The 104393-nt window shown below is 38.9% G+C and overlaps 1 protein-coding gene across 3 annotated transcripts; it reads right to left on the bottom strand.

Moving 5' to 3' along the window:
• Nucleotides 1-5162: 5162 nt before the first annotated feature.
• Nucleotides 5163-103289, bottom strand: SP100 (SP100 nuclear antigen). 3 transcript variants are annotated; one of them, XM_055346109.1, is made up of 28 exons: nucleotides 103136-103289; nucleotides 68601-68763; nucleotides 67274-67442; nucleotides 64410-64493; nucleotides 62342-62404; nucleotides 61554-61703; nucleotides 60096-60179; nucleotides 57128-57274; nucleotides 56309-56389; nucleotides 54549-54602; nucleotides 54012-54104; nucleotides 52569-52622; nucleotides 52188-52244; nucleotides 51863-51946; nucleotides 47984-48100; nucleotides 47009-47062; nucleotides 32675-32719; nucleotides 24104-24175; nucleotides 21567-21614; nucleotides 20227-20331; nucleotides 18115-18257; nucleotides 15498-15542; nucleotides 13337-13510; nucleotides 9574-9689; nucleotides 8043-8163; nucleotides 7494-7565; nucleotides 6869-7015; nucleotides 5163-5429 (listed from the first exon to the last, which is right to left on the bottom strand). In XM_055346109.1, exons 1-28 carry the CDS (start codon nucleotides 103165-103167, stop codon nucleotides 5304-5306), a joined length of 2700 nt encoding a protein of 899 aa, XP_055202084.1. In that variant the 5' UTR covers nucleotides 103168-103289; the 3' UTR covers nucleotides 5163-5303. The 3 variants fall into 3 exon arrangements, with proteins under 3 accessions (XP_055202084.1, XP_055202085.1, XP_055202086.1); XM_055346110.1 differs by lacking the exon at nucleotides 13337-13510 and adding an exon at nucleotides 55452-55536 and having other exon boundaries at nucleotides 54549-54601; XM_055346111.1 differs by lacking the exons at nucleotides 54012-54104; nucleotides 54549-54602.
• Nucleotides 103290-104393: the final 1104 nt, after the last annotated feature.

The following is a 104393-nucleotide window of genomic DNA, read 5'->3' on the forward strand; positions in this document are numbered from 1 at the left end:
TGCAAAGACATAAGAAATTGTTATAAATTCATATTTTAATAGTATGAGCACTGTTGATTGAATAGACGTGCTCATGGTTTGATGTTGTAACAATATGTTCAGAAAATGAGAACTTTTAAAAAATACTTTATTTGTTTATTAGAGAGAGAGAGAGAGAGAGAGAGAGAGAGAGAGCACACAAGCAGGAGGGGGAGGGGAGAGGGAGAGGGAGAAGCAGATTCCTCACTGAGTGCAGAGTCTGACATGGGGGGCTTGACACGGGCTTGATCCCAGGACCCTGAGCTGAAGGCAGATGCTTAACTGATTGAGCCACCCAGGCGCCCCCAAACGAGAGCTTTCTGATTAGCTATTGTCATGCCTATTAATACTGATATCTTGGATTTATATGGCATTTCCCACCCATTCCCTTCCACTTCTTTATCTTTAGTGGAGCACAGAATGTGAAGTATTCCTCTCCTGGGTAATAATATTGTTATCCTTTGGTCTCAAATCTTGGAAATCTTCGAAGTCCTACTATCTAATTACCTTCAAAAAGAAAGGAGTCAAACAACCCCTGGACATCCTCCAGCAAGTTGTCCTGATTCAGTAGGTTTAAGATCGTCAGGGACAAACAAACCTGTATTCCAATAGATTTATTGACTCATTGTAACAAGGGAGAGGGAACACACCAGAGAACCATGGACATTGTGCCAAACGAAGAAACAGAGTTATTGTACAGTTTGGGAAAAGGTGGAGTTGAAGTATAATTTATAGGATGCAGTGATTCGATGCAGGTTCAAAACAAGCCAGAGCTGTGTTAAAGATCAGGTCTGGATTGTGAAATGGACCCTGGGTCCTATTGTTGGAAAATCACAAAGTTATAAAAATGTGGAATGTTATTTTTGGAAATCCCATATTGGAAGCTGTGTCCCTGGATTAGAAATCAAGATTCCATCTCTTTATCAAAGCACCTTAGACCATCCAAGCAAGGGTGAGATGCTCTATCCTTGGCTGATACCATTTCAAACAACAAGTTTCTGATAGTGCGTGGATTTTGACAACAAAATTCCTCAGTGAGTGAGGAAGCACTAGTCATTCAAAGAAGGGTTGTTATGACCTTTAATAGCTGCACGAGTTCTGAGGAGAATGTTTCTTATTAAATGTGCAGCTGACTTTCTCCGTACCTGTAATATCAGCCTCATGAATGGCAGGGCAGATTTTTTTTTTGCTTTCTCATATTGAGCTAATTTCTATTTTCTCAAAGCCATTGAGTATGTAGTGGTTTATCAAAGGACTTTGCAAAAAAGGCTTATTTTAATTTCACCACAATCATGGGATGTAAGGCAACACAACTGTTGATAACCTCGTTTCCACTCCTTTCTTTCCTTTAGAAAGGTAGAGAAAGGAACATCTGGGTGGTCCAGTGGTTTAATATTTGCCTTCGGCTCAGGGCATGATCCTGGGGTTGTGGGATCGAGTCCTGCATCAGACTTCCAGCAAGGAGCCTGCTTTTCCCTCTGCCTATGTCTCTACCTCTCTCTGTGTGTCCTCATGAATAAATAAAATCTTAAAAAAAAAGAAATGTAGAGAGAAATGACAATCAAAATGTCTCAATCCTGAATGTGACTTGTATGAAATATCAAGATTCACCACTTTTCAAGTACAAATTATGGTTTTCCTCTCATGCTTCATAGATGCCCTGGGTATTGGAAACACTTTTACTCTGGACATACATGTTAGAAGAGAGATATGTGCAGATCAGAATTTTTGGTATGTAAGTGAATCTTTAACAACATTTCTACAAAGCATTAAATCCAGCTGTTTGCTAGATCATTCAAAAGTTAGATAATAAATTTTAAAGAGTCCAGATTAATCTTTATTTTTTTTTTAAAGATTTTATTTATTTATTCATGATAGTCACAGAGAGAGAGAGAGAGAGAGAGAGAGAGAGGCAGAGACACAGGCAGAGGGAGAAGCAGGCTCCATGCAGGGAGCCCGACGTGGGATTCGATCCTGGGTCTCCAGGATCGTGCCCCAGGCCAAAGGCAGGCACTAAACCGCTGCGCCACCCAGGGATCCCAGATTAATCTTTATTAAAATGGGCTGTCTTTTGAGATAGAACCTGAACATTCATAATTGCTAAAAGAGAAGTTGTTTCTTTTTCTTTTTCTTTTTTTTTTAATAGGATCCACACCCAGCAGAAAGCCCAACGTGGGGCTTGAACTCACAACCCTGAGACCCCAAGATCAAGACCTAGCTGAGATCAAGAGTTGGACATTCAACTCACTGAACCACCCAGGCACCCCAAGAGAAGTTATTTCTTGTTTGCAGGATTGATCTCTGTCATCTTCTAGGCCATGACTAAGGAAGAAGGGTATGGGGAGATTGGATGTGGATCAGTGTCAACTCTGGTTTACAGGTGACAGGCCAAGTGAGGTCCTCAATAATGCTAGCACTCCCACAGAATGCACTTCTTACTGGTTTTGTAAAGGGAATGACCTCTGGGCTCTTCTGGATGACAAGCCATCTGGCATGTCTTCAGACATGTCTTCATGTGATATACCCATGTGAAAATTTCTACCTCTCTGAGCCTTCTGACCCCTTCTTGGTACTATACAAGGCTTTGGGGGCATCTCCACATCATTTGCTAAATGCTATCCTTTTGTCCAAGCTCCAAGGAGCCAGTTCATTCATAGACAAACCAGCCCCAAATGCCTTTGCCAGGGCCTTAAGCCCTGATGGGAGGAGAGGGCTTCCATATCAATGGAGTCTCCATTATCCACTCTTATGTTTACCCCTCCTGGTCTTATACCCTAAAAATTCACTCCTACAAGTGTTTCTGTCTTGTTTCTGATACATATTAGCCAGTTCTTGCTGGGTTATGCTTATGGGCAATACACAGCCCTTGAGTTTTAATGGCTTAGACAATAAAGTCTACTTCTTGCTCGCTCGGAGTCACAGTGGATCTGGGAGCCCTCCTGGGGTGGTAGTGAATACACATACTAGGTGGGGTCAATCTCTAGGCTCTGTCATCCCAAAACAAATCGTCTAATCAATGTGGCAGGAGAGGTTACACAGAGAATTCTCACTGCCCTTTCTGTGAATCACCTTGCAAATGACGTATGCCACCTCTGATCATAATCCGCTGGTCGGTGTCTCAGTCATTTAGCCATGCCTAATGTGAGGGGCAGGAAAACTTAGGGGGATATATGTGATATTTGGAGAACACTACTGTTTCTGCCACAAATAAAAACAGAAGGCTGAAAAGGACCCATTCTAGATAATACCGTAAGAATGAAGCCACATGGCGGATTCAACAAAGCAAACAAAAGGGAGCCAACATTCAAAAGGTAAATCTAAATGAAAACTAACTTTATTAGGAAGCAAAGGATTAAAGACAGATGATGTTACAAGAGAAATCTTCTAGAATAAAATACTTTGCTTGGTCAGTGATGGAACTTAATGAGTCGGTCTACCTAAATGCAGGCCCAGAAGGTTTTACTCTCTGGCAGGATCCTTGGACTTTTTACCTGCTTAGCAGACCATTCCCCTTTCAGTCATAGCATCAGTAAAGGGAGACAACTTCAGTTACATTTATTTCTGAATCACCCATAAATAATTTCATCAATTGCAGTAAGAAACATCTCTGCGTAGGTCTACCAGGAGATTGAAACCGCATTTATGACCTGAACCTGTTCAATCAGATGGGTTGTCATGACGTCTTAGGTTCCAGAATTAGCTGAGGGTCAGTGTTCAATCATCTTTTAAGGACATGAGAATTTTCTTTCTTTATTTTTTTCTTTTTCAGAGCATCATTATGTTGGAAAATAGACAAAAGGAAGGGCTGGGAACCGTATCAATTTTGGTTTTTGTGGCCTCTGAGTATCCATCAACTATCTAATTGGATAACTAGAATTGCTTTCTTTTGATTGAATTAACATTTTGAATACAGAATCTCTACTGTGTGTAGCCACAGTGATACCTGCATGTGCCTCTGACATGATTTCAAACACTTTGCATACATAATTTAATCTTCAACATTACCCATTCTGACAACAAAATTTTGTTATTGAATAAGGAAGTGGCGTGTTGGAAGACTCACCTCTGGAACCAGCTGGAGGCCATTATTTCTTAGGATGAGATACTTCCCCAAAGGGTGTAGTGTGTGCTCTGAACCAGCTACCAGGGTTTGGTACTCTTTGTCAGGTACTTTATCCAGAATATATTGGATCTGGGAACCCTTCAAGCAAGGCTGACTGATTTGGCTGGTAAAGAAATAATGTGCCCTTTTAAGATTCAGACAGCTTATTACTTACATAAATGGCAAAAGCAGGAAGAGCAAAGGTGCCATCTCCCTGGGGCAGAAGGTCTCATACCTCATTGGAACTTGCAATATGAGGAGATAGTGTGTCATGATACCTCTGGAAGATAAAGTGGTGAGTGGGACATGGCCTCTCATAGTGCTTCACAAGCGTCCCATGCTCTCATGTTCTGGAAAGATCACGGGGCAGGCTGCCAAGACTTAGATCGAATCAACTGTAGTTAAGTCTTGCTTATGCCGTCTATGTGGAGACACGGAAGGTTACCAGGGTGCCATGGCTGAGCCACTTGCCAACAGAACCCAGAATTGTCAGAGATCTTAGTGCCCAAGTCGGGAATGCTTCTATCAGCTGAGCCAATTATGATTCTGTGAATTGAAAACTGGCTATGCTCTGCATCCTGTACAAGTTTCCCGATGCCGCTGGGTATGAGGCCAAAAAGGATGCTATCCAGGATTCGGTAAGGTGATCAGTGACTAGAATATATAAATATTATTATTATAAATAATAATAATACTAGAATATATAAATAGCTTTCTATAAGAGTCAATAATTGGTAATAAAATATATTGGGGGGAAAGTTCATGTTCACAATAATAAGAAAAAATATCAACTGCCTGAGCATTAAAAAAAAAGAAAGAAAGAAAGAAATGGTTAAGTCCTGTGTGGAAAGGGGAAAGGAAGAGAAAATTTTGCATAAGGACCTAATAAAAGATTAAAATATAAATGGAAGCGCATAATACAATCCTTTATAGAAAGACCCAATATTTTCTACTGTAAATTTCACTCCAAATTATTCAATAAGAGAACTAGACAAGATAATTTTATATTTTATTTAGAAAAATAAATGAACAGAAATGGCAATAAAAATTTTTGAAAAAGTTTGTACATCAGAATAGTCAGTAGGAGGGACCACAATGTGTCATCATGTAGCTGCTGAGGAATTGACTGGGGGTGGGGTGTGCAGGGTGGGGATGGGGGGTGGGGGGAGGGGGATTGGCTATTTTATGAAAGATTGGGCTCCAACTGAGAACTGTTCTCGCCTGTTTCCTGAATTGCAAAAGTGTTTTTGAAAGTATTCTCAAATATGGCCTCTAGCTGAAGTCCCAGCTTGATGAATTTCTGGTTGTCCTGGAAAGGCAAAGACAAAAATGAGAATGGCCATTGCACTGAGCTTAGGCTCACCATGTTTTGTAGAATCTAGAACTTCATTTTACACTATATCAAATGTTAAGTGAGAATTAATACAGTTAAGGGTGCTTTGTTCCCTGATAGCTTGATCATTTCTCTTTATCATTTCTCTAATTCTTCATCAGAGCCTTATCGATTAATTTTTTAAATATACTAATTGCTTGATTTTCGAACACAGCACCATTGACTTGCAACACTACAATATGGTACAGAAAGGGGTTCATGGAGCCCCCCCTCTCTCCCTCACCCCTTAAGATAATCCTTGTTTACTTTTTGATATAGCACTAAGAAATTCGGAAGTAATCCAAGATTTTGAAATTTGAGAAATTTGATTTGGCAGCTTCTTTTAAAGGAGAGAAACACTAGTGGCCTCTATAATGCACTTTGAGCCGCAGAGAGACCTGGGTGTCCTGGTTCCTGCGGTGATGCCCCTCCTTGCCTCATGGCCCTGTGGGTTTTGCCTGTAAGCAACCTCCCATGCTCCGCATCCGGGCTGCAGCACTGGGAACCAGTGGTGCTAGGGAGATGCCCAGGCGTGAGGGCGAGGCCCCTGTCCACACATTCCCGAAGGCCCGGATGCCAGGGCAGGTGCACAGAGGCACCAGCAACTGCGCATGCTCATACTCTATGCCTGGCACCCAATCTCCCTCGGCTGATTCCCTTAGTCTGGTTGAGTAAGGATAGGAACCCAGGACAAAGGTGGAGACTTCGGGGACATGCACAGAGCTACCCAGGTTTAGGGGGGAAAATGATCTTCCATTTCTTTTTTTTTTTATTTTATTGGAGTTCAACTTGCCAACATATTGCATAACACCCAGTGCTCATCCCATCAAGTGCCCCCCTCAGTACCCATCACCCAGTCACCCCACCCCCTGCCCACCTCTTTCTACCACCCCTTGTTCATTACCCACCATTTGCTTCGACGTGGATGGAACTGGAGGGTATTATGCTGAGTGAAATAAGTCAATCAGAGAAGGACAAAAATTATATGGTCTCATTCGTTTGGAGAATATAAAAAATAGCAAAAGGGAATAAAGGGGAAAGGAGAGAAAATGAGTGGGAAATATCAGAGAGGGAGACAGAACATGAGAGACTGCTCTTCCATTTCTTGCAGAAGGCAATAGGTCTGCAGTCCACTGCTCTCTGTGGGTGAAAACTGAGTACCTAGGAGCAAGTAAATGCTGAGGTCCTAAGATGATGTCTGCAAGGACACCTAGTGTATTGTTATTTTCCCCACCTTAGACTGCAGGGCTTCTAGAATACTTCCAGAGTTTGCACTTGTGTGGCTTAAACAGGATGAGGGAAACGGTAACATTTAGCTGATACAAGAAGAATAAATGGCAAGGGAGCTTAACTCAAAGAAAGAGGGAGCCCCTTACCTTGTAAAATGTCCTGTGGTTCTGAAAGATGAGGCACATGTCCCGTACAAACCCTTCCACATGGAGGTACAGTTTCATATTCAGCTTTTTCTTGATTTTGTTTAGCCACATGGGCTTCTTTGGGCCATGAGATGCCCCTCTACTCTGCTGACAAAAAAAAGTGCCGAGGGCAGGCTGTTAGCGCCATTCCAAGTCTATCCTCCCCAAATTCCTATGTTGAAATCCTAACCCCCAGTGTGATGGTATTAGGAGGTCAGGCCTTTGGGAGATGATTAGATTGTGAGGATAAGTCTCATGAATGGGATTAGTGCCCTTATAAAAACGACCCCAGAGAGCTCTCTCCCTCTCCTTCCACCACCTGAGGACACTAAAAGAAGTTGGCAGTCTGCAGGATCACACTGGCACGCTGACCTCAGACTTTCAGCCTCCAGAGCTGGGAAGAATAAATGTCTGCTGTTTGAGGTGCCCTGGCTCTAGTACTTTGTGGTAGCAGCCTAAATGGCCAAGCATTGAGTAAGCGGACTCTGACATCCATCAACAAGACAAGGATAATGACAATTGGACCCGTTGGAACCATATCACAAATTTGACAATGCCAGTTTTGGGCTTTGTTGTCTTCACTTACGTAATGCGGTTTTGAGGCAAAAAAGACGCTTTTTGAACAGCAGTAGACCTTCAAGAGGACAAATTCACATTTCTGCAAAAGATAAATGAGATTTTATTTTTTTATTTTTTAGATTGTATTTATTTATTCATAATAGACACAGAGAGAGAGGCAGACACAGGCAGAGGGAGAAGCAGGCCCCATGCTGGGAGCTCAATGTGGGACTCGACCCTGGGACTCCAGGATCGCCCCCCGGGCCAAAGGCAGGCTCCAAACCACTGAGCCACCCAGGGATCCCCGATAGATGAGATTTTAAGTGATGAGCAGCTTGGAGAGGATGAAATGTAAATATGCTCGGAGGGAATGCACAGCTCCCAAACCTGTGGCCTATGACAAAACACAGAAAGGGCATTTTCTTTGGAACACAAATTGTAGTTGTAGGTCTGTGATCAAAGCACACGGGGGACAGCAGTTTGCCCTTGGGCATCATCCCTCCAGCCCCTGCAAGGCGGTGCTTCTTCTCTCAAGTCCACAGAAAAGAGAAGACTTCAGGTTTACATTTCAACTCACCAACTGTTCCTCAGGTACCATCCGCCTCTTTAGGACCTCAGATGCCTGGTGACATAATTGGCTTTGTGGACACTTTTTCTGAAGAGCCTTTATCCTGCAGAAGATGCAACTCCATGGGTCCCTGAGAGGTTGGGCACAAGATCAGCAGAGGTAGGTTGTCTGTGACTCAGCCACTGTTTCTACAGCTGCTAAAGGCTTCTGTTCAGGAATGACGGGTGGTTTCCACATTGTACCCAACTTCTCTCTTGGACACTCCTCTGCATTAAAGCCCCATTTGGGCACAGTTTCCAGACACCCCTCCCGTTAATCATGGTAGTGGGGCTGACAGTTTGCTGAGTGAGCTGCCATGGTGGGTGACAGTCTTTCATTCATCTCAAAACTTAGAGTTCTCATCTGAGCCACTGTGGGCTCAGTAATGATCCCTGCCTATTAAAAATTGAGGATTGGAGATCAGTACCTTCAGTACTGGAGTCTTGGGCCTCACTGAGCCATCAGACCATAGTAAAAGCAAACCAGCTCTTGCTTCTCAACTTAGCAGAATAAGCACAGAGCACAGAGCTACAGGCATCCTCTCCTCCAGCACTGCCATATCTGGACCTAGAATCTCTGCTGCAGAAATTTCTTAGAAAGGAACTCTATGGACAGAGTAGTTCAGACATCTGCCATTTGCTCCTAGATTCATTGTCCATTGTCCTCTGCCAGGATCCCTATGCTGAAGGGCTCTCAATAGTCAAGCGGATACACCCTCTCTCCTAGATATGTCATTTGTCCCTCTCCTTGACTACTCCAGTGCTTGCTCAAGGGGTCCATTCCTAAGTACGTGTGGTGTGAGCATGGGGACTATACATGGGCTCAGCAATAGAGCAGATCTGTCTTCTGCCCCTGCAGATTGCGCATCTGTAGAGCTTTATGCAGAATCCCTGAGATGACATTATTTCCTGGGAACTACCGGCTGGAACAGGTGGATTACATTAGACTCTTCCACCCCGAAGGGCAATGCCCTGTCTTCAGAGGGACAGACACAATCCTGGTAGAAATCATCCACCCGCCCTGGCCATAGCAATGCTGTCTATACTATACTCACGGGATGCCTTATCTATCTCCATGTTAATTCCACATCCCATCATCTCTGACCAAAGATACATTTTAGGGCAAAGGAAATGCAGCATTAATGGCCATCTGAAGGCTCAGCAGAGTTCCAGATTTGTCAACTTTTTATGTTCCCATAGTAGGTAGTATATGCTTTAAACCAGCAGCTAATGTATGGTGTCATAACCCCATCAAAGTGCATGGGTGTCTGGGAACCAAGTGGGGGTTATGGGAGTGACACCTTTCTAGTGTTTCCCATTAATCTATTGCTGCTAGCGCCATTAAAAAACTCTGGATCATATTTCTGGATCCTGATACTTTAAGACGCTGCTCTCTCTGCATCAAGACACATACAACCAGAGACAAACTGCAGGCTGAATGCACATGGTAGGAGGATCTGTGCCATAGGAAGGAAGGGCAAGAGGGGTCCAGTCTCACTGACCTGTTAGCATCTATATGGTGGATGTGGCATGTCTCATGAAAGGACTTTGGACAAGTATCACAGCAGAACAGCTTTCCGGGTCCACGGCAAACCTCACATATATTTGAGTTTTCTGGCTAGAAGGGGAATAATGCAGACATCACAGGAATCAGTGAGACCCTGGAAGCTCAGCACATTTGAGATTCTAGAACACAGGACCTTTGCTTGTACCCAGCTGACACTTTTAAATTTTTCTCATCAAAATATTAAGGAACAACACTGAGTGAAGATTTTAGAAGATATTCTGATCTGTAGCGAAGTTTGGGAGGAAAGGGCCTTTAAGACCATTAAAGTTTTCTTTATTGAGACACATTCTGACACAAATGAGCAATAACCACAAAAAAGGATGAGTTAAAGATAATCTGAGAAATTTATTATTTGGCTCAGAGATATAATACAGTGTCTTATCTAGCTGTCTACATTCATCATCTACATTGACTTGTTGAAGAGTAATTTACTGAGAATTTAATATAACGGATTATACTTCTGACATATCACCGCATCCTATTTTCTTGGCCATAAGCTCCTCATGATTTGAAGGTCCTGGAGAAGAGTTCCTGCACTGTGGACTCCGTGACTGGAGGGCTCCTGGGCCTGTGACAGTACCTCTGGGGTGGAAAGATGTGGCCACAGATGGCCAGGTAGTTGCCAGGGAAGACAGAGCTCTTGGCTCTGGGAGCCTGTGGGAAGATGTTCTATGATTTAGTTCGATATATAAGGTGTGGAGATGCCATCTCCAAATGGTCAGGGATTGTGATAACAGTGACCACCACAACTGAAGGCCATACCCTCATTTTCTAAGCACATAGAAAACCCTGGTGGAAGGGCCCACAAAATTCGTTGATACTGGATCAATCTCAATATGTGGGACCTTTAACTAAATTTAACTTCATTTAATGATATTAAGCATTTGATAGTGTTTTATCTAAGTATTGTGGAGTAACGAACACATGTAACAAACACTAGAATTAATAGACCGAAATAAGACTTGATCAAGGAATGAGCCCATGTTGGGTAAAAGAAATACATTTTTTTCCCTGCTGTTTTTTGTGTATGTGTCTATGTAATAATCTACGTGGCAATAACATGTGAATCCCTACGTGCTACAATTTCTTTGTAAGATGGTTGTGTGCCTGGCCTGGAAAAATGACCAGAAGGATGAGCACCGGGCTCCTCTTCTGGGGCCACCTGAACAGCAAGAGAGCCAATTGAGGAAGACTGTGTGGTGGGGAAACATTTCATCCAGCTCTACACCTAGATGAAAAGATGAAAATATCTTGTCTATATCATGGGCTGGAGGAAGGATTTACATCCTCGTGTGACAATCTAGGTACAAAATAATGCACAAAGCGAGTGAGCATGAGAGAGCATGAGAAAGCATAAGCCAGGGAAGGGACAGCAGGAGAGGGAGAGGCAGGCTCGATTAGGAGGAAGTCTGATATGGGGCTTGATGCCAGGACCCTGAGATCAGGACTTGAGCTGAAGGCAGGTGCTTAGCCAACTGAGCCACCCAGGCACCCCAATACTCTGCTTCTTTTTTTCAGATATTCAATTCATCACCAGTCCTGCTGATCCCATTTTTCAAATATCCCACCTCCTTCTCAGTGTTTCTGTGAGGTCCAAGGCCATGAGGATGCAGAGGCCCTTCTAGCAACACTGTCTTACTAGCCAAAGAACAGCAGCCTGCTTTTTGGGTTCTAAATGGTAATAGAATATCATCCTTGCGCCCAATGTGCTGATGTGAAAAAGAAGAGACACAAAAATCACACATAAGAGGAAATTCTAGGTTCTTGTGTTTTGCCCATGCTCTCCCTTTATTGAAAGGCAAAATTTAAGGAATAGGTTGCCAGGGTCATCCCTGGACACATCCCTACATGGGCCATGTAAACATTTTTCTCTTTTGTCAGAACAGATGACACTCATTGATGCTGACCAATGCTGGGTCAAGGTTTCTGGACCATCATCTTACAAAGTGCACTGTAGACAGGCCCTGAGAAAGAATGAATAAACATGCCGATCCAGTGTTGGAAAGCTCATGGTCTGGGAAGCCCATATGTAACCTTGACACATATCTCTTTAACCTTTTTAGTAAGAAATTTGTCCTTTTGCTTGACAGTAGTTCTCAACCTGATGTACGATAGAATTATCTGGAGGGCTTTAAAAAAATCCTGATGCCCGAGGCCCCATCCTCAGAGATTCAATTAATCACATGTGAGTTTGGTTGTTTGCTTCACCAGGGCGGGGACATAGGCAGTAGGTTTTAAACATTCCCCAGATGGCTTTCAGGTCCAGTCATTCATGGAGACCTCTGGCTTCAAAAGCAGTGGTTTCTGGATCAGCAGAAGCAGCACCCATTGAACAGCAGTGGCCCACAACTTTGTGCATTAAAACCAGCGAGGAGCTTTGGAAAATACTGACCATAACATCAGAACCTCCAGCTGATTGCCCTGTGCAGCCAAGGTTGGGAGCCCAAGATCGAGAGGGATTTCTCCCAGCAAAGCCTGGGAGCTGTGAGTACAGTCATTATCAGCCTACGACATCAGTCACAGAAAGGTTATGAAAAGGAGTGAGGACATTCTTGTTAGAAGAATTGCCTTCTTATCACAGAGGGCTTGGTTGTGAGCTGCAAGAAATAACCCTCCATGTCCATTCCAGTTCTCAGAAAATTTGCACAGACCCCAGAGATGAGAGATATTCTAATACTCAAGGGTCCCACCTCCAGCAGAGGAATGGGAGTGGTGTGGATGCATCTAGATCGTGCTGCACAATGCATTTGCTAGAAGGCCAGAGGGCACAGCAACCCTTTTCTATCCCCTCTTGGTAGGCATCCTGTATCAGTACAGCTGCTCATCATTCTATAGTGAGAGGTTCCCCCTGGAGTTGTGCAAAAAAGGTGACTGTGCCTAAAACATGGATCTTGTTGCAATGAAAGCAATCAAAGTGTGATTCAGCTTAAATGGAGGGGCCATCTGTGATGTTGGCCAACTTTAAAGCAAGGCCTATGGGATCAGAAGGGTCTGCACATAATCGAGCTCTAGCCAAGCAATTTGAGTAAAAATGTTTGTGATTTGCTAGCTTCAGTCTTAGCCAGCTCAGTACCCTGGTGGCTCCCTTGAGACGGACTCCAGGGTTTCCACAAAGGACCCTGCAGCTACTTCTCTGCAGTCTCCACCTGCCCCGTGTACATTTCTCAGCAGGACTCATGACAGGGTCCACCCCTGTACTTGCCAGCTTAGCCCACCCAGCCTGTTCCTTCTGGCTGATGCTTCAAACCATCTGAGCTATCTTGGAGTGCGTGTTTGTGGTCTTCCTTCCCTCCCTTTTCCCCTTCTTTAAAATGCTGCGATTCTCCCAAATGTGCTCCTTACCCCTAATTTGCAGGCCAGCCTTGGCTATTACCACTTTAAGTCCTGGCTCTAGAGACCCCAGTAGTCTAGTCCTCTGACTCCCATACTCACTTTTGAGGGGAAATAAGGAAACAGGAAGGTTTCCCTGAACAAATGGAAAGGAGACTTTCATGCAGAGACACCAGCTCCCAAATCAGCTCCCAAATCAGCTCCCTGGTGTGGGTCACGCGTCTGCCATTCTCTGCTCATCACACACAGTGGTGCCCTCCAACTGAGTGTGCAGGTGTAGCAGGGAAACGCAGCAATGACACAGGTAATGTACGGAGGGATAAGGCCTGGATTATTCTGGGGTCACGGGTGAGGGAGTTAGTACTTACATAAGGGTCAAAAAAGTTGTTGCTGGATCCCTGGGTGGCGCTGTGGTTTAGCGCCTGCCTTTGGCCCAGGGTGCCATACTGGAGACCCCGGATCGAATTCCACGTCGGGCTCCCCGTGCATGGAGCCTGCTTCTCCCTCTGCCTGTGTCTCTGCCTCTCTCTCTCTCTCTGTGACTATCATAAATAAATAAAAATTAAAAAAAAAAAGTTGTTGCTGCTAGACTGAAAAGAGAGAAAGATTGAGTGACAATATTGAATATGATTTTTCATTAACCACACATTTAAGCAAACTTCTTTACGTAAAGGATTCATGCCATGGCCCTCCCTTTGTTTCATAGCTGTGTTTATAAACAGGGTCTGGATGGCTAACTGGAGAATGAGGAAACATGAAATTATATGTCCCCGACGGTTTGGCCCAATGCAAGTTTTCTTTTCTGGCTATCAGACCCAAAGCAGGCCTTTCTGAGCCGGTCCTGAATTCTACAGATAGAGTTGGAGCTGCAATGAGGGAATCAGCCTGAGGATTAAATGTCCACAGCCCCCAGCAACCACAGCGCCCAGAGTCCTGGATGCCGTGCAGGTGTCCTAGAGAATCCCTCTGCCTTCTGCAGCTCACCCAGGGCATAGCCCTGAAAAGAAAATGGGTCTAAGGTCCCCAGTCCTGTACCACTTCTTCCTGAAGCTAAGCACCTCTCCACTTTGTCCTGAATCCCAAAAGCTTGCATTGACCTTGGATATCTGTGGACTGACTTGGCCTCATTCAGCCTGGAACCATGCCTGCCTCTGCTTCTACCTCCAGTCCGAGGCAGTGAGGCCACAGATAAGCCACTCAGTATGATCCCAAGCACAATGACCTGAAAGACAGGTACATCACTGCCTGCCTCTCAGCGTGGCCTAGAACCCCCCACCCCACCCCAACAGTTATTGTCCCACATTAGACAACGAAGTTGAAACAATCCTTTGGGTCTCTTGCTTTGGTCTCCTGCGTGCGGCCACTGGCCAAGCATAAGTTTAGGGCTCAGTGTGTGCTCCACAGGTGTTTGTTGAATGGATACAAAAGTGCACAAACACATGAACAAGTCGTCACTTAGGAGAGGAGTTTTCTTCGCAGCCAGTAAATGATCAGCTCGGAGTTTTCGGTTTTATTATCTCGGGACACCTCAGCTATCACCATCGGGTTAAACAGGAATCTTATGAGCAGGAAAACTGCAAGCAGCACCACCTGTCATTTGATGGCACAGGGAATAGAAGCCTAGGGGCCGGGAAGGAAGAGACTCTGGAGAGATGCTCTGAGAACTGAGGTAGTCACACCTTAAGAGCTGTAAGCCCAGAGGCACCTGAGAGGCATCTGTGATGAAGGGAGATGGCCAACTCCCCTGATTAACCCACACTGAGTTACCCTTGACTCCCTAGCACTGGGCAGAGATGTTTGCTCTTAATGAACAGAGCAAATAGTGTGTCTTTCTCTAGAAAATCCAGTGGATGCAAGCTCCGGCGACTAAGTCTCTAGCATAAAGTCAGTGGAGCAGTTAGCCCCAGAAGCCAGCTTTGTGAAGACTGTGACTTTTTGGTGCAGCAGAGGTAGACCAAAGTCACATCTCTGGGAGGTTAGAAAAATGAAGTTCTTCTATCTGCCTGTGCCCCACACAGTTTCTCCCTCACACTCACTCTTGGAGAGGCCAATGGAAGATGTCAACTATCCCACCTCCTTCCTTGGAATCCATGCAGCATCGAAACCACTGGTTCATGAACTCCGCATGTGACTTTGAAGGAAAGAGAATTCACCTCCATAGATGGAACTAAGGTTTGCAAAGCCCCTCTGGTGAAGCCTGATGTTTTCACTCCCAAACCATCTCCCTGGTGTGGCGTCTCCACAAAGCAGAAGATCTTCCAGGTCAGCAGTGTCTCACCCACACACACCAGTCTTCCGATCTCCCTCCTCTCTAAGGTGATATCTCCATAAAGGAAAGGAATGTTCCCTTAAAGAAGGATCCCTTGAAGAAGGACTCAGTGTGAATGTGCCTGTGTGCATGTGAAGGAGAGGAAAGATACAAAAGAAAGGGAGAGACTGTGACAGGGGTGGTTTGCTCCACCAGGTGACATATGGCTATTATTCATCCTAAGGGGGTGAGACATAGGCCGAAAGTCATGTGATAATTACCTTTCTTCTTTTTCTTCTTCTTGGCGGGTCTGGTAGGTATTTATTCTGAAAGAGAAATGGGATTAATGCTACGATGGGTCCTTGTTTCTACTCTGCAAGCTTGGTATTCCCAGCTGCCTTCCAGATATATCCCACTATCAACATAAATTCAAGGAGTCTTCATGGAAAAGATGCCCCTCTCCAAATCTGTAACACACTCTTCTCTCTTGCCAGGCTCAGCTTTAAGGTAAGCTTTAAAAACCACATCCTCTCTTACTTTCCTCATAGCCTTGCCGGTTTTCCCTTCCTGATGTCTGCTACACTCACTGCTTCCTTTTCCATCCCCCAGGACCCCTCTAGCTTGTGACTTTATACCTGACATACTACAGCTACTCCACTGGCACATACCTGCTGAGTGATGGACAAGGAGCAGGCCCCATCAGTGGCCCCAGGCACACAAAGATGTCTAGGGCTTTGCGGAGACAAGTGGGAAGAGCCCCCATGATAGAGTGGGTAGGGATGATGAAGTGTGAACTGTGCTCTCACAGAGTATTTTGGGGTTCAGAGATGGGTCAGTGTGGTAGGCTCTAATGGCCACCACAGATGGTCAGATCCCAAACCACAGACCTCTGAATTATTTTAAGTGGTAAAAAGGTGTAATTTAATTAAGGATCTTGCAATGGGGAAATCATTCTGATGATCTCTATGGGGCCAATGTAATGACGCGCATCCTCTTGCCAGAGAGGCCAGAGGGTCAGTGTGAGTAGTAGGAAAGGTAATGACAGAACACGAGGTTGGAGTGATGTCAGGAAGGGCCTTCAGCCCAGGAATGCAGGCAGCTTCCAGAAGCTGAAAAAAGCAAGGAGCAAATTCCCCCTGGAAGGCTCCAGAGAGAACCAGCCCTGCCCACACTTGAGTCCAGTTAAAGTGATTTCAGACTTCTAGCCTCCAGAACTGTTAAGATAATGGATTTGTGGTGTGTGTGTGTGTGTGTGTGTGTGTGTGTGTGTGTGGTGTTTTAAGCCACCCAGGTTGTAAAGAATTGTTACAGCAGCCACAGGAAGCAAGTGTAGTGAGTGTGTGCTGTTGGAGCTGGGCCTTGGAGGCTGGGCGAGGGTGCATCAGGCACAGAGGCCGTGAAGGTCGTGTGAGGTCTTCGTGGCTGCCAGCACTCCACCTTCCAGCCCATCTTGCATGCTCTGAGCAGATTAATACTTCTAAAGCAGTGTTTCACCGGTGTTAGTCCCTAACTCAACCACACCCACCCGCCCTCCCCCGCCCCCGCCACCCTCATGATCTCTCCATGCCTGCAGAAGTGTCTAGACTCCTTCCTCCAGCCTCAAGATGTCTTCCATCAGCCCAACCCCTGTATTTAACCTTATTACCCTTATTTCCTGACAAATCATGGGCAGGATTTTCATGCCATCCTTTCTCTGTAGAATGCCTCCTTCCCACATTTTTGCTCATCAGGACCATTCTTTCAAGACTCAGCTCAGTGCACACTGTTCCATGAAAGTGTCCTTAACCTCAAGGCCGGAAATGACCTTCCCTCCCCAGAGCCACTGCACGTCTTCCTGCCGGAGCCCCTCCTTAGAGCACCGCCAGGCTTGCAGTCCTGTGGTGATGAGGCTGGTGTGCTGCCTGCTGCGTGAAGGAGGTGCTGTGACCATGCAGCCTTCCTCCTACATGGCTGGGGCTCAGACCTTATAGTCCCTGTGGCTTTAGATGTGTCTCAATAGATATTTGCAGAACAAAGAGCTTTTCTTTATCATTAGAACAGCACAAGGAAGGGCCCTCTGGGTCAAGTGAAAGAGTCAGAACGCTCAAGTTCATCTTCAACAGAGACCCAGTCCATTTTGTCCACATCAGGGGTCCAAAGGAGGCATTTTGGGAGGTGGGTAGAGGGATAGGGTAACTGGGGGGACAGGTAATTGGGTGATGGGCATTAAAGAAGGCGTGTGATGTGATGAGCGCTGGGTATTATATGTAAACTGATGAATTATTGAACTCTACATCTGAAACTAATGATGTGCTCTATGTTGGCTAATTGAATTTAAATAAAAAAAACAGATGCAATTTATCTATATTCTCTTCCATGAATGAATTTCAGAAGGCGATCAAAAGAAATAATGTTGGGACACCTGAGTGGGTCAGTGGTTGAGCATCTGCCTTTGGCTCAGGACGTGATCCTGGGGGTCCTGGAATCTAGTCCTGCATCAGGCTCCCCGGAGGGAGCCTGCTTCTCCCTCTGCCTATGTCTCTGCCTCTCTCTCATGAATAAATAAATATTTTTAAAAAGAAAAAGAAAAGAAATAATATTAAAACTTTCTGTAATCCAGGAAACACCCATGCCAATGGGTTATCTTCAGATACATGTAGTTCTATTTTGCTACTTTAAACATTGGCCTCCAAAGTCTAAGACCCCCGCTCCCCACTTAAATGCTTACCTGGGACCACATTACATAGGGGTGATTATTCATGGCCCCATCAGGGCCATAGTTTACTGTCCTACCTTCAAAAGGATAAGAGTTCATGCATTTAGAGGATGAAGCTGTACCATAAAGCAGCCAAGATGCTTCTGAGCGCAATGTTAGACCTGGGCAAGACCCTTGATTTAAGCCACTTGTCCTTGGAATACCTCAATCAGGTTTTTCAGGGGAAATCCGCCACATCTCACACTCATCTTCCAGTTCTTGGATCGTGAGTGGTTTCCTTCAACTTCAAATTCCCTGAGAGTGAACCAGCTTCCATTCTCACCCTTTATACACTTCTCTGAGGTTCCTATGAAACCAAAACAAGGAGTTGCCAGGGAGCGGCGCTCTCCCCCGCCGACCGTGGAATCCCCAGAATGTGACCTGGCCATGGATCTGGCCCACCCATCTTGGGCCCAGAAACTACAGCAGGAAAGCTGAGATCCTCCTCAGGGGCCCCAGAAGCAGCTCAGAAGGCAAGGGCAGGAGGGGAATTCCTGCCCTGTGTGCAACGTCTTTGACCTTTGTGCACACGTCTTTGACCTTTGTGCAATGAGGACAATAATTAGCACCAACATTTATTTTTAAAATGTATTTCACTGTATTCAAAAGAGAAAAAAAACTGAACGGTTCTGAAAATGAATGAGCAAGATTCTTTTCCTCTACTTCTGTGAGAGCCAGGATGAGTTTCAGAGGGGGCAAATGAAGCCGACAGGTGGCCATGTGGCAGCTGTCACCACAGCCACATCTGCCTCCTCTTGTACAATGTCGGTCATCCAGCTAATGGCAATCAATTATTTCTCATATTTTGGGGGTGCTTGCATAGCTCAGTCAGTTGAGCATTTGTCTCCTGATTTTGGCTCAGGTCAGGATCTCAGGGTCATGAGATTGAGCCCTGTGTTGGGCTCCACACTGAGCATGGATCTGCTTGGAATCCTCTCTCTCCCTCTGCCCCTTCCCCCTCTTTCCCTCTCTCTCTCTCTCTTAAAAAAATTATTTCTCATATTTTGGACTCATTGCTACTTTATGGGAAAAGTATTATAGAAATGTCATTAAGTGGGAAAAGTATTATAGAAATGTCATCAAGTGGGAAAAGTTAAATTACACATCTGCAATACGGTTACAGAGCAAACACTGATACTTGTTGGTGCCTAAAGAACTGTATTTGGGGAGGGGAGAATCAATTATGGCAGAGGAACATTTGTACTATACTTTAACAGTTATGAATTGCAAAATATTTCATATCTGTCATTTCATTTTTTTCCCCTTATAATAACACAGCGAGGCAAAGTTTTATTATTATTCCCATTTTGTACAGGAGGAAGTTCAGGATAAGAGACAGTAGCAATTTGGCCCAGATGAGACAGACACCTGTGGTATCCCTGAAGCTCAAATCTGGGTTGTCTAATTCTAAATACTATGCTCCTCCCCACTAACACAAGGCCACACAGAAGAATGGGGCTGTGAAGGTTGTTACCAGATTACTCAACGTGTACATTTTCCACCCTCATGTTGAAGTACTTGATCTTGCATTGGGTGCTGGATAGGCATCTTGTGGACATTTTCCATGGGGAGAGGAGAGATGCTCTGTTACATGTAAGCATGGAAATGCCATCCTTGCTCCAGCCTATCTAGGATGCTGGGCAGAAAAGAGCTAACAGGGCAGACAGCAGGCTGCTCTCTTTAGGAAGATTTATTTGCAAGGTTGGCTCTTGGCTGGCATTGGGGAACGTGCATTTGGGGAGTGGTCCCACCATTCCCAGAACTTAAAAGAGTGTCTCACTGTCTGAAGCTGTTTATATAAGCAATATAAATAGTTTATGACGAACACTTGCTTTCCTTCTGGGCATCTGGAATTTTGGTGTGTGCTAGGCAGAGGACACTTACGTGACTAACCCCTGATAAAATCCTGGCCTCCAAGACTGGGGGCAGCCTCTCTGGTAGATGGCATTTCACACATGTTGCTACAATTCATTGCTAGAGAATTAAGTATATCCTGTGTGACTCTACCAGGAAAGACTCCTGGAAACTGGCACCTGGCTTCCTTTGGACTTTGTTTTGTGTGTCTTTTCCTTCCTTGATTTTGCCTTGTACCCTTTCAATCTAATAAATCATCACCATGCGTTCACTATATGCTGAGTACTACAAATCCTCCTAGTGAATCATCAAACCTAAGGATGGTCTTGGGAGATTTCCAACACAGGTGTCTACTCCTTGAACAATATGTTATTCACACAGGTATGTTTTATTTGAAAAGCACAGAAGATCATGAAACCCACCTTGTTTCATTTTCTCCTTATATAAAATCCCCTTTGCCTCTCCACAGGTCACAGGAAGTTCTGGACGGTGAAAATCCATGTGTGTATCTCTGGGAATTCTTGGACCTGCAAAGAAGCATCATTTTTTTTTTCCATTCCATCTTTCTCTACATCTGTGCACTGTTTGACCTCATCCAACTTGAGATCTTTCTTTTATAACTTAAAATGTGTGGGAGAGCTTTTCCCCATGAACTGATTACTCTTCCGGGTCTTTCTTCTATGGCAGATTAGGTGCATGAAGATAACATCATTCTCCAAAACCCTATGTTAATAGCCTTGTGTGGAGGTGTCTGAATCTCTAAATTTGTTGATCACAACTCGTCATTGTGCAGTGATTTTTCTCCTGCCATATTGCTGCTTTGGAGTTAAAATCTCATAGCTGGAGATAAAACCTCATTTTTTAATTTATCTCCTTGCTTGAGTAATCAGCTGTTGGACAGAAAGCAGGATTGCAATAGGGCACCTGGCAGGGGCGCTTCTCCTTGCTTGTCTTCTCTCCTTGCTCTCTGCTTTTGCACTTCTCCTTCATGTGAGTTTTCTCTGTGGCTACAAAGGAAACTCAGGGTGGAATGTGCTAGAACTGAAAATTACTCAGGGCGGGAGCCTCTGTACAACCTTTGGGAGGGGCTCTGGGATCTGATTCTGCCGAAGCAGGTTTTGCAAGTCTTGAACTTAAGAAGCAGTAGCATCCGCTCCTGCCCTTCTGACTAACACTGAGGGGGATTCATTAAAGACACATTCTGGGGCTTCTCTCTGGAATGGAAAGGGTGGATGGCCATGGTCCTTTCAGAGTTAGTTCTGTTAGAGCTGGGATGAGCCTAGAAGTCACTCAGTCTAATTCATCCACCACCCACCAATTCACAGAGAAGGAAATTGAGGCAAAACCCCCCACAAATGATAATCCAATGTCACACAACCAAAGGAAGTTTGGGAATTAGGACATAGGTCTTATATTAACACCCAGGGTTCCCATTAATGGGCAACCTATGGTTCTCCACAATGGGGGCAAGAGAAGGGCCAGCTAAATATCATGAATGTCATACCTTTTATTATTTTTTTTATGTTTACTTCTTCGAAAGTTATCAGTGTAGGTAAAGAAGCCCTGTACAGGCCCAAGGATGCCTGGAGTCCCTCAGATCAACTGGCTAATCAATGGATGGGTGTTATACCATCTTGCCTTGTTGTTGAAATTAATCAGGGCCAATGAATATCCTAACATTTGTTACTTGCTCTAAAAGCCAATTAAGAAAATTGACTTACCACTCAAAACACGGAGTATAAAATAAGAATTTAAAAATTACCTCTTTTTCTGCCTCTTCTCAAAGGCCCAGTGTTGGTTGTTTTTCTCCCTGAGAAAGTTAAAAAAATGCAAATGTCTATTGTTTATAACATTATATTGCAAATAGTAGTGTTTTACAAAAACACTATTCAAATGTAACTTTTTAGAAGCCTGTCTAGTACTTTAAGAAAAATAGCAAATATGTGAATGAATCAGGAGTCAGGAACTTTTTCCTGTAAATGGTCAGATAGTAAATACTTAAGGTAGATAATTGCTGTTATGGCTACTCAAACCTGCTGTTGTATTATGAAAGCACCATGGATAATATGGAAATGAAAAGATGTGGCTGTGTCCCAATAAAACTTGATTTACAAACAGCCAGTGGGCTGGATTTGTCCTTCAGGCCACAATTTGCTGAACCCTGGCCTAGACTTAGTTACAAAGATGATACTTGACTGAGAGTCATCCTATATTTCTTTTACTATTATCTCCAAATAGGTTTGAACCAGGGGTTTGTGGATTTCTGAAGCAAATGGATGAGAAGAATAGTGAAGTTAGACATCTACTGAGTGCTTCTTGTGTGTCAAGAACTATCCTTAGACCTTGCCTCCATTAACTTACTTCATCCCTAGAACAAATATCCAACAGGAAGTAATACTCTCCTCATTTTACAGATGAGAAAAATCAATGCTCAGAGATAATAATACAGATTAAATGAAGGTGTGGAGGATTTCCTTTGATAAAGAGACAGAAATAAAAGTCAGTAATACAAGGTCTCAAGGGAGATTTCATGGTGGAATCTACCAGTCAGATAGCTACCCAAAACCCTAAACTTAAAAGAAGATTTTTGTGCTGAAGGTGGTGGCAAAAATGAACAGAGTTCAAAACAACTCAATGAAGGGGAACTTAACAGAAATTGATGCCCACGTTCTAAAAGATGTAGGGTTAGAGATAGCACAAAGCGTTGACTTAAAAAATGTTCCAGAAGAACGTAGTATCTGATTAATGTGTTGATTGTGTCCAAAAAAAGAGTGAGTCATGTCCATGTCCATGTCTGGGTATGCCATTACTCAAAAGTGTTTGAATGTTGAAGTCAGGGACACACACTGGATGCTTTTTCTTTCTAAAGGTCTGTGCCCATGGCTGGCATCCTTGGGTACTAATTTTGATAGTTCAGGTCTCAGGAGAAAATCTCCAGATACTCAACCATAATTGGTCTTTCCTCTAAACAGATTATAATCAGATGAGGCTAGAAAGGATTTTTTCCTTCAACCAAGCACAAAATGCCTTCATTCTGGGGGCTTTTCCTATTACAATTACCCAAAGGATTTTTTAAATCCCATCAAGATAAAAATGGACCCATGAGATAGTTATTGATGATTCCTGTTCCAAGAGGAATCACATCCCAAGGTCATGCATATTCTACCCTACAACGTATTACCCTTCAGAAGTTTACCAAGATATTACAGAGGTACACTGAAGGGAGAGATTCCCAGACGTGCGTAAAAGAATCATAAGCATGGCTATTGATACTAAAGACTTAAGACATGTAAAATAGGGAAAATGTAGATCGCAAATAAATACACAAGATTTCTTTAAAAATTGCTCTGCATTGTTGAGTTCCAAAGAACTGTGCCAAGTATAGTAGTTAGTATGGTTGCCAGGTGTAAAACGTCACCCACGCAAGTGTGACTCTCTGTGGAAGAGCCCTCTCCTATCATTCATGGTGCTGAAGTGGTAGGTATACCCAGGAAAACAAGTCAGCTCTGGCTTACTCTCCTCCCTCCTCCCTCCTTTCTCTATCCTCTCTCTCTTTTCCTGCAAGGATCAAGGCCCACGGTCTCGTGAGAAGACCCTTGTGCTCTCTGCTTTCTTCTTGCTCTCTATGTCCTCTCCTTTCCCATGAGGTAACCAAACTTAAACCCTAGCCCTGGTTATAATCTGAGTATGTTGAGCAGTAGTCATTATTGGAAAACATACATTCTCTTCCTCTCAGTTTCCCTCTGTTTAAATCCTCTTGGGACTAGTGTGTGAGTTAGACTCTTTGTTCATCCAAAACACAGGATATGAAGCTCAATCTGAGGCTGAGATGGGCCTTGGAGGGAAGTCAAGCTATTATTATTTATTTTACTTTATAGATGAGTAAACTGAGGCAGAACAGGTAAAGCGACACACTCAAGTCCACACAATTACCTCATGTCATGGAACATCAGGAAGAACAGCCACATCACTTGTGAGTTACACAGTGTTTCATGGCTACAACTACTTCCAGCCCTGAACGTTATCAGTTCAGCAGAGGCAGCACTGTGGTGGCACTTGGGCCCCAGTTTCTGATTGTAGATTCATCACCAAATTACTTTTTTGTGGTATTATCATCTCTCTCTCTGTCACATTCTGGAATTGACTAAATCTGATATATTTCTCAATAGTACAGCTACATAAAGCAATAGGGAAGCAGGCTTGTTACTAAAAGCATGTAATAGAACATGAGAATTTAGATGTTTAGTTGCTGAAAATGGAAAATGTATACTTTTTTTTTAATTAAAAAATTGTTTTTACCTTTTGGTTTGCCTCTGTTCCATAGGGCTCTGCTACTTAGACTTTGGATTCTATGTCTGCCTCTCCTTCTCACTGAGAAAACAAAAATATAAAAAATGCAGCTCACATGCTAGTAAACAGCCAATGCATCAATGAAGAAATCAAAGAAGAAATAAAAAATACATAGAAACAAATAGAAATGAAGACACAACAGTCTAAAACAGTCCTTGGGACAAAGTAAAAGGAGTTCTAAGAGGGAAATTTATAGTAAAAAAGAATACCTTAAGAAACAAGAAAACTCTCAAATACATAATATAACCTTATACCTAAAGGAACTAGAAAAAAGAACAAACAAAACCCAAAGTTAGTGGAAGGAAAGAAATAATAAAGATCAGATCAGATATAAATGACATAGAGACAAAAAAAAAAAACAGTTGAAAATACTAATGAAACAAAGAGCTAGTTCTTTGAAAAGGTTCTTTGAAAAGCAAAATGAACAAACCTTTAGTGAGACCCAAGGAAAAAAAAGAGCAGAAAAAGAATCAGAAATGAAAGGAGAAATAAGAATAAACACCACAGAAAAACAAAGGATTATAAGAGAATGCTACAAAAAATTATATGCTAATGCATTGGACAACCTACAAGAAATGGACAAATTCCTAGAAACACACAATCTTCCAAAATTGAATTAGGAAGAAGTAGAAAATCCAGACTTATTACTAATAATGAAATTGAATTGACAAAAAACAAAAACAAAAACAAAAAACCTCCCAACAATCAAAAGTCTAGAACCAGATGGATTCACAGGTGACTTCTTCCAAACTTTTAAAGAAGAGTTAATGCCTGTTCTTTTCAAACTATTTCAAGAAAATAGAAGAGGAAGGAAAGCTTCCAGATATAGTCTATTGTCTATGAGGCCAGCATTACCCTCAAAACCAAAGACTAAAAAGAGAGAGAGAGAGAGAGAGAGAGAGAGAGAAAAGAAGAAGAAGAAGAAGAAGAAGAAGAAGAAGAAGAAGAAGAAGAAGAAGAAGAAAGAAAGTAAAGGGAAGAGAACTACAGGCTACTATCCCTGATGAACATAGATACAAAAATCCTTAACAATATATTAGCAAACTGCATTCAACAGTACATTAGAAGTATCACTCACCATGACCAAGTGAAACTTATTCTAGAAATGCAAGGATGATTCAATATTTGCCATCCAACCAATGTGATACGCCACATCAACAGAATGAAGGATAAAAATCATGTGATTATTTCAAGAGGCAGAAAATGCATTTGAAAAATTCAACAATCCATTATGATAAAAACTCTCAACAAAGAGAGTCTATAGGAAACATACCTCCGCATAATAAAGGCCATATATGAAAAACTTACAGCGAATATCATACTCAGTGGTGAAAAACTGAGAGCATTTTTTTTAAGATCAGGAATAAGAGAAGGATGTCCACTCTCACCTCTTTTGTTCAACATAGGACTGGAAGTCCTAGCCACAGAAGTCAGACAAGAAAAAGAAATAGAAGGCATTCAGACTGGTAAGGAAGAAGCTAAACTACCATTATTTACAGTTGACATATACCAGCCATAGAAAGCCCTAAAGATTCCACATTAAAAACTATTAGAAGGACAAATAAATTCAGTAAAGTAGAGGCTGTAAATTAATACATAGACATTGATTGCATTTCTATACACTAACAATGAAGTAGGGAAAGAGAAATTAAGAAAGCAACACCATTAGCTAGCCTTATTAAAAAGAAAAAAAGACTCAAATTAATAAAATCATGAATGAAAGAGGAAAGATCACAACCAATAGCAAGGAAATACAAACAATTTTAAAAATGTATTATGAGCATTTATATGCCAATAAATTAGGCAATCTAGAAAAAAATGGATGCATTTCTGGAAAACCACGAATTACCAAAACTGGAACAGGAAGAAATAGAAAACCTGAACAGACCAATAACTAGGGAGGAAATTGAAGCAGTCATCAAAAACCTCCCAAGACACAAAAGTCCAGGGCCAGACGCCTTCCCAGGGGAATTATAACAAATGTTTAAAGAAGAAATAACACCTATTCTACTAAAGCTGTTCTGAAAGATAGAAAGAGATGGAATACTTCCAAACCCATTCTGAGGCCAGCATCACCTTAATTCCAAAACCAGACAAAGACCCCACCAAAAAGGAGACTTATAGACCAATATCCCTGATGAACACAGATGCAAAAATTCTCAACAAGATACTAGCCAATAGGATCCAACAGTACATTAAGAAGATTGCTCACCATGACCAAGTGGGATTTATCCCCAGGATGCAAGGCTGGTTCAACACTTGTAATACAAGCAAGGTGATAGATCACATCAACAAGAGAAAAAACAAGAACCATATGATCCTCTCAATAGATACAGAGAAAGCATTTGACAAAATACAGCATCATTCCTGATCAAAACTCTTCAGAGTGTAGGGACAGAGGGAACATTCCTCAACATCTTAAAAGCCATCTACAAAAAGTCCACATCAAATATCATTCTCAATGGGGAAGCACTGGGAGCCTTTCCCCTAAGATCAGGAACAAGACAGGGATGTCCACTCTCACCACTGCTATTCAACATAGTACTGGAAGTCCTAGCCTCAGCAATCAGACAACAAAAAGACATTAAAGGCATTCGAATTGGCAAAGAAGAAGTCAAACTGTCCCTCTTCACCGATGACATGATACTCTACATAGAAAACCCAAAAGACTCCACCCCAAGATTGCTAGAACTCATACAGCAATTTGGCAGTGTGGCAGGATACAAAATCAATGCCCAGAAATCAGTGGCATTTCTATACACTAACAATGAGACTGAAGAAAGAGAAATTAAGGAATCAAACCCATTTACAATTGTACCCAAAAGCCTAAGATACTTAGGAATAAACCTAACCAAAGGGGCAAAAGATCTATATCCTAAAAACTACAGAACACTTCTGAAAGAAGTAGAGGAAGGCACAAAGAGATGGAAAAATATTCCATGCTCATGGATTGGAAGAATTAATATTGTGAAAATGTCGATACTACCAAGGGCAATTTACACATTCAATGCAATCCCTATCAAAATACCATGGACTTTCTTCAGAGAGTTGGAACAAATAATTTTTAGATTTGAGTGGAATCAGAAAAGACCCTGAATAGCCAGGGGAATACTGAAAAAGAAAACCAGAGCCGAGGGCATCACAATGCCAGATTTCAGGTTGTATTACAAAGCTGTGATCATCAAGACAGTGTGGTACTGGCACAAAAACAGACACATAGATCAATGGAACAGAATAGCGAACCCAGAAATGGACCCTCAACTCTATGGTCAACGTTCGACAAAGGAGGAAAGACTATCCACTGGAAAAAGGACAGTCTCTTCAATAAATGTTTCTGAGAAAATTGGACAGCGACGTGCAGAAGAATGAAACTAGACCATTCTCTTACACCATATACAAAGAAAACTCAAAATGGATGAAAGATCTAAATGTGAGACAAAAATCAATCAAAATCCTAGAGGAGAACACAGGCAACACCCTTTTTGAACTTGGCCACAGCAACTTCTTGCAAGATACATCTCTGAAGGCAAGGGAAACAAAAGCAAAAATGAACTATTGGGATGTAATCAAGATAAAGAGCTTCCACACAGCAAAAGAAACAGTCAACAAAACTAAAAGACACCTACAGAATGCGAGAAGATATTTGTAAATGGCCTATCAGATAAAGGGCTAGTATCCAACACCTATAAAGAATTTATTAAACTCAACAGCAAAGAAACAAGCAATCCAATCATGAAATGGGCAAAAGACATGAACAGAAATCTCACAGAGGAAGACATAGACAGGGCCAACAAGCACATGAAAAAATGCTCCACATCACTTGCCATCAGGAAAATACAAATCAAAACCACAATGAGATACCACCTCACACCAGTGAGAATGGGGAACATTAACAAGACAGGAAATAACACTTGTTGGAGAGGATGTGGAGAAAAGGGAACCCTCTTGCACTGTTGGTGGGAATGTGAACTGGTGCAGCCACTCTGGAAAACTGTGTTGGTCCCTCAAAGAGTTAGAAATAGAGCTACCCTGTGACCCAGCAATTGCACTACTGGGGATTTACCCCAAAGATACAGATGTAGTGAAAAGCCGAGTCACCTGCACCCCAATGTTTATAGCAGCAATGTCCACAATAGCTGAACTGTGGAAGGAGCCTTGGTGTCCATTGAAAGATGAATGGATAAAGAAGATGTGGTTTATGTATACAATGGAATATTCCTCAGCCATTAGAAATGACAAATACCCACCATTTGCTTCAATGTGGATGGAACTGGAGGGTATTATGCTGAGTGAAGTAAGTTAATCGGAGAAGAACAAACATTATATGGTTTCACTCATATGGGGAATATAAAAAAATAGTGGAAGGGATTATAGGGGAAAGAAGAGAAAATGAGTGGGAAAAATCAGAGAGGGAGACAGAACATGAGAGACTCTTAACTCTGGGAAACGAATAAGGGGTAGTAGAAGGGGAGGTGGGGTGGGAGGATGGGGTGACTGGGTGATGGACACTGAGGGGGGCACTTGACGGGATGAGCACTGGGTGATATGCTATATGTTGGCAAATCGAACTCCAACAAAATCATATACATCCAAAAAAGGGTAAAAAAAAAAAGCAACTTCACTTATAAGTGTAACAAAAATAACAAAATTCCTAGGAATAAACTTAACCAAGGAGATGAAATACCAATATTATGAAGACTATTGATGAAAGAAATTGAAGATGATGCAAACAAATGGAAAGATATTTCAAGTTCATGGATAAATAAACGTCAAAATGTCCATAGAACTCAATATACAGATTTAATGCAATCTCTATGAAAATGCCAACAACATTTTTCACAGAAATAGAACAAATAATACTAGAATTTGTATGGAACCACAAAAGACCCCAAATAGCCAAAGCAATCTTGAGAAAGAACAACAAAGCTAGAGATATCACACTTCCAGATTTCAAAATATATTACACAAAGCTATAGTAATCAAAACACTATGGTATTGGCAAAGAAACACACATACAGATCAGTGGAATGGAATAGAGAGCCTAGAAATAAACTCATGCTTATATGGTCAATTAATTTATGACAAAAGAGGAAATAATATATACAATGAAGAAAAGACAGTCTCTTCAACAAATGGCTCTGGGAAAACTGGACAGCTACATGCAAAGGAAAGAAACCAGACCACTTTCTTACACTATATGCACAAGTAAACTCAAAATGGATTAAAAACCTAAATTTGAGACCTGAAAACATAAAATTCCTAGAAGAAAACACAGGCAGTAATCTCTTTGACATCAGCCTCAGGAAAATTTTTCTAGATCTGGTTGCTCAGGCAAGGGAAATAAAAGCAAAATAAACTATTGGGACTACATAAAAAAAACCCACAAACTTTTGGACAATGAAAGAAAACATCAATAAAATGAAAAGGCAACCTACTGAATGAGAGAAAATATTCAGAAATGTCATATCCAATAAGAGGTAAATATATAAAATATATAAAGAACTTAAACAATTCAACATTTTAAAAATTGGTTAAAAATGGGTAGAGAATGTGAATAGACATTTTCTCCCAAAGAAAACAGACACATGAAAAGATGTTCAATATCACTAATCATCATGGAAATGCAAATCCAAACCACAATGAGATATCACCTTATACCTATCAGAATGGCTAGTATCAAAAGGATAAGAACTAGAAAGTGTTGGTGAAGATGTGGAGAAAAAAAGCACCCTTGAGCACTATTGTGGGAATGTAAATTGGTGAAGCCACTGTGGAAAATAGTATGGAGGTTCCTCAAAAAATTAAAAATAGAAATGCCATATGATGTAGTAATTCCACTACAGGGCATTTACCCAAAGAAAACAAAATACTAATTCAAAAAGATTTATGCATTCCTGTGTTTACTGTAGCATTATTTACAATAGCCACAATATGAAAGCAATTGAAGCGTTCATTGATAGATGAATGGATAAAGAAGCTGGTGTGTGTGTGTGTGTGTGCATGTGTGTGTGTGTGATGGGATATTACTCAGCCACAAAAAAAGGATAAGATCTGCCATTTGTGACAATATGGATGGCTAAGAAGGTGTTATGCTAAACTAAATAGGTCAGATAGAGAAAGACAAACACCATATAATTCCACTTATACGTGAAATATGAAAAATAAAACAAATGAATAAGCAAATAAATGAAAAGCAGAAACATCCGTACATCTAGAGTACAAACTGATGCCAGAGAGGAGGTAGGGTATGGGCAAAATGGGTGGAGAAGAGTGGGAGAGACAGGCTTCCAGTTACAGAATAAGTCACAGGCATAAAAATTATAGCATTGGGAGTATAATCAAGCCTAAGAGGGTGACTGTATGAGGAACCAGCTACACGCCCACTGACAGTCGAACTGTGAGAAGGCGTGATTCTCATGAGCTTCTCTGGGGAAGGGAGGGGCTCAGGAAGTTTTCTTGAAAGATATTCTGTCCAGAAAGATGATTTGAATGGATGAAATGACCCCAGGAAGGGTGTGGCTTCCCATAAGGGGGAAGTGTTAGGCAATCAGCTGGAACTCCTGCATTAGAGGAACTTCCATGGGGAGATTCTTTCTAAAGAGGGGTTCTTTAAAGAACCCACAAACATGGCTCATGCATCTTCCATATCTGGGAGACACGAAGGACATAGCCCATAAGAGGCCTATTCCTACTCCTTACTTCCTTCTCTCCCCCTCGAATTAGCTAAAAGCACAGATACTGAATAGGGTTAGACAAGAGTGTGGATAAGAGAACAAGCTGGTCTCATCCAACTTCCTCACTACATGTTTTCCAGTTGTAATATTATGTCAGCTCAGGCTTTTATTTTTTTAATTATTTTTAATTAATTTTTTTTCAGCTCAGGCTTTTAACATTGGATGAGTTCATCAGTGCTGCCAAAAGGGACTAGCACAGCTCTGGGGCTTACCTAAGACTTCATCTTTGGGGCAGGAAGAGAACTGTTTCAGAGAGAAGTTTTGAAAAGGAAGTAGAAGGAGCAAAGTGATTTGTGTTTCAATTACCAATTTGAAAACAAAACAAAACAAAACATTACCAATTTCAACATTTTAACAAAGGCTTCACAAAAACTCAGAGGAACAAAATCTTGGACCTAGGGAAGTACAACCTAAGAAATAACTAAGATGATACAGGCAAATATGGAGATAAAATGATAGAGCTGCTAGAAATACATGTATATATTTATATGTTTAAATTTTATTTATATTATTTACATAAATATATGTATGCAATGCATATATAAAATATCAGAGGACCTCAGTTATGTGTGTGTGTGTGTGTGTGTGTGTGTATGAGTGTATAAAATGATGAGATGACAGAAATAATCAGAAGAAATGGAAAGGAAATGTATCCACCTATGTTTTGATGCCGCAAGAAAGAGTCCTGCCACTTCTGAGTGCCATATAAACTTAGTAGCAGTATTTTATACCAGAGGATGTTAAAGAATGAACAAAAAGAAAGAAACTCTACATGAGGAACAAGTAGAATGGGAGAGTAAGGGGAAAAGAAAAGAGACAAAGAGGAGGAAGAAAAGGAGGAACACAGTGGAAATAAATAATTGCAGAACTGGGTGCGGAGAGTGAAGAATCATCTTTTTCATCTTCTGTTGCAAGGACACCGTATGGCGCATGCTCTGCTTGAGTCTGGCTTAAATAGCTATCTCCCAGGCTTAGATCCGATGTGATACAAGGGCTCTAGCTTCTGCTTGATTAATTCAAGTTCCTTCTGTCTGTTTCTCCTTGTTTTGTTGAGGGTTGTGTTTATTAGCTATAACAAACCTTTCTAGCATTTTCTCCTGGTCCCTCATTTCCCATTCAGGGCTAGCTTGTCTCTGGCCACGTGGCTCCGTGCTACATGCAGGGCCCAGCTCCTATTCTTGCCAAGGGTCTTAGGTGACAAGAGGCCAGGTTTGAACCAATAGCGTCTGAGTTTTCCTCCAGATATGAGGAAGTCAGTGACTTTGGATAAAAACGTGAAAGGTAAGTAGGCAGATTTCTATTCATCCCCCACAATCATCTTTCTTCCATAGGAATAGAGTTACAGCTGAACCCAAGGCTGCCTCACTACAGATTATATTTCTTGGCCTCACTAGCAGCTAGCTCTGGTCATGTGACCAAGTTTTGGCAATAGGATGTGAACAGAAGACTCTGAATCTTTCCATTGAAAGAAGTCCATAGGTGATTTTCCTGTTCACTTTCCCCATTCCCACTGGTTGGGAGACAATGGCAACCAGACTAGCTTTTTTGAACAAAGAGGGGGAAATCATGTGTTGCAGAAGGCAGTTTCTTCCTTCCATTTCTGGACTATTTGGCGAAAGAGAAATAAATTATATGGTTTAAGCCACTGTATTTTGAGTTCTCTTTGTACACTTTAGCCTGTACTTTAAACAATTCATTATTTATGAAGCCTGTTGGAGCGAAGATGGGTCTGGCAGGAAGATCAGGATTGCGGTAAGTGCACAGCTGTTAATTCTCAGACTTTTACCTTTTTGAAGATTGTTTTTTTTATGTATGTGTCTTCTCTTTTTTCCTTCAAACAGAAAAGAAAATAATCCTTTAGAATTATAAACAGATTTATAACCCCTACGTGTCAGTAATCTTCAAGTATTTTAAAGTCTTCATTCTACTTTTGTAGTGCTAAATTTCCAGCTACCAACATATCATCTTGGTTGTCATCACACCGAAAACAAAAATAGCAACAAAACAACCTACTTTTAGGTTGTTAGGTTAGCAAAATATGCTGCTTTACAGTATATTTTTACCTATTTACATGAGGTTTTCTCATTCACACTAAAGAAAATGCAAAAGGCAGCTGAAATCAGATAGGAGCTGACAGAGAAGAAGGGGGGTGTCAGAAAGGTCAAGGAAAAGTAGATCTCAGAAATCACAAGTATATGTCCTAGGATTTAGGGGTTTGCCTTGAAAAGCTGAAGCTATAATCCATGTTTATAAAAGCCAGAAGTTAATTACAAAGTAGAAAAAAACATTGGAAAAATGAAGACAAATTTAGAATGGGATAAAAGAGATTAGATGTTTCAGAAATTAAAGTGAAGGACATAGATTTGTAAAAAAGGAACCAGGAAGTTTAGAACAATTAGGAAAGATTAGAAAGAAAATAATCAGTGGAAAATAGTGAACAAATCAAGAGATTTCCTAAAAGAAAATCAGAATAATAGAAGCATTTTAAGATAAATTTGAGAACAAATGTCCTGAAATATAACAAAAAAATTGAATATACACATAAGTACGTATATTTTCACCCTATAGCATAAAAATTGACTCCAAACTGTCAATCCTGAGATATATTCCAGCAAATTTACTGGACTTTAAAGATAAAGCAAGAGGGAGCTTGGGTGGCTCAATGATTGAGCATCTGTCTCTAACTCAGAGCATGATCCCAGGGTCCTGGGATCGAGTCTTGCCACGGGCTTCCTGCAAGATGTATGTTTCTCCCTCTGCCTATCTCTCTCTCTCTCTCTCTCATGAATAAATAAATAAAAATCTTCAAAAAAAAAGGTGAAGCAAGAATGGAATGGGCAGTCTAGACAAAAATGTCAAGTCATTTTCAAGGGAGGGGGATCTTTTTGGCTATAGAATTTTCTACAGTAATACCTAACGCCACAGGAAAGTGGAGGAAAACCTACAAGATGCTTCTAGAAATAGTGAGTCAAATATTTTTCACATATAAAAAATAAAACAATGCTTTTGAACAGGAAAATCCTGGGAATGTCGTTCCTATGAGTAATTATTGGGAAAACTAAGGATCCACCTCAGCAAACTGAGACAAGACTGGAAAAATTTTGGCAAAAGGATTCAAATAAAAGCAGGGAGTGGGCAGCCTGGGTAGCTCAGCGGTTTAGTACTGCCTTTGGCCCAGGGTGTGATCCTGGGGACCCAGGATTGAGTCCTGTGTCGGGCTCCCTGCATGGAGCCTGCTTCTCCCTCTGCCTGTGTCTCTGACTCTCTGTCTCTCTGTGTTCTCTCATGAATAAATAAATAAAATCTGTAAAGCACCTTGTTATATTTTTAAAAAGGCAGGGAGTGAGGTGACAGACCAGGATGTTAAACTACATGCCCTAACAATACAATAACCAAAAAAAAAAAATGTATGAGGAAGCGGAGAATATGGGTGGTAGAGCAAGATCATTGTCTGTTGGACTCACAGCAAACATGATTTGGACAAATCAGGGAGTAATATCACACACATTTAAGAGCTAAAAGATACACATAAATATAACATCATGATGGATCTAGGGAGTATAATGTTAAGTGAAATAAATCAGGTAAAGATAAATACCATATGATTTCAACCATTTGCGGAATTTAAGAAACAAAACAAATGAACAAAGAAAAAAAAAGACAAACCAAAATAAAAAAAAAAGAAAGAAAAAAGAGAAAAAAGACAAACCGACAGACTCTTAATTACAGTGAATAAACTGATGGTTGCCAAAAAGGAGGTGCGTGTGTGGGGGGGTGATGGGTAAAATAGGTAAAGGGGATTAAGAGAATTCTTATCATGATAAGCACTGAGTAATGTATAGAATTGTAGAATCACTGAATTGTACACCTGAAACTAATATAACACTGTGTGTTAACTATACTGGAATTGAAATGAAAAAAAAAAAAACTATTTGACACCAAAAATAAAAAAGTAATATCATGAGCTAAACTTGGGTGGGAGAGAAAAGAGTGGACTGAGGAATCAGGCACATGCTAAATTTATCAATTTTTTGGGTAGGAAACCAGTGAGTACTGCCTAAAGAGAGAGTATATAAAAGTAATTCTAAGAGTAATCATTAGAACAAAAATACAAACATTTCTAAATATCGGAAGTATATACTCACTCCTAACCAATGAAAACATGAGAAATGAGTTCAATTCAGTCATTCATTTCTTTAAGGTAGAGACCCAGAAGTGGCCCACATTTCCTCAGCTCCGAGGCCATTGGCCAGAGCTTGGCCACAAGGTCAGGGCTAGCCACGGGGAAGATTGAGAGGTTGAGTCTAGCTGGGTAGCCACATGCCCAACTGTAATGAGGGGAACAGAAATCGAATCTTCCTAACTATCAGAAGTACACATACGCACATAAATGCATAGAAGACAGAATGCAGAGTGTTAACATTTTTAATATCCAAGACACTAGAATATATAATATAAATGAGTATGACATATGCAAGACCATACATTTTGGTCCTATCAATAAAAGTAAATGGACTTAACTCACTTATTTAAATAAAGATTTTGAGATTGAATTACAGAGTAAACTCCAACTTTTATCATATACACAAGACTCATGGAAAAAGATATTTTATAACTATTGAAAATAAATGTAAAGGCAAAAGTATATTCTGCATACATCAACAAAAAGAAACCAGGGAGTCATGATCTGAATATCTAAGGAAATATATAATTCAGGCCAAAAAGCTTTAAGCCAGTAGAAATCACTGGAGACATCCTATTATAATGAAAAATAGGTAGCAACTACTCCTAGCAGCAACTTTATTTTTACCTCCCTCAGTCAATAAGAGGTCAAGCGCACAAAATGAGGAGGCCCAAATAATACACTTAACAAGGTTGTTACGATTAATTCGTATTCAACTCCATGTCCTAAAAATAGAGAATGTACATTTCTTCCCACCCTTTCTTAAACATTCTTGGGTCAAAGAGGAAATATAAATCCAAATTGCAGACTATCTAGCAAATAACAATAACGAAACTATCTCCTACAAGAACCCATACATTCTCTAATTTAGGAAAAAACAGTAATTTTAGAAAGGATGAAGAAAATCCCTGCATACAGTCAGTCTTCATTATCCATGGATTCCATATTTGTGAACTCACCCACTTGCTAAAATTTCTCTTTAACCCCCAAATCCATGCTCGTGGCACTTTCATGGTCATTCATGGACGTGGGCAAGCAGTGGATCATTCGAGTCGCTGATGGCACACATTCTCAGCTACGGTGGAACAAGGGGATGTTCCACCTTCTTGCTTCCACTCTCGTGGAAAAGGACACAAGTGTCCTTTTGCCATTTATTTAGTGCTTTTTTTGGTGAATTTGTTGTTGAAAATGGTAGTGGTGCTGAGGTGCTATCTCATGTTTCTAAGCATAAAAAGGTTGTGATGTGCCTTATGGAGAAAATCTGTGTGTTAGATAAACATTCAGGCAAGCGTTCTAGTGCCGTTGGTGATGAGTTCAACATTGATGAATTAACACATATATTAAATACAGTATCTTTAACTAGAAACACTCAGAAAAATACAAAGGTATGTATTGGTTGGTATGCTGCAGCCAGAGGCTCACAGGAGCATAACCCTGTACTTCTTCTAGAAGCAATGGTTCCTATATATTGGCAAATTGAACACCAATATAAAATAAAAAAATAATAAAAAAATAGAAGCAATGATTCAGTATTAGCAAATTCTGTGTTTGGGGGTGACTTTATAGAACATATCTACTCTGAATAATGAAAACTGGCTGTATATGTACATACATGTGGATATGCATGTATGAGTATGAAAGCAATGTGTTTCCAGAATCCATCCACTTTTTTTCATTGTTTTTATTTCAAATATTGTATTTTTCTCTTTTTTTCCCTCAAATATTGTTCTTTTTAATCTTAGAATTTATATTTGGTCCTTTTTTTAATCATTTCTATTTCTTTGTTGATATTTGCTGTTTGGTGAGAAATCAATTTTCCTACTTCTTTACACTTGGCTTTATTAAACATATTTTAAATAGCTGATTTATGAGGTGCCTGGGTGGTTCAGTCCTTTAAGTGTATGCTTTCAGCTCAGATGATAATCTCAGGGTTCTGGGGTCCAGCCCCACATCAGGGTCCCTGCTCAGTGGGGAGCCTGCTTCTTCCTGTCTCTCTGCCCCTCCCCACCCTCGCTTGTGCTCTCTGTCTCTCTCAAATAAATGAAAAATAAGACCTTAAAAAAATTAAATAGCTGATTTAAAGTCTTTGTCTAGTAATTCCAGTGTATGGTCTTCCTTGGGTACAGTTTCCATGTTTCCTGAGTATAGAGCCATAGTTTGTTGCTTTTTTTTTTTTTGGCATGTCAAGTAAATTTTTTCTTAAAAACCTAACATCTTAAATAATACGTGATAACTCTGGAGATCGAATATCCCCATTTCCCCAAAGTTTGTAGCTATTGCTGCTGGTTGTTATTCCTGTTGGTTGTTGTTCTTTATTTAGTGTTTTTTTTTTTTTCCTGAACTAATTCTGTAAAGTCTGTGTATTTTGCTATGTGGCCCCTGAAGGTCCAGCTCAGTTTAGTGGTCAGTTAATGACTGGAAAGAGATTTCCCTAAATATCTAGGACTGATAAGTCTCCCAGTATTTGCCAGGGGGCTATAAAAGCCTGTGTTGATGCATGCCTTCAATGCACAGCTGGGCAGTTTACAATTCCACCCTTGCTGTCACTTCCTGCTTGCACAGACCCTCCTGGTTAGGGAGAGGTGAGGGCTTTATTAGGTCTTTCCTAATACCCAGCCCTGGGTATATGTACTTCCCTAGACCTGTGTGTGGACTTCCAGATGGCCAGAAATATTGGGGTGTTTTATATATACACATATATATATATATTTGTATACTATAAACAACACATTACATACTTATGTGTATATAAAGTATATATTATACTACAGTGCTATATATACACAAAATACTATATATTTTTATGTATACTATATAAACTATATGTGTATATTTATGTGTATAAAATGTAGCTTTATAACTTTATGTATTACTTATATATATTTATGTATTGTATAAATGTATATAATATTTTTACAGTTTATGTATATGTACTTACATATTTTATATTATATAATTTATAGAAATATTTTATATTATATATTTAAGTATATATAATTGTCATAGTCTGCATATATTTTATTTATAATTTATGTTTATGTATTTCCACATATGACATGCTCATATTTGTATCGTATATATTCTATTTATCTGTACAAAAACATTTCTTTATTATATATATTTTTATATTTGTATATAATATAAATTATATATTTGTAAATAAATAAAACATATAAAATACACATTTATGGATGTGCTGTTGTGTTACATGTGTGTGTTTTCAGAATCTGTCTATTTCTGAACACCTGCACTGCTACCAGCTTAGTCCAGTCCAGCAGCAGCCTTGCCTAGGTCATTACTGACCTCTCATCCACCCTCCTAAAGTTTATTCTCCATGTGGCTTACAGAGCAATCCTTTAAAAACTTAATGAGAGGGATCCCTGGGTGGCGCAGTGGTTTAGCGCCTGCCTTTGGCCCAGGGCGCGATCCTGGAGACCCAGGATCGAATCCCACGTCGGGCTCCCGGTGCATGGAGCCTGCTTCTCCCTCTGCCTGTGTCTCTGCCTCTCTCTCTCTCTCTCACTGTGTGCCTATCATAAATAAATAAAAAAATAAAAATTTAAAAAAAAAAAATAAAAACTTAATGAGATTATATCATTCCCTAGCTCAAAACTCTCCAGAGTCTTTTCCTCTTACTAAGACAAGAATCCAAAGTTTTTATCATGGCCTATGAGGTATGCATGACCTTAGAAACCACTTGCCATTCACCTCTCTTTTCCTCCCCAGCCAGTAGTCTCCTTGCCACTCCTCAAAAGATCCCGTGTGTCCTGCTTCACCCTTTGCCCTGAGGTCTTCTCAGCCTCTGCACCATGGATTTTTCCTTCACCTCATTTGACATCTACTTATGCTTCAGTTTGTCAGGGAGGCTCCCACTGGCTACCCCATATAAGATGGCATGTTTCTGTAGGTGTTAGGTTGTTGCTTAGTAAGCATCTCTACTATAAGCATTTTCACTACAAACATTTTGCTACTTACTAACTGGCCATAAAGCAATTTTGCCATAAAAGATAAAATCATGAAAAATAAAAGAGGGATATTCATTTAAAAGGACATCAAGAAAAATGACTAAAAGAATTCAAATGACTTTATTGGGCAATTAAAAATATTTGTATATCAAAAAAATATTCACAAATATTTTGAAAAAATATTTGTATATCAAAATGTATACTGCAGATTCATGGCTGTACTGGACAAGTAACTGATTTTATTTTGTGAATTGTATCCAAGCACCTGTCTTCAAAGTCTTTTGCCTATAGTATCATACTTTTTTTTGGCTTGTTGATTTGTCTTCTTGTTCAGCATAGCATTTTTCCTTTTTTCATTAAAATTTCTTCCATCACTAAAAGAGATATCAGTTTCCCAATACTGGGATGTATATCTGTGACTGAGCTTTGTATCACATTGTGAAAGCTTTCTACACTGTTGCATATTCTCAGCATATTGTTCCATGTCCACTGGTGAACATTCAAAAGTTCTGTGGGAAATGGGGGCTCAAAGTGTACCGCTGTTTAGACCATTATGAGGGTTCAATTTATATACTAGAAAAATGTGAGTACTGAGTCAATGAAGAAATGAAACCAAACTGTCCACCAGTTATTTTAATTTTTTATGGCAAAATTTCCTTATAGCCAATTAGTCATACAGAAAAATGTTTGCAGCAAAAATGTCTACAGCAAACATGCTTATGGTGAAGATACCAGACATGATTTCTATCACTTTATACCTCCATTACTTTTATTGTCTCCTCACTTGAGCTGAGGTGAAGGGAAAAGCATTTGACATAGTGTCAACATGAAGTGAGAGGGTCCTGAAGCAGAAGATTATTTAGTTTATTTAAGGAGGCCAGAGTGGTGTGTGAAGAAAGGGATGGTAAGAAATGAGATTTTAAGAGCTAATTTTTAAAAAGACTTTATTTATTTATTCGAGAGAGAGAGAGAGAGCAAGCAGAGACATAGGCAGAGGGAGAAGCAGACTCCATGCAGGGAGCCTGATGTGGGACTCAATCCTGTAACTCCAGGATCATGCCCTGGGCTGAAGGCAGGGGCTAAACCACTGAGCCACCCAGGGATCCCCTAAGAGGTAATTTTAAGAGGTAATCAGGGGCATCTAAAATATTATATTTGTTTGTGTATTGTCCACTTATTGAATCTAAGTTCAATAAGATTTTGTTTACCTCTTTACCATTATTGGGCAGCTTTGGCAGTAGAGACTTATCGAATAAATGAATGAAGAATATAAAAAGAAAACAGCATAAGTAAGTAGTGAGGTATATCATGTTCATGAATTAGAAGACTTAATATTTTAGAAATGTCAATTCTTTCCAAATTCATCCTAAGCAATTTCAATAAAAAGTCAATAGGATTTTCAAGGAAACTCAATAAGATGCTACCAAAATTTATATGAAAGAAAAACTATCCAAAATGGCTAAGATAATTTTGAAAAAGAAACAAATTGAAAGAAACTTGCTTGACCAGATATCAAGATATTATAAACTTATAGTACTAGAATGTGCTATGTATCGATGCAGATTTAGATAGAGTAATGGATTGGACTGGAAAGCCCCCCAACAAACCCATATAGATATATGGCAGTGTGATACATGTCCTATGTGGTATTATATGGGAATAATTGGAGAAGCTGGGACAATTGGTTACCAACGTTGGGAAAAAAATTAGACCCCCTACCTCTTATCACACTAAAAAATTCAATTCCAAAAGGATTAAAGATACAAAACGAGAAAAGAAATAGGAGTGTCTTAGCCTGGTATTCCCAAAAGCAGATTTTGAGATAAGGGTTTGTGTTCAGGAAGTTTACTTGTGAAACTGTGTCAAGGATCCAAGGTGGTAAACTGGAAAGGGGCAAAGGATAGGAGAGAAAGCCATTTGGGACAGTTGCTACTGTGGTCCTGATCCAGGTGGGGATCCTTTGAAGTGCTATTAAAAAAATTGCTCATCTTAGAAATGGAAGAGAGAATCTTTATTTACTGGATCCTGTCCTTCATTAGTCAAAATGTTCAGTAAAATAGGGAAGGTATGAAAAGTTATCTGAAAGTCAGCCTCAGGTTATGTCAAGATTTCTTAAAATAAGACTGAGAAGCGCAATCATAAAGGATAATATAGAAAATTAGATCACACAGATCACATCTTTTGTGCATAAAAAATGATAAATCAGATAAAAAGATCAAAGGATAATGTGAAAGAAGCTGGAGGGGATATTTAAGAAATGGGGATCAGGGAAGGCCTCTCTGAGGAGGAGATATCTGAGTTGAGGGGGAAAGCATTTTATTAGTGTCAACAGAAAGTGCAAATGTCCTGAGGCAGAAACTTACTCAGTTTGTTCACCGGGACCAGAGTAGTGTGTAAGAGCAAGAATGGTAAGGGATGGGATTTAAAAGGTGATCAAGGCAGCTTGTGTAATGCTTCTCTAGGTTCAGTTGGAAACCACTGAAAGGGTATAAACAACTGGGTGGCAGGCTATTGAGTGAAGAATGAATTATAGGTGGCAAGAATGGAAGCAGAGGGTCCACTTAGGAGGACTCTGCAGTATTTCATATGCAAGATAATGCGGCTTGAATCAGGGAAGTGGCAAAGCAAATAAAGAATGGACAAATTTGATATATAGTTTGAGACCTTATGATGAGTTGATATGGGGAATGGTTAGGAAAAAGAAGGAATCAAGCATACGTTCTATATTTTTGATTCAGGCAGCTGACTAGTTGTCATGCCATTTACAGAGATAAAGATGACTGGTAGTGAATGACAGGTTTGGGACTGAAATAAAGAAATCTGACATGATGAATTTGACACACCTATTAGAATGCAAGGGGAACTTTGGAGTAAGAAGTTGGGTTTATGACAGTTCAAGAGAAGAATTAGAGGAGGAGAAATATACTTGGCAGTCATTCACATATTCAAGGAATTTATAGCTTCCAGACTACATGAAATCCCTCTGGAGAGAGTATAATTAGAGATGAGGAAAGCACTCAGGTCCAAACCCGGGGGCATTCCAATATGTGGATGTCAGGAAGTTGAGAAGGGATCACCACCACCAATACCACCACCAAATCACCAGGAAGGAGCTATCGGCAGTGGGAAGTTGTGGTGTCCCCCCAAATAGTGCATTCATCCATGTGGCCTGAAAGGGACCATATTCTCCTAACTTCCTCACCTGATCACGGTGATGCCAACGTCTGCCAGGTGTTAGGAGGTAAGAGGCAGCCAAGAACCCTGTCAGAAAGGCCATGATCAGGTGATCACTGCGGGCTACCCTCCAACAAGCCACACCAGCTCCATCCTCTTGACTGGAGAAACCAGTTTGTCAAGGACAGATCCCTTCTGCTCCCTTCAGGCCCAGGCTGCAGGAAAGAGATCTGCCTCCCTTTCTACCACTGCTCTCCATACATGCTGCGTCCTACCCACCTGCCTCCCACCCCACCTGTGAGGCCAGGAGGGCCATAGCTCCATCTAAGGTCAATATTTACAATCCTAGGGAGCATGCAGTCCAGAGGAAGCCTCACCTTCATAATGGAGTCTATAAAGAACCCTCATTAATCAACAACATTGATTATGACATCACTATCCATAACAAAGAGCCAACAATCAAAAATCACCAATCTTCAAAAAAAGGGATTAAGGGCACCTGGGTGGCTCAGTCAGGTACGCATTGGACTCCGGATTTTGACTTAGGTCATGATCTCAGGGTGATGAGATCAAGCTCATCTTGGAGCCTGCTTAAAATTCTCTCTCTTCTCCCTCTGCTCCTTCCCCCACTCATATGCACACATGTGTGCACGCACTCTCTCTCTCTCTCAAAACACCACACTCCAATCTTCTAATTTGTAGTTTTCTGATATTTCTTTACCCCTTCCTTTATTTTACTGTGGTATTTTATTATTATAATTTTTTGCTTTAAGTATATATTTTGTACAATTATATATGCGGATTCAATTTTTCACAAAGAGAATTAATTAATTTATTTAAATTACTCATCCGGCATATTCGTGGATGGATCAATATGTAAAGGCTTAACTATTTCTAACGCAGAGTCTTTCTCACCTGCTATACAGCAGAATGAAGGAATTCTTGTGATGTTAGTACCTTGACCTAGAGCAAGGACAGCTAAAGAAGGAAAACATACTAAGTATTTGGGGTACAACACTGGCCTAACCATGCAAAATTAGCCCTTCTCTGTTTCATTATTATGGGACAATATGGAGCCTCTCACTTTGCATTTAGCACCCAAGATTTCTGCATTGGGGGGGCTATGCCAATAAGCACATGTGTCACTGGGAACCTGTGTTGTGATTATACCTTGAGCCATGCTGCAACTCTGCCTTTGGGTAAACCTTAGAGCTTAAAAAGAAGGAGGTTAATCCCCTTAGTCTGTGCAAGTAGGGGTCACTGTGAATTGTCTTGCCATATCCTTCAGACGGAGCCATGGGGACTTCATCTGCAGCCAACATGGTTCTATCCAGTCTTTAGCATGAGCTTGTCCAGTCTTTCAAAAATCTTATCCTCTACTGAAGCCTTCCACACTCCTTTATGGGGGAGCACCCATATTACCCCGAAAGCTGGCTCTTCCTTCCATTCTGCCAAATTCCTCATGCTACTGCAGTAAGTAATCATGGGCAGTTTCAATGTCTGTGCATCTTCACCCAGAATGAGTACTTTGAAGAGAGACTGAGTTTTGGTGGTTGTCAGTATAGGTGTGGTCTGATTTATAAGGAAAGAGAAGTTGTGGAAGCGTTGGGAATGTACAGTGGATAAGCAGAGCAGTGAAAAGGGAAGTATGATGAAGCCTATTAGGGTGAGGTCTGGTAAATGGAATGTGAATAAGGTAGGGGTGTCAGGATTTGGAGATACAAGAAAAAATATAGAAAGTATCTTAATGATGCTGGAAACAATACTTAGCCTATAAGTAATAATGTGTATACAATATTATTAAGATGTCATCTTTTTAAAAAGGTATCATAAGCATCAATCTCCTAAATACTGAACAGATCATTCACACTGTATTTAGGTGAAAGCAAGAAAGGAAATCTGAAAATAAAAAAACACAGGGGATCTCAAGCTGATTCAGATTTAAGAAATAAGATAGGAAGCTATAGGAGAAAAAAAAATCTCTATGTATCTATTTTCACTGTTTTTAGGTAAAATCTCTTGCAGGCCCTTCTCTGTTTTCTGCCAACTACATATTTCTGAATTCTATGGGCTTGCATTTCTTATATGGCTATCTAACGAAATCCAGAAATCAGATTTGAAAAATGTAAGTCTTTGTAACTAACAAGGAAGGATGCTTGGATGGCTCAGTCAGTTAAGCGTCTGCCTTTGGCTCAGGGTCCTGGGATTGAGCCCAGACTTGGTTTACCTGCTCAGTGGGGAGCCTGCTTCTCCCTCCCCCTCTGCCCACCTCCACTTGTGTTCTCTTTCATGCTCTCTCTCAAATAAATTAATTATTTGAAATCTTTATTAAAAATGTATATATATATGTAATTAACAGGGAATTACAGAAAGAGATGGAGGGAAAGTCCCCCAACTTATAGCTGTGGAAGGTGAGAGAGCATTCTGCACCATAAACTACTTAAAGAATATGATTTGACAAAATATTAAATTGAGAAATCTCATAAAAAGGTAAGTCTTATTCTCTTGCAAAATATGGAGATATGGCAATCATTACCAGTTTGTTCTTCTCTCAGTTGATAAAAAATTTGTCCTTGGAACAGTTAATTTGAAGGGGTCTTGTAATACTCCCCCAATTAGAAATTATTACCACTTCTCATGAAACCAGTTCCAAAGAAGCCTTAAATCTGATTGACAGTCTTGATAATTCTTGGATCTGGCCATCATATTTTTTTAAAGATTTTATCCACTCATTCATGAGAGACACAGAGAGAGAGGCAGAGACACAGGCAGAGGGAGAAGCAGGCTCCCTATATGGAGCCTGACACGGGACTCTATAACAAGACCGCGGGAATAACGACCTGAGCCAAAGGCAGATGCTCAACTGCTGAGCCACCCAGGTATCCCTGGCCATCATATTTTTAAAATTTTTATTTTAATTCCAATGTAATTAACATAAAGTGTTACACAAAATAGTAATTCAGCAATTCGATACTAGCCATCATGTTTTGATTGACATTGGAATCCCTAAACTATGTAAATGCTTATAAGATTTTATATTAAATCAGAAAAAAAAACCTCTTGGCATTCTTATTTCCTCACACGCAAGCAGGTAATAAAATAACCACAGATTTTTTTACTTAAATAAAGATTTTGAGAGCTTTGTCTCATTTAAATTCACTCCAGGTATTATGTAATGGGGAAAAAAAGATATCCATAGTAACAAACACATTGGTACACCATATAAGAGTTTTTAAAAAGTGCAAGAAAATTCCTATTGGAAGAGCATTAAATAAGATATAAGTGGGTAAAATCTCTGTTCTCCCAAAGTTAATCTGCATTTTCAATGCATTTCTTCTTTTTTCCCTCAAGTTTTTGTTTAAATTCCAGTTAGTTATCATATATGGTAAAATTGGTTTCAGGTGTAGAATTTAGTGATTCATCACTTACAAATAACACCCAGTGCATTTCTAATCAGAGATTCCAGTGAACTTGGGAAGGAGGCAGGAGGGGGATCTTCTTGAGTTGATTCTAAAATTCACCCTCAATGAGTCATCAGGATGGTGCTACCTCTGAACTTTCTCTTCTTTTCTGTAACCCCTTTGATTGCAAAAGAAAATCTAGTATATAGACAGGTAAAGGCACTGTGTGATTAAAGTGGTGGTTCAATCACAATGTAATAGTGTAGAGAATATTTTTTAAATTCCCACCTCACATGAAAGCAGAGAGGAAAAACTCATGGAATTATAGATGTAAACATAAAAAATGATAGGTATTTCAAACATTTGATTCTATCATCAAACATGGAACAATGTTTTTAAAATCTTCAGGTAAAATGGCTGTTATAAAAGCAATGGGAAACCCAAGAGAGAAAAAAGCTGACAAATTTGACTACTTAAAAATTTATAACATCTCTAGGACAAAAGAGTCCATTAACAAGCCTAAAAGGAAAATATAATAGGAGCGTCCTCATGGTTCAGTCAGTTAAACATCTGACTCTTGATTTCAGCTCAGGTCATGATCTCAGGGTAGTAAGTTTGAACCGCCAGTCTGCCTTCATGCCCAGTGGGGAGTTTGCTTGGGATTCTCTCTCTCTCTCTGCTCCTCCCCTCACTCATGCTTTCTCTTTGTCTCTAAAATAAATAATCTTTAAACAAACAGACAAATAAACAAAAGGAAAGGAAAACAAATGGGACAGCGTATTAGCAACATATATAATGTGGATTTAATGTATATACCAGATAAGCTTTTCTATATCCATTCAGCAATGTAAGAAAAAGACAACCACCACTATAGGAAGCTGACATGACACTCTGTGACAAAGACTTCAATGAAGAAGAAAAACAAATGACCAATAACAAATGAAAAATGCTCAATCACCCTCAAAATGAAGACTGGTGCATGTGAAAGCACCAAATAAGACTATATATAGTTCAGTTAAAATGTTAAATGTTTTTACTGCTTAGGTATGATACATTAATTTTAAAAAGCAAGAAAGGGGAAAATGTATAGAATTACCATATTAAGATAAATAAAAATATATTCCAAACTGACTTAATACATGCATAGAAAAATTCTGCAAAGACATATACCAATGTTTATAAGAAAGATATTTTAAAATCAGAATAAAACAATATCAAGATATGACCATTTTGGAAAAAAATAGTTGCTTTAAAAGGCTTTAAAAGGCATTCATTTAAAAAAAAGGCATTCATTTTTTTTCCTTATGAAAGGCATAGAAAATAATGATAAATTATAGCATTAAAAAAAACACTGCATTTGTGACATAAAAATCAAGTAAATTCTTTTTCATTCTTACTTATTTTCTCATTGTGTTTTCCCGAAGTAGGATTGTTTCCAATATCCATGGTATCTAGAAAGTAATAGGTGGTGGTCATATAGTTGTAATTTAGAAATAAAAATTACAAATCTTATGACAATTCACACTGCGGAAGGCTTGAGTTTATAATGATCTGAGTATCATTTCTCTGTCTTCCTTCTAAAGGAAACAGGTACTGAATTGATATCTAAGGTCCTTTATTTCTCTGGGACTTTATAAAAGGCTCTTAATTTCTTAAGTACATCAGTTTCTTCGTTCATGAAACAAGAAAAGCAACTGTTATCCTGTTCAGGCTTTAAACTTTTTATAACAATGAAATAAGATCTTATTTACAAAAGTTAATGAGAAATCACTACATTCGTCAACTATGGAAGACATTCTTCAAAACTATATGCTGAGTTTAAGAATATTTATCTAGGGCCTTTGTTTCCTGACAGGTAACAGGACCATTTGTCTTTTGAGGCTTTTCCAAGGTTGTGACAAAGTGACACTATTATCTGAAGAACACTTGGATTTCTTCATTCCACGGACAAGGGTGGGATGTCACTATATAAATCCAATACTTTAGTAAATGAGATACTGCTATTTTTGCCAGTGTGTTTCTACTAGATCATCCATGTCAATCCACCCTGTTCAACATGACTTTATAAGAATCTCTTGCCTCCCTGCCACTCCCAAAAGGCTCAGGTCAAGTAGATGCAGAGAATGGGACTCTGGCATGGATGTACCCCTTCCTTATCAAAGTGTGTTCAGAGTCAAGTGCAGCAGGAAACAAAAGCTCTGATATCAGATTCCTGACATTGTGCAGTCTAGGACCCTGTGACCCTTCAACTTCCATAACTGGTCATTCCATTGGTCAGCTGCCTGATGTCCTTGAACTCTGATCAACTACATACCCAGGGTCTGTGGTATCAGCAGAACCACCTCCACCCCAAGACCCTCAGGCAGCCTTACCCATCGTGTCAGATGCTTGGCTATTCTCAGTCCTTGTTCCTTGGCCTCTTGAAATACCCTTCGAAAGACACATGACACATGAACACTCTTCATTTCCAAGTCCTTGGGACTCTGCTCCTAAATTATGATTTGTAAAGAGTTTTCATTTGCATCTCTTCTCTAATGATCCTCCCTTCCCCCAACCCTCCACTAAAAGATGTCTCAACCTCTGAAATCACTTTCTTTGTTTGCTCCCCATTGTTTTTGCCCTTCCTTTCAAACTGTTTTTTCTTTTATCCTTTTCTTTTTGCCCTAAATCTGTATTTCTGTTCTTCTACTTTTTCTTTACATGCTTTTCCTATCCACCATTTATGACATTTTCACATACTTTTATATTTACTTTATGTGACATTATTCTTTTCCAGAAATATTATTTTATTACATTTATATATTTGTATATATAAAATTCAATTATTAAAATAGTTTTTGTAAATATTCTGTATAAATACTATAATAAAGTAACTTTTGACAGAAATAGTTCCAAATGTTAGAATACAGGAAGTGAACAATTTTTTTTCACTCACTCAGTAAGTTTGCTAAACCCCTTTCATGTACCAGGCGCTGAGATGGGTGCTGATAGTAATTCAGGCAGAAGACTACTGAAGTATCAATGATTGTCAATTTTATGAGCAACCAGGGAATTGACACAGAAACAAATGAGTGAATATATTGAAATATGACGAAATGTGTGTAAAGAAGTGTGTGTAGATTCAGCAAATGAAAGTAACCACAAGGAGTTTAGTATATCTGAGCATGAAGTGAAAGAATAAAGAACATTGATAAGGATGGAGAAAGAGGCAGGAGCCCTTAGGTAAGTGGCTTTGGAGGCCCCATGAAGGAGAACTGACTTAATCCTAAAGGAAATTAAAGGACTTTGGGTGCAGTTTTGAAATATCAATTTAGCTAAATCACTTAGAATACATCTGGTGGGAAGAAGATTAGAAGGAGAACAAGATCCTGTAGATCTAGTACAATGAGAAGTGAGATAGATATGGATTAGAGTGTCAGCACTGGGAGTGGAGATGAAAGGACAGGCTGGAGACATTTAAAAGGAAGACTTGATAGAGTTAGGTGATGGATGTGGTGTGTCAATTGAGGAGACAACAGTGTCATGGGTGACTCTGTGAATTTCAATTTGAAAACAATGGGGCAATTAATAGTGTATTTTAGAAACAGAGAACACTGGAGAAGCAGATGCTGGTTTTAGGAAGATGATGTGTTCAGTTTTGCAAGTGTTGAGTTTGAAGGTTTTGAAAGACATCTAAAGTGGGGAAGGCTAGGACCTTCAGAACCTTGGACAGAGGTCATTCTGCCATTTGGATGGATGAGTTTAGATGCTTGGAGGACGGGGCTGGGCTGGAAATGTATGCTTAGGAACTATTAAGTTGTGGATGGTGATTGAAACCATAGGAATGAGTGAAATGCCTATGCCTGGGCAACGTCTCTTGTAATCTGGGTGAGTTATAGGGGACACTGATACCTGGGAGCGCCTTGCTCTGTAAAGCCACTTCTACTGAGAACCACCCTTGCACCAACATTGCTTTTGTCCCATTTCAGATCCCACAATTTCTCCATCTTGCCTCTCTTCTTTTTACACTCTGCCATTTTTTATCTCATCTTTTAACTCTTTCTCTACATGGTTCTCTGTGTGCCTCCTCTTTCTTCTCTCCATTTATTCCCGATGTATGTACCCCACTCCATCAATTCTCTATGCTTCTATCCCTGAATCTCATTTTATTATTGAAGTAATCCTCTTTCTACTGTCACTTCCTTTTCCATTTTCTCTTTGCTTCCAGTCTGTTTCTCTTAATCTTGATATTTTAGCTGTTTTTACAAGTACAATTTTTGCCTTTATATTTTATCTATATTCAGCTTCATTTCATAGACTGCTACTTTCATCATGACCAAATGACTACTCTTGGCACTGACCACACTGTTGGCCACCATTACTTTTACCAATTCACTATGGGCTTTCTACATTGTAAGACTCAGTCAGTCATGGACTCTATTGCCATGTTTCTGGTACAACTTCTGAGAGTATCTTGAAAATCAACACTCTTCCCCCACAAAACCCCCCAATCTGGTGATATTTGGATTCCATTTCCATTCCACTTGAAAATACTTGAAGCATACTCAGTGAGATGTTTTTCCATTTGAAGAGCCCAGCCTATCTTTTCCATTCCTTCTCCTTACATTACCCACTCAGTGTTAACCTCCCTCCATTCAGGAACATAGCTCTTCTTTCTCTTTTGACTCCCTCAAACCTGTTGAAAGCAGTCCAAACCTTACATAAGTCGTCTATGTATGGGAGTGTGTGTGTGCATGTGTGTCTGCATTTGCATGTACATGCAATGTTTTAGGGGGGAGGTAAGATAAAGAAGAGCTTTTCCTCTGTGCAGACAAGAAAACAAAGATAATAATAATGTAACGGCTTATATAATAGATAATAGATATAATATATAAAAGATAATAATAACGTAACGTAAGCACCAACAGGTGCTTATAGGTTGGCATCTCTTCTGACCTTCTTCCTCTATTCATCTGCGGAGCTTTGAATTCACAGGAGGACATTGAAGAGAAATAAGGAAATGACAGACTATAGACAGTGACCACTTTGATGTTGTCATGTTCATTTACATTCATGGCTCAGATGAGCTGAGAAAATACCCACACTGATGACTACACCTTATATCCAACAAAGATGTGCTCTGTCATCTTTCCTATCTGGTCACATATCATTTTTCTCATTATTTCTCTATTTTCTGACCATTTCCCTGCTTTACACATTTCTATCACCATTACTTGATTCTATGAGCTTCTCTCCCCATTTCCCTGATTTCTCTTGTGCTCTGTGTTTTTTTTTTCTCTTTTTCATCAATGATGTTCTTAATCTCTGTTCCTTTTTATTTCTGTATTTATCCTTTTTGGCTCTTCCCTTCCAGGTATTTTGTATTCCTTATATCTGGCACCACTCCTACCATCTTTTTTTTTCTTTATGATTTTCATTTTTATCTATTATCTATTATCTATCTATCTATCATCTATCTATCAATCTCTATCTATCTACCTATCTAGTTGTTAAAATAAATTTTTCTTGCATCAGGCACTGATACATACTGCTGATACTATATATCAGTTCCCTTGTACCTCCTTTTTGGATTTTGATCATGGGATACAGCTCTTATATTCCTGCCTATTATATACAATAGTTATACTTTTTGACCTTTGGCCAAATTGGTGAATTTGGTCAAATGTCTACTTCTTTATTCCAAAATAGGATGACAAGAATTAGCATGCCTAAATCTTAAGGATATTGTGATTACAAAGTAAGATCTTATCTGCCAAAGTAGTTTAAAATAACACAGTATAATCAAATTACAATATGATGGGAAACTGTCAAAAACTATACTAAAGTTTGAAAGTTGTTGATCTGACGCTTTTATTACTGTCTGTAATTACATAGCGGAGCCAGTTGTCTTTTGAGGCTTTTACAATTACAAATGACATTAATGTCAATCAATATGCCACTATAGAAATCTAAGGTCTTAGTGTTAGTAGGCATGACAATAGGTGTTTAAAAAGATACCACCATTTTGCTATTCATTTCTTCCACAACAGCAGTATATAATTACAAACATTTATTCAATAGAACTCATCCTGTTAAACATGAATTTATAATAATTTCCTGTCCCCTTCTATTTTCTAAAATGCTGAAAAGGAGTTCCCAGGATTAACTGGATACAGGTCTTCAAGGTGCTGAGAATAAAATGCATCAGGAAACAGTAGCGTTTAATTCCTGACATTCTGCAGGCCAAGGCTTGGCATCCTAATCTTCTTTACCTGACCCACTTCTTAGGACTGAGTTAGAAGATTCCTGAGATTCTTCTGCACGATGTAATTCTGAAAAGTTATCACTGCTGATCCCTGCAGAAAGAAATAAAATTTCTTAGCAGTCTCAGTCTGTGTTCTAGGAACCAATCTAGTACAAAATTCTTTAAAAGGAAAATTGGAGAGTGAAGTTAGGAGCTAGGAATACTCCTACTGCCAGGCTACCCTGTGGCTCCATCTGACCTGTTGGTCAAAGTTGCTCTAGGAACCATCCCCAGGGCTGGGCTGGGGGACAATTTTGCCATGGAAGGTACTTCCTTTTTCCACCATGTCTTACCCTTTCCGCTTGTTGGCATGTACTTCTTCTTCCAGTTCCTTTGGTTATCCAGGGAGTCTGTGGAAGCAACATTTTCTAGTTGTCAGGGCCTCTATCAACTGGGACCCTCAAGAGTCTTACAGAGCAGAGCACCCTCCACTCCAGGAGTTACTTTATCTTATTTAGGCAAATGAAGAATATATTTGTATTGTATTTGTGCCATTGAACTTTTTGAGGCTTACATATTGTATCAATTAGTCCAGCCCACCTAATTCAAAATGTATAATGTGAATCAATTAATTTACAAGTAATTTTATTTTAGAGGATTTAACAAAAAATTTGAACAAAGATTTTGTAGTAAAGAACGATAGTTGTTACATCAAGAGTTTTAATTGCACTCACGTCTTTTCCTGTTGTTTATTCCCCAAAAAGATTTGTTTCCAATATCCGCAGAATCTAGAAAGTAAAGGAAAACACAACCAGTAATCTACAACTAACAGTTGTGAATCTTATGACTACTTACACTGTAGACAGGATTTGGACTAGAAAGACACTATGACAATCATTTCTGTCTCTTCCCATCTAAAGGAAAAATATCACTACTAAATGGAGCAGAGAACCACAATCCTTTGGCCCCAATTGCAAAATCAAAGAAATTTTGAAAATTCGTATTTTTCCCATAAGTTTTCAACTAACTACTTCAGCAGTGAATCTGGATTTGAGCTGTCATGAATCTATGTAAAATTTTTATTTCTCACACTTGGTGTGAATTCACCAATTTGAAAACAGACTTTTTTTTAAAGATTTTATTTATTTACTCATGACACACACACACACACACACACACACACACACACACAGAAGCAGAGACACAGACAGAGGGAGAAGCAGGTTCCATGCCGGGAGCCCGACATGGGACTCGATCCCGGGTTCCCGGGATCACGCCCTGGACTGAAGGTGGTGCAAACCACTGAGCTACCCAGGCTGCTCGAATTCACCAATTTGTTGCAGGAACATTAATATAATATATTTGAGACTCGTTGCAAGGTCATTAGTATGTATATTTGAGAATAGGATTCTGTCCCAGATTCTGTTAGATTTTTTTTTGGTAATATATAGGATATGAACCACATTGTCTTTCTAACAGATTATTATTTTATGCCTGGCTTCAAAGGTTTTGAATAAAAGACTATGGATATTTGCTAGGAGTCCTGGCTGTTCTGCTTTTTCCAGTAACTTTCCATATATAATGTATAGAAGATCTTTAAATGTTTATGAGTTAGAGTTTCCCCACCTGTGGAGTAGAGAGAGCAATAGTTATCTGGCCTACCTTTCAGTTGTTATAAACACGAAAAGATATCTTATTAGTGAAGATATTTTCAAATATCATTATATGGGCCAATGTCATATTGGAGTCATCTGTCAAAAGTTATAAATTGAATTTGATGACAATAACTAGAAACTTTTCCCTCTGTCAGTAATCAGAGTCTTTTGAATTTTGAGTAAGTTTGCAACAAAATCAAGCAATGGCAGATACCCATTTTCTCTGCTCTCTACAAAATAGGAGTGGGCAGGGGTGGAAATCACTACATAATTCAGTACTTTGGGGTTAATAAACCTGAAAGCATATAGTAAAAATGGCACTGCCATTCAACTAGAGCCACCTTATAAACCTGAATTTATAATGCTTTCTCTCTTTGCATTTTCAAAATGGCCAGATGTGGTAAATGCAGGGAATGAGATCCCAGTCTATGGAGGATGGTCAGAGTAAAATACCCTAGAAACAAGAAAGAACTCCATACTCAGATTCCTTGTGCCTGGGAGCCTAGTGATGGTAGTCCTTACCCTCCTCATCAGGATTGCTTCTCAGTGCTGAGCTCGAGGCTCTCATGGGCTCCTCTTCCTCACTGGACTCTGAAGAGTCACCAAATCTTTTCACTGCAGAGGAAGCAAGTGTCTTTTGAAAGTCTCCGTGTATGACAAAGGAATCAAGAGGGTAAAAACTTGGGAAGCTCTAAAAACCCAAGACAAGTATACCCCCAGGACACCTTAGGAGTCTGGTATGGAAGAAGGGAGATCTCCCACTTGGCTGCTTCCTTGAACCCCACTTGAAATACGGTCCCACCCCTCTCTCATCTAAAACTCCTTGGAATGTTTACTTGAGAAAAAAATTAATTCTATTGTGTTTGAACCCTTGACTTCTTTGGGTTTACTTGTTACAACCATTAGCCTAACTAATTAATACAAAAATTAAAACATAAACCATCTTAAATTAAAATGAATTTATATTCTACTTTGAAGGATATGGCAAAGAATTAGAATGAATCTTTTGTAGAAAATGCTGTTCATTTGTAACCACGAAGAGTTTTTATTTGCCCTTACCTACTTTCCAAACTCTTTCTTGGGAGATAGGTGATTTTCTGAAATCCACGGGGTCTATAAAATAAAAGGGAAGAGACAATTGTTTGTTTGCAATAGTCTTACAAATTCTGTGACAATTCACCGGGCTTGCAATTACAATAATATTTTTATGATGATTTTTCTCTCTTTCCTTCAACTGAATCCAGTTCTGGTGGCTTGGGATATAATGATGGGCTCCTGCTTGGCTCTTCTTTTCACTTTCCATGTCAATTTGTAAGTGGCTCTTCCACATTATTAGCCACAGCTGCCTTATCTATAAAGCTGGATAACATAGTTACCCTATCTTCCTGTTAAGGTTTTTATGAAAATAAAGTAAAACTTTATTTACAAAAGCCCTTTAAGAAATCACAATATAAATGGTTTAAGTAATTTGGGTTTGAGAATAGCTGATCAGAGATCATTTTCCCATCAATAATTAAATAGCAGCACAAATTATTCTTTGAAGGCTTTCTAAGTTTGGGATTAATGACAATATTGTCAACAAGTAGAAGAATACTGTAGTTACTATGTTGGATAGAATATAAAGCATATCGGTAGAGAATAAATACATTATTTCAACTCTTTAGCATTAATACATGATAGTGTTTAGTAAAAAAGTTTGTCATTTTTACCAGCATATTTTTGCTACATTTTCTATATATCAATCAAATGGGCCCATGCTGTTAAACAACAATTTATAATGCCTTCCTGCCTCCTTCCACACTTCCCAGTAGGGCCAGAGAAACTAAATGCAGAAAATAGTTCCTGGAAGTAATAGAAACAAGGCATATAGAGCATGCTCAACACAAGATTCATCAGGAAAACAGATCTCGGGATTTAGACTCTGTGTATTTGTCATCCAGGTTTGCAATCCTAATGTTCTTATCTAGTGTAATCTGAAGTCGTGAGCAGGTAACTTCTTGGGACTCTCCTCTCTCACTTGATTCTAATGAGTCAAGGTTATTGGTCACTGCACAAAGGAATAGGACTTTTTAGGGGTCTCAGTGTGTGACAATGAGGCTTTGTAGAAGACCTTGGAACACTGATGTGATTGTGTTTCCTCTAGGAAACAAGGATAACAATGTCTGGTCTGCTTACCCCTAAAGATTCTTGTAAATTAAAAAGTAAGGTATTATTTGCAAAAATCCTTGGAAAAATCATTATATATGCCATGGGTTGCTGAAGAACTCCCAAAAACACTATGTTAGGTTTTAGAGTACTTTATCTGAATCCCTTTTCTGCTAACACTGGATAGCCGGATGAGTTGTCCTTTGACACAATTCACTTTGTGATCAGATGACAAATATGATCTAGTAAAGTAATATTTAGCTTTCTGTTCCCTATCGAAATCACTGTATAAATCCAACACCTTATAAGCAAAGAAACTAGCTAGTTTTAAAAACAAAATCACCATTTTGGTAGCTTTTTTTCTGCTATATAATCAATATATGTGTACAATGTGTATTAATAAATAGCACCTATCAATTAAGAGGCCTCATTTTCAAAAAGTATATATATATGTATATATATGTGTATATATATATATGTGTATGTGTGTGTGTGTGTACATATATAATGATTTTTTTATTATTTACCAAAAAGGTCAAGTAAAATAAATGCAGAGAATGGGATTCCAGGATAAACTGAATCTATCACACAGAATAGGCCCAAAATTAGATGCATCAAACTGTAGTTCTTAATTCAGATTCCTGTAGCCAAAGCCTGCTTTCCCACAGCCTTACCAGGCTGGCTTTCCAGTGTTGATGTGGAGGCTTCTGGGAGCTCCTCTCCATCCCTGGATTCTTCAGAGTCACTGCTGATCACTGCACAGAGGAGCAAAATCTTTTAGCTTCAGGGTGGGGCCAATGAGCCCATGTATCAGGCAACCTTGCAATAAGAACACTAGAAAGACCTGAAAACTAAGCTAACTCAGGGCACCCTGATCTGTACTTGAATGTCTGTGACTTGCAGGCTACTCCAGTCCTAAACTAAAGGTGATAGAATTCATAGACAGAGGGCAACTTTGCCCAATCTGTCAATGTTTTTCTTCCCCCACTCTCATGGGACCTCCTACCTCTGCCCTCATGCTACTCTATCTTTTATTCTCAATTTATTTCACTTCCCTCTTGGCTCTGCCCCTTTCCCCTACTTATGCCTCTCTTTCTGGCAATGGTATCTCTCTATACCTCTCTTTGTCTTCATGTGTTTCCTTCTTCATCTCCTTTCATGAATCTCTTGGCTCTCCAGTTTTTTTTCCCCTTTTCTTCAACTTCTACCACCTTCTTTTCTTTTCTTTTCTTTTTTTTTCTTTTTCTTTTTCTTTTTTTTGTTTTAGAAGTAGGATCCTACACATTAATACTCAAATCTACCATTTCTGTTTTTTGGTATTTTTCTGATCACTGGGACTTTCTCCTGCTGAGCTCACTGCATATGGTACTGGTTCCTCCCCTCTTGCTTCCATCCAAGGCCAACTGGACTGCCTTAATGGGCCCTGATGACGTGTCCCAGCCCCTTGCCTGGAACTGGTGACTCACATTACACACTCTTTCAATCAGCATTACCTATTATGTCAGATGCCTGGTTACAGTTAGTCCTTGCTTGGGCTTGCTGTTCAACTGTCGAGTTAAAAAATGGCTTTTCCTTCTTTATATCCACCAGATGTACTGAACAGGAATTGATTTGGATTCCATGGTTGGGTAGCTCTGCTCCTGGATCAAATTGTAATGAATGGAGAATTTTCATTTGTCTCCCCCAAAGGGAATAAACACCCTTTACTACTATTGATAAGTCCTGTGCCCTGTAAATCCACTGAAGGGGTGAAGTTTTCCCCCTTCCCGACCTCTTTCCTATCCTGCTGCTTAACTGTGTCCCTTCATCTGTGCTTTTCTGGACTCTGGGTTTTGGGGGGTTTTGTTTTTATTTTCTCTTCTCATCCTTTGATGAATTATTTGTTACTCTTTTGTTTTTAAAGATTTATTTATTTGTTTTAGCAGGGAGGAGCAGAGGAAGAGAGAATATTAAGCAGACTCCACCCCGAGCATGGAACCCAATGGGGGGCTCTATCTCACAATGCTGACATGATGAGCCAAGCAAAACCAAGAGTTGTATGCCTAACTGGCTGAGCCACCCAGAAGCCCCACTTTGTGCTCTTTTAAAAATAAAAATTATATTTTCAGTATAATGTACATAGATAAAAATGGGTAAATCATAAATTTTGAATCATCACAAAGTGAGCATATCTAGGTAATTATCACCATGATCAAGAAATAGAAGATTACTCATACCCTGGAAACCTCTTAGTGATACCTCCCATTAACTGTCTCCATCACGTAACTCATGTTAACCACCACTTGATTTTTAATACTATTGATGATTAATTTTGCCAGTTCTGAAATACATGTTTGTATAAATGGAATCATGCCCCTCTCTCTTACTTGCTCTTTCCCTGTCTTTCTCACATTTGACAGGGATGGGGGTAGGGGACTTCGGCTTCCTTTCTCAACATTATATTTGTGGGAGTCATCTCTATTCATTTTGCTTTTTCACTTCTGTGTAGTATTCCATTGTAGATATAATCCATGAAAAACCCATAAAAAATCTATTTGGGCTGTTTTAAGATTTTGGCTATTGTGAATAATGCTGCTTTTCTATGTGTTTCTTTTCTTTTTTTGAACATAGTGCACATTTCTGTAGGTTTCTGCTGAGGAACATAATTGCAGAATCACAAGCTATGTATAGTTCCAACTTTTTCCAAAAGCATGTGTAAAGGCAGAGGTATAATTGGGAGAGCTTGGCAATTCAAGTAAACAAACAGAATTTGGTGTGGTAGGAATGTGGTGGGAGAGAGAGAGAGTGTGTGTGTGTGTGTGTGTGTGTGTGTGGCGGGGGGGGATTATACAACTATGTGGGAGGTAACCTTCTATATTCCACATCAAGCAGCATTGATCACATGCTGAGGGCCACAGGAGGGCACTGGGTTTAAGTAGGAAAGCCGTATGGCTTTGCATTTTTGCAATGCCCATTAAACTGAAGTGTAGAAGATGGATCTGAGGGGGGCAAGACAGGAGGAAGGAAGCCAGCAGGAGAGTTCCCCTATTTGAAGTGAGAAGTGATAGGAATGTGGATTAGAGTGAGCACCCTGGAAATGGAGAGAAATAAGTAGGCTGGACATATTTTAAAGTTGACAGAAGTGGTAAATAAAGTCATGGTTGTTTTAATCCACTGAATTTGGGGGATGTTTGTTACACAACAATAGATAACTAATATAGCATCCAAACAGAGATGGCTTTCAGATCTTTGATTACACGTCTTCAGGCACTAGAAGGAATGAATCTAGAAGACAGATCTGGATCAGAGGTGTGTGTAGGAATCCATAGATCATAGATGATTGAAGCCGCAGAGATATGAAATGCTTTGGTGGAGGCCTATTTTTATTTGAGGAGGTATAAGGGCCATTTTGGTCACTGTAGACACCTTAATGATCTCTTCTCAATGGCAGTAGGAAGAGCCCTCTGTGCTTTCTTTCTGGTGACTGTCTCTTCAAATTGGACAATGTCTTGATTTGTCTTCTTATTTGGTCCACTTTCTACCAGTTTTTCATTCATGGTCCCATAACTCATCCTCTACATAGTTCTTTTTATGCCTCCCCCATTTTTTCTATTTACTGGTATTCATCTATTTCTGTATATTTCTCTACTCATACTTTTTCTCAACATTTTGTTATCACTATCTCCCAGGTCCTAGGGTGAGGCAGAAGACGTGCTGAGGGTACAAGAAGATACCAAGAGTATTTTTATCAAGATTTTCTTTATATCCCAGGACCTCCCTGCCTCACCCTAGAACTGGCCCTGCTGTCCTCTGACTGATTTTCCATTTATCCACTCTCTGTTATGTTTTCTACATTCTTCTATTTGATCTCTGTTTCTTAATTATTAATGTGACTTTCTGTATGCCTCTTCTATATTGATTTTTGTCTTTCTATTCATTTCTCTCATCTAAACCATTCCAAGCATCACCAAAGTTCTTCTCCTGTGTCACTGTCCCCCACTCCTAGTCCCTTCATTTGCCAATTCTTTTCTAAAAGTCCTTCACCAGGGCCTCTGTACTCACAAATCTGACCAGCAGCATCATGCATGCTTTCCATGTTTCTGTTACCACCTCTGAAAATCAAGTTGCAACATTTATTTTCACCAGCTCCACAAAATGGTACTGTTTGGATTCCATGTCAGTTTATCTAAAACCTATGCTGTTTATGTACTTTGTCATTTGGTGTTCTTTGGTTCACCTTCTTAATATTTTCTCTCCTTGCATTCTCTCCTCAGGGACATGCCCTTCATCAAAGAGCTCAGCTCTTTCTCCCCCTTGCATCTCACACACCTTAAAAGCAGCCAGAGATTGTGCACAAGGCTATGGGTCGTGGGTGTTGTTAGGGTCACGGAGGTGCTTAGTATCGAAGAACAAAGGAAAGCTTTTGTTCACATAGAAAAACAAAGATAGAATTAGAAAATTGGTAAGATAAGTGGTTATTACTTTCTCCATCACAGGGCAAAGGGCTGGGTGTGTCTTCTCTTATATCTCCATTATACACTTGGATGGATGCTTGTTCACAGGACTCTGAGGATAAAAAAAGACCATAGATGAGACCCAGGAGAACCCTGTTCTGCCTATTTCCATTTTATTACATCTCATCTGACTTCCCTTTTCTTTTCATGTTTCTATTTATAGCTTGTCTGCATATACTGCCACTATCACACCATGAAAGTACTGGTGCTTTGGTGATTCTGTGATCAAGTTCTCCCTCACTTCTTTTGACTTTTCTTTCTGTTTCTCTTCCCTGATGAGGCATTGCAACTTTTCACCTTTTGTATCTTTGTTTGTCCTTCCTAACTTTTCTTTCTTTATTTCCTTTTTTTTAACAAAAGAAAACCAAATTTAATAGGTGTACATATGAGGAATCCACACAGACATGGAATTCCAAACACAATGAGGCAACATCAAGCTTATATGAGCTTAGGAGAGGGATAGGGGCCTGAGTGTACAGAGGGCAGAGTAGTCATTAACAAGAAGGTGAAAGGGGATGTTTGGAAAAACAAGATTGTTCTATTATACAGATAAGTTCCTTCTTAGGTAAAGGGGATTCTCTGTTAATAGTTCTCTTCCTGGTATAGGTTCTCCTTATAGTATAAATTGAGGCAGAGAAATAATCTTTATGCCGAAGTGGCACATTTTAGGGTGGCCTGCCCTGGGCTCCTACGCTTGAATGTATATTGTGTTTTCTTTTTCTTTCTTTCTTTTTTTTTTTTTTCGAATTTGGGTATCTTTAAACTTCATATCCAGTTTCTTCCCAACTGCTGAGGCTGTATGCAAACTAACACTACTATAAGCAATCCTGATTTTCTCTTCCTTGCCCCTTAGCCAGAAACCATCTTTTTTTTCTTTAAATTTCTACAGCATGTACCCATTCTCTCATAGGCCATAGGCCATATTTCTTTTGTTTTGTATTTTATTTGTGGACTCATTTAATTTTCTTAGCAGCTTCTGAAGATCTTGAAGTCTGAATCCATTTTCAGCCCTCGGCATTGCAACTTCTCTGTCAATAAGAGTTATACCAATATTGAGAAAATGAAAAAGCACCAGAAACTTATTTTGTATATTTTCCATTGCATGTAAACAGTATGTATTAGCTTATCTAACATTTTTATCATCAGAAAAATTGCAGAAGTTGGCAATTCTGGTCTCACCCAACACCAGCTTTTAATCTAGTAAAAAATAAGTAGGTTTGTTGAAGCTAGCACTTGCTAACTTTTCTTCCTCTAGATCTCTCCCATCAATATATTAACCTCTATTCCTGCCTCCTCTGTGTCTGCATGAGTTTCCCCTTCTTTGTTAATAGATGTTTCTTTGAGCTGGGCACCACTCCATTCTCTGCCACCAATAAGGACTCCTTAGCCCCTCTACACTGATGCAAACCCAGGTAGTCAGAATTACCTGCCAGCTCAGATCCTTGGGCACACTCTTTATTTGCTTCTTGGCTTTCTAGTGCATCATTTTTGTCACTGGTTGTATCTTTTCTGTTTGCATTAATCTGTTCTGTTTCACAGAGGTTCTTCGAGGGTCCATTTTCAGGTGAGGTGGTACCTAAACCATATTTTGATCCATAGAAGTTTTATTTGTCCTCTGCATCAATCAGGGTCCAACAGGAAAATATAAATCACTCTAAGCTTTTATAAGCACAGGGAATTTAATCCAGGGGGTTGGTTATACAGTTGATGGAGTTGCTGAGGAATCCAAATAAAAGAAGGCAGTAACCAAAAGAATACTTAACAGGAAGCTGTGAGGGGTATTGAGGTGCCTAGAGGTCAGGGTCACTGGGTGGGTAGAAGCTGGCCTGCTGGATGGGAAGTGGTATCATGGTTGAAATGCAGCCACTGTCAGAATTGTGGACAAAGGCAGTGATGGGGAAATATCCAGGTTCTCCCTTATTCCCACTCTCTGATCTCTTGTCATGTCAGAAACCCAGCAGGGAGCCAACAACAAAGCGAGCTGGCAAAGTAGTCCACAGGGGCCCATGGCCAGAGATATAGGGCAGAGAAAAACAGAGAAAGGTAAGGAATGACTCCCAGGGAAAACACCCCAGAACTTCCTTGTAGAAATTGTAGAAGTAAAGACAGATTCTGGGCAATCAGTGATACAAAGAAGCAGCCCCCCACCCCCAGCACATGATAGAATGGGATGAGAACACAAAGGATTGGAGAGTACCACAAACAGGAACAGACCGTGATGAGATGAGGATTGTGGACATGGCCAGGTCAGGCTTCGATATATGTTTTCACCAGTTCCTTGGAAGAATAAATTGAAAGTTTGTTTCAAAAATTGATGTATGGTTTGTGCCATTCTCCCTTAAACCTTTTTTCCTAAAGTAGGAGTTGAAGATCCCCTCCAGGTATCCATATAGAGACCATGCGGACTTGGCGGATCCCATGCAACCCTTGCAGTCAAACCCTTACTGACAGAGTGGTGGATTGGGGTCAGCTATATCCCTGGCTAAGGGGGCCTTGGCCTGACCATCTCACTGAGTGTCCCACATGAGGCGCTTGAGTAACTGGCAATGGCTTATCCTGACTCCCATGGCCATAGAAGAGCTGCCTTTGTCCCCAGAGCTACCCCTGACCAGTGTCCTTACCTGAGTTCCTACAAAGTCTTGCTGCCTCGTCCCCACCTCCTCTTCCTCCACACCCTCCCTCTATATGTCTGTTCAGTCTGTTTCATTGGCCTTCCATGAGGATTCCATGTCTGATTCTTCTCTACCTCCTCCTACTGTTGGTATTCTTTTTTCTGCATCTTTCTCTGCATATATTTCCCAATTTTTGTCTCATGCTTCTGTCTTTTCCATTAGATTACCAGAGTGGTATAGGGTTAAGAATGTAGGCTCTGTCATAGCCAAAAGGTAAAAACAACCCATCATTGACTGATAAATGAATAAGCAACATGTAATATATCCATACAAGGGCATTCATGCTCTAACTCTTGTTTGTAAAATGTTTAATTTAGATTTCTAAATCTAAATTACTTCCTGGCAGTTAGTTGTAGCATGAATAAATATAATAAAATATTATGCAGAGATGCCTGGGTGGCTTGGTTGAGTGTCTGTGTTTGGCTCAGGTCATGATCCCAGAGTCCTGGGACTGAGTCCTACATCGGGCTCCTCACAGGGAGCCTGCTTCTTCCTCTGCCTATGTCTCTGTCTCTCTGTGTCTCTCATGAATAAATAAATAAAATCTTAAAAAAAAAAAAAAGAAAATATTATGTCGTGTGAAAAAAGCCAGACCTGAAGGGTGTGTTTATGTGATTCCATTTAAATGAAACATCTGGAAGAGGTAAATCCAAAGATTCAGAAACTAGATTAGTGGTTGCCGGAGGCCAGGAAAGAGGGACACTGGGAATGATATGGAACTTCCTTTTGAGGTGATCAGAATGTTTTGGAACTAGACAGAGTTAGTAGTTGCACAACATTGTAAATACACCAAAGATCACTAAACTGTACACTTTAACAGGGTTAATTTTATGTTATGCGAATTTTACCTCCATTAAAACACACACACACACACACACACACACACACACACACACACAATGCCTGGATTTGCCCTTGCTCATTAGACCCCAGGCCAGCTACACACACAGTCTCTGCAAAATGGACACATAAGCAATGCTAACCTCCAATGGCCACCTGGGCACTAAACCTACAATTGCCAAAGTAAATGTTCCACCAAGGAGAGGTCAATAACATGGTTATTTCTATTTTGTCTTTTAACACCTTCTTCTGTTTCATTTCCCTCCTTTTCTCTCTCAAAGTACCCACATCCACCCCTCCACTTTTCTACCACTTCCTCTTTTCTCTCTGTGTGTGACTGGCCTTCTTCTTGAATATCCGGGCTTCTGAACAACATCCCCCACATTGAAATGAGTCCCATCTGCCATCATTTGATGTTGATCATGGGCCCACATTCTTAGCCCTTCACAGATTCACACTGATCTTCTCCTACAGGTACCTTTCTAAATCACAATTACTTCCTGGCAGTTAGTCTGCTTAAATCTGGTTTACTGACACACTGGGTTTCTGTCCCTTTGTCTTGATTATTGGGCCAAGAATCTCTTGTCCTAGCTACTCCTCCAGGATTTGGTCTCTGGTTAGACATTCATGCAAACACTCCTTCCTGCCTTTTCCTTGGTCCTTAACATTTCTTTCCTGATGCCCCAAATCCACTCAGGACTCGGGCCTGAGTTCCCTTTCTCCTTTTCTTCTTTGCAGATGAGAATTGGTCTTTACTGGGTTGCAATCACCTTGTTCAAGGCTCAGTTGGATATTAGGATTCTCGTCCACCTCTTCTTCATCGCTTTCTTGGTAATTAATTTTCTCTTTGACCGCTAAAAAGAGGGAGACAGAAGGAGACAATTAGGGATTCCATCAGAGACCAGGAACGACATCTCAAAATTACAGTTAACAACTGTAACTGTAATGGCCCTTAAGTCACTCCAAGCTCAGTGCTTCTGATCCTCCTTGCAAAATTTCCCCACCATCCCTGGGATAGAAAAGAGAACTCCCAGCAAAAGAGTCTACGTTTCCCACACAGAAAGGAGCCACTCCGATGTAAGGATAAAGGAAACATCATGATTCTCTTACTCTTGTAATAGATTTTGCGGATGGCCAGGAAAAGTCTATATCAAAGCAAATAATAGATGTGAAATGTGTTTCTGAACTGTTCAAACTGAAAGGAAGGAACAGAGAAGAGCGAGGCTCAGAGAGAGATCCATGGGTATGAAAGAGAAAGCAGCTTAGAGAAAACTCTAAGGATGCTGCTAGAGGAGAGGAGGGTTGGGGCAGGGAAGGTGAGTGCTTCCCAAAGAGACAAAGCAGAGGACACCTGGAGGAACAGGACAGACCTCCCAGGGGCCCAGATCCCAGGAGCAAAAGAAGGACACTCTCCAGCTCTGAGCAGGGAGCACAGCTTGCAATGCTGGAGGATGGCCCACAGGCCTGCCCCAGCGGCTGGGGAGGCCACCAACCAGGGGAGGCAGGGACACCAGCCTAGCACCCCTGCCTGTAGGTGACCCAGCACACATAGGAGGAAAGAAATAAGCCAGGAAGCCTGAATGGGGAAGGGAGGGAGGAGAGGGAGATGGGGCCATGTCTACAGGGAGTCCAGGGAGGAGGGGACACCAGGGAGGAAGAGAACCTGCTGCCCCAGGGCCCATGGCAAGAGCTCCTCCTGGGGTAGGGCCTGCTAGGGTGAGTTCCACAGGACAGTGGGAACCATGGGTGCTTTGTCATCCCATCACCCAGCCTCAGATCCTGGCAAAACCAGGTGGAAGAAAGGAAGAGAACAAAGGGAAGGGTTAAGGGGGTCAGTGTGAACGAGCAGTCCCACGGGGGTTCAGGGGGCCCTGAGTGTGGGATGAAGTTTGGCACCAAGCAGCAGGAGAGAGTGCTACACCCCACTCCACAGCCCCCAGATTCTTGACTTTGGGTCACTGACCCATGGCTCCTGTGGAACAACAGAGTCTGAGAGGCAATAGCTGCTACCTCCCCAGGGGCAGGTGGGTGGCAGCAAGTGTAGGTGCAGGTCCCCCCCAGCTGGGAGAACCTGGAACCTAACACAGGTGATGTGGACACTTAACCTGGAGAGAATCAGAGTCCCTGAGATGTGGGCAGTACAGGTAACCACCATTCCCTTTGTTCCCATGGCCTGGGACATCCTGGTCACATATATAATATTGCCTTAATTGCCTTTATTCCATTTCTAACTTGGGCTGATTTGCTATAGAAATTACTTTGTTAATTAGATTAAGGTTACTATTGACACAAGTTAACAAACTACATGCTTTACCACTGCTTTTTAATTTCCTTGCTTATAAGAACTGTTGATATCTCTTTATTGCCTATTAATAAAATTCCAATTGCTTAGCTTTATATGCTAGATTTCCTAAAATCTTCTTCAAATTTATCTCTCATGAATCAGCCCTACAGTCTGCTTCTCACTCTCTGAGACGATTTGAATTTGTCTTTGAAGACACACTAGATCCTTTCACACTACATGCGTGATCCCATAGTGTCAGCCCTCCCCAGGCCATGGGAACGTTCTTCTTACAATGTCTCTATCCCTTATCTGGAGAACTCCACTGACACCAAACTGTGCTGAAATAAAACATTTTCTAGGTAATTAAAAAAAAAGTATATATATATATATATTAAAAACATTATTATATTTAATATTAAAAGCATATTTAATATATATATTAAAAGCATTCTCTTAACTTTTACAAGCTTTAAAATAAAGTAAAAAATTTTAAAAAATAAAATAAAATAATGCCTTCCCAGGGAAAAAAAAAAGGGAGAATCAAACCTTTAGTTTTGTATAACACCTGGCAAAGCATTGTTTGGTGATTATTTGAATAATGTTTGTTTCACCCCTTGTGGAGAAAGAGTTTAAAAAACCTATTCTCCTTCTTTAAGGGTAAATTTGACCTTGAGTTAACTTTCTGGCTCATTACTCTGGAAACCTGGTAAGATGGCCTTTCTTCTACTAGTCATCATTGGCCTAGTTAAAAACCTAGTTTAGGGTTAAAATGACTAGTAAATTGCATGTGGATGGGGAATGACTCTCTACAGACTACAACATGCACTTGGTCTTCCTCCAAAGCGGTGACTCTTGTAACTAGGTTTGTCCCTCATGAGGTCCTGAAAGTTATGACTACAGCACTATTATGTGACATATCAATACCCATAGGCATGGTGCTGCTAAGCCAGGGTGAGTCCTATATCCACAACTAAGCTGACACCGAGGCGGGTAGTAGTCAACTTGGTGGACTGCTGTGTGGGTTTCCACAAGAAGTCCCACAGACAGGCTGCGCTGTTGGGATGCTGTTTCCTGTCATTTGTCCTTCTAAGTAAATCTGATGCCACTTTAGCTCTGGTTGTCCTGTGAGTCTAAATGCCCAGTTAGGCAGACCTCTAAGTGAGTATTGTACCATAGCCATTATGCCATAAACTTTGAGAAGGTTCATGATTTGTGTTTTCTTAACTATTATGTCCCCACTGCCTCCGCACTATGTGTGGCACATTGTAGGAACTCAATATATACTTGTCCAAAAAAAAAAAAAAAAAGGTTGGCCCTGGGCATCAAAAGGTAGATAATAAATCTAATTACCATGTTCGAAGTTCCTATAAATGTCATTTAAATCGGGATATTCTTGCACGTTGACCTCGCTGAACAATGCTTCCAAAAGTGGCAGGTTAAATGTCTTCTCCAGTTCATTGAGAACATTATACACCACTTTTTGTACAGGGACCAGGTTTCTACAAGACTCTTGACAGTCCTTAAAACATATTGAATGGAGAAAATATAAATCAGACTTCCAGATTACAGAAGAGCCCTAGAAAGAGATTGTATGGATAATGTCTTCCAATTTTCCTCCATCAGTATCTTCTCATATAAAGTTTAAGAATTTCTATTTATTTGTATAGATATTAAGTGAAACAAGTAGATTCCTTCCTCCTTAAAAATATTCACCTGTGAAACAGATCTCACCCTCATTAACTTCATGTTTTAGAAACAGAATAAGAGGTGATGAGCAGCTGTCCTGTTGCATGGACAACCCTTACCGTTTTCCTGGGACTGACTTGGCCTGGAAGAACTCAAGGAAACCAGATGATAGTTCTCCACTTTTGGGAACTTGGCCATAGAGAAAGCATATTAATAGGGCAAAAAGAAGACTTGCATCTCTGTATATCTCCAGCAATGCCTATTGCTAAAATCAATCCCAAATTCCAAGACTCCACAAATACCATTACAAAAAAAAGAAAGAGAAAAAGAAAAAAGAACCCTAAAAACTGAAAACTGTTAGAGAAAGAATAACAATCATCAATTCTCAAATTTTGTCCTAACAGGGTATCAATTCCCTGTAGGTTTTAATGTTCTCAGGTCTAAGGACTCAAACTGATGTCCATTGAAGTGATATGTGTCAATTATTATTTTATTAAATTATAATTAATTTAAGTTATATATCAATTCATTTATTTATTTATTTATTTATTTATTTATTTTTTAATGGAGTTCAATTTACCAACATATAGCATAACACCCAGTGTTCTCCCAACAAGTGCTCCCCTCAGTGCCCATCACCCATTAATTACTTTTAATTCTCAGTTCATACTATATTCTATGCATTCCTACAAGGCATTATACATCTATGGAGCACTCCTGCTTCAGATTTAGCCCATTTGCTGTGCTATTCAACCCAAGTGGGCACCCGTCCAGTGGGCGGCACAGAGAAGCAGGGCTATCTCTGGGGACAACTAAGTCTCCTTTCCCTTTTTACCTTACAGAAGCAGTTGCAACAATACTTGAAAAAGTCTCCCACTCATAGGAGACTCCTCAGTCAGTTAGTTGTGCTTGATGTTTGGGTCAAGGATATCAAAATATAACTTCATTTGGGGCCAGTTTACCAGACTATGAGATAATAAACATCACTTACCTCATACATTTTATTGGTGATGAGTTCACGGTCCCGGAGACCCTCAAAGAAAGGAAATGGCTTTTTTATTGCACTTGAAATCTCCACCTTGTGTCTTTTGAAGTGTTTGAATAGAGTCTCATAGACAAGTCTCTCATCAGTGTTCTGGTCTTCTATAGTTGCCCTAGAAGGAAGGATACCATGTGAAAACGGTCATTGAGATTCCAAGATGCTTGTGGTGGCTGTAAGATTTATATATGAAGGATAAGCTGGGAAAAGCTAACATATATTAAGTAAGTGGTCCTGAGCAGAAACAGAATAAATGTAACTGAAGTAGTGAGCAAAAATACGATGAAGAAAGCATGGAGGTCAAAAAAGACTTAAACATGGTACTGAAAAAGTCTATTCAAGTCTGTCTGGATCAAAGCCATTGTAAAGATACCTTCACATATCTGAAATATTTTGTAATTAAAAAAATTTAAATTTAAACAAAATCCAGATAGAAGGAAAAGAGGAATAAAAAGCAATGGAATAAACTACACTCCAATAAAATGACTTAGGAAAGAAGGAAAGCAATGGGATAAAAGTCTAACCTTGAAAATAATTAAAACTAAGAGAAAAATAGTATTAGAAAGATAAAAAAAATCAGCTCTTCTCCTATAGTTGTTCAAAGAAATACCATCCTGCATTATAAAACTAATTTATAAAGGATACGATGTGGTTAACAATGACATGAAACAGCATAAATTGATAATTTCACAAGAATATCAAACATTTCTCCTGGGACATCTGGTCCTGCTTTGTGTTAATATAAATCTGTGCTAGTGTTATATATAGTGAATTTTTCAGGCATCTGAATTTCAGAAATCACTGATGTTTCCTGTGAAAGTAATTTTAAACCCATCTATAATTCCAATTTTTAGTTGATCATTTTATTGCCCTGATAATAATGTTTTAATCAACATCTTGTATTATGAAGACTCAGAAGCTTTCTTTGTCAAACCAAAAGAGAATTATTGCCACTTCCCCGTACTTCATATGCCTCAGGGAATAATAATGTCACATTATTGTGTCAAATTCCTGCAAAAGAGATGTTTCAGTTCAAAGATTGCAGATGGAAAAGAAGCACTTGTCTTCTTTTTTATTAAAAGCCCTGCTAAAATGATAATAAAGAAATTGGATTCACAACGACAAAAAGAATGGTGGGGCAATGAGCACAAAAGAGATTTCAATCAAAATCTATCTGATAAAAGTGGCCAATGGAGTGCTAATTGCTCTTGTAGGTGGAGGATGCTCCCAGAGATAAGAGAAACAAAGCATGCCCTGAAGAACCCTGAAGAGGCAGCAGAGATCACAAGGAAGATACGGTGCTGAAAACTTACAACAGAACAGTGCACCTCTAACCCCTCAACCTACAAACTAACCACCTGGAGCCAGGCAGCCTCTCAAAGGCAAACAAACAGGCTGACCTTTCCATCACCATGTGTGAAGTTTGTCCCTTACTGGGTTTTCTATATGTGGAATAATACATCATGTATGCTTTGTGCCTGACATTTGTTCATCATCCATGCTATTGGATGAATGGTAGTTTGTTCCTTTTTGCAGTTGAAGGTATTCCATTGTGAGGACCTACCACAATTTGCTTATTCATTTTCCTGTTGATGGACATTTAGATTGATTCCAGTTTGGGACTTGTATGAATAAAGCTGCTGTTCTTGTACACATCTTTTTATGGCATGATGTTTTCATTTTTCTTGGGTAAATAATTAGGAGTGGATCATTGCGTGAGTGTGCTTAGCCATTTTAGAATTTGCCAAACTGTTGCTCAAAGTTTATTAGAGGTAGTTTTTCTATTTTTTTAGCAATTCTCATGTGTATAATGTGGTATCTCATATAATTTTATTTTGTATTCCTTTAATGACTAATGATGTTGAGCATACTTTTGTATGCTTATTGGCAATTCATGCATTTTCTTTTGTAAAGTGTCTGTTCAAGTCTTTGACCTATATACATTGTTGGGTTGTCTTTTACTACTTACTGATATGTAGCAGTTTGTTTTATATTATGGAAAGAAGTGTTTTGTTTGATTTATGTATTATGAACATTTTCTTCCAGCCTTTGGCTTGCTTAACCATGTGTTCTGATGAGGAGAAAATTTTAATTCTGATGAAGCCAAATCCATCAATTCTTTTCTTCTGTGGTTAATAATGTTAATGTACTAAGAAATCTTCGCCTACCACAAGTTATTAAAAATATTCAAAAAGCAACTTACAATGTAAGAATGGGTCTATTTCTGGATTTTCTATTCTATACCACTGACCTATTTGTCTATCCTCATGCCAATAGCATATTGGCTTGCACACTATAGCTTATTGAAAGTCTTGAAGTCAATTAGGGAAAAATTGGCTTGGCTTTTCTAGGTCTTTGGCTTTCCATATATCTCTTAAAATCAACTTGTCAATTTTTATAAGAAAAGCCTTTTGGATTTTTATACGGTTTACATTGAAACTTCAGACAAATTTGGTGACAACTGATATCTTAACAATATTAAGCTCCAATCTGTTAACATTTTATAGCTCTCCATTTATTTAGTTTTCCTTAATTCTGCCTAGAAGTGTTTATAGTTTTCAGTAAAGAAGTCATACACATCTGGGCTGGGGAATTTAAGAAACAAAAGAGATCAACAAAGGTGAAGGGAAAGAAAAATAAAATAAAAACAGAGGGAGACAAACCATAAGACACTCTTAAGTACAGGAAACAAACTGGGAGTTGCTCGAGGGGAGGTGGGTTGGGGGGGATGGGGTAGGTAACTGGGTGGTGGGCCTTAACGAGGGTATGTGATATAAACAGCACTGGGTGTTATATACAACTGATGAATAACTGAATTCTACCTCTGAAACTAATAAAACACTATATATTAACTAAATTGAATTAAAGAAAAGAAGTTATGCATACTTTTCCTTAAACTTATTCCCAATTAGAAATGGTGTTGCTTTTTAAGTTGGTATTGCTTTAAATGGTATTGCTTTTTAAATTGCTTGTTATAATTGTATGGGAATAAAACTGGATTTCAAAAATATTAACCATGTATTTATAACCCTGCTAAATTCTTATATTCCAGTTATGTATTTGTAGATTTCTTTTGGGTTTTATAGAAAATAAATAATCATGTCATCAGTAAGCAAAACTCCTTTTCTTTTCCCAACAATTATTTTTCTTTCTTATTGTACTGGTTAGGAGTTTAGACACAATGTTGAAGAAAAGTGATGAGAGTGGACTTCCTTGTCTTGTTTCCAATCTTAGAAAAAGATTAGTATCCACCATTAAATATGATGTTTGCTGTATACATTGTGTGTGTGTGTGTGTGTGTGTGTGTATGTTTAATGAGACTGAGGAAGTTGTTGTCTATTCCTAGTTTGCTGAGAGTTTTCTCATGGACAGATGTTGAATATTATCAAGTGAATCTGCTGAGATATTTATATGATTTTCCTTCTTTATTCTTTAATTTAGTGAATCATATCAATTGATTTCCAGAGCCTTCTTCTAAGTAGGAACAGTTAACCACAGGTCAGAATAGTTTTGAGAAAATTCTCAAATATCAGAAAGAATAACATACAAAAAGAGAAAAAGTTATCCCAACAGAAACATAGATATTGTAGGAAATGAGAAACTTTCAAAACCTCCAATATTTTTAGAGAGATTTGAGAATACACGCTGCACCACAGGATATAAAGAAAGAGAAAGTGACTGCAATCTTAGCTAATTTTTAAATTGATTTTTAGATATTTACTAAAATGATTTTAAAATAAAGTTGAAGAAGTTTCCCAGAAAATTAAAAGATTAAAAGGAAATAAAAGTAAATCTGAAGGAAATATAAGAGCATTAAGATAAGTTTAGGTGGTCTAATAGCCACATAATTGGAGTCAAGAAAGCTGTGCAAGGAAATTGCAGAGGAGGAACATATCAAGATAATTACTTTAAAAAGATGCCACAGAGTAAAAGGACATGAATTATTTTAAAGAGTACTTAGAAAAATGAATTTAAAAAGACAGAAACCAGGCAGCCCCAGTGGCTCAGTGGTTTAGCACCGCCTTCAGCCCAGGGCGTGATCCTGGAGACCCTGATCCAATCCTGCATCAGGCTCCCTGCATGGAGCCTGCTTCTCCCTCTGCCTGTGTCTCTGCCTCTCTTTCTCTCCCTCCTCTCTCTCTCTCTCTCATGAATAAATAAATGAAATCTTTAAAAAAATTAAAAAATAAAAAGACATAAACCAAAGCATCTCATTATGAAATGACAACACCCAAAAAACGAAGAGAAAAATTTAAAATCTCCCCAAAAGAATCAAGAAACCTATCAACTATGGAGGAATGATGACAAGAATAAGTTGAGAGAGAGATCTCATTAGTAACAGTGACTGTAAAGCCATCTCTTCAATACTCAGGTCTAATCAGGACAACTTCAGATATGTAAGACTCAGAAATTTTACTTTACAAACATCCACCTTGAGTATTTTTCCTACAATTTTTTCTATTTCCTTTATGTATATAGAAAGTTTTAAAACTAAGTCATCTAGTATGGTTCTAGTTTGTTTATTTATTTATTTAATAAATAGATATCTAATACTGAGCAGCACACACCCACTCTTAAAAACTTTCAATAGGGGTGCTGGGGTAGCTCAGTCAGTTAAATGTCTGATTCTTTTTTTGTTTTTAAAGGTTTTATTTATTTATTCATGAGATACACAGAAAAACAGAGACACAGGCAGAGGGAGAAGCGGGCGACTTGATCCCCAGACCTGGGATCAGGCCCTAAGTCAAAGGCAGACACCCAATCACTGAGCCACCCAGGCATCCCCAAGAGTCTGACTCTTGATTTGGCCTCAGGTCATGATCTCAGGGTCCTGAGATAAAACCTTGCTTTGGGGTTTGTCCTGGGCATGGAGCCTGCTTGTGATTTTCTTTCTCCTCTCTCTGCCCTTCTCACTCTGCCTTCCCTCACTTACTCTCTCCCTTTAAAATAATAAATAAATAAATAAATAAATAAATAAATAAATAAATAAATCTTTTTAAAAATCCAATATGTTAGATTCAGAAAAATAGGCAAGTAATCCAATATTGAGGAAGATGTAAAAATTAGAAACCAGCAGATCTAATCCTGAAGACATTAAAAGGAAACCCAAGATAGCAGTCCAGCAGCAGCTCAAGGACATTCTCTGATTGGAACAAATGATGATTACAATGTATAGATGAGTGCCATGAATGACAGTAACATCGTAAGGGTTGGGATGAAGGAATCAGAAATCCTCTGTTGAAAGGTATCTGTGCTACAGATGAAATGGTATGGAGTGTATACTGAAATCTCTAAGCAACCACTAAAAATATTTGAAAAGCAATACAACTGACATGTTAATAGAAGAAATAAAGTGGGATCATATAAAATGCTAACTTAAAACCAGACAAGGCAGAAAAAGAGAAGAAAAAAGAAACAAAGCAAATGCAAGAAATAAAGAACAATAAGCAAATATGGTAGATATTAATACACTATACAAATAATTACATTCAGTGTGAATGGTCTACATACTCCAATTAAGAGCAGAGATTGTCTGTGGGGGAAATAAGATGGCAGCACAGTGGGATGATCCTAGGCTCATTTTGTCCCTCGAACACAACTAGATATCTATTAAATCATTCTGAATACCTGAGAAATCAACCTGAGGAGTGATAAAACAAACTCCAGGACTAAAGGGAGAGAAGAGGCCACACTGAGGAAGGTAGGAAGTGCAGAGATGTGGTTTAGGAGAGAAACAGATGGCGTGGGTGCAGCAGAGGGGAGGGACCCCTGGTTGTGGAGGCAGGTGTGAGAGAGAGGAGAACACAGGGATACACACAAGGAGAACACTCCCCCAAAGCCACTGGTTAGGAAAATGAGAGGTGGGCTGATTTCCAGGAGTTCTTATAACCAGCGGAGCTTGAAGACTAGAGTTTTAAAGGTCAGTGGGCCTGGCTGAGATAGAGCCCCAAGGGTGCTGCCCTGCTCCTGGAGAGAAGGCAGGGAAACAACCCTGGGACAGACAACACAACCTGAGGATCACCTGGGCACGCAGAGGGGGGATTATTTGCTCTTCTTAGAGTGCAGCCTTGAGAGGTTGCATTCACAGAGAAGCCTCTCCAGGGACAAGGTTGCCAGTGAACACCATTTCCATCCCACAACCCTCAGCCTAAGCATGGAGCTATCTGACTAGGCAGCTTAATCCCAATATTGGCTGTCTAGTCTGCTTGCTCCAAGTCCCACATCCCTACACTCTGACATGACCGCCCTTTTCAGTGAGATGTCTTTCAGTCCCAGCACAGTGAGACCCTCTCCCAGAAGACGAGCATAGGTCCCCATCATAGCGCATCTCTAAAGTTTCAAGTGTTAAGGATTTTATGTTTTGAGAGAGGGAGAGAGAGAGCAGGGGGAGGGGCAGAGGAAAAAGGAAAGAATCTCAAGCAGACTCCAATCCAAGCACAGAGCCTGATGCAGGGCTCGATTTCACCCCTAGATCATGACCTGAGCTGAAATCAAGAGTTGGTTGCTTAACTGACTGAGCCACCCAGGCACCCCAAGTTCAGAATTTTAAAAGTCAGCAGGTTTCACTGAAATGGAGCCTGGAGGGCACTGTGCTGCCACAGGAGAAAAGGCAGGGAAGCAAACCCAGAGGCAGACAGCATGATAACAGCTACCTGAAAAATTCCTGGGATGCACAGGGGAAGATTAATCACTCTTCTAGGAGTGCTATCCCAAGAGCAGCAAGCATAGAGACCCCCCTCTCTGGGGACAAAGTAGCTGGCTGGTGCCACTCCCACCTCCCCATCCCTCAGCATAGACACAGAACCACCTGCAGCAAACAGCACAACACTGACACTGGCTGCCTAACCTGCTTACACCAGGTCCCATGTCCCTGAGCTTTGCCACTACTGTCTTTTTGGTTAAGTTTGCCTCAGTCCCAGTACAATGGGATCCTTCCCTAGAAGATGAGCAGAAACCCCTGCTCATACCATGTCTCCCAGTCAGATTGTTCTTCAAGGCTTCAGGTCTAGTGGAAGTAGCATCAGATTTTCATTTAACAAGTAGTCCAGAGCATATCTAGTTAAAACTTGCCAGACTCTGACCAAGGACCAAACACTGCCCACTGTAGGCAAGGAGAGCTTCTATAAATGACTGCTCTAAGGGATAAAGCAGCCAAAACACAGCAACAGAATGTGCACAGCACACACCAGAGACACTCACTGAAGCACCAAGCTCTGTACACTATATGACCTCTTCTTCATAAAGACATTACTCTCAGAAGCAGGAAACATAATGGGCTTTTCTAACGCATAGAAGAAAATAGAGACTTAAATAAAGTGCCAAGATGGAAGAATTTATCCCAAATGAAACAACAAGATAAGGTCACAGCCAGACATCTAATTGAAACACATATAAGTAATACACTTGAGGGAGAGTTTAAAGCAACAATCATAAGGGTACTCACTGGGCTTGAGAAGAGAATGGAAGAGTTCAGGGAGGCCCTTGCAGAGATGAAAGGGTTAAAACACAGTCAGAAATGAAAAATGCAATCACTGAGATTTGAAACAGACTGGATGTAATGACCACAATGGAAGAAGCAAAAGAACAAATAAGTGAACAGAAGATAAAATAATGGAAAATAATGAAGCTGAACAAAAGAGAGGAAGAAGAATTACAGAACACCAGAATAGACTTAGGGAATTCAGTGACACCATAAAGTGTAATAACATTTACATCATAGGAGTCCCAAAAGAAGAGAGGAGGGGACAGAAAATTTGAGGAAATAATACCTGAAAACTTCCCTAATCTTGGGAAGGGAACAGACATCCAAATCCAAGAGGCACAGAGAACTCCCATCAAAATCAATAAAAGCAGGCCAACACCAGGACATATTGCAATTAAATTTGAAGAATACAGCAATAAAGAAAAAAAATTCTAAAAATAGCAAGACAAAGGAAGTCCCTAATTTATAAGAGAAGGCCCATAAGGCTAGCTGCAGATGTCTCAACAGACTCTTGACAAGCCAGAATAAAGTGACATGATATATTCAATATGCTGAATATATCCAGCAAGGCTATCATTCAAAATAGAAGGAGAGATAAAGAGTTTCTCAAACAAAAACCAAAGGAGTTTGCAACCACTAAACCAACAAGAAATATTAAAGGGGACTCTTTGAGTGGAAAGGAAAGAACAAAAGTGACAAAGACAAGAAAGGAAGAGAGAAAATCTCCAGAAAAAATAATAAAATGGCACTAAAGGCATATCTATCAATAATTACTCTGAATGTAAATGGACTAAATATGCTAATCAAAAGATATAGGGTATCAGAATGGATTAAAAAAAAACAACAAGATCTATATGCTGCCTACAAGGAACTCATGTTAGATGGAAAGACACATTCAGATTGAAAGTGAGGAGATAGAGAAACATTTATCATGTAAGGATGTCAAAAGAAAGCCAGAGTAGCAACACTTAATCAGACAAACTAGATTTTAAAGCAAAAGCATAACAAGAGATGAAGAAGGACATTATACCATAATAAAGGGGACCACCCTGGGCGGCCTGGGTGGCTCAACGGTTTAGCGCCATCTTCGGCCCGGGGCCTGGTCCTGGGGACCGGGGGTCAGGTCCCACATCAGGCTCCCTGCATGGAGCCTGCTTCTCCCTCTGCCTGTGTCTCTGCCTCCTCTCTCTGTGTCTCTCATGAATAAATAAATAAAATCTTAAAAATAAATAAATAAATAAATAAATAAATAAATAAATAAATAAATATTTTTTAAAAAATAAATAAATAAAGGGGACCACCCAACAAGAAGATCTAACAATTGTAAATATTTGTGCCCCCAACATGGGAGTCCCAAATATATAAAACAATTAATAACAAACATAAAGGTACTCATTAATAATAATACAATAATAGTAGGGGACTTTAACACCCCATTTACATCAATGGACAGATAATCTAAGCAGAAAATCAACAAAAAAATAATGGCTTTGAGTGACTTACTGGACCAAATGGAGTTAACACATATATTCAGAACATTCCATCCTAAAGCAGCAGAAAGCACATTCTTTTCAAATGCACCTGGGACATTCTCCAGAATAGATCACATATTAGCTCACAAATCAGGCCTGAACAAGTACAAGAAGATTGAGATCATACGTTGCATATTTTCTAACCAAATGCTATGAAACTCGAAGTAAACTACAAGAAAAAATTTGGGAAGACAAGAAATACATGGAGGCTAAACAACATGTTACTAAACAATGAATGAGTCGATCAGGATATCAAAGAAGAAATTTAAAAATACATGGAAAAGAAAAAGACAAAGGAGTGCCTGAGTGACTTGGGTAGGCATCCAACTCTTGATTTTAACTCAGGTCATGATCTCAGGGTCATGAGATTTAGCCCCACATTGGGCTTTGTGCTGAGCAAGCAGCCCATTTAAGATTCTCTATCCCTCACCCTCTGCCCCCCCCAACCCCTGCTCACATGCACTCTCTGTCAAAAAAAAAGAAGAGAAAAAATATGTGGAAACAAACAAAAATGAAAACATTATAGTCCAAACCTTTGTGATGCAGCCAAAGTAGTCATAAGAGTGAAGTATATAGCAATACAGGCCTGCTTCAAGAAGCAAGAAAATTTTCATATAAACAACCTAATGTTACACCTAGAGGAGCAAAAAAAGAACAACAAATGAAGCCTATAGCCAGGAGTAGAAGGGGAATAATAAATCTTAGAGCAGAAATAAATGATTTAGAAATTAAAAAAAAAAAACAATAGAACAGTTCAATGAAGCCAGGGGTTGGTTCTTTCAAAAAATTAATAAAATTGATAAACCCTTAAACAGACTTATCAAAAAGAAAAGAGAAAGGACACAAATAAATAAAATCACAAACAAGAGAGGCAAAATGACACCAGCACCACAGAAATACAAATTATTGTATGAGAATCTTATGAAAAACTATATAACAACAAATAGGGTAATCTGAAAGAAATAGACAAATTCTTAGAAACATAAACTACCAAAACTGAAACAGGGAGAAATAGAAAAACCTGGACAGAATGATAACCAACAAATAAATTGAATCAGTAATCAAAAGTCTCCCAACAAACAAAAGTTCAGGCCAGATGGCTTCACAGGTGAATTCTACTACACATTTAGAGAAGAGTTAATGACTATTCTCCTCAAACTATTCCAAAAAAGAAGAATGGAAGGAAAACTTCCAAATTCATTCTATAAGACCAACATCACCCTATAAACCCAGACAAAGATTCCATTAAAAGAGAGAACTACAGGCTAATATCTCTGATGAACATGGATGCAAAAATTCTCAATAAAATACTAGCAAATCAAATCAACAATACATTAAAACAATCATTTACCACAATCAAGTGGGATTTATTATCAGGCTGCAAGAGTGATTCAATATTTGCAAATCAATCAATGTGATACACCACATTAATAAAAGAAAGAGTAACAATCATATAATCCTTTCAATAGGTGCAGAAAAAGTATTTGACAAAATTGTGACAAAAAACCCTCAACAAAGTAGGATTAGAGGGAACATACCTCAATATAATAAAGGCCATATACAAAAAATCTGCAGCTAATATCATCCTCAATGGAGCTTTCCTTCTCTAGTCAGGAAAAGACAGGGATGTCTACTCTCACCACTGTTATTTAACATAGTACTGGAAGTCCTAGCCACAGCAATCAGGCAACAATCAGAGATAAAAGGCATCCAGATCAGCAAGGAAGTCAAACTTTCACTATATGCAGATGACAGGATACTTTACATGGAAAACCAAAAAAACTCCAACAAAAATTTGCTAGAACTGATACTCCAATTCAGTAAAGTCACAGGATACAAAATCAACATACAGAAATCTGTTTCATTTCTTTTACCAATAATGAAGTAGTGGAAGGAGAAATCGAGGGATAAATCCCATTTACTCTTACACCAAAAACAATAAGATACCTAGGGATAAACCTAACCAAAGAGGTAAAAATTCTGTACTCTGAAAACTATAAACACTGATGAAAGAAATTGATAAAGACACAAATAAATGGAAAAAATTCCATGGTAATGGATTAGAAGAACAAATTGTCAAAATGTTTGTTATCCAAAGAAATCTACACTTATATGCAATCCTTATCAAAGTACCAACAGCATTTTTCACAGAGCTAGAACAAACAATCCTAAAATTTGTAGGAAACCACAAAAGACTGAATAACCAAAGTAATGTTGAAAAAGAAAACCAAAGCTGTAGGTATCATAATTCTGGACTTTAACTTATATTACAAAGCTGTAGTGATCAAGACTGTATGGTACTGACCAAAAAAAAAAAAAAAAAAAAAAAACCACAGAGATCAATAGGACAGAATGGAAAACCTGGAAATAAACTCACAACTATATGGTCAATTAATCTTTGACAAGGCAGAAAAGAATATGCAAGGGGAAAAGAGTATCTTCAACAAATGGTGTTGGGAAAACTGGATAACAACATGTTAAAGAATGAAACTGGATCACTCTCTTACACCATACAGAAAAATAAATTCAAAATGTATTAAAGACCTAAATGTAAGACAGGAAACCATTAAAATCCTAGGGAACAAAGGCAGTAATCTTTTTGACATTGGCCATAGCGACTTCTTTCTAAGTATGTTTCCTGAGGCAAAGGAAACAAAAAAAAACTATTGGGACTTCATCAAAATAAAAAGCTCTTCACAGTGAAGGAAACAACAAAACCAAAAAGCAACCTTTGGGATGGGAGAAGATATTTGCCAATGACATAATTGATAAAAGGTTAATATCCAAAAAATATAAAGAACATTTAAAATTCAACACCCAAAAAACAGATAATTCTGTTAAAAAAGTGGGGGAGGCAGAAGACATAAACAGACATTTTTTTCAAGAAGACAGACGGATGGCCAACAGACATATGAAAAGATGTTCAGCATCATTCATCATCAGGAAAATACAAATCAAAACTACAATGAGGAGTTAAAAAATAGAACTGCCTTACGACCCAGCAATTGCACTGTTGGGGATTTACCCCAAAGATACAGATGCAATGAAACGCCGGGACACCTGCACCCCGATGTTTCTAGCAGCAATGTCCACAATAGCCAAACTGTGGACGGAGCCTCCGTGTCCATCGACAGATGAATGGATAAGAAGATGTGGTTTATGTATACAATAGAATATTCCTCAGCCATTAGAAACGACAAATATCCACCATTTGCTTTAACGTGGTTGGAACTGGAGGGTATTATGCTGAGTGAAGTAAGTCAATTCGAGAAGGACAAACAGTGTATGTTCTCATTTATTTGGGGAATATAAATAATAGTGAAAGGGAATAGAAGGGAAGGGAGAGGAAATGGGTAGGAAATATCAGAAAGGGAGACAGAACATAAAGACTCCTAACCCTGGGAAACGAACTGGGGGTGGTGGAAGGGGAGGAGGGCAGGGAGTGGGGGTGAGTGGGTGACGGGCACTGAGGGGGGCACTTGGCGGGATGAGCCCTGGGTGTTATTCTGTACGTTGGCAAATTGAACACCAATAAAAAATAAATTTATTATTAAGAAAAAGAATTAAAAATATTAATGTTTAAAAAAACCTACAATGAGATATCACCTCATACCAGTCAGAATGACTAACATTAGCAACACAGGAAGCAACAGGTGGTGGCCAGGATGTGGAGTAAAGGACACCCTCTTGCACTGTTGGTTGGAATGCAGACTTGAGTGTGTGTGTGTGTGTGTGTATTAGTCATGAAAAAGAATGAAATCTTGCCATTTGCAACAATGTAGATGGAGTATTATGCTAAGCAAAACAAGTCAGTCAGAGAAAGATAAAATACTATATGATTTCATTCATATGTAGAATTTAAGAAACAAAGCAAACAAACATAGGGAGGGTAAAACAAGCTGATGGCTACCAGAGGGGAGGTGGGCAGAAGAATGGGTTAAATAGGTGATGGATATTAAGGAGGGCATTTATTGTGATGAGCCCTGGGTATTGTATGTAAGTGATGAATCACTAAACTCTACACCTGAAATCAATATTACACTGTATGTTAACTATCTGGAATTTAAATAAAAACTTGGAAAGAAATAAAAAAGCGAGATTGCCAAAGTGGCTGCAAAAACAAGCCTCAACCACATATTTTCACCAAGAAAAGTCCATAAATATAAAGACTCAGGTTAAGAGTGGAGAAAGACATACCGTAATAACACTAAAAAAACAAACAAAAAAGATGAAGCAGCTATATTATTTCGATACAAAAAAACTTCAGAACAAGAGAAATTATCAAGGAGAAAGAGAGCATTTCCTATGATAAAGGGAACAGTTTTCTAAGAAGACAATCCATAACATATATCTACCTAACCACACAGAATCAAATTATGTAAGGTAAACGTTGATAAATGGTAATAGAAATAGACGAATCTTTACTATGATTGTACACATGAAAAGCCTTTTTTAGTAGTTAATAGATCAAGCAGATAGAGAAGCAGTAAGAATGTAGTTGACCTGAACATCACTATCAATCAACTTGATCTATTTGACATTTTTGGAATACTCCATCCAAGCACAGCAGAATACACGTATTCCTCAAGATTGCATGGAATAACAATCCTCACCAAGACAGGCCACACTGTAGGTCATAAAACACATCTTAACAAGTTTAAGAGAAGAGAAATCATAAAAAGCATGTTCTCAGACAATAAAGGAATTAAAGTACAAATCAATAACAGAAAGAGGTAGAAAATGCCCAATACTTGGAGATTTAGGGATCCCTGGGTGGCGCAGCGGTTTGGCGCCTGCCTTTGGCCCAGGGCGCGATCCTGGGGACCCGGGATCGAGTCCCACGTCGGGCTCCCGGTGCATGGAGCCTGCTTCTCCCTCTGCCTGTGTCTCTGCCTCTCTCTCTCTCTCTCTCTCTCTCTCTCACTGTGTGCCTATCATAAATAAATAAATAAAAAAAATTTTTAAAAAAATAAAAAAAATAAAAAAAAAATACTTGGAGATTTAAAAATACACTTCTAAATAATGCCTGAGTCAAAGAAGAAATCTCAAGAAAAATTAAGACAGATTTTAAACTACATAAAAATGATGCACAACTTATCAAAATTTGTGGGATGCAGGGGCACCTGAGTGGCTCAGTCAGTTAAGCATCTGACTCTTAATTTTGGCTCTGACTGTGATCTCAGTTTACACTGAAGACCTGTATCAGACTCTGTGCTGGGTGTGGAGCTTGCTTAAGATTCTTTCTCTCTGTGCTCCTTCCCCCACCCAGCTTGCTCATCTGCACATGCCCAGACACTCAAAAAAAAAAAAAAATGTGGGATGCAGAAAAAGCAGTGATTAGAGAGAAATGCATTCCATTAAATGCATATATTAGAAAAGAAGAAAGATCTAAAATCAATAATCTAGTAAGTCAATTGGAGAAGGACAAACATTATATGGTCTCATTCATTTGGGGAATATAAAAAATAGTGAAAGGGAATAAAGGGGAAAGGAGATAAAATGAGTGGAAAATATCAGAAAGGGAGACAGAACATGAGACTCCTAACTCTGGGAAACGAACTAGGGGTGGTGGAAGGGGAGGTGGGCGGGGGAGTGGGGGTGACTGGGTGATGGGCACTGACGGGGGCACTTGATGGGATGAGCACTGGGTGTTATTCTATATGTTGGCAAATTGAACACCAATAAAAAATAAATTTTTATATATATATATATATAAAATAAAAGTTGTCTTTGAAACAAAAAAGTAAATAAATTTATTAAAAAAAAGTTTTTCCACTTAGGGAACTGGAAAAGGAAGAGCAATTTTAGCTAATGCAGTAGAAAGAAAAAACAAAAATTAGAGCAGAAATCAATGAAATTGAAAATAGAAAATAAAAGAAAAAACTCCACAGAGCCTAAAGCTAGCTAGTTCCTGGAAAAGATCTATAAAATTGATAACCTTCTACCCAGGCTAATAAAGAAAAAGAGAGAGAGCGAAAAGACACAAATTATCAATATTGAAGTGAAAGTAGAATCATACAACTGATTCTATAGATACTAAAAAGATAATAAAAGAATACTATAAACATATTACCACAAATTTGATAAGTTAAATAAAATAAAGTCCTAGAAAAACACAAAACTCACACAAAGAGAGATAGGTAATTTGAATAGGCCCAGATCCACTTTTTAAAAAATTGAGTCAGTAATTAAAAACTTTGAAAAAGGTAAGCACTAGGTTCAGGTGTTTTCACTGTGCAATTCTACTAAACATCTAAGGAAGAAATGATACCAATTTGCCACAGGCTTTCCAGAAAGTAGAAACAGAAGGAACACTTCTTAATTCTTTCTATGAGCCCAGCACTATTGTAATACCAAAAGCAAATGAAGACAAACTACAGACCAATATCTCTCAGAACATAGATACAAAACTTTTTGAGAAAATATTCACAAATCTCGTCCAACAATGTAAAAAAATTATACATCACAACCAAGTGGAATTGATTCTAAATATGTAAGTCTCATTCAATATTCAAAATCAATCCGTGTAAATCTACCACATTAGCAGGCTAAAGAAGAAAATTTGAATGATACCAATTGATGCAGAAAAGTCATTTGACAAAATTGAACACCCATTTATGAAAAAACTCTCAGCAGACTAAAAATAGAGAGGAACTTCTTTAACTTGAAAAAGAACATCTACCAAAAATCCCTACAGCTAATGTATACTGCACAGAACCTATACACTTTCCCCTAAGATTAGGAACAAGGCAAAGATGTCCCCTTTTACCACTCCTATTCAATATCTTACTAGGCATAGTAAGTGCATAATTAGTGCAAAAAACAAAAAAAATAATGTTAGAATTTGGGAAGAAAGAACTAAAATTGTTTTTATTTGCACATTACATAATACTCCATGTAGAAAATCTCAAGTAATTACCAAAAAGAAAATCTCCTAGGGCTAATAGGTAACTATAGCAAGGTCATTGGACACAGGGTTAATATACAATGATTTTGTATATACTAGCATTGGGATCCCTGGGTGGCGCAGCGGTTTGGTGCCTGCCTTTGGCCCAGGGCGCGATCCTGGAGACCCGGGATCGAATCCCACGTCGGGCTCCCGGTGCATGGAGCCTGCTTCTCCCTCTGCCTGTGTCTCTGCCTCTCTCTCTCTCTCTGACTATCTAAATAAATAAATAAATTAATTAAAAAAATTGTATATACTAGCATTGAAAAATTGGAATTTGAAATAAAATAAAATAATAGTACCATTTACAACAGCACAAAAATGTGAAATACTTAGGTATTAACTTAACAAAATGTGTATAGGGTCTATATGCAGAAAAATATTCTAGAAATCTCAAGTTCAGTGAAATCAGACTCTATAAAACTCCATGAAATACTAAAAAATAAAAGAAAACATAGCTTGCATTTTTTAGAGAGGAAAAACAAGGAAAACCATAGGAGTTCTAAAAGTTAAAACAGAAAAAATACACATATGAAAAGTGTATTATTTAAAATATTAAGTGGAAATGAAAAAAAAATGATCTTGAAAGGCATAGACGAAAAATGGAATCCAAGAAGAGACATAGAAAAGTCAAAGTGATACAAAATCTGTTAAAATCAAAGATAGGCAAGTTATGGTATTCAAATGTAAACAAAACAAAAAATTAGGATATTTATAACAATATCAAAGCAAAAAATCAAGAAACAAATAATGGAATAAATGTTTATATGTCTTATAGATGTTGAAAAACAATTCACCTCTAGCTTTTAACTCTTCAAATATTAAAAAAATGATCAAAAATACAGGCTCTGGGGGTGCCTGGGTATCTCAGTCAGTTAAGCATCTGACTCCTAATTTTAGCTCATGTCATGATCGCAGGGTGGTGGGATCAAACCTTGTGTAGGACTGCTCAGAGGGGTGTCTGCTTGAGGTTCTCTCTCTCCCTCTCCGTCTGCCCCTCCCCCTCATTAGTCTTTTGACCTAAAAACAAGGAACGCATCATTTTTTCCCAAAGGCCATGTACCGATCTGGATCCTAACCTTGGTCACAAAAGAAGTCCCAATAAGTTATAATAAGTAGATGCTAAAGAGCCTATAGATTAAAGAAAATAAACCATTAGAGATTTTACGAAAGAAAGTAAAAGTACTTGGACTTTTACTTGGAAAGTAAAAGTGTTGGACCAAAGATGATATAGACCTTGTGGTTAGAGACTATTTCAAAAATAGAGAAAGAGCAATATTCCATTGTATATATACACCACATCTTCTTTATCTATTCATCTATCAGTGGACATGTGGATTAAGCTTCCATAAGCTGCAATAAAAATAGGGATGCATTTATCTTTTTGAATTGGTGTTTTTATTTTCTTTGGGTAAATACTCCATAGTGGAATTACTGGATCATGTGTCATTTCTATTTTTAGTTTTTAAAAGAAAGATCTTGCCATTCACCCGTGAACCTGGAGAGTATTATGCTAAGTGAAATAAGGCAGACAGAAAAAGACAAATACCAGATGATTTCACTTACATGAGGAATCTAAAAAAACAAAACAACCCCTTCTCCAAAATCAAAACAAAAAAAAATCAGATTTTTAAATACAGGAATAAACTGATGGTTGCCAGAGGGGAGATAGGTGACGAAATGGGTAAAATAGGTAAAGGGGATTAAGAGGTCAAACTTCCAGTTGTAAAAAATAAGTCACAGACATGAAAAATACATCAAAGGAAATATAGTCAGTAATATTATAATGTTGTATGGTGACACATGATGACTACACTTACCATGATGAACACTGAGTAATATATAGAATTGTTGAATCAATACACTGTACACCTGAAACTAAAATAACATTGTATGTTAATACTTCAATTTAAAAAAAAGATCAATAATAAAAAAATTAGCCTAAAAAACATGAAACCATGAGACTAAGGGAAAAAAAAGAGGAAGAAAAAGTTAATGAAATGAGTAAAGATGGTTCAACATTAGGAAATCTCTTTATATAATTTAGTACATCAACAAACAAAAGGAGGGAAAAAAGCATATAAATATATCCCTAAATTATTTTAAAAGGGAACTGGTAAGATCTAGCAGCTATTTTTATAAAAACCACATGAAGTAGATAGATGCTAATATGATAAATATAAAGTCTCCAAAAATAACAAGAATTACAGTGAAGCAATGAAGTCATTTATTTGTTTTTAAGATTTTATTTATTTATTTGACAGAAGAGAGCACAAACTAGGGTAGTGGGAGAGGGAGAAGCAGGTTCCCCGCTGAGCAGGGAGCCTGACACTATGTGGGGCTCAATCCCTAGACTCTGGGATCATGACCTGAGCCGAAGGCAGACTCTTAACCAACTGAGCCACCTAGGTTCCCCTGATGAAATCATTTAAATAGAAAAAAAAAAAAAAAAAGACAGGGTTTCCTACTATTACTATCATTATTTTAAGTTTGATGTTTTAGCTAATGCAATAGGGTAAGAAAATGAAGTCATTGGTATAAATACTAAAATGAGATACATTATATGCCCTACAATTATATACATAAAAACCAAAGTAAAATCCATGAGAACTAGAAAAGAAATTTGCCAATGTGCATGAATTTTTAAAAAATAGATATATAAAACTTATAAATTTTATTTGGGGAGATATAAATTGAAAAGAAATAGCACTTTAGATGCAATAACAAATACAATACATGTATATTTATAAACATCTGAAAGGAGATCCCTGGGCGGCGCAGTGGGATCCCTGGGTGGCGCAGTGGTTTGGCGCCTGCCTTTGGCCCAAGGCGTGATCCTGGAGGCCCGGGATTGAATCCCATGTCGGGCTCCCAGTGCATGGAGCCTGCTTCTCCTTCTACCTCTCTCTGTGTGTGTCTATCGTAGATTAAAAAAAAAAACAAAAACAACAACAAAAAAACAAAACAAAAAAAAACATCTGAAAGGTATAGACCTATATGAAGAAAACTATAAAATCCTATTAAAGGAAATTAAATAAGATAAAAATAAACAGATATATAAGGCACCCTCAGTTAAGAAAACATAGTAATCTAAAAATGTCAATTTTTCTGAAATTATTGTATAAGTGTGGTGCACTTGCAAACTGTCATACCATGGAAACCGGATGAAGTAGTTACATAGGAACTTACATGATAGAATAAATATTTGAGTCAAGCCAAGAAAAATATATAAAGAAAGTAGGTGGGGAAAGATTTAATAGATATAAATATTTAAAAAGCAATACGGATGTTAAAAGGCAATGTAGAAAAATAAATTCGACACATATGACAAAGGGTTAATGCATCTGATATACAAAGATTCCAGGCTATTAATAACATGTGACAAATAACCCCAAAGAAAACAGACCTAGACAGGCAGCTTAGGGAAAAGAAAATGGAAATGTCTAATAAACATATAAACACATAGGAATTAAAACATCAGTGAGACTCTCTCTCCTAGTTAGATTGGCAAACACAATTTCATATATGAAAGGGCAGCGTGAGAGAAGATTCAGAGAGAGACATCCTTGCTGGTGTGAATTCCTAAAGCCTTTTCAGAAAAGATCTGGCAATAATCTAGAAATTTTAAGATACACTACCGATTAACCTAACATACATTTTTGGAACCTATCCCATGAAACTCTAACACTTTCAATGGCTCCTCATTTCCCTCAGAGTAAAAGCCAAGTTCTTACAGTGTTCAAGGGGACTGAAATGATCAGCCTTTCTCTCCTTTCCCCTGGCTCAACTCTCTCTGGCCACACCCTCTCTTTGCTGTTTCTTGACTGCATCAGGCACACTCCAAGCCTAGAAACTCGGTTCTGGCTCTTGTCTCTGCTAGCATGTTCTCTGTCCAGACATCCTCGAGTGAACTAACTCCATCTTTTTAAGATCCTTGCTCCCTGTTCCCTTCTCAATGAGACCTGCTTTGATCAAGCTACTTAAAATCACAACTACAGCTCCTTACTCTGCCCCCATATCCCCAACCCCTAATTCTAGTTCTATTTTTATTCATGTCCTTACCAATCCCTAACATACTAAATTACTCCCTAACATAACTAATAATTAATTAATAGAGCATTTCTTGTCTTATTCATTGCCTGTCTTCTCCCCCAAAAATATATATCATTAGCACAAGGATTTTGTCTCTTTTGTCTCTTGTTTTTTCTTGAGTAGTTGAGATACATAAGACATTAATAAATATTTATTGGTTAGATACCCACAAGTACAAAAGTTTTTATTGGAGCTTTTTTTTTTTTGGTAGTAAAATACAACAAAAATGAAGATCCCTAAACCTGAAAATAACATGATTGTCTATTCAGCTGAATGGCTGTGCAGATTATGGCAAATCCATACTTTTGGAATAGTACGTAGCTATTTATTTCTAATTTGGATGGATGAGTGTAGTTTTATTGGTAAATAAAAACATCAAGTTCAGGTTAATATACTATGATCCCGTTTTTATATAAATTGAAGTAATAAAAATCTTTGACTTGTGTGTAAAGTTTGGAGCAAATTTTGGGAAAGGCATGGAATACTATACCCCAATCCTACATCCCAGGCTTAGTTAGGGTTCCACCCAGGTCCCTTTAGCTCCTTCTTTTAGCATTTTTTGGTAACTTCAGAGGAAATACAAATAATAGAGCCAACAAATCAAGACTTTAGAGTAAGTGTATTTCACACTCTCACAGTTTATGTATGATATAGTATTGCTTCTAGACAATTAGCCAGGAAATTTAGAAATTTAAAAGTGAAGTTTTCAAATTAAAAAATAAAGGAAGGCAAAACAATGGAATATTTATGAATAAATTTAACAAAAAGTGAGTCTTACATGCTGAAAACTACAAAACATTGCTAAGAAAAACTAAAGATCAGGGATACCTGGGTGGCTTAGTTGGTTAAGCCTCTGCCTATGGCTCAGGTCATGATCCTAGGGTCCAGGGACTGAACCCAGCATCTGGCTCCCTGCTCAGCAGAGAGTCTGCTTCTCCCTCTCCTTCAGCCCCTCCCCTCAATTTATGTTCTCTCTCTCTCAAACAAATAAATAAAATAATCTTAAAAAAATTAAAGATAAAAAAATTAAAGATCAAGATAAATAGAAACATTCCATGTTCATGGATTGGAAACTCAGTATTTTTAAGATAGCAATTCTCCCCTAATTGATCTGTAGATTCAGTGAAATTCTTATAAAAATCCCAGCAAGGTTTTTTTCCAGAAACTGAGAAGTTGATACAAAAATTTGTGTGAAAATATGAAGGACATAAAATAGCCAAGATAGTCTTGAGGAGCAGAATCGGAGGATTTATACTTCCTGATTTCAAGCCTTATTATAAAGCTACATTAATGAAGACCATTACAGCAGTGGCATAAAAATTGATACATAGATCAATGGACTAGAATGACAGTGAAAAAATAAACCCTTGTATTATTGGTCAATTAATTTTCAAAGTGCCAAGGCAATTCCATGAGAAAAGTCTTGTCAACAAATGGTGCTAGGACATTTAAATATCCACATAGAGAAAGATTAATTTATACCCTCACTTCACACTGAGACAAAAAAAAAAACTCAAAAGGGATCAAATATCTAAATATAAGAGAAGAGCCAAATTCAGGGGTGTATATCTTATGTAGTCACATTAGTCCCTGTACTTGGTTTAATGCTCTCTGCTTTCACTGTTATGAAATTCATAATGATTTTTGACCAAAGTTCCCCCCACTTTCTTTTTCACTGGGCCCCACAGATTATGTAGCATCCTGTGTATGAGAGAAAATGATAAAGCTTTTCAAAGAATAGATAGAAAATATTTATGACTGGGTTAGATTAAAAGGTAGCTACACCACCAAAAGCATGGTCCATAAAAGAATAAATTGATAAATTGGAGTTTAAAACATTTTAAATCCTTTATTCTTCAAAAGACATCATTAAGAAAATAAAAGACTAGTCTCAGAGTGGGAGAAAATATTAGCCAATCATATTTCTAATGAATGACTCCTACACAGATATGTAAAGAAGTCCTACAACTCAATGGATAAACAACCCAATTAAATGATTGGCTAATGATTTGAATAGCCATTTCTTCAAAAAGAAGTCAGACGTGCAAGACCACATACTATATGATTCCATCTACATGAAATGTCCAGAAAAAGCAAATCTACAGAGACAGAAAGTAGACTAGTAGTTGCCTGGGTTGGAGGATAGGAATAGGAATTGACTACAAACAATCATGAGCAACTCTGAGGTAATGAAATGTTCTAAACTTGGATAGTAATGATGGTTGCAGAATTCTATAAATTTGCTCAAAACCATTGAATCATACACTTAAAAAAAGTGAATTTTATGGTATGTATATTACATCTCATTAAATGAAGCACCGGGACACCTGCACCCCAAGGTTTCTAGCAGCAATGTCCACAATAGCTGAACTGTGGAAGGAGCCTCGGTGTCCATCGAAAGATGAATGAATAAAGAAGATGTGGTCTATACATACAATGGAATATTAGTCAGCCAGTAGAAATGACAGATACCCACCATTTGCTTCAACGTGGATGGAACTGGAGGGTATTATGCGGAGTGAAGTAAGTCAATCGGAGAAGGACAGACATTATATGGTTTCACTCATATGGGGAATATAAAAAAATAGTTGAAGGGATTATAGGAGAAAGGAGAGAAAATGAGTGGGAAAAATCAGAGCGGGAGACAGAACACGAGAGACCCCTAACTCTGGGAAACGATCAAGGGGTAGTGGAAGGGGAGGAGAGGTGGGAGGATGGGGTGACTGGGTGATGGGCACTGAGGGGGGCACTTGACGGGATGAGCACTGGGTGTTATTCTATATGTTGGCAAATGAACACCAATAAAAAATAAATTTATAAAAAAAAGTTTTTTAAAAAGTAGGAATGTTAATAGCTGAATAGACTCAGTTGAAGAAAAGTTAATTAACTACATTTTTTTCTGGAATGTAAGAAAAAAATGCGGAAACTATGCAAAAAATAAGATCTATTGCATAATCTGATGTTTTGACATTCTGCCAATGTGAATCTTAGAAGGAGAGGAGAAAGAATGAGAACAACAACAAAAAATCAAATAAAAAGAGGAAAAACAATTTCCGGAATGAAAGCTAGAACTTTTTCAAAAATTGTGTTTGAAATCTAGTTAGTTAACATATGTTGGTTTCAGGTGTAGAATTTGGTGATTCAGCACATCCACACAACACCCAGTGCTTGGGACGCCTTGGTGGCCTTTGGCTCAGGTCGTGATCCTAGGGTCCTGGTATCGAGTCCCAGATCGGGCTCCCCATAGGGAGCCTACTTCTCCCTCTGCCTATGTCTCTGCCTCTCTCTATGTCTCTCATGAAAAAAATAAATAAAATCTTTTCTTAAAGAGTATATATTGGATAGAAAATAAAATTCAGCAATATGTATTTTTATTGATCAAAAATTAGTATATGATATTTCAGTTTCAGGTATACAACATAATAATTCGATATTTGTATATACTAAAAACTCACCACAATAAGTTTAGTTACTATTCATTACCATGCAATTGTCCCCCTCACCCATTTTGTCCACCCTGAACCCCCTTAAATAACCACAACTCTGCTCTCTGTATTTACGAAAAGGCTTTTTTTGGTTGTTTCTTGGTTTTGTTTTTTAGATTCCACATATAAGTGAAATCCTATGGTATTTGTCTTTTTCTATCTGATTTATTTTATTTCACATGATACCCTCAAGGTCCCTCCACATTGTCACAAATGGCAATACTTCCTTCTTTTTCATAGCTGAGTAGTATTACATTATATATCATATACATTACACATATCATATTTTATATATATATCACATCTTCTTTATCCATTAATCTAGCAATAAACTCTTAGGTTTTTCCTATAACTTGGCTTTTGTAAATAATTCTGCAATAAACATAGGAGTGAATATATCTTTTCAAATTAGTATTTTTATATTCTTCAGAGAAATAACCAGAGGCAGAATTGCTGGATTGCATATATGGTAGCTCAATTTTTAATTTTTTGACGAACCTCCGTACTCTTTTCCATAGTGACTGCACCAGTTTGGATTCCCACCAGTAGTGCGCGAGTGTTCCTTTTTCTCCACATCCTCAGCAATGTTTACTTCCCGTCTTTTTGGTAATAGCCATTCTGACAGGCGTGAGGGATATCTCATTGAGGTTTGGATTTGCATTTCTCTGATAATTAGTGATGCTGAGCATCTTTTCAGGAGTTTGTTGGCCATTTGTACATAATTTTGGAAAAATGTCTATTAATAGAGCCTCTGACAATTTTTAAATCAGATTGGTTTTTTGCTATTGAGTTGAGTTCTTTATGCATTTTAGATATATGATTTGCAAATATTTTCTCCCATTCAGTGGGTTGTCTTTTCATTTCGTTGATTGATGGCTTCCTTTGCTGTGCAGAAGCTTTTTCATTTGATGTATTTCACTTGTATATTTTTACTTTTGTTGCCTTTGCTTTTGAATCAAACACAAAAATTCAACGTCAAGACCAGTATCAAGGAGCTTATCACTTGTGTTTTCTTCTAGGGATTATATGGTTTCAGGTCTTGCATTCAAGACTTTAATCCACTTGAGCTAATTTTTGTGCACACTATATTCTATTTGTAAGGGACATAGAAAAAATAAAACAGCTCAAGAAGACTAAAATTAAAGGGATTGGAAAAGACACAATAAATAAATGCAAAGTAAAGAGTGCTTTGTAGCAAAACTAAAATCACAATCAAATAGAAATTAGCATTGAAAGCATTACAAAGAATGCAGAAGGTTACTTCACACTGATAAAATGTGTATTTCACCAAACTGTATAGTAGAAATCATGATCTGTAAGAAAATATCTTTAAATACTGAGGGGTTGTATTTTACTGCTATGAAGTGGCAGAGCTAGTGTTCAGAACACCATTCCACAAACTTCCTACCTACCCCCTGAGCTCCTATCCTCCCTCCTGGCCAGCACTGAGTAGCATTATTAATCATTACATTATATTACCCTTTAAAGATGGAGAAATTTCAAAATCACATGTATTAGGCCACAAGAAAAATAAAATAGACTATGAAATGAAAAAAAAATCTGAAGGAACACATTTTCTAACAACATATGATAAGATCAGAACAACCAGGACAAAGAAAGACTTCCTTCAATCTTTTTCACTGAGAAATTTTCAAAACTCCTTCCAAACAATCTTTAGTTTAAAAAGTAAAATAGAAATTATAGATGAGTAACAAATAAACTCTAATGAAAACATACAAAAACACAGATATACACAAAGTGACACAGAGATAAACATTCATGACTTAAAATGCACTTATTAGAAAATAAGGAACATTGAAAAGTAAATTAAGTTTTAAACCAAAGTATTAAGAAAAGAAATTAAGTTTTAAACCAAAGTATTAAGAAAAGAAGTCAAGGCAATCCCCCCAAGGAAATTGAAGACAAAAGTGAGGAAAGAAAAAAAATACAAAAATATAATAAAGAAAAGTAGGATTTAATTAAATCTCAAACAAAAAATAAAAACAATGGATCAATACAACCAATAGGTGATTCTCTGAAGAGAACAAAAGGCAAAATTTGATCAAGAGAACAAAAGAAAAGACATAAATGAATGATGCTAGAAATAAGGAAAAGGATGTGTCTGCAGTTAAAGAAAAGATTAAAACTTTACCAAAAAAATCCTTGTATAATTTTCTACCAATAAATATGACAATCTAGGAAAAATCATTACTTTTAGGAAAATATTAATCATCAAAACTGAGAGTCAACCTGAAAACTAAATAAAACTAAAAGTAATAGAAATGTATAATGTACTTCGAGATTTACCCTAGTTCTGCCCTCTCCCCACACCCCCACAATATCAATTGCAAACAGTTTTACAAACAATTTTCAGCAGTCCTTCAAAGAATAGAAAATGTCCATATTAAATAAATCATTCCAATATATTTTTAAAAAAATTTCATATCACCCCAAATCATTATGAGTACTATATTTCTGTTATAAATATGAGATAAATGAAAATCCTCAATAATTAGCAAACCAAATTCAACAAACCATTAAAAGGATCATATACCACATGGGATTTATTACAGAGATACAGGGTGGTTCAATTTCAATTTCAGCAAATCAATCAACATGATACAATAAAACAAGGGATACAAGTCATATGGTTATCTCAACAGATGCAGAAAAAGTATTAGACAAAACTCAACATCCATTTATGATAAAAACTCTCACCAAATGGGTTTAGAGGGATCATATATGAACATGATAAAGGGCATAAATGACAAACCCACAGCTAACATCATGCTCACCAGTGAAAAGCTCTCAGCTTTTCTCTAAGATCATGAACAAGGTAAGGATGCACTCTATCTGGCCGCTTATGTTCAACATAGTATTGGAAATCCTGACTATAGTGATCAGACAAGAAAAATAAATAAAAAGCATCTGAATTGGTAAAGAAGTAAAACTATCATTGTTTGCAGATGACATGATACTACTATATATAGAAAACCATGAAGACTCCATTAAAAAAACTATTAGATCTAGGGATCCCTGGGTGGCGCAGCAGTTTGGCGCCTGCCTTTGGCCCAGGGCGTGATCCTGGAGACCCGGGATCGAATCCCATGTCGGGCTCCCGGTGCATGGAGCCTGCTTCTCCCTCTGCCTATGTCTCTGCCCCTCTCTCTCTCTCTCTCTGTGACTATCATAAATAAATAAAAATTAAAAAAAAAACAAAAAAACTATTAGATCTAATAAATTCAGGGAAATTGCAGGATGGAAAATTAATATACAGAAATCTGTTGCATTATCTATACACTAATAAGAAGCTAACAGAAAGAGAAATTAAGAAAATGGCCCCTTTTACAACTGCACAAAAAGTAATGAAATGCCTAAGAATAAATTTAGCTAAGGAGTTGAAAGACCTCTACTCTGAAAACTATAAGGTATCGATGAAAGAAATTAAAGATGACACAAATAAATGAACAGATATACTACAGTCATGGATTGAAAAAATTAATGTTAAAATTTCCATACCACCCAAAGCAGTATACAGATCCAACATAATTCCTATCAAAATACCAACAACATTCTTCACAGAATTAAAACAATCCAAAAATTTGTATGGAACCACAAAAGACCCCAAGTAGCCAGAGCAATCTTGAGAAAGAAAAACAAAGCTGGAGGCAACACGATCCCAGATTTCATAATATACTACAAAACTACGATAATGAAAACAGTATGGTACTGTCACAAAAATAAACACAAAGATCAATGCAACAGAATAGACAGCCCGAAAATAAACCCACACTTACATAGTCAAGTAACCTATGACAAAAGGAGGCAAGAAGATACAAAGGGGAAAACACAGTCTCTTAATAAATGATGCTAGGAAAACTGGACAGCTACATGCAAAAGAATGAAACTGGATACTATCTTACATCATACACAAAAATAAACTCAAAATGGGTTAAAGATCTAAAAAAGACTCCTGAAAAAAATAGGTAGCAAACTGTTGGACATTAGTCTTAACAATATTTTTTTTAAATAGGCTCCATGCCCAACATGGGGCTTGAACTCACGACCCTGAGATCAAGAGTCACATGCTCTACCAACTGAACCAACCAGGTGCCCCAAATGGTCTTAATGATATATATATATATTTTTTGGATCTATCCCTTTAGGCATGGGCAACAAAAGCAAAACTAAACAATTGGGAATACCTCAAACTAAAAGGCTTTGGTACAGTGAAAGAAACCATCTACAAAACAAAAAGGCGGGCAGCCCCGGTGGCTCAGTGGTTTATTATTTTTTTTATTTATGTGTTTTTTTTTATTGGAGTTCAATTTGCCAACATATAGCATAACACCCAGTGCTCATCCCATCAAGTGCTCCTCTCAGTGCCCATCACCCAGTTACCCCCCCCCCCCGCCCACCTCCCTTTCCACCACCCCTTGTTCGTTTCCCAGAGTTAGGAGTCTCTCCTGTTCTGTCTCCTTCTCTGATATTTCCCACTCATTTTCTTTCCTTTCCCCTTTATTCCCTTTCACTGTTTTTTATATTCCCCAAATGAATGAGACCATATAACGTTTGCACTGCCTTCAGTCCAGGGCGTGATTCTGGAGACCCAGGATTGAGTCCTACAGCGGGCTCCCTGCATGGAGCCTGCTTCTCCCTCTGCCTGTGTCTCTGCCTCTCTCTCTCTCTCTCTCTCTCGCTCTCTCTCTGTGTCTCTCATGAATAAATAAATAAAATCTTAAAAAAAAACAACAACACAAAAAGGCAACCTGTTGAAAGGGAGAAGATAATTGCAAATGATATATTCCATAAGGGGTTATGGAATAACATAAAGAACTCCTATAACTCAACACCAAAAAATAAATAAATAAATAAATAAATAAATAAAATAAATAAAAATAAAAAAAGCAAGCAAGCAACCTGATTTAAAAATGGACAGAGGACCTGAATAGGTATTTTCCCAAAGAATACATACAGATGGCCAGCAGACATAGGAGAAAATTCTCAAAATCACTAATCATCAGGGAAGTGCTGACACGAGACACCAAACCACGAGACATCACCTCACACCTGTCAGAATGACTAGAATCAAAAAGACAAGAAATAATAAGTGTTGACGAGGATATAGAAAAAAAGGAACACTTATGCACTGTTGAAGGGAATGTAAATTAGTCCAGCCACTATAGAAACTAGTACGGAGGTTCCTCAAAAGATTAAAAATAGAAATACAGTATAAGTCAGCAATTTTACTTCTGGATATTTATCTGAAGAAAATAAAAACACTAATTCAGAAAGATATGTGCACCCTGTGTTCACTGCAGCATTGTTTACAATAGCCAAGATAGGAAAACAATGTAAGTTTCCATCAATAGAAGAATGAATAAGGAAGATTTGGTCTGTATATTATATAATGGAATATTACTCAGCCTTAAAAATCTTAAAGAGAAGGAAATCTAGTTATTTACAATAATATGGATGGACCTAGAGGATATTATGTTAAGTAAAATAAGTCAGAGAAAGACAAATACCATATGATTTCACTTATATGTGGAATCTAAAAAGTAAACAAATTAATAAATGAAATAAAACAGAAACAGACTCATAAATACAGGAAACAAACTGATGATTGCCAAATATGAGATAGGTGGGGGAATGGGCAAAACAGGTGAAGGGGATTAAGAGGTACAAACTTCCCATTATAAAATAAATAAGCCAAGGGGATGTAAAGTACAGCACAGAGAATACAGTCAATAATATTGTAGTAATCCTATATGGTGACAGATGGTAACCAACTTAATATGGTGATAATTTCATAATGTATATACATGTCAAATCACTATGTTGTACACCTGAAACTAATTTATATGCCAACTATACTTCAATTAAAACAAAAAACAAAAGCCCATAAACAAAAAAATACAACAAAAGACATCAACTCACAAATTCAAGAAACTCTGGAAACTCCAAAAGGATAAATGCAAAACAAAACCAAAAAATTTTAAATATTTAAGAAACAAATAAATCTAGTCTTATTATAGCACAAACGCTATGAGAAAAATCTTAAAAGCATTCAGAGAAAAACCTCATGAACCACAATCAAACCTCAAGCAATAAACTTTGAAAAATGAGAGTTAATCAACTAGTCAATCCATGACTGTAAGTTCCTGGTATGGTGGGGCAGGGTTGAAAAAAACTTCAATCCCCCCCAACTTCCACAAGCAATATAGCCTTTTCTTGGAAAACTGTAAAAGTTGAAAAAAGCACTTAAAAATGTTATTAAAGAGATGAAACTATGGGAAGGCTTTACCAGGCAAAAGTCAAGTGAAAGAAGAAACCAGAGAGGCAAGCAAGCACAGAGCCATTTTTGACTTGAGGCATTTACTGATCCTTGGGAATCAGAACCTCTTGTTTGACAACTTTAATGGGTGAGGGGAACAGAAGTGAAGTCTAGAGTCCACGCAAAGTGGAGGTTCCAGCGGGAGTCCCAGCCACTACCACGACACCTTCCTAGTGAGAATGGAGTGAAGGGGGGCAGCTCTGGCCTGGAACCACCTGGCTTCCCCCAGGTGCTCTCAGACCCTGACCTGTGTTAAAGGGTGCACAGAGGCACCTGGTTGTGGCAAACTGAAACTGTTTCCCCTGGAGTCCTCGATTTTACCTACAAGTAATTTCCCCAATACAATGCTAGTACACAAAGATGCCAAGCAAAATAATCTTTGTAAACAGAAAAAAGACCCTTCCCTTTTCTTTGTGGAAAAGGAAAAATGCTAACTTTATAGTGAAGGGGCCTGGCAAACACCACCTTAATTAAATAATCAAGGTCAACTTCCCTGCTGATGGTCAGGTTGGCATATAACCCCTGATGTAATGTGATGAGGAGGGCACTTCACCTCTGTGGTATGCTCTCACAAGATCCATAAGTGCATTCTAATCATGAGAAAACCATCAAGATGAACCCGAATTAATAATCAGTCCACAAAATGCCTGACCAGTACTCTTCCAACTGTCCAAGTCACGAAAGATGAGAAGAGACTGAGAATCTGTCACACAACCAGAAGTGAATAAGTGACAGGATGGCTAGATGCAGTGTGGAGTCCTGGATGGGGCTGTGGAACAGTGTACTGATGTATACTAATGGAAAATGTGTATTAGTGGGAAAACTGATGAGAAAAAGTCTAGAATTTCTTTCACCAATATTGGTGATGTTACCAGTATTGGTTTTTCAGTTTTGAAAAATACACCACAATCATGTAAGAGGATAATGTCACAGGAAATGAATCTGGGTGTGCAGAGCACAGAAACTTCTGTACTGTCTTTGCAATTTTTCTGTAAATATAAAATTACTCCAATACTAAACAAAAAATAAAACAAAAATAAATTCTATCTAGTATCTAATCTAATATCAATTCTCTTCAAATTTTAAAAGTTTATTAGAAAAATTTGTGAGTGAGAACCAGCAAAAACAACCAAAAACAGGGTCACAAACACTTCCTATGTTGAAAGTTTCAGGTGCCAAAATAAAATTTCTTTAATCTGTTAAGTCTTTTAGAAAGCTTTTTTATAAAAGAAGCTTACAGCAAATATCATCCATAATTGTGCACTGATAAAAACTTTCCTTTTGGGATTAGGATCAAGACGGAATCATTATTATCAATAGTTGTGTTTGCCATATACAAAGTACCTAGCCCATGTAGTAAGCCAAGAAAAAGGAATAATAAGTAGAAGGATTAGATCAGAAGAAACAAAATTGTCATTGTGTATACATTATGTAAATCCACATTTGTACATATATATCTCCATAGAAGTCATTAGAATTCAAAAGAGTTTGGCAAAGTTTCCATTTATTCTTTATCTTAGTAATGAGGAGCTAGAAAATCAAATTTAAATTGTGTAGATTTGATAGCATAAAGAAATCCAAGTACCTATGAATAAATCTAGCAGAAGTATAAGACCTCTAGGGAGGGAAATATAAATTTTATTAGAAAATATTTTTAAATTAATAATATTCCATAGTAATGAGATAGAAGACACAGTGTTATGAAGATATCAATTCTCTTCAAATTGATCTATACATTCAATGCAATCCTAAAACACTCCCGGCAAGATGTTGACAAGCTGATTTGGAGATGCAAAGGGCCAAGCCACTTGGGGAGGAAAGAAGACAAGATTTACTTCAACAGATATCAAGAGCTCATCTGAAGCCGTGGTCACTGTGACATCGTGGTGTTCGGGGCGTTAGGAGAGGCTCGCACAGGCCAGTGGCGGAGGAGAGAGCACGTGAAACAGGCCCTGCGTGTAGGACCCTTGGGCTAGTGCATCAAGGGGGAAAGGATGGTTTAACGAATTAAAGCTTCCTCAGAAAGATAAGAAAAAATTAGAGCTTTCAAACTGTAGATCAGATGGGAAGCAATTCAGTCTCAATAAGACTGGATATTTGGGGGAAAGAAAACATTCACCCAGATTAAGCTTGTGTAAGGTGGAGGTTGGGAGTCCATCAGGAGTGAAATGGGCTGTAAAACCACACGGGCAGGTAAAAAAGCCAGTAAAGCAACACAGAATCCAAACTGCAGACAGAATTAAGCTGGAAGAGTAACCCAGAGGGTGAAGGAAACATCCCCACAGCACTCACAATCACACAAAAAGCTCAATAAATACAGCAAGAGCCTAAAGATGGGATGGTGAAAGAAAGAAAAAGAAAGAAAGAAAGAAAGAAAGAAAGAAAGAAAGAAAGAAAGAAAGAAAAAACGAAAGAGAAAGAAACAAAGAAAGAAAAAGAAAGTGGTTTACAGTAAACCTACAAGGCCTTAGAAACAAATTAAGATCCCTTACCCACCCCCCACCAAATAAACATAATCAACTTTTTAAAAACATAAAAATAACAAGAAATGCAGAAAAGTACTAAAAATTAAATGATTGACGTGGAAGAAACGTTTGAGACAACCATCCCGAGCAGAAAGTCAACAATGGAAAGAGATGAGTATGTAGGGCACAGACACCAGCTGTGAAGGAAGCATAATTTTGCCCCACGATTGAAAAAGAAAATGTTTCTTTTGTGATGCAAGAGAAGGGACTCCAGTGCAGTGAAGGTAGACTTGAATCTGCCATCTTAAGAACACGAGAGCTGCGGTGAAGGGCCATGCGTGGAATATCCATCAGTAGCTTTTCTGCATCGCTTCGATTAATTAGAACAACAGAGGTTGCATCAATACTATAAAAAGCCCACACTCTAAACTTTAAGCTCTAATAAGACCAAGTTACCATGAACACAGTTCTAAGACAAGGAGAGTATATTTTTAACTTTCAGAATATTTAACAAATTCTCCCTTCTTATTAAAGAAGTGACGATCGTGTCAACTGAAAACACTGGCAGTAAATGAACCAGGAATTCATTGAAGAGGCAAATGGTCAAGAAACCAGAAACATTGTCCAACATCCCATGGGATCCGGAAAATGCACACTAAAACAGGATGCAACTCTTTATCTACCATCTTTGGAAAGTTTGGGTGTGGGGAGATGGCTTATCCCATTTGATATTGTTAAGAGAACATACTGATTCAACTACTTAGAAAAGCAATCGAGCAGGATGTATAAACAAGTAAATATTAGTAACCTTTGCCTCCCCGATTCTACTTTTTTTGGTTGCTGACATGAGACAAATACTTGTAAATGTGCACAAATATAAGGAAATCGATGATTCATAATCATAGTTTCTTGACAAAGTGAACTGAAGATGACCTAAGTGTCCGTCAATGGACACTGCAGGATGATTTCAAAATTGTGGTGTACCTATTCTATGGAAAAGCATGTGGCTCTTAAAAAGAATGAAGTAGACATATATTAAGGTGATCTCTAGAATTTTCACTATTAAAATAAGAGAAAATGAAAAATGTAAATAGCATATACAATATAATCCCATTTATTAAAAAACAAAAAAAAAGAAGCCAAGGCACAAAGTGCTTATTTAGGGAAATAAGCTACATCTATAAATGCACAGATAAAGATCTGAAAGTTTATGCCGGAAACACTTAATAGGACCCAGGTTAGAAGAGGTGGTGGGGTAGGTGGTAAACAGGATGCTTTTCCCTCTATATAATTTCCATTTTGTTTAAAATTTGCTGAGCAAAAAAAAAAAACAAAACAAAACAAAACAAAACAAAAAACAAAAAAACAATTTGCTGAGCAAGAATATATAATGTATTTCTTTTCTATTAAACAATAAATTGATCAAAATAGTAAGTAATATTAGACCCATTACTAGAGAACTAGATAGATTTTCCACCCCTTCTTTTTTTTTTTTTTTTTTGTCAGAGCCATAACCCCTTCCAGAACAACAACAAAAAATTATAGTAAAGATAAAAATCCTGAGCCTGCACTACATACTTTGGTGGTCAGGAGCCTTTCTCTTTTCTTTACTTCCTTTGGTCAAGATGATGAGGAAAAACCCAGACCCCCAGCCAGAGATAGAAGCAGGGCCCGAGCCGATGATGGAGGCCCATTCACAGGACCGGTGTTGAGACCACAGCACCCAGCGTTTGAGCAGAAGTCAGGTGTGTTTACTCTGCAGGGCATATTTTCTCAATGTGACCTTTTCTGAAGTGACTCATGAAGGTAGAGGAGGCCTGAGGGAAAGGAGAAAGTTCAGAGGTCATGAGGAGGAGACAACAAATCCCTCTGGCAAGCCTCAGAGAGGAGAGGGACTGCAGACTGGCCTCCAGCTGAGCAGCGTTGCAAAACCAGAAAGTCCTGCGTGTGGTGTGGTCGTGAGCTGACCCCAGCCCCCGATTTCCTCATGACCTCTTCCAGCACTTTATTATACCGCATTCTTGTAGACCGGGCCTAAAGTCCAGATTTTGTTTTAGGGTCTCAACTTTGGACTCTTTAGAAAGACAGTGAAGCAGCCCCCGGGCCAGAGAGAGGGAGGGATGATAGGGAAAGAGATCAAGACTGACCTGGAACTGAGGTCTCTTTCCCAATCGGCCATGTTTCCACTCTGGGCCCCCCTGGGCCCCCGCCTGGGCCTCAAGTATGGCCTCCGGACCCTGCTTTGGGGCGGCCTGGTTCACGGTGGCAGCTAAGCCCAGAGCAGGAAGTTTGTGAATTGACTCAGGCAGACAGAGCTCCGCCCAAGTTGGGAAAAGAGAAGTGAAAGTATCTCTCTTTTGCTGGGCAGATAGGGTTTGCTTCCTGCAGCTCCTCCATGGTTCTCAGGCCCCAAGACTTGTGACAGCAGGCATGGAGGGCGAGGAGGGACTCCTCAGGGCCTGGAGAAGCCGGGGCCAGGCCCTGGGGTCCACTTGTTGGACACAGAAACATCTGTATGTCCTCAAGTGCTCCTGCCCTTCTTCTAAAAGGGCTTCTGAGTGTAATGGGGTGGGCAGCGGGGAGCTCAGTGTTTGTCCCTTCCCCTGGCTGACACGGCTGGGGGGCGAAAGGAGGGAGAGTCGGAAGGTTCTCGGTTCTCGTCTTCTCCCTTCCTGTGGGAGAGCCTGCACTGGGTAAGGTCCCAGCGTGGGAACACGGGGCTGCAGGGAGCCCAAACGCTCAGCATCATACACCTGGGGAAATGTTCTTACTGTTCCCAGAACTCCGCCGCAGGGAAGAGAGAAGTCTGCAAGGCCACAGCCAAGGGGGTGACGTTGGTTAACATCTCCAGCACACGAGTTTAAGGTACCCTGACCCCAGGGATGATGAGACAACCGAAAAGGAGTCCCGGGAATGCTGAGCGGGGCAGGCTTCCTCCCTTGGATGGAGAAGGAGGCTGGAACCGAGATGACCGGGAAGCAAATGGGCAGGTGAGCCCAGTGGGGAGGGTGACCTCCGCCTCCCAGTCCTGTCTGTCCATGGATTTCTCACTGGGATTCCGAGTGCTCATTCCACAAAGCTTGACTCAATTACACTTGAAACTGCAGGGGAAGGAGTTTTCCACCCTCTTTCCTTAGATATCCTGTCTTTCCCCACAAAGGCGCCAACATCAGCCTGGCGAGGATTCCAGGATGCTGATAAGGACATCCTTACCCATGGGGCGCGGGTCTCTCTGCCTCTCTCTCCCTCCCTCTCAGGACTAGAAGGACTAGTAAGCTGAGCCACTGTTGGGCACAGCTGTCCTCTGCTCCTGGCCTCCATGGGACATGTGGCCCAGACAAGGCCCGACACAGATGACACCAGCCTTTTCTAGTGTCCCCTTCCTCTCTCCTTCTCTGTCCCTGG

Source organism: Nyctereutes procyonoides, unplaced genomic scaffold, assembly GCF_905146905.1.
Source record: "Nyctereutes procyonoides isolate TBG_1078 unplaced genomic scaffold, NYPRO_anot_genome, whole genome shotgun sequence".
Taxonomy (NCBI): domain Eukaryota; kingdom Metazoa; phylum Chordata; class Mammalia; order Carnivora; family Canidae; genus Nyctereutes; species Nyctereutes procyonoides.

Excerpts from the sequence above, each read along its gene's own strand:
- SP100 (XM_055346109.1), bottom strand. The coding sequence starts at position 103,167 with ATGGCCGATTGGGAAAGAGACCTCAGTTCCAG. Across the intron at positions 52,623-54,011 it reads AAGCAATCCTGATGAGGAGG|ATTCTGCGGATATTGGAAAC; the intron begins GTAAGGACTACC and ends TTTACTTTCTAG. Across the intron at positions 24,176-32,674 it reads AAAAAACAATCTTCAAAAAG|TGAGAAGGAGAGGCAGACAT; the intron begins GTAAAAGTCTGA and ends TTGTTTTCTCAG.